Genomic DNA, 127,797 nt, shown 5'->3' with positions numbered 1-127,797 from the left:
ACCTGGACATCCCTACGGTCTTCTTCCTCCAAGAACACACAAACATCCCCCCAAATACTCAACTTCTCTTACACACGCATGCAAAATTGCACCAAAAATCCTCCTTCTACTGCCCCTTTTTCATCCGCAACGTTCAGTCACGCTTCAATCCCTTCAACCTAAATGCCACGAACTTTGGGGATTTTCGCACCGTGAAGGTTTATGAGAAATTAAAAATGAATCCTGCCTACATTGGCTTCGAGGACACGAAGAAGTTCACTGAGCCCACAGATGGGGTGGCTGCGGTGAAAATTCACGTGGAAATTGGGGAAATTTCTGCACGATACCACACATCTGTATGGCGAAAAGTTCGTGAATTGTGGATTCAGTACTTTTGCCTGGCTGTCCTATTTCTCCTGGCAGTGCAAAAGGTCAAAGATTATGCTTTCAGTAAGTTCATCGTGAGAGCATGGGAATCAATTCCGTGGAAAAAGGCTTACTAATGCAACTATTATGCACACTCCATGAAAAATTCATTCGAAAATGAATCCTTTTTCCATCCTTCCGTAGAATATAAAATTGGCGAAGAAACTCCTTTGCAATTATGTAAAATGGGACATTTTTTCAAATAAAATTTGAAAAAAGGATTTTAATTGTTTTATTAATATAGATCATGATACCTTTTTTAAAGAAACAAACGGATTTTTCTAAAAATTACAAACAATGACGTCACTGGAGTTTTTATGTAAAACGCGTGAAACATTCGCCCTGATGTTTCATCTGTGTTTTTTTTTTACAAATAAAACTTCATTCATTTAAAATTAATTTAAAAATTTGTATTTTTTAATTACTTTGAGTTCTAAATAAAATCATTTTCATCAGTACAAACTTGGCAGTGGAGCATTTTTCTGGGGATCCTGCCCACGATTGTCCTCGAGAATAATGGTTGTCTTTGGGTAGTGATCAAGCTGGACAAAAATATACCTATAGTCATAGCTTCCAGCAGAGTTCTATGCAAAATGAGAAGAAAAAAAACGAAGAGAAAATGAGTTTAAAGCTCAGCCGCATAATTGATTTTTTTTCCAAATTGCCCTTTGACCTACTTCCTTCATTTCCAAGTGAACTGTGGCCTTGTTCCGGATGCCTTGGATGTAGAATTGCATTCGCATGTGATTGACGCCGTCCTTCTGGTATACGGAATGTGCCACATGTCTGCGCCTCCTGCGGCTCGTCTCTTCGCCGTAACCCTTAATGGGAGCCCCCAGGGCGTCCTGAACTCGTGGGTCATTGATGCACTTCTCCAGGGCAGCCGAATAGACACTATTGGCACTCGAGGAGGAAAACAACTCACGGAAGACCGTGTAGAAGAGGAACCCGGTGACACCAATACCCAACACAATGACCCCCGTGTAGCTGGCAGTCTTCGTGTTCTCCTTTATCCTCTCCCCGATGGGCTTAACATCCGCAGAAATCTCCGCACGAGGTTTAGCTGTGGACAAGGAGGATTCTGATTGCTTCGGAGCCGGCGTGGCATACCCTCGCGCGTGACTCTGCAGCATCAACCACACTGCACCCCTACTCCGCCAGCTAATCGAGGGTCTCAGCAGGGCAGTCGCCAGCGTCATGCTAAATGGGAAAGCACGCTCATCTTAATTAACGATTGCGCAATTTTTCGCGAGTTGTGCTTCAGAAACATTTTCATATTAAATTTTTTTATCTGCCGTGTTGTACGGTGTGGAAAGGAAGTTGCGGGAAATCAATCAATCGCAGCCACACCTTTTGGATTTAAGTAAAATTCAGTCGCAAAATTGGCGCGTTCGTGGCTGGATCGGCGATTAGCCATACAGGTACAAGTGGCTCTGGATATTTTTAACTAATTAAAATTGATTTTTCACGCCAAAATTGGATGTGCGAAGGTTAGGAAAATTTCTCATGGTGTTCAACTTGATTATTCAGAATTTCCCAAGGAGTGTCATTCAGTTGTGAGCATAGAATGGTGTTCTACGTACCTCCTGGGAGTATTTTAAATGCCTAGCAGGGAGAATTTATAATTTTTTAAACCAAATATTTTCGGCAAGTGCAAAATAAAAACAATAATAATATTTTCACAGAAGCATAAACTGCAGAAAGCTTATGCTTCTTTGGCATATCGTGAGAGTTCGGTGATTGGTTCGTTCGAACTTGGAGATAGAGTTTAGCTACTTGTGGTTTATGGGATTCACGAGTTGAGAAATGTATTTGGTATGTGTTTTGTTGAATAATCTCTCTGGATTTTAAAAATATTTAACCTTTTGTTTTATCCAAAATCGTAGCCAAAATATATAATCAATCAGTTTAACGATTTCTCTACCTTAGGTAGAGGAAAGTGGGGTAAAATGGTGAATTTTTGGGAGATATTTTTTTCTGAGTTCTATGAAAACGTTTGAGTTTCCCCATGATGACTATCTCATAGGAAATTTTCCGGGCTACAACTTTGTCTCACACGATTTCTATCTATCTTAGTGGGAAAATGCATTTTCAGGCCATTTTCCAAACCCTTGCACTTTCACCGTTTTACCCCAAGTCTGGGGTAAAATGGTGAATTGTATTTATTGTTCACTAATTTTAATTTAATGAAATTATTATAGTTGTCATATGACAGGCAAGTACAAAATTCAAAAGCCACTGCGCTCCCAAAATAAGGCTTTTTTTTTACCAAAATTTGGTTTTGAGCCGGAAAAGGCAATCATTTTCAGGCAGAGGGGGGTCACGGAGACAACTACTGTTGTAGGGCGAAAATTATCCGTGGCTTTTCCTGCCGATTTTTTGACTTGAAAATTCCAACTGCTTCCGAGCTCACTGGGAAAAACAAGATGACGTCGGTGAAAGAATTGACAGGCCGCAACTCAGTGGCCAGTAATAGTAAAAGGACAAGGAGTAGCCCAGGACCGGAGCCTAGGTCAAAACAGACAACAATTATGAGTAATTGGCTAAGGAAAGCCAATCCTGTGGACACCAGTAACCGATATGAAGTACTTGCCAATGTTGCCAATGACGAAAATGACAAGGAGGTTATACCTGATCCAATGGACCAGGATAACACCGATGAGATGCCAAAGGACAAGGCTCGAAATGAACCAAAGCCACCACCGATTTATGTTCACGGAGCGGAGGAAATTAAGCCCCTACGCGAGTTGCTCGACAAACATGCCCCAAATGGTTATACCCTGAAAAGCAACCGAGGAAGTGAGGTTAGAATCCAAGTCAACAATGCAACACAATACAGAGTTATTCTCAAAGAACTCACCGACAGGAAAACTGAGCTTCATTCATACCAATTTAAGAATGATAGGTCTTTCCGGGTCGTGCTGAGAAATCTTCACCACTCTACAGAACTGGAGGAGATAAAGAATGAATTGAGTATTCTTGGACACAATGTGAAGCACATTTCCAATGCGAGGGATAGAGTTACCAAAGCTCCGATGTCAATGTTCTATGTTGATCTGCAGCAGAGTCCAAACAATCGAGAGATTTACAACATAAAGCTCTTCATGCACACTGTTGTGGTTTTTGAGCCTCCCCGGCCAAGGCGTGAGATACCACAATGCACGCACTGTCAGCGCTTTGGACACACTAAGGGGTTTTGTCACAGACCGCCAAGATGTGTCAAATGCGACGGGGGGCATTTGACGAAGGACTGCACGCGGAAATTGAGGGATGACCAAGTTAAATGTGCAAATTGTGGGGAAAACCACCCTGCAAACTATAGAGGGTGCTCCGTGCATAAGCAACTCCAGCAAAAACTGTTCCCAAAGTTGAGAGAGAGAGAGTTTAATAGAGCAAGAAGTGACCGTTACACAAATTCAAATCAAACATTTGCAGACGTTACGAGAGGCCAAAACACTGAGAGAAATGATTTGCCCAACCCGCCCATCCAGAATGAAAATGTGATTTCCACTGATATGAATGATCTCAAAACAATGATGAAAACACTTATGGAGCAAATGTCTACTATGATGAACCTTCTTACAACGTTGGTTGCTGCACAGTCAAAGAACAGTAATGCATCAACATGATGGACTCCCTCAATGTTGTTGTATGGAATGCCAATGGCTTGTGTCAACATACACAAGAACTGAAACATTTTTTAAATTTATATGACGTGGACATCATCCTGATATCAGAAACTCACTTCACGTGCAAATCGTCTTTCAAAATTCCAAACAACATGCTCTATAATACGAACCACCCTGATGGGAAAGGACACGGCGGGACTGCGGTTCTGGTCAAGTCAAAAATTCAGCACTACCAAAATGAGAGCTTTTGTAAAGATTTCCTCCAAGCCACAACTGTGACGCTCAGGACTTTCTGTGGTCATGTTGCCTTCTCCTCGGTCTACTGCCCTCCAAAACATAACATTAAAAGGGATCAATTTGAGGAATATTTCGGCACGCTGGATGGAACCTTCATATCTGGGGGAGATTTTAACTCGAAACACACTCTTTGGGGGTCACGCCTCATCACCGCTAAAGGAAAGGAGCTGCTGCATGTTATGCAGAAGCACAATTTTGGTCATCTCTCCACATATGAGCCAACTTACTGGCCAACGGATCGGAAAAAGACTCCGGATCTTATAGACTTCTGCGTCACAAGGGGTATTGACAAAAGGATGTGCAAAGTAATGTCCTCGGCAGAGCTTTCTTCTGACCATTCTCCGGTGATGGTCTCTCTTCTGACAAGGGTTGCGGCAAATCCGGCAAGAGTGGTGCTTCACACAAAGAGAACAAATTGGGCGGCCTTTAGGGGGACACTGGATGGGTTGGTTGATCTTCGTGTTCCGCTGAAGTCGGAGAGCGATGTTGAGATCGCGGTGGAGGATTTTACGAGAAGCCTGCAGAGCGCAGCATGGTTTGCCACTCCAAAGGTGGGGGAGAGTGATGGCAACAGGGCGGAGTGTCCGAGGAAGATTCGAGATAAGCTGAAGGAGAAAAGGAGGTTGCGTCGGAGGTGGCAACAAACTCGGCATCATGATGACAAGAGGAGATTGAATAGGGCGACTGAGGAACTCAAAGTTTTGCAGCGAGACCACACGAATGCCTCTGTTGGACATTATTTGTCAAAACTTACTCCAACCCAGGCTACTGACTACAACCTGTGGAAGCTAACAAGGAATTTAAAGAGGCCACAAAAAACCAATCCACCAATTTTGAATAAACATCAACAATGGGCCAGGAGTGACGAAGAAAAGGCAACCGCTTTTGCTGAGCATCTTGAGGAGGTTTTCGCCCCATGGAATTCCACTGCGACTGATTTGGTCGAGGAGTCGGTTTTGGGCTTCTTGGAGTCACCTTTCCAGATGGATCTCCCAATCAGGAGTTTTAAAGCCAAAGAGGTGAAACACGTGATCCGTAAGCAGCTCAATCCAAAGAAGGCCCCGGGCTTTGATTTGATAACTGGAAGACTGCTCCAGGAGTTGTCCCCGAAAGGTCTCGCAATGACAACCCAGATCTTCAACGCATGTTTGCGATTGGGTTATATGCCGGCACAGTGGAAGGTGGCTCAAATCACAATGCTCCCAAAACCAGGAAAAAAGCCTGAGTTGGTCGAGTCTCATAGACCCATCAGTCTCTTGCCGGTTTTGTCCAAAGTGTTCGAGAAACTTTTTCTCGGCCGCCTGAGGCCAATCCTGGAGGAGAATATGCTGATTCCAGAGCATCAGTTCGGTTTTAGAAACAATCATGCCACTGTGGAGCAGGTACACCGATTGGTGAACACAATAAATCTTGGATTAGAAAACAGAAAGTACTGCACGGCTGCGTTCATCGACATAAGTCAGGCGTTCGACAAGGTGTGGCACCTGGGACTTTTGTTTAAATTGAAGTGTGCCCTCCCCTACCCTTTTTTCACAGTACTAAAATCATACTTGGAAAATCGGCACTATTATGTAAAACATGGGAATCACAGCACAGACTTACATGAAATTAGATCCGGAGTGCCCCAGGGCAGTGTCTTAGGGCCAATGCTCTATTTGGTTTTCACCCAAGATCTCCCGGTCAGGGCGGACACAGTTACCCACACTTTTGCAGACGATACTGCAATAATTGCCACTCATGAGGACCCAGGGGCTGCTGCGAGTGTCCTGCAGAGACATGTGGATGATATTGGGGACTGGCTGGGGCGGTGGAGAGTGAGAGCCAACGAAACCAAATCAGTGCATGTAACTTTTACGACAAGGAAAGGAACCTGCCCACCAATCACATTAAACAACAAACAAATACCTCAAGCTGATGAGGTTAGGTATCTTGGCCTCCATCTGGACAAGAGGTTGACGTGGCACAAACACATATGGACAAAAAGAAAGCAGCTGGGCTTGAGGATGAGAGACATGTATTGGTACATGGGGCGGAAATCAAAATTGTCAACTTACAATAAAGTGTTGCTCTACAAAACTGTGATAGTGCCAATATGGAGTTATGGCTGCCAGCTCTGGGGATCGGCGTGCTCCTCTAGTGTTGATATCCTCGAGAGGTTCCAAAGCAAAACGCTGAGACAAATTGTGAATGCCCCCTACTACGTTCCAAATGAACTTTTGAGACGTGATTTAGAAGTGCCCTCAGTGAAAGAAGCAATTAGAACATATAGTGAAAAGTATAAAGAAAGACTAAACTTGCACCCAAATCAGTCAGTGAAGAGAGATATTTTGCAGAGAGACAAAAGTGAAAGAAGACTTAAGAAGAAGTGGCCATGTGATCTTTATAGTGAACAATAGATGACTCAAAGTGTTGTGGGCTCAGTGGATCCCACATGGCGCGCCCCTCTTAAATTCCAAATTATCATTATAATTTGTGGTTTGAGAGGAAAAGACACAAAAAGTTCAAATGTGTTTAACACAGAAGTGCAAACAGTGGAGATAAAAAAAAAAAAAAAAAAAAAATGAAATTATTTTAGCAAGGCACTGTATTCTATTGAGAATGATAGATTTGTGTAGGAACCAGTTAAAACTTTTTTCAATAAAAAAAAATAGAAAAATAAATAAAAACGTTAAATTTAAGAAATTGTTTTTTTTATTTTTTTTAGTTTATATGTATAAAATTGGTAACATCCTAAACTGTATATAATAATTGATTAGGGAAAAATATTTTTTTCCAAAATTTAAAAAAAGTTTTTAAAAAGAATTCCAAATTCACCATTTTGCCCCAAGGGGTACTTTTTACTATCAGTGTTCTACAGGAAGACTCGGAATTTTTTTTTGGAAAATTCAAATTAGATTCGTGTTTAGCACTAATTACTCTATCTAAAAATGCATTTCGACGTGCCCGAAGATTATGAACCATATTCCTATCTTTTAACACAGGAGTATGGCTCATAATCTTCGGGCGTGTCGATTTGGATAAAAAAAATTGCAAAGAATTTCGCCAAAACTTAATTTGTAGTTGAGAGGTCAGAGTAACTTTGAGGTTCGAAAAATTTGTTTTTCAAATAAAAGCCAAAATATTGAATCAATTATTATGAAACTTTTTAGGCTTAGGCAGGGGTATTAAGTGCAAGATTAGTAGCCACAGTCGCCACAGTAGCCACTACTTTTTGAGATGTTAATTTTAATTTTTTTTTACGTTCACAATTTTACTTCAGTTAGTCCTATAAAAAAATGAATTATTTAAGTGAATACGACCTTTCTTGATACAATGAACCAAGAATTAAAGGAACTGGGGTTTAAAAGTGGAATAATATTTTGTAGCTCGAAAGCAATATCAGTGGCGTCATTGCGCAAGCAATAGTGCCCAGCTGAGAGTGACGGATCCGTTGTCAGCGAAGCAAAAAAGAACGACCGTGAGAAAAGTTTTTATCAATTAGCTTTGTGCATTGGCAAGATGTGGACAACGTGAGTGTCGTGCGTGCGTGAACGGGGATCGCATTGTTCAGTGGGCAATCACACTTGCTCGACTTGTGTCGCATTCGGCGGGCAGATCGAGGAAGTTTCCGCGAAAGTAGGTGAAGGTGCGCTTCGCTGTCGTTCCGTGCGATTTCCTAGGACGTTGTGCGTGGGTGTGGGGCCCAAAGATGGATTGGATCATCAATGATGAGTTGGGGCTCACGCTGGGTCACGTTGTGGGTTGGGCAGCAGCATCGGCAATGGTAGTTGGGGGTGTCATCCCCTACATTCCACAGTATCGGCAGATAAAGCAGACCCAGGACCCCGAAGGATTCTCCCTTCATGTCTGCCTTGCTCTCCTCATCGCGAACACATTGAGGATTTTCTTCTGGTGAGTCTCCTACAACTGACCACTCCGCCTTGACCCTGAGACGCACCCTTTTTTATCGGGGAATTTACGCGCGTGGTGTCAAGAGGTTGTGCCACGCAGGCCTTGGTGACGCAGCTCTAACAAAAAATCTCTCTTCCTTCCATGGGATTAGGTTTTCCAAACGCTACGAGCTTCCGTTACTAGTCCAAAGTATTGTGATGAACCTCACCATGTTCCTGATGATCCACCTCTGTGTCAAGGTGCGTCGCAGCAATGCAATAATGAGGACACGAGAACGTGTCTTTTCCGGTAAGTGCACACCTCCAAGGATACGTGAACTTCTCCCCCGCCAAACCCACCCTCCTAACAAAGAACACCCTCTCCGCTGTAAAAAAAAAAAACAACCCTTACGTGGGTAGAGAAAAACCACTGAAAGGTTCACTTTCTGTTTGAAGGCGAAGACTTGAGGGATCGCAGGGGGTCCTCAAAGTCAAGAGAAGAACGTATTGGGATTGGGGATGGCGTCATAACAGCACCAGCTGGACAAATAAAGAGGGGCACCGCCTCGAAGCACTATCTTACCGGTATGTGTGTGTTGAGCCCCACAGCACGAATTTTTTTCACTCTTTCTCTCGCAAATGCAACTCTGCACTTGAGCCGCACGCCTGCTCTTCCCCACCCCCCTATTAATGTGACCCCATCCGGGATGTTTATCTCATATAGCTTCACAGAGACTAATTTTCCCATCACACACATTCTTATTTTGCTAATCATCATCTTTCGAGCATTTTATACGCATTTTCTCATCACAAAAAGCTCACCAAAAGGCATAATTCATCACCATACAGTCATTGACAAAAGTTTCGGAACATCCCGCAAAAAGTTTTGGCTTTTATTTCAAAATTGTTTGAATTAATGTGGCAAAATGCTGTGTGCAGAATGCAAATGTTAACCTGCTTAGGGGTGAAAAATAGATTAGAATTTATGGAAGGAAACCATTAACAACTGGGCCGTATTATCGTAGATACGTAAATAGAACGTTGTAAAATAAACAAAACGACTCATTCTCAGTAAATCATGAGGAGATAATTAGGATAGTACAGTAAATCTTTAAGACAAGGTAACTGGTGGTAGTAAAAGTAGAACTTGTCCTTTATAAAATTGATTACAGTAACATATAAAAACATTCATGCCTTAGAGATTCAGGAATGTAATGAATTATCGAATTTTTCCCAGAATTTCGGGTCCTGATGAAAGTTCTTCAATCAACCCAAAACATCATTATTTCAATTTCATAAACAACCAGATCTTTCATAGATTTTTACGTTTAATTTAGTAGTATCTTCTCTTTGTTTGACTTGGATTCTTCACGAGACTTACAATTAGTTTCAACGAAAAGCCCCTGAAAAAGTTTTCAGTGAGTTAAGAACTCACAACATCAAGTTCTCCTAGGAGTCCTAGTTTTTGGAGCTCTTTTTGAAGTTAGAATTTTGAAATTTTGTACAAAAAAAAGACTTTTTACCGCGTTTCTATAAAACATGAAACGTTAAAAAGAACATGTTTCACAAATAAATACAAGTCTATTATTGGCTACTGTTTCTTTAGTAGATATTTTACATGAAATATTTCATAATTTGTGCTTCAAAAATTACATTGAAAGCCTCCCCAATAGCTAGATTTCTAATTAAAATGAAAAGAAAGGACGCATTCAAAGGATTTTTTGTTCAGTTTATAATTTTTTTTTTGGATCAGAGATTCAATAATTTTGAACTTATAATCATCCTAATAAAATGTTTTAAAAATAAAAACTATTCTAAATCTATAAACAAAATGAACCAAGTTTTTTGTCCATCACTGTATCCATCTAAATTAATGGAGAATTATAAGAATAAATAAAGAAATGAGTATACTGGGATTCTTTTCATTTGATTGCTCATTACATTTCGTCATCTAGTGTAGAATGTAATCTCACCCACGCCTTGCTATTCTTTGGGTTCTTGTTATCATAGAGAAGAAGATGTTTTTTGGTAAATAAATTGCATGTGTTTTCTTTTTTTGGGCGTGTGTGATTAGAAACTTACATCGAGAGAGTCAGAGGGACATGCTTTGTTGACTTTTCGGGGGAATCCACGCGAGATTTAACAACAGAGAAGACCGCCGATAGGGGCTAGCTAATCTAATCAATTTTGATTTGATCCATTAAATGATTCACCAATTTTCGTGAGCCGAATGAGGAAGCATTTTATGTCTCTCTCTCTTGATGATATTTCGAATCGCATTTTTTTTTCTGCTTTGCCCAACTAACCTTGGGCTCGCATAGCTGATGGGGAATGAGTTTTGCCTATTGGATTTGTTCCTTTTTGGTTTTTTAGACTTCGACATGAAGTACTTTTGGCAGTGGACGGACTTCCAATCGTACCTGGATTTTATGTTGGTAATATGGGCCGTTGGGGCTGCTGTGACGTACCTCATGCTCTCTGTGGAGTGGTTCATGGAGACTGTGGGCTTCTTTGCCGTATTCACAGAAGCCATGCTGGGGGCACCGCAATTTATGCGGAACTACCACAACAAATCCACCCACGGGATGAGTATTCAAATGGTGATTATGTGGACCCTGGGTGATATCTTTAAGACTGTCTACTTTGTCCTACGGAGCGCCCCGACGCAGTTTTGGGTGTGTGGCAGCCTCCAGGTGAGCCTGGACTTGGCAATTTTGCTGCAAGTTTATATCTACCGAAAAAATCCGCCTCCGCACACGGTTCACCGTGGCGACTAGCAGTTTGCCCCCCACGCAGATGCCCATCAGTCCAGCCAGCGCCGCGACTCCGTCACACCAACACAACTAAGGTCGCGCGAGAACACACCGCACCACCATCAGGCATTCGGGAATAACAACAACGGAATACCAGGGGCCATTGTAATCCCATCGTCGCGTGAGGGTACCCCCATCAGGCGGTGCTCCTCTGAGAGGGAACGTATGGGGTCGCTGAGACGAGACGCAAGCCTCAACAGCGTCCTTCTGCGTACCCTGGAGGTGGAAATGGGGGATGATATTGAGGACAATGGCTACTGTTCCCAGGATCATGCCCATAGCCATCACCATCACCATCACTTCCACAGAAAAGAATCACAGGTAAGGTTATCCCTGAAGTCCTACAAAGCGAACGTTTTAAGAATCCTTTTTAAATAATAAACTGAATTTGCTAACAAGCAAAACTAAAAACTAAGACTCAGAATTCAATCAGAAGTTTCAGTTAAAATTCCCTTAATTTGCTTATCAGCAATCAGACGGAAGCGACGGCGGGATCTGCTATGTCCATGAGTATGGAAGCTACACGAGTACACGTGATCTGTGCGCCACGACGTCAAACAGTAGTCTGGCGTCCGTCCTGCAGTGCTCAGAGTGTGTTCGCGACGCTTTATGACATAACGTTTCGCTGGTCTCGTGGCCAGCGATTGACATTAACGCCCTGCTTCAGCAGACAATAGCAGCATCCAGGAGCCAGATGGTGTCAGCCCAGACCCAGACGGACCTCTTTGAGGCATGCGAGGCGACCTTCTTCACCCAAGAAACCCCAGAGATTATTTTATAGCAGCGGCAGCGGCATTTGCGCCAGCGGGGCATTTAAACGACGTACTAAAAGAGAGAACCCAACACAATGTGATCTGCACACGCGATTTCTGACCAAGAGATATGCTAATGTGAGTGAATGCGCGGGATTGACGAGCAGACAGATTTTTTATTTACATCCCAACGGGAATGTAAAGGAGGATATATTTTTTTATAGAAATGTTTTAAAAAGAGATGGTGGATTTTTTGATGAATTTGACGATTGCAGGGAGTTTTTTGAGGAATGTGTGATAGATTTGATTTTTTGCAGGAAGAAGTGAAGGTTGAGCTTTTTAGTGGCTGAATTTTAGTGTCCCAAAATGTCCTTTTGTGAAGGATTTCTAGTGTGAGATAAATGAAAAACCTCCGGATGGTTTTTTGACACGGAGGGAAATTATTTTTATTAAAAAGCACTATACCGGGGAAAAGTTCTTTCTCCCTTTGAACATTTAGAGCTGAATTTTTGTCACAAAACACTGCTTCGGATCTGAGTGAACTTATTCAGGGATTTGGGAAATATTTTTAACGTGATTAGATTGGAAGATCTGCTTTAGAAATAATCAATAATGAGCAGTCAGGGAGGAAATAAAGAGACGCATCATATTTATGCTTTCCATAACCTGGAAAGTATCCTGTGTCTTCTTATCTCGGCTTTAACTGCTTAATTGATTTGTCTCATCAATTATAATTTGAAGCATTTTCGGGAGTAATTTTCCTACCCTTATTCGAATAAAATAAGTAAGACCAAATATTAAAAGATTATGATCAAATTGCATAAAAAACTGTAACTAATTTTTGGATCCACTACAAATCTTGTTAACTAACACTGATCTTGGGACATTGATTTAAAATCCTTCAGATATTCTTTCATATCTTCTTTGCTTTTACTAGGCTACTTGAGTGATCTGGTATTGAGTGTAGCTTCAATCTAGAAAAGTACCAAATATTGACGGTTTTTTGAAGATTGATTAAGAATGATGTCGCCTTGTAACAAGAATTTGTTTGATAACTGACTCCTAAAATTAACAATATTTGTTGTTCCTAGAGATGTAGATGTAGATTGCCGTGGATAGTCCGGGTGTTGACAGCTGAGCTCTGTTGAGTTCTTAGTGTCAACGTATTCTCCAGACAGCACTGAACTGATTTTAATTTGAAGATCTCTCAATATTTCTTAGCGTTCTTCTGATAAGATTTGATCGCATTTTGTATGTCATATCCTTAAACATTTTTAATGCGTCGAAGTTATATTTCTGGTTTTTGTTTAAATTAATTTTTGAATTTCTTTTTTTTTTTTTTTTGTATTAATAATTTGATCTGATCCATGTTCAAAGTAATTGTTATTTCCATGAAGATTTTCCATTTTGTTTTTCCATTGTGTTCATTCAAATGTTCTTTAAAATGTCTATAGCAAGATAACTTACTAAAACGAAAAGGACAGTGTTTCTCCCCCTGAAAACGAGCGTTTGGTTTGTTTGATCTGTTCGTTTTTCCTATTTACGTCCTACTTAAAATGGTCTCAGAATGATCTTTTCTTCTATTGAAAATGGGAGAGACTTCAGACGAAGGCTTCAGGAATGGAAGAACGTAGTAAACGTTCATGAAACTCGTGAAAGTTTGCTACGTTCTTCCATTCATCAAACCTTAATGATTAAAGCCTTTACTTGTAGAATAAAACTTTGTTATAATTTGATCAAAAAAGTTACTTTTGGAGCAGCGTTTTGCGAGAGATCCATTGGTACTTGTCCTGTACAAATATTTGTTTTTTGATCTGTCTTGAATTTTTGAAGGATGTGTCGTAGCTGTATTTCCAGGAAATTAGTCAAACCATCAAACACTCTTTGATTTAATTTGAATTATTATTCGAATTAAAGAAATTCAGTTGAACGTTGTCCTTGGTCCTAAAGGATTCTGAAAATATAATTAAGAAAAAAAATATGTCTTATATTTGACTCTTACTTGTTAAAATTCTCTGAAATAAAAAGTAAATAAAATTAAGTCAAAACATCGCTGTAAGTAATAAGATAGAGCTTCATTGCTTCTCTTCTTGAACATTTTTCTTTAGTAATTAAAAATCCCTAAATATCCAAACTTTAGACAATAATTTTAAGGAAAAACTGAGCAAAATCTGTCCGAAGCAGTGTCAAATAGAGCTACGAGCGTGCTACGTATTTTGATTTCCCACACAACGGATTATTCCAAATATCATTTTTTTGTGACAAAAATACTTTAAAAAAAATAATGCAAATTCGACATTAAGCATATTTTAAAAAGTTTTAAGAAAATGCCCGCATTTCTTAGTATTAAAGCAAAAAGGGAAAAAAAAAGAAATTCTTCCAAACTTCTCCCACTTTTTTGAGATGTTAAACCCAAATTCTTCGATCTTCTTGGCGAAAATGGAAAGCACACATAAATTTTTTTATTATCACTTTTTTGCGCGAAACAGAAAGGTTGTTCAGTAGCGTAGAGCTTTTCTAATTGGTTAGATTGATTAGATTTCTTGAGATGAGTTTTTTTGAGATTAGAAACGTATACGTAGGTAGATATTTATAATTTATAGGGAGAAAATAAAAACAAAAAAACGTGTGATTGTACTCGTCGTTAGTGACTCCTTTGAGTTCTTTGAGTCTTCGTCAAAAACAATGAGAATTGCTAAGCGTTTTCCTTTACAAATTAATTTAAATAAAAAAAACCGAAGAGAAATAAAAGAAAGGAATGATTACGAGTCCTCTCACCCACCGACACTTTTAACTTCTTCTTCTGTGCCTTGCAGTTTTATCGAATTTTTCTTGTGAGATTTAAACCAGAGATTTTTTACCTCAATTTCTCTAAATGTTTCTTATTAATAATCTCAATAATATTCTGTAAAACCCCCTTCTCTGCCGCAAACTATCCTCCGTTTTTCTGTCTGAATTTTCTTTTTTATCAAAATACAAAATAACTTTAAAAAAACACGGGAGAGGATTTTGAGGAATGTGAATAAGTAAAAAAAATTGTAGAAATAATGTTAGAAAAATTTATCTGCGTGTGGAGTGCAATATAAAAAATTAAATAAAAAATTTTAAGTAGATTGTAGAAAATAAAATTAATGAGAAAAAAATAATTAAGCATATCAGTAAATTAATTACAAGGATATCTAGGTGATTTAGCAATTTGAGAAAAAGGAGTTTTAGTGCAAGAAACTTTTTGCTTGAGACTGCAAAATGTTTTTTTCGCACTAGTGTGCCATAAAAAAATATATCGCGTATGCAGTAAAAACTTATTGAAATTTTATTTAGATAAAATAAGGATTTAAAATGCCATGCTTTGAAATAGTAGTTGAGCAAGAGAAACAGGATATTCACGCAAGAAAATTTTATTAACAACAGTAAAGTCCTAGAAAATAAAAGATTTTAGATTTTTTTTAAATAAATAAATTTAAGAAAATTATTCAATGCAGAGTTTTTAGTTTTAAAAAGGTCAATCTCAGATAATTATCCTTTTCATTTATATTTAAAAAAAAAATACGATGTGAATATCCTGGTTAGTTTCCATGAGATTTTATCATTATATAACGAATCTTTGCAAAAAAATATATCAACCAATTTAATGATTCTGAATTTAATACATCTTCTTATTAAGAAAAATATTTAATGTAAGTTCCATCATCCTCATTAAAAGGATGATGTTTAGTTAAAGAAAAAAGGAGAAAGAATAATATTTTAAATAAATTAGTTCTTTCGCATGAAACCGAGTCAATTTATTTTAAATTATAGAATTAAAAAAAAATAAGCAAAAGAAAAAGAAAAAAATTGTAGTTACGATGAAACTAAACCAAAATCAGCTTCTAAAAAATGCAAGAAAAAAAGCTAAAAATAGTTTTTAATTTATTTTATTTTTCTAATTTCTTTTTTTTATTAACAAAAACTAACCCATTCCCCGGAAAGCCTGAAAAGTTTTTAGGAAAAGTTCAAATTGTGAAAGAAACCATGTAAATAGTTAGATGAGGTAGAAATGGAAAGTAAATTTTACTTTCATTTGAGATATTTAATATTTAAATTGGATTCCCGAAATTTGTAAAAAGAGGTATCGCAGATGGATTTTCCTTGTGTTTTGTTACAAGAGTGTCCGTTTTATTGACTAAAAATGAGAAAACCCCAGAATTCTATTGTCCCTTAATAGAAGGATTATAAGAAAAAAAGTTTTAATGAATAAAATATTGTTACGCCCGGAAAAATAAGTTGTACGAAAGCCCCACGAAAATCACCGACAACAAATACCCGCAAAGGCGCACTCGTGCCCCTAAGCGGAAGATACTCGGCAAGCGACACGAAAGAACCCCGAGAATTGCGCTCGGGAGTTGATCGGCGAGAGTCGCACGCGAGAGATACGAAAGAGCACCGAGAGTTGCCGAGCATGCAGCGTGGGTTATAAATACCGCTGCGTTGCAGCAGCAGGATGATTCCGGTGTGAGCATTGCAGCAGAACACATCTGCCTAAGTCAAGCGAGCATCCGCGAAATTCTCCCCAGCAGAGCCGAGCGAGAGCCGAGCGAAAACGCTACTCGTTAGCGAGAGCCGAGCTAGAGCCGAGCGATAAGCTGGGCAACCGAGCCCACATAGCCATCGGCCGAAGCCGAAGTGGGACCCGAAGTTCCGTCCCCGAGTGGACGAAGGGCACGAAGCCACTGTACCCCGAAGTGGGCCGAAGAAGGAAGCCGAGACGAGGAAGACGGGCTCAGCTCGCCGACATAGCCGAGCGAGCCGCCCCAGAAGGAAGGCAGCAGCAGTACCGACACACCACTCGGGCGGAGCCGTGCCGGAGCCGAGCGGAGGCCGAGCGAAAGCCCTTGTCATATTGGGGCGGAGCCGTGCCGGAGCCGAGCGGAGGCCGAGCGAAAGCCCTTGTCGTGTGGGAAGGAGCCGAACCAGCAGCGCTCGCGAGAGGGAGACGAAGCACAGCCGCCCACGAAAGGGCGTGTATAAAAGGCGCGGTGGAGGGAATTTCTTTCAATAAACTTATACAAGAGGAATTCCCTGCGTTTTCATTGTCGGTTCCATTCGGGAAGATTCGCCAAGGGGACGAAATACGGAGCAATTCGTAACAATGGCGCAGCCGGCAGGATGGAACCGACAATGAAAACGCAGGGAATTCCTCTTGTATAAGTTTATTGAAAGAAATTCCCTCCACCGCGCCTTTTATACACGCCCTGTTACGCCCGGAAAAATAAGTTGTACGAAAGCCCCACGAAAATCACCGACAACAAATACCCGCAAAGGCGCACTCGTGCCCCTAAGCGGAAGATACTCGGCAAGCGACACGAAAGAACCCCGAGAATTGCGCTCGGGAGTTGATCGGCGAGAGTCGCACGCGAGAGATACGAAAGAGCACCGAGAGTTGCCGAGCATGCAGCGTGGGTTATAAATACCGCTGCGTTGCAGCAGCAGGATGATTCCGGTGTGAGCATTGCAGCAGAACACATCTGCCTAAGTCAAGCGAGCATCCGCGAAATTCTCCCCAGCAGAGCCGAGCGAGAGCCGAGCGAAAACGCTACTCGTTAGCGAGAGCCGAGCTAGAGCCGAGCGATAAGCTGGGCAACCGAGCCCACATAGCCATCGGCCGAAGCCGAAGTGGGACCCGAAGTTCCGTCCCCGAGTGGACGAAGGGCACGAAGCCACTGTACCCCGAAGTGGGCCGAAGAAGGAAGCCGAGACGAGGAAGACGGGCTCAGCTCGCCGACATAGCCGAGCGAGCCGCCCCAGAAGGAAGGCAGCAGCAGTACCGACACACCACTCGGGCGGAGCCGTGCCGGAGCCGAGCGGAGGCCGAGCGAAAGCCCTTGTCATATTGGGGCGGAGCCGTGCCGGAGCCGAGCGGAGGCCGAGCGAAAGCCCTTGTCGTGTGGGAAGGAGCCGAACCAGCAGCGCTCGCGAGAGGGAGACGAAGCACAGCCGCCCACGAAAGGGCGTGTATAAAAGGCGCGGTGGAGGGAATTTCTTTCAATAAACTTATACAAGAGGAATTCCCTGCGTTTTCATTGTCGGTTCCATTCGGGAAGATTCGCCAAGGGGACGAAATACGGAGCAATTCGTAACAATGGCGCAGCCGGCAGGATCTAATACCCCCTTAGAGATGGCGACCCTGAACCGACATGTAGAAGAGCTACGAGCTCTGACAGCCCTGAAAGAGGCAATATTTGAGAAGATAAACGCGCTAACACTGAACATCACGAGTGTCCGCGAAATGCAAGCCGAACAGGGACGGCAATTAAATTCCCTCATGCAACGAAGTATCAGCGAAGAATCTCCGTTTCATGCTGCAAGCAGCGACCGAGGAGCACCGACCAGGGATAGGCTAATCCAATTCGAGGAGATACCCCAGCAATCGTCGGCGAACAGCATCTATGAGGAATTCTTTACTGTGGAGATAGAAAATACACCGGAGATGAGAAGAGAAGTCCCTCACCCAACAAACGAGGTGACACGAGATCCAACTCGGCAAGCCAATCGTAACGGAGGCACGGAAAACCCGATCATGTCATCCGAACAGCTACGGAGGATGGGTCCGAGCTCAATGGGCGGTGATATTCGGCCGCAAGACCGGCGTGAGGAGGTACCTAGGAGAAGCCTTGGGTTTGGAGACACTCGGGTGCTCGGTAGAGAATCAACTCGTGTGGAGACACCGAATCTAAGAAGCCAGGACCGACCGGTTGCCGAGCCCACACGAAGCCAAGACGTTCGTGGACGGATCCCGAATCCAAACGAGCCGAGACGAGATGAAGGTTATCGAAGTCCACGTGGAGCAGCCAAGCTAAAGGCTGATCAGTACGACGGGAAACGACCGTTGGAGGATTATTTACTCCATTTTGAGATTGTGGCGACTGCCATGGAGTGGAACCTGCGAGAAAAAGCCACTATCCTCGCAGCTTCATTGAGAGAAGAGGCACTTTCGGTGCTGGCAACGATCCCTCCCGAAGATCACGGTGACTGGACGAAGTTGGTGGCAGCTTTGAAGGTTCGCTTTGGTCGGGAGCATCTCCGAGATTTGAGCCATGTGGAACTGAAGCTACGCAGACAGAGACCGAAGGAGGAATTGCCGGCGTTCGCTGCCGCTCTCCGAAGACTGGTGCAGAGAGCGTTTCCCGATTGTCCGGCAGTAGCCCAAGATCGCATTGCCTCTCGGCAGTTCCTGGACGGGATTAGCGACATGGAGGTACAAGATTGGGTTCGAATGAGCCGACCTGAAACCCTTGAAGCAGCATTATTAATGGCGATGGAGTGCGAGGCTAATCGCCGTGCCACCCGATCATCCCGACCACACAATCGAGCGTGGGGTGCAGAAGCTCAGCCCCCGAGAGAGGAACGAGACAATGCGAATCGGAGTATAGAACGCCCGATGGATTTGGCCAATCAGCCCAGGAGAGGTGAAGCGTATCGACGAAGAGAAAACCGGAATCCTCCGATCCCAAACCGAGGGGGCAACGAAACCAGAGATGAGGAGTCCCTCGCACGAAGTGCACGGTATATCCGTGAGGTCAGGGAGAGGCGCGTGAGCGAGCCAGCTCAAGAAACTCCCGAAGTTGACCGAGGCCCCGGCCAATCCCGGACTCGACGCCCAGCTAGGCAACGCCGACGACGGGAGAAGAAGAAACAGAAGCAGAAGGAACGGAAGAGAAATGGAGAGGTAGTAGAGAAGGTTTAAAAAGATAAAAAAAAAGAAAAAAAAAAAAATGAATTAAAAATCAAGAAGAAAGAAGAAGAAGTGAAGTATGCAGAAGAAAAATTAGGAAGTAAGAATTGAAATTTGAATTGCAAAAGAAAAGAAAATGAAGTAAGCTCTGGGCGTAACCGAGAGAATTAGGCTAATCGGGACGATCAGTCCAAAAGGTGGGGGCATTGTTACGCCCGGAAAAATAAGTTGTACGAAAGCCCCACGAAAATCACCGACAACAAATACCCGCAAAGGCGCACTCGTGCCCCTAAGCGGAAGATACTCGGCAAGCGACACGAAAGAACCCCGAGAATTGCGCTCGGGAGTTGATCGGCGAGAGTCGCACGCGAGAGATACGAAAGAGCACCGAGAGTTGCCGAGCATGCAGCGTGGGTTATAAATACCGCTGCGTTGCAGCAGCAGGATGATTCCGGTGTGAGCATTGCAGCAGAACACATCTGCCTAAGTCAAGCGAGCATCCGCGAAATTCTCCCCAGCAGAGCCGAGCGAGAGCCGAGCGAAAACGTTACTCGTTAGCGAGAGCCGAGCTAGAGCCGAGCGATAAGCTGGGCAACCGAGCCCACATAGCCATCGGCCGAAGCCGAAGTGGGACCCGAAGTTCCGTCCCCGAGTGGACGAAGGGCACGAAGCCACTGTACCCCGAAGTGGGCCGAAGAAGGAAGCCGAGACGAGGAAGACGGGCTCAGCTCGCCGACATAGCCGAGCGAGCCGCCCCAGAAGGAAGGCAGCAGCAGTACCGACACACCACTCGGGCGGAGCCGTGCCGGAGCCGAGCGGAGGCCGAGCGAAAGCCCTTGTCATATTGGGGCGGAGCCGTGCCGGAGCCGAGCGGAGGCCGAGCGAAAGCCCTTGTCGTGTGGGAAGGAGCCGAACCAGCAGCGCTCGCGAGAGGGAGACGAAGCACAGCCGCCCACGAAAGGGCGTGTATAAAAGGCGCGGTGGAGGGAATTTCTTTCAATAAACTTATACAAGAGGAATTCCCTGCGTTTTCATTGTCGGTTCCATTCGGGAAGATTCGCCAAGGGGACGAAATACGGAGCAATTCGTAACATTCAGTCTATTTCGGCCAGGGTCACGGAATGCATCTTGCTCTCGGAATGCCTGGCGGAAATGCGTCTCAAAAAGAATGCAAAATTCGTTGTGATGGTAGCTGCAGTCTACCTCTCGAATCCTCGCAGATGGCGACTTGATGAACTTGCTGCACGGCTCGGTGGACATCGTGTCGTCTCGCGAGTTGTCCCCGTGCAGCTCTCATTACTTTGAAGACGCGAAGTGTTGTCGGGAAGCGGTCTCTCGGATTGGCTTTTTGGTGTAGCCTCACGGAATAACTCGCTTCAGCTTTGCCCAGAGTCGTATGGGTCGCCACCATCGGGTGTGAAATCCTACCGACTGCGCCATTGTTACGATTTTACCGGGTACTGCCCATTCCCCGAACGTAATGACACCCTGGCGGACCACGACTGGGGCTGAATAGGGGCAGGTCAAGAGGACACATTGCTGGTTCCCATTAAAAGAGAAGGAATTCCTCTTGTAGGCATTTATTTGCTCAATAACAGCCCCCATAGGGGGTTCGTGGCTCTTCGGCCACCTTCGCTGACCCTGCGTTGATTTCTTCCTTCGTGTCTCACTCGGAGATGGCTGCTGCTTCTCCCTGGCGCTCCCGCTCGTCTTCGGGTCCCGCTCGGGGACGGCTGTTCTCTCCCTGGCGCTCCCAATCGGAGGCGGCTCGCTCGGCTATGACGGCGAGCTGAGCCCAATCACCGTGTATCATCGGGTCCCGCTCGGGGACGGCCTCGTGTCCCTGGCGCTCCTCTTCGGGGCGGCTCGCTCGGCTATGACGGCGAGCTGAGCCTGTCTTCCTCGGTTGACTTCGGGTCACCGTGATCAGTACGACGGGAAACGACCGTTGGAGGATTATTTACTCCATTTTGAGATTGTGGCGACTGCCATGGAGTGGAACCTGCGAGAAAAAGCCACTATCCTCGCAGCTTCATTGAGAGAAGAGGCACTTTCGGTGCTGGCAACGATCCCTCCCGAAGATCACGGTGACTGGACGAAGTTGGTGGCAGCTTTGAAGGTTCGCTTTGGTCGGGAGCATCTCCGAGATTTGAGCCATGTGGAACTGAAGCTACGCAGACAGAGACCGAAGGAGGAATTGCCGGCGTTCGCTGCCGCTCTCCGAAGACTGGTGCAGAGAGCGTTTCCCGATTGTCCGGCAGTAGCCCAAGATCGCATTGCCTCTCGGCAGTTCCTGGACGGGATTAGCGACATGGAGGTACAAGATTGGGTTCGAATGAGCCGACCTGAAACCCTTGAAGCAGCATTATTAATGGCGATGGAGTGCGAGGCTAATCGCCGTGCCACCCGATCATCCCGACCACACAATCGAGCGTGGGGTGCAGAAGCTCAGCCCCCGAGAGAGGAACGAGACAATGCGAATCGGAGTATAGAACGCCCGATGGATTTGGCCAATCAGCCCAGGAGAGGTGAAGCGTATCGACGAAGAGAAAACCGGAATCCTCCGATCCCAAACCGAGGGGGCAACGAAACCAGAGATGAGGAGTCCCTCGCACGAAGTGCACGGTATATCCGTGAGGTCAGGGAGAGGCGCGTGAGCGAGCCAGCTCAAGAAACTCCCGAAGTTGACCGAGGCCCCGGCCAATCCCGGACTCGACGCCCAGCTAGGCAACGCCGACGACGGGAGAAGAAGAAACAGAAGCAGAAGGAACGGAAGAGAAATGGAGAGGTAGTAGAGAAGGTTTAAAAAGATAAAAAAAAAGAAAAAAAAAAAAATGAATTAAAAATCAAGAAGAAAGAAGAAGAAGTGAAGTATGCAGAAGAAAAATTAGGAAGTAAGAATTGAAATTTGAATTGCAAAAGAAAAGAAAATGAAGTAAGCTCTGGGCGTAACCGAGAGAATTAGGCTAATCGGGACGATCAGTCCAAAAGGTGGGGGCATTGTTACGCCCGGAAAAATAAGTTGTACGAAAGCCCCACGAAAATCACCGACAACAAATACCCGCAAAGGCGCACTCGTGCCCCTAAGCGGAAGATACTCGGCAAGCGACACGAAAGAACCCCGAGAATTGCGCTCGGGAGTTGATCGGCGAGAGTCGCACGCGAGAGATACGAAAGAGCACCGAGAGTTGCCGAGCATGCAGCGTGGGTTATAAATACCGCTGCGTTGCAGCAGCAGGATGATTCCGGTGTGAGCATTGCAGCAGAACACATCTGCCTAAGTCAAGCGAGCATCCGCGAAATTCTCCCCAGCAGAGCCGAGCGAGAGCCGAGCGAAAACGCTACTCGTTAGCGAGAGCCGAGCTAGAGCCGAGCGATAAGCTGGGCAACCGAGCCCACATAGCCATCGGCCGAAGCCGAAGTGGGACCCGAAGTTCCGTCCCCGAGTGGACGAAGGGCACGAAGCCACTGTACCCCGAAGTGGGCCGAAGAAGGAAGCCGAGACGAGGAAGACGGGCTCAGCTCGCCGACATAGCCGAGCGAGCCGCCCCAGAAGGAAGGCAGCAGCAGTACCGACACACCACTCGGGCGGAGCCGTGCCGGAGCCGAGCGGAGGCCGAGCGAAAGCCCTTGTCATATTGGGGCGGAGCCGTGCCGGAGCCGAGCGGAGGCCGAGCGAAAGCCCTTGTCGTGTGGGAAGGAGCCGAACCAGCAGCGCTCGCGAGAGGGAGACGAAGCACAGCCGCCCACGAAAGGGCGTGTATAAAAGGCGCGGTGGAGGGAATTTCTTTCAATAAACTTATACAAGAGGAATTCCCTGCGTTTTCATTGTCGGTTCCATTCGGGAAGATTCGCCAAGGGGACGAAATACGGAGCAATTCGTAACAATATAAAATATAATTAACGAATATCCTGCCAGATTTTTTTTAACGGCTGTCTTCAGTTATTTTTCGAGGCATTTGTGAATGACGCCTAGGATTCCCTTATGGACCACTGAGGGGCTGATCACTTCCACTGGTGGCACGTGAATGAACAAAGTCTTGCTGAGTGAGTAGTCCAAAGATTTTATGTAAATGTAGCCACAGAGATATCTATTCAAAAAAAAAGTTTGGCTTTTGAGAAAGTTTTCTAAAGACCGAAAGAGGGAGAAAACTTACTGCCCTACATCGACAGATCCACAAAATATGCCATTATGCACCTTATTTAGGTCTTCAGCGAATTTGTGAACGTCAAAGGTTGTTTGAAGTTTATCACAGTCCTGACCGTGACGACAGAGATCAGCAGTAGCTGTAGGACGGCACTTTCCTTCCCAATCTGGGCGGCAGTAGGATGATTTGTAAGCACACTGCTCCAAACAGACCTTTTCAGCTGCTGAATGGACTCCGCAGTGAATCACGAGCTTTAGAATTTAAGGACTTTAATTAGGGTTTAAGGGCTATAAAAGTTTTCTAATCTTAGGAAAACTTCTACTCGATTTCGGATTTTGATCAACTGATTAAGATGCGACCATTTGCAATCTCAGATTATTTAAAAAATCGGATTTTCGGTTAGTCAATTAGGACTGACCTTTCGGACATTTGTCCTTCCTTAGGATCTACAGGTCCTTTTAATTATAGGCCCTAAAGAGAACCTTTTATAATTCAAAACTTCGGTCTAAAATAAAGAATTTTAACCAGAATATCTGATCAAAAATTTGATTTAAAATAATCCGACTACATACCTTCTTTTGCTCAAAGATCCTTCATCTCTAATTTTTTAACGCCCTAAATTTATTTTAGAAATCGAATTTCAAAAAAAAATTTTATGAATAATTTGAATTAAATAGGGCAAGAATAATCATGATTAAGTGTGATGATATTTTAACAAATTCAACTTCATTATTTTGTAATCATATCTGTATGGCCTTGTTCATTATCTAAATAGTAAATAAGCAAAGTAATAAAAGAGAACAAAGATTAAACTGCCCATAAAAACTCCCAAAAAAAACTCCCCTCAAAACTATAAGAACTTTCCTTATTTAATTCTATCAAAACGATAAAAATTATCATGAAAAATATCGTTAAAAAAGGACTCTACCTGTGGATCCTTTTCCCATATTTCCGGAACAATCCTATCTACATCGGAATAGACAACCGGAACTTTGAGTTTCTCAATACGATATTGCTTGTCATTCACTGTAACCTCATCCGGAAGAAGCTTAACAGCTTCCCAGCTTGCATTACAATTTTCATGACCGGAAAAAGGACCGAATCCCGTCACGAAAATTAAATTATTTTCACTTTTATCCTTATCACTTCCCATTATGTGCTATTTAGGTGACTTTTTGTTTACTTTTGTAGTTGTGAATTTTATGCATTGGCGCTAGTTGCCGTACCTGGCGTCTCCACTTGCATTACATCACTTTGATTCTGAACTTTGCTGTGTATTGAGAGGTTAGTTTTCTGAACTAGAGTATAGTTATTCAAGTGGGCACACTGATTAAAAGGTCTCTATTTCGTGATTTTCTCTGAATTGAATCTTATTTGTCTTTGAATTTAACATAAAAACATCTAATTAACATTTTATTTAATTAAGGTTTAGTTGCAACCTGTTGCTAATGCTCCCAGAAGAAGTTTTATTCAACGACAAAAAAGGGAATTCAAATGGCTGAGAAGGAAGTCTCCAAAGACTGCTGATCCTGCAATAATCCTACTTAACACCGAGACTACAATGTCAGCAACAAGAGCAATTCAGCTTTGCAATGAAGCCATTCTGTCGGCTGCAAATCGCCAGCAGACACTGGAAAAGATGGCCAAACCATTTTTCCCGGATTTTGCTAGCAAGGATAAACGTACAGCAGCAGTCCTAATAGCACTGTGCGAAGAGAAGGACAATGTTCTGTCTCTCCTCTACACCCAGCGATCGGGGAATCTCTCCCGTCACACGGGTCAAGTTTCCTTCCCTGGTGGAATGCGCGATCCCACGGATACTTCATGGGAGGATTGTGCTCTGCGGGAGACAGAGGAAGAAATTGGTCTAGATAGACGATATGTGGACGTCTGGGGCACCGGAGCACCCCTCAATGTGCCCTACTCAAAAGTCATAATCTACCCTGTTATTGGGAGTGTGAAGAACTTCAGTGATCTAAAGTTGAAGATCAATCCAGCGGAAGTGGAGAAAGTCTTCACAGTCTCACTGGAGCATCTCTGCTCGAAAGAAAATCATCGACATACACAATTCAAATCAGCAGGAATCGTCATACCAGCTTATGTGAATACTCCTGCCAAAGTTTGGGGTATCACAGCGTTCATGACACACATCTTCCTGAAAGCCCTACTACCCAAGGAGACCTACAACAGGACATGGCCAATCCTGAGATCCTTCAAATTGTAGGGAATAATATTTAATAGAATTTTATCTATTAGGTGCAAAGAGATTATCTTCTAAATTAGATAGGGACGAATTTGTAATGAATTTTATAAAAAAAAACGGGTTATTTGTAATAATTTTTTTTTAAATTGGTAAAGGTGCCTATAAAATTATGATCCTGATCCTGAATAGAATAAACTAATTAAAAATTGTTTCGTGTTAAAATTCTTTTATCATTTGGTTTTTAACCTTTTAGTCAAATCTGATGCGGCCTTAGGTCTATATACAATACGAGGCCTACATTCCAAAACCGGCTAACTTTGTATGAGCTTCGAACCGACTTAGTCGTTTTTACGGAATTTAACATCGATACCAGCTTTTGGGAGATAAATGCGCTATTTTTCAAGTAATCTGGAGTTGAATATCCTTAAAAATAATAGATCTAACATCACAATCCTTGGACAGAACGAATAGGACTTGATTATGTCCTAAGTAATTTACAGGTAGGTAGGTTCTCTAGGTTATACTTACTTGGATGTAAGATTAAAGATTACAAGCGCCCCATACGGTCCGTTTTCGTACCTTTGGGGTAGGTTTTTTTTTTTAAATTAATTATCTTAATTTTCTTGATGTTAAGGAAGTATTTTAATGCCCCATAAAGGTAGATTCCATTATATTGCTTGTTTTTAGATAATAGATCATAAAATTGCCCAGAGAACGACTCATTAAGGATTAAAAAGTGAAAACAAAGTTTTGCTCTTAAACCTTAAAATGCACCTGAAATATAAAAACAAAAAACAATTTTTTATGGCAAATTCCATTTTATTTGAATAATATTTTTGTATCAATTAAAAATAGGAGAAAGAAACAGACAAAATATTCTCTTCAAGAGATGTTTTTTTTTTTTTCAATGAAAGGCCTACGGAAGAAAAGTACATTTTTTTCGGTGTTCTCACATAAACAGTAAATTAATTTTCTTTCTCTAATTATTAGAAATGAAAAGAACATTTTTTCTTCAAAAAAAATACATTTTTTCCTTAAAATTAAAAAAAACTTTATGTACATCTTTTACTATATTCTATAAATCTTTTTTGATTGTTTTTTATACTTTTCTCAGTTCATTGTATATTTTAGTTTTTTTCTGCCTCGCTAAACTACAGTACAAAAGAATTTTCCAAGGTTTTCCCACTGTCGTAGTAATTTTCTATCGTTTCTTGTGTTTTTTTTCTCTTAATCTTCTTATCTTGGGTATAAAAAAAAGTATCGGAAAATTTTCTTGGTATAAAATTTTTTTCTTCATTTTATCTTGTTAATAATTTATACTATCAAATAGCTTTTTTTTTCCTTCTTTCATGTACATATTATAATTTAATATATTAAAATATTTATAGCTTTTTCTTTCTGCATATTCTATTTCTGTTTGATAATTAAGGAAACTGCGGTTGTATTTGTTACTTAAATACACAAACTTTTCTTTTTCTTAACTGTTTTGAAAAAAAGACTTTCAATGCTGAATTGTTGGAAGATTTTCATGGTTCTTTTCCTTCTTCTCGGAATACTCTTTCTCCTTCTCCATCTCTCTCTCTCTCTCTGCGTGGGGGCGGCTTTTCCAACTATACTGCCAAAATGTTACCTCCTTCCATCCCTACCAATTAACTTCACTCAGAAATATCAATGGGGATTGATGTTGTGAACGTTGGTGTCTCCAATTCCTCATGCTTCTTCATTTTAAGCATCTGCAAAAATGCATTTTCCCATTAATTTCCCCTCATTTTGTCTCTTGTTGAACTCTTTTTTTTTTAATTTATTTTCATTATAGACACGTAAAACAAAAATAAACTTACAGACAACAAAAAAAAAACACCACATGTAGTCTCAAAATAATTTACAATTTACACTACAAGCAATTTGATGATTTTGTCAGTTACATTGAGAGTGCAAAAAGCAGAGAAGAGAAGCAATAAAATCACCAGACACAGATCATGCAGATACATAAAGCAAAAAAATAAAAAATAAAAATAAAAAGAAACAAACACAACTAAATTCTACAAACATGGACATTGCGAGTTATGAAGGAGATTTTAGATCTTAAGGCTTAGTTGATATTATTGGGAAAAGTGTTTTAAAAATAAATTAATAAAACACCATAACAGATAGAATAGTTATTGAAAATATCTCATTAACCTTAAGATCAATAGATATTTGATTTTTTTTTAAATATGGTAAATTTTAATCAGGAAAATAAATAATCGAATATAAAATAAAATGGAATAAAATAAAAGAATCCGATTTTTGATCTTTCTACAGTTAAAGAGGTAATAATTTTCTTTATAAGAAAGTTTTTCATGCTTAACCCAAGTTGACAAACAATTACAGAAAACAGCTAAAAATCTTTAATGATTTCAATGTTTAAAAAAAAGTTTTTTAAGGGCTTTATTGGGCCTTATTCAGCGACCAAAAATCACTTAAAAACTTTGTATTTTGTACTAAAATTTCAAGATTTCAAGCGAATTTTAAAGGTTTCTTGGACACTGAGTAAGGCCCATTCAGCGTAAAAAAAATTTAATTTATTTTATGAACTTTTTTCGTAAAAGTCGTCAAAAGAATCTTGTATAAGATAAAAAATATTTTACGCAGAATACTGATTTTGTATTTATTTTAATTATTTTTTAAAATTTATTTTATTAATTTTATTATACTATTAATATAAAATGATTATTACAAATTATTCCACAAAATTGTGAAAAATTTATCAAATGCATGGTGGGCAGAATTTTTGTTTTTTTTATTAATTAATTGTTTATTTTCAATAAATAAATAATTTAGTTAATAATCAGCAAAAACTAAACAAAAACATGATTTTAGCCTTCATAATTTTAGTTTGAGATCAGTTTCTGTCAGATTTATAATTTTTCATATCATCAAATGGCATAAAATAGCTTAAAACGCTTGTATAAAAGACCTCCAAAACTCACTTTTAACATAAAAGAAAAAACTCGATAAAAAATTTAACCTTGAATACCAATTCTATTTTATTTTTTATTTTTGGAGACTTTATAAAAATTACCAAAATACCAAAATGACCTTTTATCACAAAAATAAAAGAATTTTTTTACGCTGAATATGACCCTAAGTTTAAAAATTGCAAATTATAAAAAAAAAATTTAACACTTTAAACTAGAACTATGATTTTATTTATAGGTGAAAAGTCAATCATAACGCGTCCAGTTATAAGAGTTGGTGTCCCACAACGTGTAGAAGTTTGTTTATGCGTTGTAATGCGATTTGTGAGCAGAATTAGTAGACAAAGATTTTTTTTTGTAAAATTCGACAATATGATGGATAAAAATGGTTATATCTCTGGTTCTGTAAAACCTACAGAAATTTATTGACTAGTTTTGGAAAGGTATTAACACAGGCTAAAAATTGACATAAATTTCAATAATTTTCAAGGTCACCTCCAGAACACAAAATGGCGGCATTTTGTTTTACCAAAACACTTTTTGGCCTTTTTTGTCCTGAAGGAATGGTTTTAGAGATTTCTGATGTTCTAGAAAGTTGTAGAGTTTTGCAAAACCTTTAATTTGATACCAAGATTAGCAAAATCGGTCAAGCAGTGCAGAAGATATGGCTCTTAGAACTATACAAATTCAAGAATTTTTCAAATGGTCATATCTTCTAAACGGCGACATAGATTTTCTTCATTTTTGGACTGGTGACAGATATTGAGTCAGGCTACAACATATCAAAATTTAGAGGAAATCGATGATCGGGATTCGGAGATATTGCCCCTTAAAGTTAGGAAATTTTTGTTTTTGATTTTAGCGCCTCTTGCGGATATTTTTGGAACTTGAAATGTTCTAGACATTTGTAGGGCTTTTCAGTATCTTTCATTTGATACCAAGATGGTCAAAATCGGTCAAGCCGTTCTCGAGTTATATCGAAAAAACACTTTTTGCTTTAGGCCGCCATATTTGCTAAACCGCTTGACCGATTTTCAAGTATGAATTGTTGATGAAAACGTCTCACTGAGCTCTACATCATACAAAAATTTCAGACATCTAGCTATAAGGGAACTGGTTGATGGTGTTTCAAAATGGCGGACGGCGGCCATCTTGGATTTTGAAAATGCGAAAAAATGAAATTTTACACCCACATTTCTATAGAAAGCTTCAAACCTGAAGTCTCTAACTGTTACCGTTCTCGAGCTATAAGGCAAAGTTTAGAGTCCCGGACGGCAGGCCGGCAGGACGGCAGGACGGCAGGCCGGCCGGATCAAAAATTTTCCACCACCATTTTCGAAATGTGGGATGTCTAAAACGTGCTCATACCAAGTTTGAGCCCGATCTGAGGTGGTCGGTTTTTCCGACGATTACAATACTTGGTGTTGGCCACGAAGTGGAACACCAACTAATTACTTTATATGAAGTAAACACCTGTTGATTACGCAGCACTTTCAATTTTACTTAAAAAAAACTCAATTAAAACGGAAACAAAAGAGATGCCGGAGACGCTCCCTGAAAGCTCCAGCATAAAAGTAAACACCTGCTACCTTTATCTTGATAAAAACCATCGAATTTTAATGCAAAAAGGTGCCAATTTCACCAACAAAAAATCAAACAATGCTAAAAATATGAAAATAACAAAAACTTTTTAAATGCTTGTAAAAGTTTAAATGCCAATGAAGTAAAAAACATTTTGCGGAACTTCGAGAAACTTCTGGATAAATCTTGTGAGTGAATTGAGCATTCAACCTTTAAAAAATATTTGAATTACAAAATAAAAATGTAAAAAATCGTGCTTCGTGCAATGAAAAGAAAAATGATTTTTGTAGAAACATTTTGTCAAATTTTCCACACAATCTTTCAACATTTACAAATCGCCAAATGCTCATCTTTCGAGACACAATCGCATGTCAAAGCAACACCAAAATATTGTTTATACGCCATGATTGCAATCAGTTAATTTTCGTGACAATCGATGGGGTTATTTGATTGGAAATCATACGGAATGATAAACAACTTATACACAAAACACGAATGAGAGTTTTTTTTTTTACTTCTTCTACAACAAAACAACACTCCTCTTATTTAACATACCTGGATATCACCTTTAGCCTGTATTTTAGTAGGTTTATCAGTATTGATTGGTTTTTTTTTTGTACATTTTAGGGAGAACAAGCAAAGAAAAAATTAGTAAGAAATATTTCTTAAAATAAATAAAATGAATGGATGCAAATAAAATTAGTTAAAAATAAAAATTAAAAGAATATAAATCTACAGGTCATGAGCCAAGTGCAAAAATATATCATTCAGTTATACCGAGATAGTGCTCAATGTGTGAAAAAATGTGCAAAAAATAAATGAGAAAAATTCTCAGGGTGCATCATAAAAAAAAACTTTGCAAACATACCTGTTGCAATTTGTAGTGATTAATAATGTCCTGGTCAGCGGGGCACGATTGCGTGAATGCGTCCAATTGGTACATGTGATACATGTAGCGCCAAAGAGCTGTCAGGTGTGTCTACAAAAAAACAGAGATAAAGAAATAGAGAACATTTTAGCATTTGTATTAATGTTATTTTAGGTAATAAAAATCTCCAACGTCTACTGTGTCCCATGATAAAGTGAACAGGGTGTCCAAAAAATTATGAATAAACATTTAAGCACTTCTGGGATTGAATTTTTCTCAAACAATTAATTTTAGGGTAGATTCAGTTAAAAATCTTTGCTTTTGTTACAATTTGAGTGTTGGAAGATTTTTGATATTTTGTGAAAAATATGAACTATCAAAATCAAAGAATTTTTTACAGAAGTGATCGAATTGACAGAAAATTTTGACAGGTTGTTTTTGGTGTTTAAGGCTCTGATTTTAATTTAAATATTCAAAAATATATTTCTAAATTGAAAATTAGAAAAAAAAATGAAAAAATTTTCTTCTGTCTTTGACGATATCATTTTTTTTACTATTTCCTGTCTTCCGGTGTTTGTCAGTATAAATCAAATAGAAAAATAGAAAATCTTGTTATGTTAGAATAGTAACGTCAAACGTTGAAAAAGAAACGTCAAGTGATAGAAAAAAAAACACTTAAATCCAAAAAGAAACGTCAAAGTATAAAAATGAAATGTCAAAAAATATAAGCTAATTGTCAGACTTTGAAAAGGAAACGTCAAATTTTAGAAAATAAACGCCTAAAAACCGAACAGAAACGTCAAATAATTGAAAAGTAATGTCAAACGATAGAGAATAAACGTTAAACTAATGAAATGTCGAAAGATAAAAAAGAAACATCAAACTAAAGAAATGTCGAAAGATATAAAAGAAACGTCAAACGTAAGAATTTCATTCAATTCCAAAATAGGCATAAATAATTCAATTTTAAAAATTTTGCCATTTTTTCTCCAGAACAATCTGAAACACCCTATAAAACACCTTTAATAAAGCTTCCACAGAATAGCCTCCGCAAATACCTCTGGCAAAAATTTTTCAATTAATAAAATCTGCATTGTTGTCAAGATTGGGTATGCATATTTTTTTTAATTTAATTTTTAATGCCTAATCCAACCGCGTCTTTCACAATTTTCTTTCAAAATTTGCATTAAACGGCATGTGTTTTGATATTTTATGCAACGCGAGAAAAATCAATATAATCTTTCTATTCTCTTGCATAAACAAACACGCTAAAATTTACAACAAAATTTAATTATCCACACCACACACACAATATTTATAAAAATATACTGATGAGATAATTAACGACAACAATTTTGAATACAAAACGAAAAGAGTCGAGAAATATTTTTGCTTTACAAAAATATGTTTTATTTTTTTGTAAAAATTTCTCTCCCCTCCGAAAGGAAAAAGAAATTTAGAAAATGCGATTAATTTGATAGTAAAATTTCGTCACTAAAAAAAACTATACCTACAAACTATTTCACTTTCATTGAGTTTACCAGAGAGTGTGTGCACAAAAAAAAGATTACGTGCACTTCTTTCTTTTTTCTTCATCTCCTTCTCACTCATTTTGCTCTTTCTTTTCTCTTACGCGAGCTTTTTGGGTGCAATTTTTTTTGTAGATAAGAAAGAAAAATTTCAAATATCTCCGAGATGTGCGCTTCGAAAAAATCTCTCACGTGTAATTTATATTGGAAAAGATAAAAGAAAGTGTTATCATTCGAGCGAAGCAGGTGGAATTATTTTGCATCCCACTGAAATATTTATATTATATATTATTTAAAAAAAAAATCATCGTGACTTTAGACCAAACGCTGTGAATATTTGTTTTTCGACACACCATAAAATTGTGTGCGAATGTTTTTTTTTTTTGGAAAATGAATGAACACCATTTAATTATTTATAGAGTCAATTTCGATGCATTGAAATTTTAATTTATATTTGATGAAGACAAAATGAAATAAATAAGTTGAGCTACCAAAAAAATTTACATTAAAAAACAAATGTTTCTTTTTTCTTTAAAAAGTAAAACTGAATCTATTTTTGGGAGCATTGAAATGAAAAGTGCGCAGAAGAAAACAAACGTGGGTGGAATTGTTTAGGTTTTGTGAATTTTCTCTTAATTTTTGACTAGTATTGTGTAAGGCTTGAGGAAATTCAGTATGAAATCATCCAATATTCTTTGTTTTTCTTTGAGAAGTAATTCGAAAAAAAAGATTTAAGATAAAATTTGAATATTTTTTCCAGTATTTTATAGTTTGTCATAAAATTCAAATGCATTTTTTAAAACGTTTAAAAGGATCAGTGAAAATTGAAAAACAAAATTTCTTAAAAAAAAATACTATAATTTTTTTAGCGGAGTATATGTACTTCGGCTTTTTATAGTAAATTAAAATAAATTAAAAATATTATGATGTAAATACAAATTATTGCTTAAAATTTTAGCAAAATTTGATCATTTTTGACTATTTTTTTCTTAAATATTTCTTCTTGCATAAATTCAAATATTATATTTTTTTTATAGCAAAGGGTATAAATGCCACCGCTAATCCATTAAATTTTTAGAACAAATTAAAATTATTGACTTTTTATAGAAAAGTCAATAATTTGAGTCTTAACTTTTCGATCTATTATATTTTCTTTAAAAAAAATCACAAAAATTATAACACAAAAATATTATAACGCAGCTTAACCGCCGTAGAACATTAAGGGTTTTAGCCACTCTTGGAATGATTATAAAGCTTAATTTTTTTATAGCAAAGAAAATGTGTCTCAGTTATGGCATCTGCTACATTTTTGTAATAAATTAAAATCTTCGCTTTTTCACTACAATACGTGTATGTTCACCTGCTATATTTTTATATTAAATTCAACTTACTACCTTTTTATAGCAAACTTGGACATTCAACCTGTTATATTTTTATAGCAAGTGTATTTGATTGCTTTAATTGTATAACAAATGGTGTATGTTTTAGCTATTACACCTGCCATTTTTTTTTATAGTAAAACTAAATTTGTTTATTTTTGCGTAAGAGCTAAAAAATCATTCTGAAAGTCGCTTAAAATTACTAAAACAATAAATAATGTCTAAGGTAGGTAGTATCCAGTCAAAGAAAAATTCCTCAACACTGAATTGAAAATATTTCAAGTGATTTTTTTTTAAATTCCTCTGCAGCACTTGTGTTAAAGTACCTGCAGGCCGGTATGCGCCTACGATATAATTTATTTGACATGTCAAAAAGCACACCGAATAACAAATGTTTGATCTCTCACCAAAAGGAAATTTCACAAAATAAAATGTTTGAAATAAAAAGAAAATTCAACTTACGGGAATTTCAAAATCCACAAAATACTTCCCAGCAACTCGGATATGCTGCAGACGAGGCATGAGTTCACAATCAAAACAGCACATTGTGTCACCCGTGAGGAATCGCGTATCACGACTCGCCAGGTGATCATTGATCTTCTTGAGATGCGCCAGGAGTGAATTATTTTTTGTCTCATCCTTTTTCACTAGCATTAGTTTTAATTTGGAATACAAATTCTCAATGAGTGTTGCCACTTCTTTATCCTGCACAAACAAATTGTATCCACCTGGGATATTTTTCATTATGTGCCGCTCAATTTTGTCATTCTCCAATATGGCTAAACCATTATCAATGAGAATTGGTGGATGTGTTGCCTCGAAGTTGGTACGAAAATCTGGAGGTGGTTTTTGCATATCCACTGTTGTGACCTTGTTGTAACAACATAAAAAAATTAAAAGAAAAGTTCCACAATTGTCATTTGCGCAGTAAACTTACATGCAATTTACTTTCATTTACACAAATGGAGAGAAAAAAGAATAAAAATAAAACATAAAAAGACCAAAATGCAAGGGAAATGAGCTTTTGGAGTAAGAGATTTTAGCATATGTATGTAGTCAGCACTTTCCGCAAGGTTTATCTCACTTTCCAGTGAAATTTTTGTGGGTTTATTTCTCTTTAAACTGTGAAAAGATAATGTTTTAATGCAACCACTACAAAAATTACCTCTTAACATGCCTAAATAACTAACGTTGATTGCCAAGATGAATTATTGCGGATTCAATTGGAATTTATTTGAATTATCTTTAAAAGGCAAAATTTCGGTTTATTTTTGCATAAAATCAAATGAGACTGTGCATAAAATTTAACAGCTCATTTATAGAACAAACGATGAAGACACGCTACGTGTTTAAACAATTATATCATCATTAATTAAGGAATTAGCTTCAAAAGAAAAAAAAAACAGCGCGATAGGAAGTGATTATGAATCAGAAGTTTTCTAGTCTCTTCGTAATATTCTTTGATTCCCCCTTTCGGCGTATTAGACCGCATGTTGTTGAATTTACAATATTTCTTCGTTTTCTTTTCTCATATTCTTCTTCATCTCAAACTATTATAAGCATCTTGTTCTCACTCATGAATACCACACATTCAGTTAAGACGTCATCCCAAAGTGAACTCTCCTCGCGTAAAATAACCATCTGGTGAATTAATTATTCTCAAATAGAACCACCGGAATGAGTGAGATAGAGCACAGCAAGAAAATTGAGTTAAAAATTTTATAAATAAAATGAATTTAGATGCGAAGAACACACAAAAAAAATAGTTTCTGACACAATTTTCCCATCGAAAACAGAACATTATCATTTAAAACTGGATTTCGCATCAAAAAATTTCACTTTGTTTTCTCTTTCATCAATAGTAAGTTGCCGGGATGAATGAAATCTCTCTGGTGTGACTCACTTCCCTTGGCCTTTTTTTTTGTAACACACAAAAGATCATGGATGCAGATGGCAAACAATGTTGAACTTTTATTGCAATGTGCGTATTTGTCCTACCTTTAGACTGATTGTTTTCAACTCTGCCAGAAGATAGAGGTCCATAAAGTACTCCTGACAAAACAAGCAAGCCCCCTTTCTTCGTCCATCAATTGTGGATGCCTACAGAGACAACAAAAGAGACAAATTAATTTCTTCTTCACAGCAAAACTCTGAAGGAAAGAAAAAATGTTACTCCTTCTACCCACACCTCTCGCCAAACCACAAACATGAGAGAAGTTTATGTTAATTTAATCATTTGATGCATTTCCCTCGTACACACGGTGACAATTGGTCTTTGGGAATCATATGCAAAGTAGGTATGTTTGTACTTCGTTCTTTTTCTTTGTACACATAACTCCACCTCGCGCGCCTCTTTTTTTTCAACCTCCTTCAAACATTGTGATTCATCAAATGATTCCATTTGTGCCATTTGCTATATGGTGGATACATATAATAAAACTCTTTTGCAAGTCAAACTCTCCCTCAGAAAGTCTGGTATGAATGGCAAAAAGACAGTATATGTTCGTCTTAAAAGTCACACTCACTCGCGGCATGTTAATGCTAATGTCAGATTAACATGATGCGAAAAATGTTTGGGCGACAACCCTGACACGAAAGGTGCTTTACATGTTCTACAGATATTTTAAAATAAATTTAAAAGTCTCCTAAGAATACAATTAACAAGTAAAAAAAAAAGAAAATTTTAATAATAATTTAAAAAAAAATTCAATAAAAAACCTTTTTCAGTCTAAATTGATTTAAATAATGATCCGGATTGATCTCATACTTTTTTTTTTGGTTTTAAAGCTTTCAATCCTAAATAATATTGGACAATCCATTACAAAAAACCTAAAGCATAGTTTTTTCAGGTACTGTGAACATTTTAAAATACTTTCAGAAGAACGCTTATGCTTTTAAAATTAGGCGTTTTTCGTGAATTTTAACAATGATAAGTTTATGAGAATAGTAGATGATAGGTATAGAATCGAAGATAAAGGATCTAGATCTTGTTTCACGCTCAACAATTTTTTTTCTAAAGTCTCTTTTTCCATCAGATATTTGTCTGGACCTGAAGAGTTTTAACGACTGAAGAAGATGATGCAGTGATTGATGTTCGGAACAGCAGTTGAATAACAAAAAAAATCAGCGATGTCTTGTCGCTGATCAACGTTTCGGCAATTTTATTGCCATCATCAGGCTTTTAGCCATTAATTGGTGATAAGAAATAGTGAGAGACTATGTTTTTGCTATTTATGTTTTAATTGTTGTGGAATGTTGTTTAGGAGCTTTCCCAAAACTTTCGGCGTTTTTCAGAGATTTTCTATTTTATTTGAACCCTTGTCAATAATCTCCTTTGCTGACGATGACTATAAAATTGCCGAAATGTTGCAACTAGCGACAAGACATCGCTGATTTTCTAATTCGACTACTGTTCCGAACATCAATCACTGCATTTGTCTGGACTTATAAGATTTTTTTTTAAGACGATATAAGTTATATTAAGAAAAGTTAAAGAATTAATGGTCAGTTTATCTGAATTTTTAAAATCTTTGACAAAATAATTTTTGTGTGTCCAGCACACTTCCCGAACAAAAATGAAACTCACAAAAATTATTTTGTCAAAGATTTTAAAAGAAAATAAGCAGAGAGTGTGGAGTTGATATGCGATATCTGTTAGCTCAAGAGTTTGATGGTGCACCGTCCATGTCTGGGAAAAACAAAGGATGCGCTGCCGTCGTTAGAGAAAAGAACCCAGAAGCAATTTACGTTCGTTGTAGTAATAACGCGTTAAATCTAGCTATACGGCACTCCTAGAATATTTTTAAATTATTCGGAATTGCTTGGCTGTTGTTAAGAAAGTAGTTAGCTTGTTTCGCAACTCTAACAAAGCTGGAAGTATGAAAAAAAAAAACACATCCAGGCTTCTCAATCAGGAAAAAAACGAACAAGGTATTACCTGTACTGTACAAAGACAATTGACCTCCTTTGTCGTATAAGATTTTAATACAAAATAACTAGACCAAAAAGAAGACAAAAAGATAAAATAGCCCCAATTCGCGAAATATTTGATGATTTTGTCTCTAAGTTTGAGGTAAGTTTAGAGGTAGTTTGAATTACTTTTTGCTTATTCTTATGAGTTTTTTCTTTTGGGTTTTAGAAAGCCATGACTAACAGCTTTGTTTGTGTTTGTACTAACCAAATTTAAATTAAAGCATTTCGAGGACTAAATTGTAAACGGTAAGTAAAACTAACGGACTGTGATTCTTTCTTTGTCAGGGTAATGTGAAGATGGCTGAAAATTGAGGTTGGAAAATTTTGAGGAGAGATTTACCCGTGAGCCGAATCACAGCCAACGCCCGCCACGATTAAGGCTTTCTTCAAAATTTCTGCGCGTTGGCTGTGATTTGGCTCGCGAGTAAGTCTCTCCTCAAAATTTGCCCATCCTCAATTTTCAGCCATCTTCACATTACACTGACAAAAAGAATCACAGCCCGTAAGTTTTACTTACCATTCTTTCGCTTTATACTGTTCCATCCATGCTATTTTTTCTGAATTTTGTCATGCGTTCAGTGTTGAGTTAAATTTTCTGAGTTTTCTTTAAAAAAAAAATCGGTGAAAAAATGTCAGAGTGCAGTGATAATGACAAGGAATGGTTGGAAGTGGCAAGAAAAAATGAGATAAAGAATAAATTAAAGTGTTACATGGACGAGGAGAGTAGCGAGGAAGAAATAATAAAAGGCAAATCAATGGGTTCTCCACCAAGTAAGAAAAAAAGTTTCTTTTCTGCAAAAAAAAAAAATAGTTATGGAAATATATTTTTTAAATATAAATTTAATAGGTGAGAAACCTCAATTAGAGAAGGGAGCTCTCCGGTATTGTGTAACATTGTCGTCAGACACCGACACGGATGAGGAAAGTTATAAGTTTAATTTTGTAATTTTTTTTCAATAAATCTTCTGCCAGAAATAAATTAAAATTCCTTCCAGGACATCATAAAGAAGGAATAAAAATTGCAATTATTACTTTTTTAAATTAATTTTAATATATAAGAGAATTCCCAAGAGGCGCAAGGGAAAATACTGGTAAGTTTCACTTACGGGCTGTGATACTTTCTTCAGAGGCGGTCCAAGTGTGGCAAAATTTGATGAAGATTGAGTTAAAATCTGGCAGAAAATTCAAGTGTGTCAAAGATTGGGGCTGGCAAACTCTGGGGAAGGCTAACTCGCGCATTGGCTGTGATTCCTGGCGCGAGTCATCCTTCCCCAGAGTTTGCACCCCCAATTTATGACACACTTGAATTTTCTGCCAGATTTCACCTCAATCTTCATCAAATTTTGCCACACTTGGACCGCCTCTGAAGAAAGAATCACAGCCCGTAAGTGAAACTTACCAGTACATTCCCTTTTCACCTTAATCTGTACCATGCAGCTATATATATTTTACCGTTATACTTTACTTTACATTTACATTTATATTTATATTTTTAAAAACGATATACATCGATCAAGGAAGTTTATGGAAAAAAAAGACTTCAAAATACTGCCTAGCATCGCACTGGTATCTGTTAGATTGTGCGAGGAGACATATAGCGAAGGCGCTAACAAGTAGAGTGTACAAAAACTCCTGCACTGTTCGTCCTACATAAACATATTCGCACACAGGTAAAGGTGAAAATCTCCATTATCCCTTTCCATCAATACTTTTTCTTTACACGAAATCTAAATTAGCCACACCACAATCTCTTCAATCTTGCAATTATTCTGCTTCTCTTGCTATATCCTCTAACGATTTCTGACTCAAAATTAACTCCATGATCGTCACATGGTTTTCAATTTAGACATTTTTTTGTAGTTCAAAGACGAAGAAAAAGATCTTTGACTATATAAAATTACAATATAAATGAACCAACACAATACATGCTAATTTTGGGCACCGTCAAGCGTGAAATGCATGCATATAAGACCGAAAGACATATTGGACAAAATTGACAAATACCAACATTCATAAAAAGGGCAAATTAATGATGTGGTGATGAATTAGAGGAATCTCTCTCTTAATGGCACGCAGACGCAATGGAAGATGAAATGCAGCGAATAAATTACGTAAAAGCACAAAAGTTCACTGAATTAATTGGTTCCTCGGAAAGTTTAATTACGTGATTGTGTGTGCTTGAACATTTTATGTATAGATATTGAAATAAAAGACTTTTTTGTGACTCATAATTTGACACACTACTTTAAAGTGTTAACAATCTTCATTTATACCACATAGCACAGAGACCCACCACGCAGACCTCAAAGTTTGGTAGAGGAATTGAAAAGAGAAGAAAGGCTAATTGAGTTGCATGAATTATTGCTATATATACGATATTATATAGGCGCTAGATTTTATATAAAATATAATACTAAAATACTAAAAAAAAAAGTATTAAAAAATCTCTTTATTTTGAAATAAACATTCAAAAGTGAAGACGAAACGTAAAAATTGTAACCCATAAGACTTTTTCTTTCCCCTTAAAAATCGTGTGTTCACGATGGCTCTCATTCTTAAGTACGTTTTGTAATTTCAATGTGTGTTATGTGACGATGATGTCATGTTCTGCGATATTTGTCGTGTGACTTTTTTTTCGCTCTTCTCCTCACATTCACATGCTTTTTTCACTTTAATTTAATATTTCAGAGAGACTTTTTTTTATTTACTTTCAGGCGTGTTTAAGATTTTTCTATGTACACAGTGTTGTGTTATTATGGAAAATTTGTATATAAAATGAATAAATTTTTATCTCAACAAATAGATTTTTCTTCATATTAAAATGTAAACGTTTTTTAAGGAGGGAGTGTTTGTCACAGTACGTCGTCATCGAGCTTCAATGAATTTTTAGATCAACGCAAATTTATGGAGGTTTTTCTTTGTACATAACTATCCAGAGATGGTGAAAATTGATGTATTTTTTTACCTTGAGACCGGTGGAGTTTTTACTCTCTAAAATGGAATTTATATCGTCTGGGTTAATTTATCTTTAAGTTTCATCTCTATTTTTTAAGCAACTATGATGATATTCTTGAGCCCTTGTGTGTGCACTTAATCACGCTCCTGTGTGTGTGTTGGTGCAATGTAAAGAGGCGTTTTAATTTATGTAAATATGTTGAATGAAATTTAAAGAAAATAACGAGGAGTGAGCAAAGTAAACGAAATATTGCATATAAAGTCCATAAAGTCATTTAATGTGAAAAGTCTCCTTTTCAGAAAAAAAAATTTATTTATTAAGTTACTGGATGCAAGCATATCATGTACGAACTTTCTATAGGAATAGTAAGGAAGTTTTTTAGATCAGTAAGTAGCGAGCTTGCTTACCAACCTGGAGTTCTCCGGTTCAAATTCTGAATTTTTTGACCGGGTAATTTTTTTTTCTATGTTATAACTGTATTCATTAGCTATTCAAAAAGGTCTTAAAGCAGAAAATCTATCTAAACTATGTCCTCTAAGCTTCTACGCTTTGTTCTACAAATGTTCTTCCTTCAACACCTTTATAAAAAAATTTTAATCTATTTAATTTACAAACCTTTTTTTTATTTCTTTTTAGATAATTTAGACTTCATAACAGAGCCAATATCTTTGAAATTGTTCAATTTGCCGCCAAATCTTTCATTTTCCCCACATTTCCTTTTTTCACCATCCAAATTCACCACTTTGCTATCCCATTTCAAATGCGCACCAAATTCAAACTGATATTTTTTATTAGTTTCCTTAATACCTAAATTCTTATCATTATTTTGACCCACATAGAAAACTTTCAGCATAAAAAAACGACACATTTCACATTAACAAACCCTTTATATAAATAAAATATTAAAATATACTATAACGAAAGGGAAGCAGATGCTAAATCATCATTGACTGTGCCGACAGGGTGTCGAAATAATTTCCAGAAACATTTAAAAAGTAATTCAATTGTTTTCGGTGCACTTGATGCATACAAAAAAAAAACAAAATGAAAGGAGAAGAAGCACACAAAAAAGAGACTCTACAAAATTGAAGTGCATCAGACACGAAAGGAAAAGGGCATTTAAGTCTATCTTGATGTATCATTCGGTTTTTTCTCTTTACCTTTAAATATTACTATCTTCACATTGAATTTCTTTTTGTTGGTTCTCAATAGAAGTTGTGTGAATGTAATGATTACAAAAATTCATGGAAGAGAGAAATTATTGGCCTTTCCTTCCATCAACGATGATGGTGAAAATATTGTAAGTTTTTTTTTCTTGATATCAATAAGTCAACATCTGCACACTTCGTGACTTACTTGAGAGCGACACAGGAAGGGAATATGTTGTGGAGGGAAATTGCTGTAAAAGTGCAAAATGGGTACCTTTTGTAAGAACGTCAATATGTGTCAGAAATTATTGGGTGTTGTTTGTTGCTCTCGGTTAAATTAATGATTAACAATCCAATAATGTATAGTTTATAATTTCCTCCTGGCATTTCTCTTTTGAGACGCACACACATGAAACCCTAAACGGGAGAATTCAATGGACGCAATGTTATAGCATAGAAGAATGGTTTGAATTTGAAAACTCTTTGTACATAGAACGACAATAAAAAGCATTGAGAGACGCACCTCTATGAAATTCACTTTACCACAAGAACTATTCTCAACTTTTCTATATACTGTGGCATCATTTGTGTTTTGTATGCTGATTTTTTTTTCAGTGTAAAACGTAACGTATTAAAATTTTTCTTTATTTCTTTGTAGGTTGCGTAAATTGAGTATTTCTTTGTAATGCTAGAGGAGTTAGCTTTGAAATTTCTGATGAATTTTCACCATAAAATGAACAAAAACTTAAAAACAAAACATTTATTATTTAAAAAAAATTTTTTTTTGATCTTCTATGTTTCGAGGGTATTTTAGACCCTTCATCAGGCATTGAAATATTCGGGCAATGTTATTTTTTAAGAAATTAGTAAATATATTCATTTTGAAATTATTTTAATTTAATAATTTATAGCCTGCTCCTGAAACAAATCTCCAATTTAAAAGTATAAAAAAGAAAAGTAAGCAAGTTCTGTTAAATTGCGAAGACAATAATCACAAATTCCTTCGGAAAATAATTAATTTTTATGCAAGTTTCTTTCCTAAACTTCTGGTAATCATTAAATGTACAACGAGTCATTCGGCAATAAAAATTCTCTATAGAGAAAATAACTCAAAATAGTGATAATTCTTTGCAATTAAAATATTTTTCACATCACTTACCCCCATTGACCTTCACATTTTCTTATTATAAGAAATAATCACAATTCTACAATTTTCTTGAATCTCCGACAATTTATTCTCAATATCATTTAGCATTACATATTTTTCCCCTCCACGACGAAGGATATATTTACATCAGATCACATGAACTTTAAAAAAAAAACAAACCTATGAGTCACAGAGAGACTATAAGTTTGCAAAGTTCCCTCCAATGCCACGGCAAAGCGTCTTTCTCTCATTGAAAATCAATCATAATTTGATTAGAAACATCCAATTGGTATTTCAAAGAGTTTTATGTGAAAAATATTGTGTGTGGTGTGAAAAAAACGAGCCTCTCCGAAAGAGAAAATCAAATTGGGTGGAGAAAAATTTGTATCTAAATACTTTTCATTCATTTTTTTTTCTTCAATTTTCCCCCGCGTACACCCCCTTCAAACTCTCCTCACAATTCCCCTCTTTGTTTTGCATTTTACACAAATACTACACACATTTTTTTTCTTGCACCACCTCAGAAAATAAAAGAAGATACAAAGAAAACAAAAAAATTAAAGTCCAGAGAGTGAGTGAGATAAAAATAGCAAAGCTGGCGCATCTAAATTTAGCTGATGATCATTGATTTGCAGCAAAAAAACGAAATCAATAAACAACAAATCATCATCGCATCATTTTCATGATCAGTAGCCGAGAGGTAAATTATGGACTAAATGATATGAAAAAAAAGAGCGAAATCCAAAAGCGGGGGAGCTTTTACTCGTAGATGTTGGCGATTAGCTCATAGAGTTGATTTAATTTGTAATTGAAATTGTAGTTGGTGGAATTTTTTATCAAGATCAGCTTAAAAGTATTTTTAAGGCTTTATTAAATTTAATGAAATGTCTAAAAGGACCTAAAAAAATCTAGATGATAGGTATAGATTTTAAACAATATGAAACAGTTCTATTATTTCAAAGATCGTAAGAATTGGGATTCTTAGACTTATTAGCCAGGAAAAGTTTCTTTAAGTTTAAAAATGCATTAATTCATCGATAAAATGAATACAGTTGAACGTCTAAACTCATTAAAAAAAACATTTTTTATTTATCTAAATCGGATTGTGACTGTAAAAATCTCAAGAATCGATTTTGATCAAAAACGATTTTGGATAAGAATTTAGTTAATTCAAATTAAAACGAGTTATAAAGAAAACTTAAAATAAATGGAAAACAATGTTATAGAAAAAACAACCTAGAATACATAGATTTGGTTTTTTAATTGTTTTTTTGGATAAGAAATTTTATTTTATTTTTAAAAATTAAAATTCTTCTTAAACAACAAATCATTTTTTTTTAATTATCTATCTCGTAGGCTGAATTATCTATCTCATGTCTATGATTATAAAAGGAAAAAAATGTGAAACAGGATATTATAATTTTTTTTTATAAAAACCTTCATAAATAAAAGGAAATAGTAAAATATCTAATTTGGGATTCTCTTTCGTATGCGAATTTCTGAAGCTTTATTACAAAATCAATGGATTATAAAATTACTCCACACGTATTTCTTCGAATGAGAGCTATAAAAATACTTAATGTTATAATTATCTCACCATCTGTGAGTGAATGAGATGATGATGGAAAATCGCAAGACTAAAATGAAAAATGTAGTTTAGAGAAAACTCTCTTCTAGCGCAACTACTTCTTACAAATTTTCGCCTTCTGTGCACCTCATTTGGTAGTCAAGAAATCGTGACTACCTCCAAAAAATAATTTATGTGACGGTATTCACCTAATTTTTAATTTTTTAAAATTACATTTTATAAAAAAAAATTACTTCTGTGTGGCATTTCAGCTGATTTAATCTGCTAATTTGAAACTCTCGCACAAAATTCGTAATACAAGCAGAAAATGTTCATAAATCACATTGTAGTATGACAACATATACGAAGCAATAACTCTTGATTAAGAGAAGCTATGTATCAATGTGAAAGGGCTTGGAAAATTGTCTGATTAAGAGATGAGTTTAAGGAATTATTTGCAGAGAAAATTGTTATCAAATAGCTGTTCTTCCATGTGAGTAGATTAATTGAAGAAAAACATCCACAGAGAAATCAACAAAATAAAAACAATTAAAGTCATAATTTTCTGAAGGGCAGAGCAAAAATAAAAGTTAATTATAAATTTCCCAATCCATTTTGCGGAAAATTGTAAATTCGTGTAATACCTAATGCAGCAATATTTTATCTCATCCACACCATAATATTGCTCTAAAGAGGGGGCATTTACTTTCAAGTTGTTTTTCTTTTAATTTACCTCCTAATTGGAACATATTTATTTTATTTCTCCTTCATTCACATTTTATCTCTAAAACACCCAAAATAATATTTCTTTATCGATTAAATAATTTACGAGAGATGTTCCTTTTATATGCTCCAGCAAGAATGACATCACTTTGATTATATGGTGGTGACATAAAAATAAATCGATGATTCCTCACACACTGCACAAAAGACGTAAGTTTATAGATTACACGGTACTTATGGCTTTCGAATTAATTACTCATGACATCAATCAAATAACCCGAATGTGTTTCATTTTATTATTCAATTTTTCAATTTATTCTCAACACAAAAAGGAGGTATATAGAAAATTATTATCACGAATTGGTCATGAATGGATTTTGAAGTGCAATTTTGTGCAAATAATGATTGCAGTGCATGTGAGAGGGTAATTTTGCAATTGTGAATGGTTCATATCAATCACATTTTAATATGGGAATAGAACTTATGAATAGATTACGTATAAAAAGCTTTTTAGATGAATGACGGATCAATTTTATATCCATAACGTTTTTTTGTGACATTATGTAGAGAGATTAGGTATTAAATACCTAAGGCAGTGGTGTACCCAGTGAAGGTGTTAATAAAACCAAAAAATTAAGGCTAATTTAGAGTTTTCTTTGGGAAAAATACGGTTCATATACAAAAATATTTGAAAAGAAACTTTACATCTATAAAAAAAAATTCTAAAATTAAATTAAGAAAATGTAAAATTAAATGTCAAACGTCAGGAAAACAACGTTAGAAAAAAATTTCCATAAGCAATCCTAATATTGGAATAGAAAAAAATGTAAAAACAAAAGTAAAACGTTAGGAAACACAACGTTAAAAATTTGAATAATTGTCAAACGTTTAAAAATGGACGGTAAATGTTTAAATAAATGTCAAATGTTAGAAAATAGGAACATTAAATACTCAAATATACGCCAAGTTGAAAAAGGATTTTTTTCAAATAAATGTCAAACGTTAAAAAGGAATTTAAAATATTCAAATAAATGTCAAAATAAAACGTTATGTATTTGAACAAATGTCAATGTTGAAAATGAATATTGAACGTTAGAAAATTCAATCGTTAGAATTGTACAAATTGGGATTTGTTGCACAACATGCTTTTTTTAGAGAAAAATAGTAGAAAAGACGCTTGAAGAAGGCCAAAAAGTACATCGAAACGTCACCATTCTGAAGTAAACGAATAACTAGAAACCCCAGCTAATTAACGACAAAACTCAACGAATATGTGGAAAAAAATACCGATTGCTAAGCAAAGTATCAACCATATCCCAAGACATTTCACCTCTTAGAAGAAATACAAAAAAACAGGGCTGGGCTTTGAAATCTTTAAAACATTTTTTTTTATATAATCATTAGGTATGTAAACATAACGAATTCCCCATTTGAGATAAAATAACTTGGTTTTCTTGAAATTTACATTCATTCACAAAATGTTTATTGAGTATTTTAATCACGAGAAATGGGTCATTATTTAAACGAGATGATGCAACAAAATTTACAAACTCCTTTATCGCTTTATTGGTTTGTATTATATTCGTAAAAAAAAGTTGTTAATGTTTGATCAAACAATATTATAATAAATGACTCAATGTTTTAAGAAGGTATCCCAACAATTCAATGTGAGCTATCCGGGTAATTTCAATAAAGTCTTTTTGAAGAAACATTCAAACAGAATAAATACAAGAGACAGATAGTGCGAGGTGAGGAGAAGGCGAAAGAATATCTCTCATTTTGCTTCCTTTTGGCGGTAAAATTCGAATGACTCACAACACCAAACATGGCATTAAAATCACTTTGGGAATTGCATTTTTTTTTCTCCTTCTTTCATGCAAAAATCATTTAATGTTTTGTATGTATAAAGTGTGCGCCTCTACGGGAGTGTAGTTGTAGTAGCTTTGAGAGATGTGTGAATTATGTTGAGATAAGAAAAAAGAATTTATTTCTAGATGGGAAGGTGATTTATGTGTTTTGGTACATGGTCACTTCATTCTTCTCCACCCGAAAGGAGGTGGAGTGAGAGCGAAGAAAAAGGTAAAAACATTGCAAAAGCGCGTGTCTATCTTATTAGTATGACGATTAGGGGGATTGCGGGGGCAGTTGGATGGGGCAGCAGCGAAATAATGTTAAAGAAGTGATGATGTTTTTTTTTCTCTCTCCTCTCAACTACTCATTCATTTGTTACCTTTATTGCTACACACAGATAATTCCAAAATGCTAAAGATGTGTGGAGAAAGATGTATGTACTTTTTTCTGCATTTATTTACCATTTTTTTCTACTCCATTTTAATAGAGAGATGGCATGCAATGCTGTGATTTACTTTCTCACACATATTTTTTTATTATTTGATTGCCATATGGAAAAAAAATAGAAAGATCTATCGATTTGTATTGTGTGTTGCTTCATAGCCGAGAGGTTCTAGTTGTTGTACCTATTTCTAGGTTTTAAGTATTCGAGTTACGTTGGTTCGAATCTCACGATTGCTGATTTGTTTTTTTTTAATTTTTTCACTTTTTTCCATATTTCTTTTTTTGTTTTCCTACATTTTTAAAAAATTATCTTCGTTGGTAAGAGGCCTTTGCTTGTCGACTGGCTCTAGTCGCAAACGTCGCAAACCTTAGGCTTGCACCATCAAGTCAATAGGTTTGTTTTCTACCGATATTAATTTTTATATTCCCTATAATAAGGGGATTAGTAGCCAGAAATGATTCTAAAGATTGTTTTCAATTAACTAAAAAAAATAGAACCTTACATTAGGTGCCTAGAGCCCTAATAATTAAAATTACGTAGACCGTATTAACAAAATGTATTAACGAATTATCAGCAACGATTGACATTCTGTTTGTAACGATTGTAGTTTCTTTTCTAACGTTTGACGTTATATTTTTGGCATTATTCAATCATTTGAAATACTCTTTTTGATTTTTAAACGTATTTTAGCTTGGAATTGATTTCATTTGATTTATAAAGAAAAAAACATTAAACAATTTAAACTTTAAGTGTCAACCCTAAACATGATGCAACATGAAGCTTTTGACGAAACATTTTATGTTCCTTATATCAAATTCCAAAGCCCTTATATCACTTAATCGTGACAATAGAGTTTCTCTTCCAGCAGCCAACCTCAAATGTCTTCTCATTGGAAAGTATAAGTATAAAATTCAGAGAATTCTGAGATGAGTAGAAAAAATCATTAAAGAAAAAAACAAATCCCAATGTGGTTGGGATTTTCAAGAGGGGAATATACAAGGTACGAGCAGAGAAAAAAACTCCCGGCATTTTCTCACTTTTATTCCATTTGAGATGGAATTTTGTCGTCCCATGGTGGAATTTTCACGCGAAAGTTGCTTCTTTTTTTTTCCACTGATCGTCATTTTGTGTATGCGGGGAGTCATTTGAGTGCACGTTACACGAGATGAAGAGAAGAGAATGATCTCGTATTTATTTCTTTCCGGGCTTTTGTTACTCTAACACAACCATCACTCTGGTGTTAAGATTGTGCGAGTCGCAATTTACCACGTATTTCTTACTCTTTTTTTATGCCTATGCTTCTTTTTTTTTCTTCTTTTGTAATACCAAACAAGCCTCCATTAGATGATTTTTCTCCTTACACATATTTCAACGGAAGAATTTTATTTCTTTTTGTGAATTTGAATTTTTCTTCAACAACTTTTAGTGTTGGAAAAATTGTAGTTCCTTTGAGGAATCTTCTTTATCACATTTTTACATCATAAATCTATAATAAAAGTCAACACTTGCCTTTAATACACCGCTCATAATCTCCCTATTTATTGATTGTGACCTTCTTGAATATTGATGATTGATATCGATACATAAATTTTTACATAACAACACATTCTTTAGATATTTTCCCCGGCAATGAAAAACTCTTTGGCGTATATAAAGCACACAATTTTGTCCCACCAATCATCTTCAGAGCTACATATCCATGTGTTGAAGTATGAAAAAAGTAAATCAATTCATGCACTTCTTCACTATGATTTGCGTGCTAATATATTAGAAAGTTATTAATACATAATTGATCATAAATATTCAAGCATTTTGCTATATATGCGCATAGTTTATCTATGTGAGATATTTTAGTGTAATTACCACGTATTTAAAGTAGCAAAGTGGGTGCAAAATTATATGTAGCTCTCTGATGTTCTCTCTCTCTCTCTCTCCTTTTGAGAGTAAGAGATGATCTTTTGTGCATTTTTTATGTATCTACCTACATATATACATATGTATACATTTGTGCTGTATCAACTGAAAATGGGGACTCTGCAGAGGGACTTGTAGGGCAGCAAAAAAAAAAGAAAAATAAAATGTAGAATGAGTCTTTAATATGGGAGCTAAAGCGTGTTTACACTTGGAAAACATTGAGAACAAACATAGCGTCTGTGTGTGGTTGGAGTTTTATTGAAACTTTAAATTACACCCCGCGCTATATTTTCCTGGGCGTACACTGCCTCTCTTTATTTCACATTTCTATATAGCTAGTATCTCCCATTTGGGATCATGTTCTCTTCTTATAGCTTCTCCCATTGAACACCATGTTATATACGCGAGAGATCGCTCTTCTATGTTCATTTTTTTTTCATAAAGTGTGTGCGTGTAAAGAATGGAGGTGAATGCGGTTGGAAAAAAAGCGAGAAAGGGAGAAAAAAAGAGATAAGATAAGAAAATATATAAGTACAGGGAGAACACAACTAATCATCAACACACAAAAGTGAGTAATAAAGCAATACTCAAGAGCAAGAGACCTTCAGAATTTTTGCTTCACAGTCGCAAAGAGGGAAAAAACAGCGCGAGCATAATTTCAGTATAACACGTATACCACGTCTTATAATGATGTTACAAGTTAATGTTAAGAAAGAGGGGACAATTTGTTTCACAGATAGCGACAAATGAGTTGAAAGGAGGTACAGAAATGTTCCGAGAAAGAAGTATAAAAATTTGACATTTAATTTTGTCAAATTGGTAAAGCCCATTCCATTTATTTGCCTCCAATAAATGGCACTTGATAGAGTATATTGACAATTTATTGAAAGACACTGAATTGTTCCTTGAAAATAGGTACATTACATAGTTGTGAAACTTCAATATACCTTTTGAAGCAATTCGATTTATCAATTGCTGCTCAATAATCTATTACTTTTATCTATTGGAGGTATTATTTAATTTAATCTATATATCAATCATTGCTTACGCAGCCCTTTGTGTCAATTTATGCCCCCTTTACGCACTTTTTCTTTGTTATTTCGCCATTTAGAGAGATTGGGGGCCAATTTGAATACTTTTTTTTAAATAATTAATTGATCGCAGAGCACTAACGTGATAAGGTTTAGGTTTAGGCCCTACTTTTGACATTCTAATCAAGGGAAATTATAAATTTCAGTTTGAAAATTTTATTATGAAATTTTAAAAATAAGATCTTCAAAAGTTAAATGGAGCTAGATAATATAGTCAGCTTTAACATATTAAAATTTGAAGAAAATGCATGGTGCAGTTTCCGAGATATTCATCGAAAAGTAATCGAAAATTTTGTTTTTGGTTTTAGGCCCTCTAGTGGTCACTTTTGGAACTTCTGATGTTCTAAAGAGTTGTAGGGCTTGTTGAAATCTTTCGTTTGAGCTCGAGTTGATCAAAATCGGTCAAGCCGTTTTCGAGTTATGGTCGATTTTCGATGAAAAATTGTGGCGGCCATATTGGCTAAACGGCTTGACCGATTTTCGAAAATGAGGCATCGTTGGAAAGCTCTTGATGGCCCCTACAACATATCAAAATTTCAGCCCTCTAGCTATAATAGGGCCGGAGATATAGCGAAAACAAAATTTAGGGGTGTTCCAAAATGGCGGATGCAGGGGTGGGGGGCTGAATTTGATATCATAGTTGGACGACTTCCAGTCGATAATTGAACTTTGCCGTTGACCGCAAGTCTCTATCTATTACCGTTCTCTTGTAATTAAGCGTTGTACTACGGACGGCCGGACGGACGGACGGACGGACGGACGGACGGACGGACGGCCGGAAAAAAAATTTTTTGACATACGTTTTTTGGAATGTGGGGACCCTAATTCGTGCTCATCCCAAGTTTGAGCCCGATCTGACGACTTTGCATTTTAGGTGGTACACAGAAGCTGTGCTATTCTTTTCTTCGAAAGAATCACAGCTAAAAAGAAACGTCAAACGTCAGAATATAATATAAATATCCCGTTAAAAAAAAATGATTAACTTTAAAACAAACGTTAAACAATGAAAAGGGAAACGTCAAATGTTATAACAAATTTTTAAACTAATGTCAAACTATAAAATAAACGTCAGTTGTCCGTCAGAATAAATTTTTAAATTAATTTCAAACAATGAAATAAACGTCAAATGTTAGACAAAGTACTTTCAACGTTAGAAAAGGTACAAGAAAATGTCAGAATAAACGTCAATTGCTGAAAAAAAAACAACGACATCTGGTTACGTCTTTGCTGCAGCATAAGCTGCATGCACAACACATTCATTTTTTAAATAAAAATCATATTCTATTTTTTTGGTAACATAAAATGTAAATAAAAGTAGAAGACAGTAGTCTTTTATTCTATATTCTACTTAAGTAAGAATTATATCTTCAATAGAAAAAAAATCAAAAACTTTAATCTTTAGTTCTCCATACCCGACAAAGTGACATTAAAGCAAAATATTATTATTTTTTTTATTTTTTTAAATAAAATAATGCCTGAAAATATTTTATCTAATTGATTTTCTGCATTTTAGACATTCTAGCACTATTCTTTAATTCATTTGTTCTAAAAAAAAAAAGGTATAAATTCAAACATTTCTGTACAATGCCCACACTGCATATGATTCATACACATATACTTCCTATGCATATGCTGCACACATATCCATTCTATGCATTTAACATTCCACACCTATACATTTCTTTTATATTTCCCATAAATCTATCAACAACGAGTTCTTGTCAATTTTACATGAATCCTATTTTATGCGAAAAGGTTAGGCAATAAATCAAAGTTAAAATGAGAAGACAACCTGTTGCTCCACTGTCCCGATCTTCTGCCATTTCGCTTTTTAATTAATTACTCTCAATGGAAGAGCGGGAAAAAAATCTTCACGTAAGTGTTAAGTATGTGGATTATGTGTATGGAATATTTTTCTGCGTCATCGTTATCAAGCTCTCTGTACTGAAGAAACTTTGTATGAAAAAAAAAAGTCAAGACATGGCAGATAAAACGAGATGGAACAATAAAAGTTATGTGTGAATTTTTATAAATTATAAAAATTAATTCTCCAACGAAAGTGATGGTGATGATAAATGAGAAGGTATATGGCAAATTTTACGCAGACTCTCCTTCATTATATATATTTCCTCGTCTCACCAGACATTTTATTGCATCTATCGCGGACTTTTTTGCTTGATTCGCGTTTTACACTAAAAATGACAACAACCAGTTTTACTATGATTTTTTGTTCATCTTATTTATATATATTTGTTGTATCTCACCTCACAAAATAGAAGGTGAAGATGAAGGAAAAAGAGTCAATGGGAGAGTTGTGAAGAGGAGAAAAATGAAGGTGATGTTGAGGCAGTAGAGTTGGTGGATCAAATTCACTTTCTACAGCGAACGAGACATACTAGTTTATATATTACAATTCTACAGGTAGGTATATGTACATTGTATTAAATTGCAATTTATTAACTAATCACTATTTCCACAAATGTCTATTGGATGGTCAATAAAGAAGAAATCCACGAATACGAGAGAGAGAAGAAAATGCCATCAGGTAATGACTCACTTTTCCATAAATAATTTTTTTTACCATCTCTCACAGTACGATGCGTAAACTTTATGACATCTAATTACCAGGAATGCGGCCTTATATAAAATCCATTTTCATCTTTTACTAAAAAAGGTTGTGCGTATAAAGGGTGAGATTGGTGCGGAAATTGAAGGAAATTTTGTGTGAGAAAGTTATGTATTTATACTCTCTCATTTTTCCACATAATATTGCCATTTTTATAGACTCTCCAAGAAGAAGGTACAAAAAACACACCACAATTTCCTTGTGATAGAGGTGTCACACATATTTGCGATCGTGCCGGTTGATTGGTGGTCCCGAATAGCATTCCAAACTTATCGAAGGAAATAAAATTTGATGGGCGTAATTGCTAAAAATCAGTCGCTATAAGAAATTCTTTTTTTTTCTATTTCTCTCTCAGCACGTGATCGTCTTTGAGATTAACGATCAATAGAAGAGGAGGAAGACTCTCTTATTGGGATGAGAGACATCTCAATGTGATGGTATATACGGCCAATTTGTGAATGATTAAAAGCGAGGAGTTTTAATTGATTAGAAGAAAGCGTAAAGATAAAAGTCTATTGATTAATTCACATTAAATGATTTGTTTTTGTTTCAATAAATTTTCTTAATGAATACCGTCACATGGAGCTACTTTGGCTATTTTTATTTATTTTATTTTTGGGGCTATTTCGGTGTTAATTGGGTTTCTTTTAGTCATACCTATAGCTTTTGTATGTCTATGCAAAATTGAAAGAGCAAATTTACCCGTGACCTACCCTAATGATAGTTGACTTGGAAATCGGTCAAGCAGCTTAGTTGGGCTTTAAAATGATTATTTAACCCTTTCCCGTCCAAGTGAAACATAGAAACATTGAAACATACGCTATTTTTATCAAGATATTTATTCTGTGGATGCTTTTTAAGGACGTTTCTTAATAAAACCGTCTTCTATAGGTCATAGAAGACGTTTTAATTGAGATCTATTGTGTGAATTTGGTGCATTTCTAAATTGGAAAACGCATTTGATTTTTAAAAATTTAGGAAAATAAAATGTTTCACGTTTCGATAGCGATTGCTTAAAATTTTTTTTAAAAAAAAGTACTCGAACCGGGGACTTTTTAGCTGTAAGTAAAGCTCTCTAACTATCAAGCTAAAAGTTTCTTAAAAGTTTTGTAAAATATAATTTTTATTAAAAATCTTATCTTTCCTCAGTTTTTTTCTTAAAAAATAAACACTCTAGCTTAAAGTTTTCTGCCAAATTCAATATTCTTCGAGTTGAACATTAAATAATTCGTGAATAAACTACAAACAATAGCTGTGATTTTTCTCAAACCCATCGGGCGCTGTCTGCAATTGCTTTACCCACACGTAAGCGCTAATGGGTGACGCGTTATCGGCACTTTGGCTCCAAACTTCCCGCAAGAAAATATTCTGGTTGTTGAAAGAAAAATAAATAGCAAAGAAATCCCTCAATGTAGTTTCCTGTTTGAAAGGAAATCACTATAAGTAGGTACCTTGAGTATGCGCTTTTTCATCTTTATAGCAATTTTCAATTAATCTTGGCAATTGATGAAGCGAATAACAAAAAAAAAGATCTACGCCTGTCTGCACAAGAAAAAAAACGGTGAGATAAGACAAACGCAAAAAAAGATCAGAATTTATAACTTAATTTGTCTCCGCCGTCAGGGAATTTCGCAGGAAAGACACGAAATTTATGGCACGGAAAATTGGTTGAAAATGAAAAAGAAATTTTAAAGAGAAATATCAACATGTGAGGCGCGAAAATAATCACGATGATAACATGCAGCGAGAGAGACTCGTGAGCAATTACATACTTTTTCTTTTAGCTATTAGAAAATTTCCACTCCCTTTCTAATTTAAATAGCAATCACACTGCTATGGGTACATATTAAATAAATATTACAATTTATAATACATTTTATTGTTTTATGAAAAATATAAAATGTGAAAGAAAGTACTTAACTTTTTTACGGCAACATTTTAAAAATACAAAATGATATCAAATTGCTTACAAATTTAATAAATCATTTAATTTCCCATTAAAATTGCTGCGCGAAATTTATCGGAGTAAAAATCATGGCTTTTTTTATTTAAATTTTTCCAACAAGAATAAACTGCAAATTGAGTGTAAATTATCACCATGAGAACTGATGAAATAAAGTCCGCGCGTGAGGTGTTTGTTGTGTAAGACAGTATCAATATTTTTGCGGCATTTTTTGTTGCTGAAAGCTCACTAAATGGCTTGATTTTCCAACATTAAATGCAGAAAGAAGAGATGGTGAAGGGAAATTTATTAAGCTCCGCAGAATGGCCCAAATTTTGTCACTACTGCATCGTCGTCGTGACTGCAGTAAGAATATTTTCAGAGGAATTTCAGAGCCATAAAATACGGAACAACAATGGAAAATTAACCAAAAAGACTGTCAAAGGTTTTAAACTTTCTCTTAAAGTCCGTAAAACCTTTTTTGTAACAAAAAAGAGAAGAAATTTAATCAGAAAAGAAAATTTTTAGGAGATTTTGGGTAATAGTTTTACTTGAAACATTTTTTTTTACCCTTTCACGTCTGAATAAAACATAAAATCTATTTATTCTATTTATGCCCTCAAAGGACATTTCTCGGTCAAAACGTCTTTTTTGACCCCATTTATGTAAAGGACATGGTAGTAAATACTCAGGAAATGTTCCCCTGTTAGATTTCGCTCACAATCCTAGGAAATATTCTTTGCGGCACTAGAAAGAAAGTCAACATGCATGGAGGGTCACAAAGGTCTCAAAGGACCTTTCCAACGATAGGTCAATGACCGCTCTAGGTGATGTAGAACCGGAGATATAGACTTTTTAAATTACCACTTACTTTAATTTTCAAGTTTCTTTTCTACGAGTGATTTTTGTGCCAGATATCTGTCTGAAATCTGTAGGAAACTGCTTAAAAGTCGATTTTGATTATTCAAAATGGCCGCCATTTTGTAATAAAGGTTTATCGACATGAAAAACTAGGAATAAGACACTCCAAAGACTACCCATACATAGATCTGCGAATAGAGACAAATCTGATTGCATGTTTTACTGATTTGTAGTGTAGGAATTGTTTCTGAGATCAGATTTCATCAGTAATATGTTCTTGTGTCATGATTAGAAGAAGATTCTAATGTAGAAACTGCAGTAGCTGTCTTAGGATTACATACTGATCTGAAAAATACGTAATCTGAGTATTGTTTTTAGATTTCATTTTTTCTAATGACTTGAAAACATTTTATAATGCATTTGCAGTAATACTCCATTCCATGATTACTGACAATTCATTATGTACTAGCATTTTAATATGCAAATGTTCGGTTTTTAAGAAGTCATCTAACATTTCTAAGTCACTATCTTGCAAAGCCAAAGAAGTAAATCTTATTTGTCCATATAAAATATTTCCTAAAAACTAAAAAATGTGAAATTTTACAGAAAACCTTAATAACGTAGCAAAACTGTTAGGAAACTTTATAAGCCAGCCGGGTAGACTTATTTTTGACACGTAAAGAATGTCAAAAATTCATTCAACACTTGGAGGACTGAGGCTTCTTACATCAAAAGTTTAACCTTCATTTTCTTTCAAAATAAAATATTTTTCGAAGTTTTCTTTCGACGATATTGCAGTAATGGAACTTCCCTATACACAAATGTAGAAATTATGATGATATATTTAAGAAATTTTAATTCAGTGGCGATTGAAAAAAGTCGAATTGGCCACTTTGGCCAGAAAAGTCCTCCAAGGGTTAAAAAGGTATTTTATATTAAAAATTAATTTTCCACAAAGCACAGGAAATCCAGCAAATGCATTTGATGTAAATTTCTTAAAAAAAAACTTTGATTTCTTTTTTAATTTAACATTAACTTTTTTTTTGAACACAGCATGGTTCACATAAGAATCACATTGGACACAAGAGAGTCAAGCTTGCAACGCCTTAATTTTGCAAATTAGCATTTTTCTGCAATTTTTCACGAGAAAAATCACTAAAAGGCCCCCCTGATCCCCAAGGGGTAATCCACAGTGGAGTCCCAGGGGGGCAGAGGCTTAATTCCGGGCAATTTGGAGGGATTATCCTGCAGCGTCATTGCGCAAACAAAGACGTAGGTAGCGCCGCCGCCGACTTGAGAGGCCTTGAGCAGAGAAAATGAGCAGAAAACGCCCCAGAGACGAGGTTTTTTTGTGCCATTCTGGAAACTCTGCGAGGTGGGACACTCAGTGGAAGGGGCCAGGGAGGAAAATCCGTGGAAAACTCACCTTTATAATGAGCTCGATCTCGGGAACTTCACCATTGCTGGCACTGCCGTTCTCCTGTTTTTCCTCAGACATGGTTCACGTGATCTCTTGAGGGGGTTTTCCTTTGTGAAAAAATGAGCACAGGGCACTTGGGGGCACACAACACGAGGGGGTACACCAAGAGGGAGGAGGAATAATCCAAGAAATTGAGCAACAACGACGAAAACACGTCCAACACTAGCAAAAACGACACGGCCTCTGAAGCTCACCAACGGATTTTCCCAACTGTCACTTTTTCTTTGCGGGTGCTGAACCGGAAAATAACGGAGGCGCCTTACTTTGACAGCGCCCTCCGCCGGCGTCTTGATCCGAAAATCTTTTTCGCGATTTTCTCTCATTTTCCGGGAGGGCTTTGTCTTCCGGGTGTGGTTTTTTGAGTTCCTGGAATTTTTCCGCGTTGATTTGCATGAAAAATGGAGGAAAAATCAAAAATATTTATTTTCAAAAAATCAAAAGAGTGAAACAGCATTAGTTTGCACAATCCTCTCGCTCGCACATCGTTCACTCAATCAGCGCTGTCGTATGTGTAATAGGTTACAATGCAAGCTGATTTAGTCGACGATAGCACCTTTTTCCCGATTTTCTCGCATTTTCCGGACGATCTTCCCGTCCGGGTGTGGTTTTTGGGGTGTAGGAGGCGAAGGCGCGTCGTTTGGCATCAAAAACGCAGGAAATTCAAATTTATTTAATTTCAAAAAGTTCCCAGAGTGTAAAAAGCCAAAAAACGGTAGTCTAAATTCAGAGGCAGCATTCCCTCTCGCTCCCTCCCTCGCCCCCTCTCGCTCGCACATGGTCCACTCTGTCAGCACATGCCGTATGTGTCAAAACAGTTGAAATACAATCTGATTTAGTTGACGATTTTTGATAAAAAAAAAACTAATTTTTACAAAAAAAAAACTATTTTTTTTCTATTTTACACCCACTTTACAATGTAATAATTCCTCTTTCCCACCCTGAGGAGACTTATCCCATTCTTGAGGATGTGAATTCCCGGCGAGAGCACCTCTGAAATGTTTGTTGTCCTCTGGAGGTTAATCCGGAAGCCCCCGGCCGTTATAATTCGAATGGCATCGTCTGTTGTTGGGAAACATTTAGCCCTCATGGCCACATCCAGGACTGTCATCCCCGGTTCCATGATCAGCTCCGCAAGGGGAGCTCCTTGGAAGGTGGTTTTGACGTCGGCGTAGGATAATTCTCCGAGGGCTGTGATGTTTCCTCCGTAGAGCGCTTCGGAGACTCTCTCGGCTGTTTCCAGGCCCTCCTGGCCGTGAATGAGGATTGTAACTTGCTGCGCCAGCTTCTTCTGAGCTTCCCGGATCTCAGGGGTGTTTCTGTGACGATCCATAATCTCTTTAATTTGCCTCAGAGGAAGGAAAGTGAAGAGTTTCAGGAGACGCTCAACGTCTGCATCGCGGGATCGGAGGAAGAATTGGTAGAAGGAGAAGGGGGAAGTCATCTGGGGATTCAGCCAGATGGCCTGCCCAGCGGATTTCCCGTATTTATCCCCTTCTTCGTTCGTTACAATGGGCTGTGTTATCCCATAGACTTTCCTCTTGTCCATTCGGCTAATTAATTCGTGACCACTCATGATGTTGCCCATCTGATCACTTCCGCCGAGCTGCAAAGGACTCTTCTGTTACAAGCTGAAGATTAAGATCAGGAGGATCTCACCTGAAACCGGCAGTCGTACTCCTTCAGCAAATGCAACCAGTCGTAGGCCTGAAAGATTTGGTACGTAAACTCCGTAAAACTCATCCCGGATTCACTGTTGATGCGTGACTGGACAGAAGTCCTGGAGAGCATTGATCCCATACGGAAATGACGTCCCACAGTCGAGATAAAGTCAATCAACTTCACAGAACTGTACCAATCGGCATTATTCAGTATCCTGCCGATGAATCCCAAACTCAATTAATCCTCAAATCTCACCAGAAAGCCCCAAATCTCTCTAACCTCAGCGGAGGAAGCCTCTCAACAGCACCACTGCCCTCCTTTAGGAAGTACTTCCGGTGATTCTCAAAGACTCCCTCAATTTGTTTCCCAATACCGGCGAGATTCCTCTCAACGGTGCTCATCTCCAGCATTGATCTCTCCGTACTCCTGCCGGAGGGATCACCAATGAGCCCAGTAGCCCCGCCAAGGAGAGCAATGGGTTCGTGACCCCTCCTCTGGCACTGCAGGAGTCCCATAATTACCAACAAATTCCCCACATGGAGACTCTCGGCGGTGGGATCGAAGCCAGCATAAATCGTCTGTGTCTTCCGCATGAACTTTGACCCCATTTCGTCGCTTTTTCCATGAGAAAAATCACAATTTAGAGGGATTTCTCAGGTGATCAGCTGTGGTGAGATTCCCTTACCTGGCCGTACTGGGGAAGACATCCTGGATAATTTCGCGTTCTCTGAGCTTCAGGACATTCCCCTCACTGTGGAGCCTCCGCACAATCCTCTGACACAGCTTTAAATTAATTTTAGAGAGATTTTTCAACATTTTGCCGGTTTTTACATCAAAATAAAATGTGCGAAACATGCAAAATACACCCACCAACGCATGTCGCGAAAAAAGTCCATCAGACTCTCGTGGAAATTGTCCTTGTCCACAGTTGTGACATTTGTAAGGAATGTCATATGCGGGACGCTAAAATAGAGCATAAATGAAAATGAAAAATGCAAATTGAAATTAAATTAAATGATTATCGTGTTAATCAATAAAATCAATTGAATTTAATTTTTTTATTCATTTTTTTTCAAATATTTTTTCTTCATTGTAATATTTTTATTTTATTAATTTTTCCTTTTTTTTATATATTGTAAGTTAAAGACAGATTTGTGGACTCTTAAACGAATTTGTAAATATTTAATGAATAAACATTTTATTTTTTAAAAGACGGATTTTCGGTCTCACGCACGGCTAATTAACTTTTATTTATGGCCAACATTTCGGACTATTTAAGTCCTTCCTCAGGGCAATCAAGGCAATCAGCGTGAGACCGAAAATCCGTCTTTTAAAAAATAAATTCATCACGTACGGTCGCCCCTTTACTGGATAAACATTTTATTATTATTGTTTTATTTGGGACTCACCTGTGCCAAAAAGAGGCTAATTACTATCCCTCTTTGTCGTTTTGAGTCTTTTGAGGAGCGCATGTGCACTAAAGAACGTACCGAATTAAAGTGAGCATTCTCTCGGTTTTTCACACGAGCTCTTGCACGCAAGTCAACTTTGTCAGTTGTCGTTGTCATGCAACAATTATTAATTAAATTTAATTTAATTTTCAATTCAATCAATTAAAATCTGTTTTTCACACAAAAAATTCAATTGGAATTTCCTGGAACGGACGAAGAGGACAAAATTTGGTCCTTAACTCACCGGATAATTTTATTAATGTGTGTTTCTTTGAAGGTGAGAAAGCAATCTGTAAGGCTTTTGGAAGCATAAGGAGACTAATTGTATTTATTTCACGTGTCGTTAAAGGTACGTGTGGGAGGAAAATTCGGTTGCATTAGACTGCAACCGAATTTTCCTCCCACACGCATATCAAACAGTCGTTAATCCACTCATCATTCGTTAAAGGTACGTGGTACTGGATTCCGGCCCACAGGACCAAAGCTAATCATTTGATTATTTTTCACATCTCCCACTGTTCCCGCCGGAAACCAATAAGTTGTGTCTTCTAAATGGAGGACAGCCCCACCGGAAACAGCGGTGGACATTCAAAAAAATAATAATAAGTGTTGGGTTAGAAGGTTATCAAGAAAGAGTGTGTGTGTGTGTGTGTGTGTGTGTGAAAAGTTTTTGGAACGAAAAAGAAAGAAAAAGTGAAATATTCTAGAATTTATAATTATTGGTGGTGAATGATTAATGCACTAAATCTACACCACCTAACACTTCTTCAAAGGCTCCCACACCCAAACGTCAAATCGTTCACTCACCGCAACATCTGCGGTAGCTCCTGGTCCAATATCTGCGGTGGATCCTGGTCCAACATCTGTGGTGGCTCCTGGTCCAACATCTGTTGTGGATCCTGGTCCAACATCTGTGGTGGCTCCTGGTCCAACATCTGTGGTAGCTCCTGATGCAACATCCGCGGAACTACATACAACAGTTTTGGAGAAGAGAGGAAACTTAAAAGATGTTCCCCATGGCCAGAGAACTGCCAAAACATTCAAAGATTTGGCAGAAGAATTTGGAAAAACGTCAGCAGAATTAAGAGCATCAGCACATCCACGACCGTACAACTACCCGCCGCCGGGACATCCTGGGTCATCGACACGGTTACGTTATAATTCCGTACGTAAACCATGCGTACGTGGTTCATTTTGTGTACATTTGCGTACGTAATTAAAAAACAATTAAGTCAGGTAGTAATTCTTCCGTAGTTGGTAAACTGCAGTAAATGTTGCGTCCGTTGCGACTTCTTAAAGACTTATTTTTGGTTGTCGTAGAAATGAGTCGGTTACAAATAAATATTTTTTTATTTTCAGTTATTTTTTATTAAAGAAGTAAAACTAAAATTGTATATTCCAAGGATAAATGCAGTAAATAAAATTATTATGTAAAATTAGTTTCTCTAATCAAATAATAAGCACGGAAATTGGTGGTCATTCGCATGTTTCTCTTTAATTGCGTGTTATTGTGATGTTAATTAACATTTTGCACTAAAATGTATCCATGAATTGTTTATAAGTAAATGTTGGCGCAGGTAGTGACCTTTTTTATTGGTCTTTAATTGTTTTTAAATTACGTACGCAATGCACTCGAAAAAGGTAACGTACGCATGGTTAACGTACGCAAATAACATGACACCATCGACACAAAGGGTGCGTCCTAAATCTTCAAGCCGGATTGGCTGCATAATTAAAGTCAACATATTCCCCAGGTCAGTACATTTATTGGTCCTTCAAGCCGGATTGGTGTGATTGGGTAAATTTTATCGTGTCCCCATGCGACTGTAGCGATGATCAGCAGCAGATGACATTGCTCCCTGCCCACCCACAAAGGTAAATTTCCATACATTGGGCTTTATCAGTGTGAAAAAATCCAATTTTGCTCAATTATTGACGATAGAGCAAGAAATACATTAGATATGGAACAAAAATTTTAGGACAACATATGGGAGACAGTAATAAGGAGAATGAGGCGTCCATACGTCCATGTTGTATCAGCACTTGTAGTAAAGATCATATTATATTGGGTCGTCTTATATTTACGCAGACGATTTTTCATACATTTCAATTTTTTATATGAATTTTTGAAATTAAAATTCTGCGTAAATATAAGATGACCCAATAGTTAAATGGTCTTTGCTACAAGTGCCATGGGCGTAGCCAGAAATCTGTTCGGAGGGGTGTTAGGAAAAAAAAAGAAATTAATATTAAAATAGTAGGTATGCTAAAAATGAATTTTTTAATCTTTATTCATTTTAGACGGAGTTTTAAGTTGAGGTTTATGAAGATTGAAATTACTAAATTATATTAACCTTTATAATTCCGTTGGGGGAATCAGCGGGATTATCAAAGCGTTGGATATACTTTATAAAGTTTATCACATTTTTTTTTGATTTTAAATATCCCAAAGGGCTTGATGCGTTTTTTTAATTTTTTAGAAACGATTGTTTATAAGAAAATAAAAAGATAAACCCGTTTCTTCAGGAAAAGTAAAAAAAAAAGAAAAAAAAATCAATAAAAAGAAACACCTTAATTATTTATTTAATATCTAATATCATCATATTTAATTATCATAGTATTAATTTTAATGTTAATTTAAGTTTAGATTTAATAGAAGCATTGGGTGTATACTGTATAGTGATCATTTTTCGACTAAAGACATCGTTACATCCAGATTCAAATATAAATAGATCTGTCATCTAAAAAATGGTGCTATACCCTCAGTGAGAACATATTTCAAATTTAAAATAAGTCATATATTGCAACCATTTTTTATTTATTCGGGACTCGCACTGCATACAAATTTCCTGCAATTGATACTTACACCGATTTTTGATACACCAAAAAAAGTTTTAACTTTAATTAGCCTCAGGAAATTAAAAAAAAAATGTACAGGTACACCCCTACTATCCCTGAAAATGTGAAACAAAATTTTTAAAATTTTACTTTTTCACCACCCTGATAAAAATAAAAAGTAATAAAAAAAATCATTTACTCTTATTGTTTTTTTTTGCTCCTTGTTTTTTCCGCTTAGTTTTATGAAATACTCAATATCTTAATGAATCGTTTAACTTGTAATACGTTAATTCGAAGATTGGGAAAATATACTATGCCAAGTCCTATTTATAATGAATAGCATAGTATATTTCCCAACCCTCGAACTATTCATTAAATAAGGATTTTTTTTTCTGAGGGTGTATTATGTAACTCTCCAAGTGCTGGGTGGCTGCACATTTCTTATGGGCCACCCAGCCTCGGAGAGTAACATAATACACCCTCTGTCTCTTTATCTCTGCCCAAAATTCATTTCTACTGTGAACCTCCATTAAAACGACGAGGATTTATATGTCCAAATGCCTATGTCCTCATTGTAAAAACAAAAACAGACTAAAAATGTGACTTGTAAAAATATTTTGTCGTATGTAGAATTAATATTTCTTGATTTAGGACGAAATTTCATATCAAATATACTAAAGACTGCATTGACAAAAAAAAAACAAAATTTTTACACATTTCTTCATTTTAGCAACAAAGATTGTTTGATTATTTTTTTTAAGTTCTCACTATAAAAGACTTCTCAAAAATATTCTTGTATTAGATTTGATATTAATAATTAATATTGGATGTGATTAGAAGTTTTCTGACAGGTTGACTGGGTGCACACCTGGACCCGCCTTTCCCAATTACACTCAAATATTTTCTTTTTCTTTTCAAATTCATTTTCATTCATAAATTCCACCCACATTATCCTCACTCACAACTTTCCATACACATCCTCCAATCAAAACCTTGCAGCCACAAACTCTCAAATGCCACACAAACCGTTTTTCGCACCAAGAAATTCACGAAAAAACTAAGGCGATATGAATAAAGCCTTTATAGTAGCAGTAGTAGTAGAAGTAGAAGTTTTCTCACAGCTGATTTCCTAGCTTTTTGAGAGAATTTATTGAGATGGGGCACGTCGAAGAGAAATCGAATCAAAAACGTTCAGTGACGTCACAGAATAATGACCACCAGAATAAAATCAAAACATCTTGACACTACATATTGATCACATACTATTTTAGTTAATTTCTCTGGCCTTTTAATAATTTTTAGAACAATGAATTTCATTGTTTTCGTGATATTTTGAAAATTCTGCCTAAAAACATAACTTTCATTAATTTTTTTTCTCTTTCTCTTCTTTTATCGTTCTCGAATGTCACCGAAATCTACCGGAATATCACGGTACAAATTTTTGATGATTTGTAAAATATCACAGACAATTCATTCGTATGTCCTACGACACTTCCACCCGACATAATCTCGCAAAACCTTAAAAGTTAAAGGGTTTCATGTCATCCTGTGTCAGCCATTGCGTTCCCGTGTGTGGATGTTTTTTTTAGAGTATTTTCCCAAAAATTGGAGCTTATTTACCGTGAATTTTCCGCTTTAATGCTTCCCTGAGGACCACCAGAAGGATGGCGACACCAATGGAAGTTGATATGAGCTTGGATGAGATCATAAAGAAGAAGAAAATCACGAGAAATCCATCCAAAAATGGTTTGGGGTGAGTTTTTTTTGTTTCTTTTGCTTCCGGGAAAAATCCTAAATTCTCATGAATTTTCTTTCAGGATTAAGAAAGGAGGGGGCGTGATGAAGCCCAAACTGAGCACGCAGAAGAAGCCGCAAATTGTGGATGCGCGGCTGAAGATAATTCAGAAGAATCGCTCAAAGATTCGCGATGCGCGGGACAAGTTGAGTGAGATTGCCCGGAAGAGTGATGCTAGACTGAAGATTGCCCGGAAGAAGCTTCCGCCGCCGCCGCAGTTGGGGATGAAAATGAAACAGGGTGGTGGTGGCTTCCAGAAGCCCAAGAATGCCAACCGGCGTGGTGGATTTGCCGTGCCCGTCGTCGATACGCCCTACATTGGAGCGCCCCGGGGCTACGTTGATCACGACCGGGTGGAAGACGACGAGATCACCTTCCCCATTGAATCGCCCGTCCTGCGGCGTACGGTGAGCAATGATCGCTTCGGTGGGGCCCCGAATGTACACAAATCCGGACGTGAATGGAGCGGTGGGGACATCGCGGGGGATCCCTTTGACATTTACGACATCCCACGGCGTCGGCTTCCGGAGGAGCCCCCACGGGCTGTCTACCCATCTACACGCCAGGTTAGTTCTGGGGGCTGTGGGAAATTTAATGGCCTTTAATTGCATATTGACACCCCGCGGGAAGACTTCGAAAAACATCCACAGTGCGTCTCATTCATAACGCAACAATTTATATTTACCAAATTATGTTAAAATGAATTATAATTATTTTATTATTATTATCGCGATTATTGGAGAATTTTGTTTTACATTTTGACAATTATAAAGTGAAAAAATATTAAAGAAGAAATTCTAAAATTGTTTATGAAGCCAAATTCTTAATTTTAAAGGATGAAAAAACCTTTAATAATTTTTCTGAAACAAATCAAAAATTAATAAATTTCAAACTGTTCTCGAAAAGAGAACTTAAAAGAGCAAAATCTAGCACAAAAGCTTAAAAATCTTAATTTATTCTTTCTTAAAAAACTCTGGAAAGTTCTCCGGAATTGAATTCTTAACTTATTTGATTTGTTGGTATTGTGTTGCGTCCACTGCAGTATTTGTGTTGTTTCCTTGATTTATTTGGATAAATAAGAAAAATTTCTTTATTATTGGCCCAATTTGTTAATTAGACCGCTAAATTAGTCATTTTTGTACTATTTTCCTGGACCCATTGATTCTATACGGCTTGTCCGGCTGTAAATTTTAAGATTCTGTGGGTGAAGTAGGAATTAAGTAAGTTTCTCCAACCAAACTTTACTTTCTTAAGCAAAGCCTCTAGTTTCTCAGACCAAGCATTGATGACCTTAAATTTAGGTCAAGCTCTAGATCGGGACTTGATGCAATTTTTTCATAATTATATCTTTTTTTATCTATTTTTATTATTTAAAAAAAACATTAGTCCATATTTCAGACTGATCTTATTCTTAAATCCTTAAGCCCAGCCTGAAAAACCTAAGGCTAGCTTAAATCCCAATTTTTCAGTTAGTTAAAGTCTAATTTAAGAAAAGTAAGTCTAAAATAAAAAAAAAGCTTAGGTCAAGCTAAATCGGGACTGACAGGGGGATGCCCAACCCCGAGAAATCAGTACTTTTAGTGAGGCAGCAGGTTCTTCCGATCAAAATAAGGGATCAGTTTGCACAATTCCACTTGCAATCGAAAGTACATTTAATTAGCTTTCGATTGATCCCTATCTCATCATCGAAATAACATTATTAATATAAAAAAAAGTTAGTGTTTCTCGGGAATCGGTCGAGATTGAGCGAGATTCGAGAATTCCTCATACATTTTGTTCAACAAAAAGTGACTTTTCTTCACTGAAAATGAGGTTAAACCATCCCCTTGGGGACTGAATACAATTTATAATTTTACCGATTTTGATGCGAAATTCTTAAAAAAAAAATGATTCGAAAGGGCATCTAGCCTTAATTCTGGTTGATCTATTCTTAAATCTTTAAGGCCTAGCCTGAAAAACGTAAAGCTAGCCGTAAGCCTAATTGTTGAGTTAATTAAAGGCTGATTTAAGAAACATTAAGCCTATTAAAAACAAAATATAGGTCAAGCTTAAAAACTACTTCTGTCCTTAAAAAATACCTAAGCCTTCCTTAAATTTTGACCCTGTCAAAAGAAACTTAAGTTTTAATAATTAAAAAACATCTTTCAAAAGAGATCTGATTTTTGTGTGTTTATACTTTGGATCTTTGCTTTTATTCAATTCAGGAATATGAAAGGAAATATGTTAATGCTTTTCACTATTCTAAGAGAGAGTGTACCGAAATCCTTTCCAGAACATTTTGCTAAAAAGCAAACTAGGTTTTCTGGGACTGATCCTACAGATGATCCCAGAATGTTTTAAAATCGAAGGACCTCTTCCTTTTGTTTTTTAATTATCTATCGTAAAATCGTAAAGACTACGAGAAAATCCCGAAAAAATGTCGAATTTTGCAGGAATTTCTATTGAAAATTGATAAAGTTCTTTGAAAGTTTTGCTTGAGATTTCGTTGATTTTCGCCTAAAAAAAATCATTCAAGCTCCCCTTTTGCCTTATTTTTTTTTAACAATTTTGTCTTGCTTATTAAAGTTTGCCAATGTTGGAGCTTTTCAATTCCTATTTCATTCCATTCCATCCAGATTTTTTTTTAATTTCTTGATGGATTTAAGGTAAGAAAATTCAAAGAGGATCGAATTTGATCATTCAGAAGTATTTTAACTTTACCATCAATTTACCAAGAAAAAAATTACCAAATTTCTCAAGAATGTTGCTGTATGATTGCAACGCACTGTACTTCCACGCAAATGCATTCAAAGAGCATTAATTTTGTGAAATTCTCGCAAAAAAATGGATGATAAAGTCTTGCAATTTGCTCCCAGATGTATCCTGGCCCATCTGAATCTCTGTCGCCACGCAAGGGTATCCTGCGGCGCGGCGGACTCGATTCTCCGCCACGAATTCTCGAGCGCCGCTACATTCCGGACGAGAATTCCCAGCTCTCGTACGAGATGCGTACTCGCTTGGAGCGCGCACCCGATCCACGTGCCTCAGCTGGCATGTTCTCCCGCCGGGAACCAACGCCATCGCCCCCGCCGGCCTCCGACGGCTACCGCATCGTTGTGAGCAATCTCCACCCCAGTGTCACGCAGAATGACATTGTGGAGCTCTTTGAGGACATCGGGCAGCTCATGGAGGCGCGACTGCTGCGTCCGGGTGTGGCTGAGGTGATTTTCAAGAGTCTGAAGGACGCCGAGCAGGCCGTGGACACGTACCACAATCGCCAGCTCGATGGACTACCCATGAAGTGTCTCCTGGTGAGCCCCAAGGTGGCCAGTAGCATCAAGAGGACGACCAGCCTGTCGCGGTGAGTCCAACGCGAAGATTTTTTATTTTTTTTATCCTAAAAAGGTGAAAGAGTGCAGAAAAATATTTTTTTTCAGTTGAAATTGATTAATTTGACCGCAAAAACGTATAATACAGTGACGGTCGGTGAAATGGAGCCACCCCGAGAAATTAATATTTTTGACAATTTATTCTTTCTTAATTTTTCTTTAAATTTATCATAAAGAGATTACATATAAATTCTTTTGTGGAAATTGTAGTAAATTTATAGTATTGGACATGAAAATAGAGCCATATTGTACAACATGAGATGCGTGAATTAACAAAAAGTTTAATACAAACTTTAATTGAAATGTATTTTTCTTGATGAAATAAATGATTTTTTTGATTCAAAAAAAGCCGAAAAGATTTTTATTAGGTATTCGAATTCAGCAGAAAAAATATGAATAGTCTTTAAAAAGTGGAGAAAGATGTAAAATTTCACGAAAATCATTTTTTTTTGTTTCGTGAGGTAATGATTAAGAAGACAACGTAGATGGTGAATTTATTACATTTTTTACACAATTAAGGGGACATAACCTAATTTTGGACTTAACTTTCCTATCCAGACGTGAAAAATATGAAGTTACAACAATCACGTCATTTAACAGCATAAATCAATGAAGAAAGCACAAAGATAGGCAAAGCGTAAGCAGAATAATTTGAAATGCGATTATATTAGGCTTGGAAACGACGTAAAATATAATTTTCTAAACATTTCGTGTCGTGTAAAATAAAAATTTTGACAATTAACGTTCAAGATTATTTGTTTCTGGCTAAAATTAATAAAATAAGCAAGGAAACTATATACAGGCGTATTACGAACTCGGGCTTTTTTTTACGCCTCTGTAGAAATTTACTAAGAGTTTAAAATTGCCTAATCATTTAAGCAATTAACATTTTCAGTGAAAAAATTGATAGAAACTCTGAGGAAAATAAAAATTTCTGCCTTTTGTCGCTTAATTTACGCAATAATTACGCTATATGTTCTCTTAAAAAAGTAGAAAAATGCAATTTTACGATATTTTTAATTAAAATGATTTAAATTATTAAGATTAAAAGTCCTTTATGGGTTAACTGACCTAAAGACCTCACTCAGGTAAAAGCAGAGGGAGTTTAAAAAAAATCAAGAAAATATTGAAAGCAAATTTCTTTACATTAGTGTACAATTTACAGATTTTTTACGCTTTGGGGATTTCTTTAAAAATTCATTAAAATGCTAGCTACTCCAGCGCTGTATAAACTAGGTTTATTTTGGATTAAATGAATAAAACTTACAAGCAAATTCAGTGGGAGAAATTATTCTTTTTACGTTTACTTCGTCATATTTTACGCGTTTTTATACTTTTGTAAAATTTCTTAGAATGTAAAAAAAAAACTAATTTAGCGCATCATAATTTACGTTTTTTTTTTTTATTGAATTATTGACAAAAAAAATTCAAAAGAAATTCACGCTTAGTCTATCTCACTATTTTACGTCAATTTTATACTTTTTCAACACGTATAAAAGTAAGAAAAAATTAACTACGTTTCTTTTTATCCTCAACACAGATTGTTAGAAATAAAGTAAAATAAGTAAATTAATCTGTGTTAAAATGCTTAAAATGAATGAAATTATAAAAACAGAGTTAGGTACAAAAATTTTCTAGTGACGTTTACATCGTCATATTTTACGCGTTTTTATACATTCGTAAAATTTCATTGGAATTTAAAGAAACATATTTTGTAGATAATAATTTACGTTTCTTTTGCTTGAATTATTGACGAAAAATTGAAAGAAAATCAACGCAGCGTGTCTTAGTATTTTACGTCGATTTTACACTTTTATATCACGTATAAAATTAAAAAAAATATTTACGCCTCTTTATCGTTAACTCAGATTATTAAATGTAAAGTAAAATAAGTAAGAAAATCTGTATTAAAAAACTTAAAATTATAAAAAACAGAGTTAGATAGGGTAATTCTCTACTTACGTTTACTTCATCTTACAACTTACGCAATTTTTACGCTCTCGTGAAATTTCTTTGGAAGTTAAAAAATAATCAATTAATTAGTTGGTGTTCCACTTCGTGGCCAACACCAAGTATTGTAATCGTCGGAAAAACCGACCACCTCAGATCGGGCTCAAACTTGGTATGAGCACGTTTTAGACATCCCACATTACGAAAATGGTGGTGGAAAATTTTTGATCCGGCCGGCCTGCCGGCCTGCCGTCCGGCCTGCCGGCCTGCCGGCCTGCCGTCCGGGACTCTAAACTTTGCCTTATATCTCGAGAACGGTAACAGATAGAGACTTCCGGTTTGACGTTTTCTATAGAAATGTGGGTGTAAAATTTCATTTTTTCGCATTTTCAAAATCCAAGATGGCCGCCGTCCGCCATTTTGAAATACTGTCAACCACTTCCCTTACAGCTAGAGGTCTGAAATTTTAGTATGTTGTAGAGCTCAGTGAGACGTTTTCATCGACTATTCATACTTGAAAATCGGTCAAGCGGTTTAGCAAATATGGCGGCCTAAAGCAAAAAGTGTTTTTTCAATATAACTCGAGAACGGCTTGACCGATTTTGATCATCTTCGTATCAAATGAAAGGTTTCAAGAAGCCCTACAACTGTCTAGAACATTCCAAGTTCCAAAAACATCCGCAAGAGGCGCTAAAATCAAAAACAAAAATTGCCTAACTTTAAGGGGCAATATCTCCGAATCCCCATTAGGCAAATCTTTTAAATTTTGATATGTTGTAGCCTGACTTAATATCTTTCATCAGTCCAAAAATGAAGAAAATCTATGTCGCCGTTTAGAAGATATAGGCATTTGAAAAATTCTTAAATTTGAAAAGTTCTAAGAGCCATATCTCTTGAACGGATTGCCCGATTTTGCTCAATTTGGTATCAAATTAAAGGTTTTGCAAAACTCTACAACTTTCTAGAACATCAGAAACCTCTAGGACCATTCCTTCAGGACGAAAAGTGCAAAAAACTGTTTTCGTAAAACAAAAATCCGCCATTTTGTGTTCTAGTGGTGACCTTGAAATGTATCGAAACATATGTCAGATTATAGCTTATTTCAATAGCTTTCCATAACTAGTCAAGAAATTTCTGTAGGCCTTATAGAACCAGAGATATAACCATTTTTTTGCATCAAATTACTGAAGTTCACAAAAAAAATCACCTTTGCCTACTAATACTGCTCACAAATAGTATTACAACGCATAAACAAACTTCTATACGTTGTGGGACACCAACTCTTATAACTGGACGCGTTATGATTGACTTTTCAAAAAATACGTTATTATTTACAAATTCATATTAAATCAAGACTTTTATTAATTTTTAAAAATGTTTTACAAAAATATTTTTAATTTTCTTGTAATCTCAGGAAACACACCGTGATGGCTCTATTTTTACTATCCTCACTGTAATAATTCTTTAGCATAAGAATTTCATCATTTCACCCAATTTTACGTAGTTTTTTGCTCTTTCTTCTTAAAATATAAAAGGAAAACTTTTCCAGAGAGTCAAGATTTAACCGATTCGTCTGATAAACTCCCCCCAAGAGCCCCAAGATAAGAAAAAGATTTTTTTGTATGTGAAAATTGTCTGAATTGTTTAGCGTCACTGTGAAAACAATTTTTTCTGCATGCTTCCTCACTTTATTTGAGGGTCAATGAATGTTCTCACGTTATCTCCTCCTGAGATTCTGGGATTATCTCGAAATATCTGCTGAGTATCTCATCTCTTTTTCTTGTTTCCATTCAACACAGATCAACCAGCAAAACCCCCAAGGAAGCCCTTGAAATTGACATTGATGCCCTACATTCTGTTTTATTTCGCCGCTAGAAACTGCCAAGAGAACACATCCGGCCAATCCGGGAGGAAAGGAATTTTGATGAAATAAATTGAAAGCCCAAAAAAAAAGTTTTTTTTTTTTGAGAAAAATCTGCATTAATTAGAAGTTTCTTGATCACCTGCACTGAATTATTTCTTTGCGCGTCTGCTGTGGTGTGCTCCTCCTTCTCCCCCTGATCTGATTTACAATCCTCCATCTCGCGTAGTGAGAGATTTATTTGCAAAATTTCTTCCCATGCAGGCACGCAGATAAGGCGGGCGTCTTTGGATTAAGTGTGGGCTTTGTGATAAAAAGTCTGGGATGATGAGCCTGTGGATTCATTGGGAGGCCAGTGACTGCCGTGGCTTCACATTAGAACAGTGTGGCGATGGCGTTGTACTTTAGTGTGTACGATTATGTGGTTTTTGGCTCAATGCTGGCCATTTCGGCCATCATTGGGATCTACTTTGGCTTCTGCCGGCGCCAGAAGCAGAACACAACGGCGGAATATCTCTTGGGCAGCAAAACCATGGGTGTCATCCCCGTGGCGATCTCCCTCACAGCCACTCACATCTCCGCCGTTACCATGCTTGGCGTCCCAGCGGAGATGTACCTCCATGGGACGCAGTACTGGGCTTGTGCCATCTCCGGACTCGTCGTCACCTTCGCCATGTCCCACCTCTACCTGCCCGTCTTCATGGAGCTCCAGATCACATCGTGCTACGGCTACCTCGAGAAACGCTTCGGGGTGAGCCTGAGGAATCTCGCGAGTGGTCTCTACACTCTCTGCACCATTCTCGGCGTTCCCATTCTCATCTACGCCCCTGGAATTGCCTTCAGTCAGGTAACTGGGATTAATTTGCACATCATCACACCCATTATGTGCATCATTTGCATCTTCTACACAACAATTGGTGGCATCAGGGCAGTCGTCTGGACAGACACGGTGAGTTCTTTTTTTAAAAAAAATTCTCCAAGTTTGTGCAAAAAAAAAAAAGAGACAAAGGAGTTTCCAAGTGAGAAAAGAAGACCTTGATGATTAAGCTAAACGATGAATTGAGATTTAAATTTGTTCTGAAATAGATTGAATTATATTCGCTTAGCTAGATAAGGCGTGAGCGCCAGAGACGAAGCTCATTGAGAGCAAAAGAGGCATAACATTTTGCAGCAGGGGGTGAAGTTTTAGGTCTTTATTAAGACGTTGAAAGATATATTAAAAAAAAAAAAATTTTTAAATAATTTGCGTATGTAAAAAAAAGAAATGTCTTACATATTTAATATTTAAAAATCAACAAGGAAGAAATGTCTAACGTTAGAAAAAAAAAAGTATCTGACAATTGCACAAACGTCAAATGTACAGAATAAAAAGTCAAACGTTAGAAAAGAAACATCAGATCACTAAAAGGACTAAAAGTAACGTCAAACGTTCAAAAATAGTCAAACGATAGAAAAGAAAGTGAAACGTTAAAAAAAATATTCGAAAAAATCGTTAAAAATTAAAAATTGACATCCAACGTTAGAAGAAAAATGTCAAATGTTTGTAAATATATATACAGTACAGTCATACTCCGCATAATCAAGTCGAGGTTATACTCTTCTCACCCATTAATTTTAATGCGTAAGAAGAGTATAACCTCGACTTGATTATGCGGGGTATGACTGTACAGAGAAAAATAATCGGACCACCAATACAGATTATAAAGGTACTCCTGACTTTAACTGACAATACCTCAGGCTGTGGGTGACCAATTTTAAAAAGTAGCATAGATTTTGAAAGCTACATTCATCCCCTTTCCAACGATGGTAGATTTTCGAAAATCGGTCCATCCGTTTAGTTTTGGTAGATGATTGAACAAAAAGTGGCATTTTTGGCATGGGTTTAACTTGAGCGACTGTCAAAAATCATTCCCTCAACCGATTTTGATCACCCCAGCAGTTTTGAAGAGAAGAATGTAGATTTCAGAGATTTTTGAAATTTTGAAAATCGAACACCCAGAAAAAAATTTAGACGGGTTTTTGTGAGTGGTCCTATTTCAATAATTTAATGGTGAAAATGCTTCCTAATTTACACAAAGTTTCATAATACATTTTTGTAAATTTTAATTTTTTTTTAAATGTTTAATTGAATTTAATTGGTTAAAGTTTAAAGACTTATAATTTACGAAAATATTTTTCTTAAAGAAAAAACAAAATTGTGTTTTTTTTCATCACCAAAATCTTTAAACTTAAGAAAAAAATCCTTAAACACATAGATCCCTGGTTTTTCAAAAAAATCCAAATAGGGGTATGTGGGGAAATAGCTGGTAATATTTTTTTGTTTCAAAAATATAGGGGAGACTAACGCGGAAATTTATTGATTTTGAAAAATTAATCTATTTCTTACATTCAGTCAGAATTGAAAGAATTTTTAGAATATTCTTCTTAATATTTTATTGAATCTGCTTGGCTATTCATTTTCACAATTAAATTACTTATTAAAGATAAAAAAAATTCAATAATTTTCATTCAGTATTTTTTAAAAATATTGTGACGTCATTATTCTAATTTTTGAGAAAATTTTTGCTGACTTTTCTCAGCTGATGTCAGTGGAAAATGGAACGTCCCTTCGGGAATTTTAAATTGGTTTTTGTTTCTTCGAATGAAAGATTTTCTCCGCTTTCTCGTACAGAAACGAATAAACTCCTTCTGTTTTAATTAAGCGCCTCTAGCGGTCATTTCTCGAAGCTGCGATATTCTACTTATTTGTAAGACTTCTTAAGATGATTTATTATAGTCAGGATATTCTCGAATGAAAAAAAAACACTTTCTGCTTTAGATGGCTATATTAACTAAACGTCTTGATCGATTTTAAAATCAGAATCATCAAAAAAGATAAAAATCAAACAATTAAATTCCTCCCTTAGATCCAATTTCTCCTTATGGTCTGTGCTCTTGTTGTGGTCATCATCATGGGAACAAGTCATCTTGGAGGATTCTCCGAAGTCTTCCGGATTGCTGATCGTGGGCAGAGACTCATCTTCTTTGAGTGAGTAAACTCACGCCCCAGAAAATCTTCTCATTTTGCAACAAATCCCAGCGAAAGCACAAAGAAAAGCAAAAAATAAAAATTCCGCGAGTAAATTAATTTTCATGATAAAGTCTTGCGGGTAATTTATATCATCTTAATGCCATTGAAGAAGACCTAAAGTGGAGATGATAAAATCCTCACCCACTAATCTCATCTAAAAATAATATTTGATCCACATTTTACTGAAAGAACTTTGAACTATTTGAATTTTTTTTGCAGTATGAATTTGGATCCTTTTCAACGATCTTCCTTCCTCATGGTCAGCGTGGGGCTGACAACAATGTGGATTTCAAATATTGGAGTCTCTCCTGAGTGTGTTCAGCGCTTCCTGGCAATTCCCACACTTTCAGACTCGAGGAAGTATGGAGAGGAGAATTTTCCTTTATTGTAGTTTTTTTTTAGATTCATTTTTTTCTCATTTTTAGGGTTGTCTGGATCTTTGGCATTGGCCACATAATTATCAAACTCTGCTCTGTCTACAATGGACTCATTGTTTACGGAAAGTACGAGGATTGTGATCCAGTCAGTGATGGTGTAGTGAAGAAAGCTGATCAGATTTTTGCATACTACGTCCTGGATGTGGCATCCTCCATTCCCGGACTTTCAGGACTCTTTGTGGCGGGAATTTTCTCAGCGGCACTGTCTTCCATGTCCAGCTGCATGAATACCCTTGCGGGAACTTTCTATATGGATTTCATCAAGCACAAGTAAGAAAAATTCATCCTTAGGGGAGGTTGGGGTAGAATAGTAACAGAGTTAGAAGCTCAAATCTTATTCCTTAAAATTTCCATAAAAAATTACAAATTGAAGGCTGTAAAAAAAACAAAAACCGAGCATTGTTGACATCGAACCAATCGTTTATTATTTTAAGAAGTTCTTCCTTTCCTTTTAGTAAGGATACAGACTTTTTCCAAGTTCGGAGGTGCAATAATTTGTGTCAAACAAATAGTTTTGATTCCATACTGGAATGTGGCTCCTTATATATATATTGATCGGTTAGGATTGTTTTATTAAATCTACTGCGCGCTGCAGATCCTTATATTTACTCATTTTTTTCGATGTAATTTATAACAAAAATAGTCAACATCAATTTGACATTTGCATAAAAGATCCGAATAATGGATTTTCAATATGTTCCATACAGGGCGTCCTTTGTGGAATTAGATTTTCTCAAAGAAAGGCTTCGTTTAAAAAAAAATGAAAAAAACGAAGCCTTTCTTTGAGAAAAATGGTCTTTTTATTGATGTCAAACCAATCATTTATTATTTTTAGAACTTCTGTCGTTTTCTTCCAGTCAAGATTTAATTTTTTCCACGATGCGCAATAATTTGTATCAAACAAATTTTGAGTGTAATTTTGCTTATGGACAATGATATAGGTTAGGATTGTTTTATTAAAACTATGCATTTCTGATCTCATTCATTATGGAATAATCGTTTTTCAAAGAAAGGCTTCGTTTTAACAAATTTTGTAAAAACGAAGCCTTTCTTTGAGAAAAACGGACTTTAAGTCATATTGAAAAGCAAGTCTGTGCCCTGTGAATGTGTTCTAAAGAGCAGGTTCTAAGCATTTCAATGTTTTTCTTTTGCCCTGTAATTTTTTAGTGAAATACTTAAGTCCTGTCAAAGATCTTGCAGTTCTCACCGCCCTTGTTATTTTTCAATTGATTGAATTCTTAATTCAATTTTAGGGAAAGATTTTCTATTTTTGAACAACGGTTGCATTCATAATTGAAGAGTGAAAAAACAATAAAATACTGGTTGCTCCCAAAATTCAATTGCTTGGAATTCCTATTAACCTGGGCAAAAATTTTTACCAATAAGAGTCCCCAACCAGGAAGGAACTACGAAATGGAAAAATCATTAAATTCATAAAAGATTGCGAAAATAATGTTTCATAATTGGGTCTACGTATGACCCAAAAAACGCGATAGGGTTAACTCACCTGAGTTTTTCTCTTCTTCTTTCTTCCAACTTAATTCCCATTAGCCAGAATGTAGGGATTTAGACGTAGCGAGGCACTTTGGGGCCCACCCCCTGGGGAATTAAGGAAATTGGTGGGGAAATAATGGAGCAGTTGATCTTAAGGGGGGTTTTCATTATTAATAATAATAAATACGTGAAACAATGACATTCGCTCATTTTTTACCAAGGGAGGGTTTTTTATTGGGTTACCCATTAACCAAGCAAATCGAGGGCTAAATAATAAAAGTCTTAAATCATTTCGGGCGCCGAATGGACTTACGACCTTTTATTATTTAGCCCTCGAAATGTCAAACGGAAATTTTTTATTTGTTTGCGACATACATTTCGAGATGACTCAATATATATATCGACGCTCCCGAAGATTATGAACCATACTCCTGTGTTAAAAGATAAGAATATGGTTCATAATCTTCGGGCACATCGATATTTTCTCTGTATACCTGATGATGCATTATGCAACTCTCCGAGCTGCTTGGTAGCCTAAAGAAAGAAATAGCTAACCAGCAGCTCGGAGAGTTCCATAATCATTTTATGGCCTGGACGAACTTTTGTCGTTGATACCCATTGGAATCCTCAATTAGAATTCCAAGCACACGACCGAATCTAATCTACCGGATGGGGCAGTAGAAAGATGTGCAAGTGTTGAAGTTTGTCACCTCAGCCACCGTAGTGAAGCGCGTGATATATCAGCAAACACCTTACAATTTTGACTATTAATCATTTTATTCCCAACTTCCTAACGTTTGATTTTAAGCAAAAATGATTTCCTCGTAGAGAAATATTCTAATTAAGAGTTCAATTCACCCAATTCACCTGACGTTTATTTTTGTTTGCAATATTCTTCTTCTTTTTAACTTTTACTTCGCGGGACCTTTGGACGTTTAAAGGCATTTTAAATTCAAAGAATTTTAAAATGCAACCGCTTATAACAGCAAAATTTTACCTGTTTGCGATGGTTGGTTGAATAAAGTTTAAATGAAAAAGAAAATGAATTATCATCTCTTTGTATAAACTATAATTCATTTTCTACAACAAATGCGACCATAACGAATTTCAACTGTGGTCCTTTGTCCTTAAACGCCCTTTTATTCAACTACATTATTAAAGAAATTTTAAAATAAATATTTTTTAACAGCTCACCCTTTCCTCCCCTAATAAAAGACTTTCTTTTATTTCTTAAAAAAAAAAACTCTTTATTGGCATTTTTTTTATAGATACCCTTCACTTTCGGATGAGGCTGGCAGCAGAATTATGAAGATGCTTGTGGTTGGTATTGGGACCACATGTTTGGGGCTGGTGTTTGTGGTTGAGAAGTTGGGAAACATCTTCAGTCTCGGCATCTCCATTGGAGGCGTCACAGCGGGCACCCTGCTGGGAATCTTTACACTGGGAATGGTGTGCCCCCGGGCGAATACAACTGGTGCCCGTTGGGGTGCCTACGCCTCATTGACCATTGTGAGTGCCATCGTTATGGGGGCACAACTCAACATTGCCGATGGGAATCTCAAATATCCAAGTCTTCCGCTCAATGTTCACGGATGCAACGGTACTACCTTCAATACCACCTCCATCATCCTCAATGAGCACCACGACAACTCCTCTGTGCCGTGGATCTTCCGCATTGGCTTCATGTACTACTCTGTCATTGGGGCGCTTCTTGTCTTTGTCGTTGGGTACCCCGTGAGCCTCCTCACGGGTGGACACGATGACATTGATGAGCGTCTCCTGGCCCCGTTTCTCAGGAGCTGGTACAGGAATCAGAGGAAGGCAAAGAATCTCCCGAAGGTGGTACGAAGTGATCAGGAGATGCGTGTCTTCCTGGGAGCGTCAAAGGATCACCCATCGGAAGCATCGTAGCCAAATCTTTGTTATCTCGTTGCGCTCTTGCGTGGTAAATAAATTCTGTTGCCGTAATTCGTTGAGATGTATTTTAGTCTTTCCTGGCGCAATCTCTTTGCCAGCTGTACCATCAGTGTTTCTGATTCCCGAATGTCTGCCCCGAGGGTTGTGGTGAAGGTTTCCTGGAGCCATGCCGTTGTGGTGGAAAGAGTTTCCTGGAAGGCCTCAAACAGTCCGCTCGATTGTTTGTATCTGAAAAATAACGAACTTTGAAGCCTTTCCGTTAATTTTCAAAAATATTCAAATTTACCTTCTCTCGTTGACCATATCCGTCAGGAGGTACTGACTGGCATTCCGGACGCTGGTTAGATGCCGATTCCGGATAATTTCTGCCTGAGGTAGAGCAGTCTGGGCACCCTCGTACGCTTTTATGGCAGCCTGAAGGGCATGCCGACAATCCAGAGCCAGGGAGAGTTTATCATCTGCCCTCCTGGCCAATGGGATGAGATTCCAGTACTGAATAACTTGTTGGGAGCATTTTGTGGCAGCGTGAAGAAGTGCCCCAGATGTGCGCCACTGCTCAGCTACGGAGACGAGACGATCACGAATCTGTCGAGCTTCACTCAGTTCCTGTTCGAGTCTCTCTTCCAACCCTGAAGTGTATGTCCCACCTGTGACGGAAGCTACGAGGAAAGGAATCTCCCCGTTAGAAAGGAAAAATTCTGGGAAAATCACTAAACTTCCTCACCCCAGAGGCCATCCTGCTCCTCGTAGAGCATCCTCAGTTTCCCATATTCCTGCCTGAGATCATCCACCCGTTGCTGGGCATGCTGAATCATCTCCATATGAAGCTGATCATTTGTAATTTGCATGGATTTCGCACTCACTTTAGCCAGGAACTCCTCCTGCTCAAAAGCCTTCCTGGCATTTGAAATAATTCCCAACTGTAGAGCAATCTGATAAAAAAAATCCCCCCTTAAGCTTTTCTCCGCGCCACGTGGGTGAAAAAAGCACAGAAAAAAAACAGAAAATATACGTACAGTACGGACCTTGAATAGGTCGTCCTTCTCGCCAGTCAAGGTCGTTTGGGGTTCAGTTGCCATTTGAATTGCAAAAGGATCATCGTGCAAATCATTAACAATGTCATTCCTCTTGAGACTCTCAAGGTGCTCCACCCAGGCCTCTGCAGTGGCCAGACGTGCTGCTGGACACTTCATCTCCATCGCCAGGATAGCCTCGTCGAGCCTCTGAAAGGCATTTGTGATTGTCTCGCTTTCCTGAATTTAATAAAATTTTAAATAAAATAAAATCCCTTTAAGAATCCCTTAGAAGGGAAATTCAATTTTTATTACCTTTTGATTAATTCTCTGACTCTGCCTGGTCATCTCCTGTAGGTCCGGTGTTACAGAAGAAGAGCTTTTGCAGCCCATTTTTTTTTTCATGGACACCACTTCCTGCCCAATCAAAAGCTGAACAAACATTAAAAGCACAAATCAATAATCACAGGAAAATTCGAGAATGAAGTTTACGTGATTTTTCCTCCCTAATTGCTTGTTGATTGTAATTGAATTTTTCTTCACCATTCACAAAAGCACAATGAGTAAGCTTTCATGTAAAAGTTGAAAACTATATAGCAAATACATATAGATATCGAAAATATTCCATTAGCAGCACTTAGAGGTGACCGGAAGCCGTGTCATTGCCAGGATAACTTTGTAATAGGTGAAAAAAAACTCTAAAAAACTCTCGGATAAAAAGAGGATGTTTTTCCGTCGGAAAAAACGGTCAAAAAGGGGGAGGCAAGAAAACGCAACTTTTCTGCAATCAGCGACGCGTTTCGAATAATATATATTCATCTTCAGGCTCTAAGAATATACAAATATTACCCAGTTGGATTAGCAAGCTTCACAAAAATTGACATTACAGGAGAACCCCTTGATGGATTTGAGTTAATTTTTTTTTAAGTTAGATGATAATGTCTACTATTAATTCTGATGAAATTTGAGCCAGGTGTAACTTATAAAAAAATCTGGGAAGCGAATGAAGTTAGGGTACACTTTTTGTAACATAAGGGGATCACATAAAAAACCATTATAAAAGAACCACGTGACGGATCAGAATGAAATTTTTTTTTTAAAGTTAGAGGACATGATTAGCTACCATTTGAATCCGAGTTTGTCCAAATCGGTCATCCATAGGCTAAGATATAGTCAAAAGTGTATTTTTTCACTATAGTTCACTAGAACGACTGCCACGACCAAACCGCTTGACTGATTTTTAAAAATTTAGCAGACCTGGAAAGGGAATTAAATTACCTTTCCAACGATAGTTTATTCGTCCAAATCCGTGTACTAGCGGCCGAGATGCAAGAGGTTAAAGTGAAAATTTGTGAAATCGTGAAAAAAGCACTTTCGCCAAGGTTTACCAAAATGGCTGTCAAGAAAAAACGGGTTGACCGATTTTCAAAAATTTGCCAGTTTTGGGAAGATGAGAAATGTACCTTTTCAAAACTAATAAATTTTTGAAAATCGGTTGACCACAGCCGGAGATATAGCGGCTTGAAATTTGCCTTCAAAAATACCTCATTTTTGCTTGCCCGGAAACTTTTTTAGGGTAGTGTATGTCACATTTTTTTTGTCAATAAAGAGAGTGGGGTTAAATTCTTCTTAATTTACTACACATAATAAATTAATTAAAAAATAACTTAAACTGCACAACAAAAATCTTATTAAAATAATAAGAGCCACAAGGACGAGGCAATTTCGCTGATGAGCCAAATCCGGTTGGTGTTGTTGATTTTGCATTTGCAAGGATGCTGTTAGCATCTTAAAATAAATTTTGAATGCCATCTTCAGCCTTTACAAGTGTTTTTGCGGCACCCTGTTCTTGAAGATATTTATCCATCGATTCTAACGCGGTGTCAAAGTATTCGCGTGTTTTCCGCGAACACCCGTTTGAAAATAAACATCTTAATGCTCACTCAGCAAATCCACAATAGTATGGACTATGGAGATATGATTTTTGTCTTTTGTTCCTCAACATATGGGATTTGTTTAATTCTTCCCCTTTTCTTATAGTTGGAGAGCAACCGCTCAATCTCGGTCGCTCAAATTTGCTGTCTGGTCAGCAATTCATCCGCGGACTTTGTCTCACTCAAGATCAATTTCGTGGCCATGTCGCGCGCGTAATTTTTCGAGTGTTAAAAAAATCTTGCACACAGTAAAAAAGTGCAGAAACGTGAAAATCGAGGATTATGTAAATTGATTGAAATTGATAATTTATATTTTTCAACCTTTTTTTTACAATTTTAATTTGATTTTTTTAAAATAATTTTTGATCAGAATCTTTCGCGGCTGCGACTACTGCTGCAGCAGCGGCAAAACCCTTTCTGGATGAGTTTTTGGGTTTAGTCTTTCCACTAATTATATAACCAAAAAAAAATTAAACCTTACTAAATTGCACTCTCACTTTATTTTTCAGTGTTGGCAGTGCGGGTGAGTCAAATTTTCTTATTTTTTTTTACGTTGTTACTTTGGGATGTTCTAGATTAATAATGAATTTAGCTGAAAAATAGAAAGGCACTTTGAGTTTAAATGCAACTTGAACCGAACAAAAACCTTGTTATTTTTGCTTATAGAATTAATTAAGACAAAAAATATAGAACTGTTTTATCTGGTTGAATTTTCTGATAGAATTTTTTCCCAGAAATTAATTCTAAATTTCTCCCAGAAATTCTAAAAAAAAATCTTATTGATGGTTGAAGTTATAATTTATTTTCCCCCACACCGTGCAGAATCTTCTCCCAGTTTAACCTAAATTTCTCTCAGAAATTCTAAAGAAAATTTTATTTTACATTTTTTTTCCTCCCATGTAGGTTGAAAGTCAGTTTGAGGTTCCTAATTTGTTTCTTCTCCCCAAACCACCCTTTCTCACTCAATTTATTTTAGAGCAGTTGACTGCGCCTGGGTCCTTATAATAGCTTATTAAGATTGTAATTTACTTAAGATATTTAAGAAATAGGAGGTTTTGGGCAAAAAGTTAATTTATTGTGAAAAATACTTTATGACTTCCGTGAAAATATTTCAACTCTCTCGAAGATTATTGAATAAAATGTTGTACATACATTTGAATATTTTTTTAACCCTAATTTTATTTTTAGATTTAAAAACTCCGAAGAGATGCAGTTTAAGAGATTTTTGTGCATTTTTCCTCTGCGAGAAGGCCTACTCTTCTCAGGAGTTTTGGATATATTCGTAGCTGTGCTTTGTATTCTCATGTTTACAATGGAGCTATGCCGTGGTGATGTTTTTGACTGGGACGATTTTTTCTCGTCAACACCAGCTACTCCCAAGTCTAGCGAAGAACACAATTCGCGTAAGTTTTTTTTATTGTTTAATTTATCATGTTTAATTTATTTAATTTCTTTAGATCACTGTTAAACTGACTTTTTTTTAAATTATTCTTTAGTGATCAACGCAGCGTTCGGCATGGCAGTGATGGCAAATTTTTACACAATACTGGGAGGTATTGCCCTCATCTATGGAATTCTTCATAAAATTAAAGTATTTCAGATAATTTTTATTATTTTCATGAGCATCACCATAATTTTGCATATAATATGCATATTGTAGCGTTTTTCACTACCAACGCACACCTAGAAATATTGCGAAGATGGGTCAGGGGCTGGGGCCAATTGTTCCGCGGCGAGGGGCAAACAAAAGAGGTGGATTGTTCCTTAATTCTCATTTATTAGCCCCTTTTTCCCGCTACACTATAGCATCACGCATCTGCCCTTCACCCACGCCTCAACCCCGGTATCTTCCCTTTCCATTGCCACACAACTTCCGAGGGCCCACAAGGGGCCTCATCATCAAGTGAGGGCGAGGGCTAAAGGGAAGTGGCCCGTCTCATGAGAGAGGGCCTCTGGGGGGGGGGGGGGGGTGGAATACTCACAATTATTTCAGCAATCGCCGCTCGCGCACTAATTCACCTTCTGCCTCCTGATCCTCGTTGCCGCTGCAATGCGGCTTATTATGAGAGCCAAATACATGGTGCATGACCGAAGTTTAGCTCTCATACGGAAAATTCGCCACAATATTTTTTGCGGAAAAAAGTGCCACGCAATATACATTGGGTGTTTGTATTGTTATTCGCGCACATTTCCTGCAATGTGCTATTGTATTTATTTTTGAGGATTTACCAAATATTACTCCTGCGGAGTGAATTTTGTTTTTTAATTTTTTTTTCTTTCTTAAATTGTCTTTGCGGTTTTTTTCTTTGTTATTATTATTTTATTATTCTTTTTTTTTATATTTATTATGAATGAAATAAAAAACCAAGTAATTAACAAAAATTCGTTTTAATAAACAGCTGAATTTACAAAATTGGCAAGAAAATAGACAGACTTTCAGCATTTGTCAGCCGAATCGAGTTCCTTAAACAAACTAGGTACTCATTCTATTTTTCAGATAGGAGCTGCTCACGCCTAATTAATAGTAAATTTTGTTTGATCAGAATCATTTTGTTTAGGTTTTAACTGCTCAAAAAGGCAAAAATAAATTGGAGCTTGTTAGTACGTACCTTTGGGATAGTTCCGAAAAGAAAGAATAAGTAAGAAAAATATCTCTTGATCTTCGCAACAGTTCTCAGGTTTCGTACCTTGTAGAGTAAATCCAATTAAAAGAAATAATTAGCAATTTTCCTTTACTTTTCAATCTTCAGCCTTTGCCAAATGAAACAGAACATAATCTACGTCCTTAAGGACATTATTTTCATTGGGAAAATTGAGTTTGTAAGACTCCCCGGTGAGTCTTACAAACTCAACTTTCCCAATTTATTATTAACGTTGGAAAAATACTTTTGTGTCATTTGGTTTGAGGATAATCGGCTCTTTCTGACTCCAATCAGCGCACCTGCTACAGAAAAGGCCTATTCTGAAGATACAGTTGTGATTGGGATCGACAAGATGCCAAGATTGGCAGTTAGGTGTAGTCAACAACTTGGCCCAAGTCGTTGAGGGCTCCTCGTAATGTGTTCCTCCGATAAAATTTTTTTTGAGGTGTGTAATATAGTTGTCAGATCAGGGGCGCTGCGGCCTGCGTATTGCCTTCGGAATTCTCTTTGTGTTAAGTTATTCTCAAAGAACAACCGGCAGAATTCTGCTCGTTCTTCAAAGCTTTTTCTTGTAGATATTTTCTTAAGAAACTATCACGATCCTGTTTTTAATAGATAATTTATATTTTTGTGATTCCTAAATTGAGGAAAACTATGTGATATATTTTTTGTCTAATCTTCTACTTTTAATTTTTGGACCATATCTGTATGTTTTAAATAACGAATTAGTGAAGTTTTTTCATTAATTCTCAATAACTGCAAGATAATACGATTTTAATCTAAAGAAACGATTTATTAAAAAGTATTAAAATTTAAATTATTTTTTTTTAAAATAAATTACGAAGATACAAAAAAAAAACTCTAATTTGATTATCTTTCACCTTTTAAGAAGAAAATTTACCTGAAAAGTAACCCAGAAAATCACCAAATTCAGCTCCATAAAATCCCATCCTGCAAGCATTAGCTGTCTGATCACTTTTTACCCCACACACCGTGGCGGTATGCTAATCACATGGCAGCACATTACGCCCGCTGTCCTCTAATGGTCAATCACTGGACAATCGATAAATCCCCCCCAACACACTGATTAGTGGGGGGATGTCCTCGTACAGCGCCACTGAAAAGGAAAGTCCTCAAATGCGTCACACAGAGAAAGAAAGAAAGAAAAAGTCAAAAGAACATTTTCTTAATTTTTTTTTATTTCTCATTTCATTTCAGGCAACAAAAATGTTTCGTAACAAAGCTCTCATCGTCCCCCCCGGCCCCGTCATCAACTCCAAATTTTAACAATCCGCCTCACGTAGTGTTCTAATTGCTTAAAATCACAGAATTGATTTGTCTCGTGCAAATGCAAGTACAACTCCCGCAGAATTTGCAATCGTCTGAGAATGGAGGAGCGCCTGTGGGCCTGTGTGCGCCACTGTCGCAAACTCTCCGAGATCGTCGCCTCCACCTCCGTCCGCAGCACCTGCACACAGTGCCCGAGCGACGGGATCTTCTTTGAGGCACTACACGCGAGCATGATGGCCCGTAGGCGACTCCCACGCTCCAAATTGGCCACAACGAAGCTCAGAATGTTCTGCACCGTCACCGGCAGATGCGTGGGGAAGATGCGCGATTCCGCCTTGTTGTGCCGCGGGAACACCACGAGCGACGGGAAGTACTCCATTTGGTACTGCCACGGCAGATCATTGCGATCCCCGTCGATTGTCACAAAGCGCAGTCGTGGAATGTGCCGAAGGATTTGCGCCACTTGCAGCACATTCTGCGACATCATCGTGCAAAAGGCACAATTTGTGGAGGTAAAGAGCACCACATCCGTGCTCCCGGACTCCATTACGCTCTCCAGGAATGTCTTGGAGGACACCACGTCAAATGCCACCTCCCTACTCACTGCATTGCTGCTGCTCTCACTGCTGCCATTCACCTCCACCTTCTCCTCCCTGAAGGTGTGGGTGAACCGCATTGGGGTGTCGGAGGTCTTTAGGTGCCTATTGAGGCGTTTCTGAAAGAAATTCCGCACGAATTGCATGATATTCCTCAGGGAAATGTCCTCCTTCATAAAATACGTTGACTCATTCTGCAAAGAAAAAAATTAAAGAAATTGATAAATGAAGATATTTTGCGTTGAAGGAGTTTATTCATCTTTAGGCTCTTCATGAATGAAATTTAAAAAAAAAACAATTTACACAAGAGAGTTAAACTATTTCAGAAAAGAGAAATTGGGATTTTTTTAAAATAGAAAAACGCTTTTCATTGTTGAAGCATATGCTTCAACTTCAGTTATACGTTCAAAACGTAATCTTTTGTAAGAATCTTCCCTTGAAATCCTTATAAGAGAATCAAATTCTTATTCAGCAGTATAAAAATTTAAAAAGCATATGCGTCCTTGCTTCTATTTATGATTTTTATGTTTAACGCAATTGAAAAGAAAATTAGTTAAAATGCAACCGTGACTTGTATTTTTGGTAAAACTGGGAATATAAAAAAAATGCATGAATCAGTGCTTTAAAAAAATTGTAAATTCAAACGTTGACGCATATGCTTCACTTGATTTTTTTCCTTGGATAAATCTTGAATTGAAAGCATAAACATTTGGCAAATGTATTTGTCAAACGTTATTATCTTTTATTATTTGTAAGATAAAAGACAATTAATAAAATCAATGATGCATATGCTTTATAAGAAAAAAGAAACGTAAAAAGGGATCTTAACTTATGTATTCTTTGTCAACTACAAAATGAGTGCCCAATGCAAGATTTATTGCTTAAGAAGAAAAAAAGTATAGTTTGAAACATTGCAGCATATGCTTCACTATTTTTATTTTTCGTATTCTAGGACAAATCTTAAATTGAAAGCATAAAATGATAAATGATTCAAACTCATTATATGTATTTTATTGTTTTCAAGAAAAAAACTATTGTTAAAATCACTGATGCATATGCTTTATAAGACAAATAAACGTAAGTAGTAAGTGTTCAGCAAGTTCCCCTTTGAGGTAGGTCAGTGTTGTGTTGTTGTTGGGGAAGGTCAGTGCTGAGTGACGTCATAGTGGAGTGGGGAAGGTCGGGTTTTTGATGGGGAAATTGAGCGAGGTCAGTGCCGTGAGGTTGTTTTTGAGGAAGGTCAGTGATTTGTGGTGACGTATTGGGGTGGACGCCATCTTGAAAATTTTATTTTGTCGGCCATTTTGAATTACGTCATGTTTTTGTCTGCCATTTTGTGTGATGTCACATTTTTGACTCCATATTGAATTTTAGCCGCCATATTGAATTTTATCCCGCCATTTTGAATTTAAAGCCGCCATTTTGGATTGTGATTTTTATATTTCGCCATATTGGATTTGTCCGCCATATTGTTTTTATTCCACCATCTTTGTTTGTCCGCCATATTGAATTTTATCCCGCCATTTTGAATTTAAAGCCGCCATTTTGGATTGTGATTTTTATATTTCGCCATATTGGATTTGTCCGCCATATTGTTTTTATTCCACCATCTTTGTTTGTCCGCCATATTGAATTTTATCCCTCCATTTTGAATTTAAATCCACCATTTTGAATTGTGATTTTTGTATTCAGCCATATTGGATTTGACCGCCATATTGATTTTATTCCACCATCTTTGTTTTGTCATCCATATTGAATTTTATCCCTCCATTTTGAATTTAAATCCACCATTTTGAATTGTGATTTTTGTATTCAGCCATATTGGATTTGACCGCCATATTGATTTTATTCCACCATCTTTGTTTTGTCATCCATATTGAATTTTATCCCTCCATTTTGAATTTAAATCCTCCATTTTGAATTGTGATTTTTATATTCCGCCATATTGGATTTGTACGCCATATTGTTTTTATCCGTCATCTTTGTTTTTCTCCGCCATCTTTAATTTATGCCCTCTATTTTGAATTCTGAATTTTTATCCCACCATCTTTTGTTTTCTGTCCACCATTTTGAATTTTGTACCGCCATTTTGAATTCTGAATTTTTATTCCGTCATATTGGATTTGATTTATTAACGATTTTTAATTTTGAATATTCAATTTGACCGTTTTGATCACCGCCATATTGATTTCGCGCCTTTGAATTGATTTTAAATGTTTGAATATTTAAATTATTGTATTTTTTGTAATGGAAAAAATCTTGGCCTTTTATAAGATTTGAACTTGCGAGGTTTGAGTGCCTAGTACGAAGCTCTAACCATTGGGCTATAATTGACTTGTCAGGCAGCCCACCATAATTGTGAACCGTACATTCGATCCTCACCTTGATGATTCATATCACACACATTAAATGAATGAAGCGTGGACGAGAAAAAAATTGCTCAAAGGAAATTTGAGCAGACACTTGGCAACGAAGAATGGGTGAAGCGACACTGAGAAAAATTTCGCGGACTAGACATTTTTTCGCGATCACTTCATGAAGTGTATGAATTATGTGGCTTTTATTTGAGGAGAAAAAGACAATATATTTTCAATGTATAAATATTGAGCTTTGAGTGCTGCATTAATTGTATGTGGAACTTTCGTCTTTTTCCTCTCTCTCTATGATCACCGCTTATGTGTCTTAATTGTGTGGGGAAAATGCAATTTACTCTCATGCATAATTTTCACATGTTTTTTTGCCTGCTTTATCACATATCGTTTGTGATCGGGGGCTTAAAGTTTTTTATGAGTATATGATTTTGAATTTTTTTTTTTTCAGAAATAAACAACTTTAAAAATTTTTATTGCAATAGATTTGCGTTTTTGAAATTTTCATTGCAATAAATTTGTGTTCTTGAAAGTTTCATTGCAATAAATTTGCGTTTTTGAAAGTTTCATTGCAATAAATTTGTGTTTTTGAAATTTTCATTGGAATAAATTTGCGTTCTTGAAATTTTCATTGCAATAGATTTGCGTTCTTGAAATTTTCATTGCAATAGATTTGCGTTTTTGAAATTTTCATTGCAATAAATTTGTGTTTTTTAAATTACCATTTGAAAAGCATTGCATTTTTAAAATTTACATTTCAAAAGATTTGCATTTGAAAATTTTCATTGCAATAAATTTGCGTTTTTAAAATCTTCAATTCACAAGTTTGTCATTTTCTCATGTTATGAAATTCTAAAAGAAACTTTGAGCAAGCAAATATTTGTCACCATATTTTACCTACCTCAATAATTTGCGTTGTTTGTTTTAAAGAGTAAAACATGAATGAAAAATTTTATATGCGCAAAATAAATTGTCCAAAAGCTTCTCAGTGTTTAAAGAGAAAAATACTGGTTCAGAGAGGAGGTGTAAATCAGATCAAACCCTTATTTAACATCCATCATGAATTTATTCGATGATACTTTCATCACAAGATCATTTGCAGCTCTGTTTAATTTTACCTGATATCTTTTTAACTTTTGATTTGTTTGTGCATTTCCTCACTTTGTTTCACCACAAAACCATACTGAATATTAAAGCTATGGGGAGACAATTTTTTTTTTGCCTTGAACACCTACTGAAATGGGATGGTGTCAATTTAACCTTAAGGGCCTCGCGATTTTGAGCTTTTATTTTCTCACACACTTCTCGAAATTGCTTCAACCGCTTCTGTTTTGATGCATCATCTGTGACTGAATTTTCCCTGGATACTGCTCCTGTAGCCCTTCCTCCTTCATGTTCAGTACCTACTTATTCGGTAGTTGTTCCTTTTGGGGTTGCTGCAGTAGAAATTTCGGATGTCTACTATCCATGTTCAGCAAATTATCATCAATGTCTTCATTCACATCGAGCTCCTCTTCACAGTATCGCAGTGTTGCTCCTATCTCGCTTAGTGTCAAAATCTCCTCGATGTCGTTTTCCAGATGTTGAATTGTGTTGTTGACGAGTTGTTGATCGTAATTGGTTAAAAATTTTGAAGCAGAGCATCCGAAGTCTTCTACAGGAATTTGAGAAAAAACTCGTTGTGTTGACTTACGACAAACGAGTGGAAAATTTTGTACAATTCGACGATGATAAAGCATCCCTTTCTTCATTTAAATAAAAAATTAAGTATGTTTAATTAATTTTATTTTACCAAATAACATGAACGTACATAATTTGTTATAAAACATCGTTGTGGTTATTTGGCTTAACATCAAATTCTGCTTTGGTGAATCTGCCTATTTTTTTCATTCCTTTGAATGACATAAGCCATTCATATGGTCTGATGGTTGATATTACTTCATCCGTTAGCTCCTTTGAGAAGCTCGATGGCAGCCACACCTTTTTGTTGTCCTCTATTTCGACGAGCACCTGAGGACCGTATTTTGTTTCTAATCTCTTCATAGAGATTATCGGATGATAGATGAAAGGTTCCAGTTTCGTGGCTGCCATCGATTCTGCAACTTTGTTCCCATTGGTAAAGGCTGCTTTCAGATCCTAATAAATAAAACATTTTCTATCGTAAGAACAAACATCATAATAAGAAAAAGGTATTGCATTAACTTACCATTTTTATTAGTTTTTGAAGATATACTTTGATGATTCACGAAAAGTTAACTCTTGTAGGAGTGATGATGTATGTTGAAGTAGATGTGGGGCACTTAAAGATGGCTGATTTAACTCTCAAAGAGACTGATGTGGAATATGAAAATTATGGAAATAATTCAGTATTTATAACCAAATTAAGCTAACGTTGACAAAACCCCCCTCTTCTTTTCATTTCTGTGTGTGGGAAAGGACTCATCATCATTCTCTCACCAATTTTGCTGAATTGCATTGAATAGCTTCTATTGCATTTTTAAAAAGTGACGCATTGTGAAATTCTATAAGAAAACGTGTCTGGACAAATTTTTCATGACAATTCATTTTTATTGAGAGCTGTTGTGAAACTGTTATATTCTGCTGACTATGCTTTTCATTAATTATATTTCATTAAGTTGTGAAATTAACTCTTTGTACTTAATTGACCTTTGGAACCGCAAAAAAACCTTCGGAGAAATTCGGTAAACGATTCAGAAACCGATAGACAATTTAAAAAAATATAAAGGTCGAAATCTTATTTTAAAATTCATTTACGCCATCAAAGTCGAATATTACACTTCTTAAACTTCAACAAAAAAAGTGAACGAAATGGGTATTGTGAAAGTTAAATCTAAGAAAAGCAGTAAGCAAGAGAAAAGACGAAAGCCCAAAACAACTGATTCAAAGACTGTATCACCAGAGAAAACTAAAAAAACAGCTGTGGACGACAATTCTACACATGAGGATGAAAAGGATCTTCAGGGTACAGATGTCACGCCCGCTGATGCACGAGGACCCCGCAAAAGCAACGACGTTGAAATGATCGGGACCTACACCCATTTCCTGAACAACTCAAACACGAGTTACGTGACAACTGGATTTTCAGCAATAGATTTTACATCGATTGTTAAAATTTGTGTAATTAATTACTGGTTAGGTGTCGATGCAATAATTTTCAATCAAAAATCTTGGCGACTGTTTAGTGCTTGTGAAAAAATCTTAAATTCACTATTTGACTTGGAAGAACATCTTGTAGTTGATAGAACAAGTTACATAAATCAGTTAAACGCGTATTTGGAAAATAATTTTACAGTGGATTTCATGAACCTTAATAGCTCTCCGACATTGCTTTTAACTCAAGCTGATACAACTATTTTATTAACAAAGAAAGAATTCGATAAATTGTTCTATCTCTTGGAATTCGTGAATATAACTCTTGTCTATAATAAATCTGTTGAATATTATGTTAGAGAATATTATGAAAAATATCTCGAGACATGTCAATTAAATAACATAACGCGTTTGAATACTTCACATTTCACGGCACCTCTAAATGTAAACAAACAACCTTTAAACTATTTTCGTATTTTCCATGAGATTTCTATGTTATCACAGTTCAATGATTTACAATAAAAATGTACTAGAATTTAAAAAAAACATTGTTATACCTTTTATAAGACTATGTAATCTGTTTAATTTAGCAGGGTATTCTTTGTAACTTTTAAGTTTTTTGTTCATTTCATCTTTGTTTTCATCTAAAACTAACATACCGAATATAACCGCTATAGGCAATATCTCTGAACTCATTTGACATCTTCTCTAAATTTGCAATCCGCGCACAAAGACCGCAAATCGATATACATATGTATTTTTATCACAACATGCATAAAAGGTATCATCCTCAAATTTTAAAAATGCAATGCCTTTCAAATGGTAATTTAAAAAACGCAAATCTATTGCAATGAAAATTTCAAGAACGCAAATCTATTGCAATGAAAATTTCAAGAACGCAAATTTATTGCAATGAAAATTTCAAAAACGCAAATCTATTGCAATAAAAATTTTTAAAGTTGTTTATTTCTGAAAAAAAAAAAAATTCAAAATCATATACTCATAAAAAACTTTAAGCCCCCGATCACAAACGATATGTGATAAAGCAGGCAAAAAAACATGTGAAAATTATGCATGAGAGTAAATTGCATTTTCCCCACACAATTAAGACACATAAGCGGTGATCATAGAGAGAGAGGAAAAAGACGAAAGTTCCACATACAATTAATGCAGCACTCAAAGCTCAATATTTATACATTGAAAATATATTGTCTTTTTCTCCTCAAATAAAAGCCACATAATTCATACACTTCATGAAGTGATCGCGAAAAAATGTCTAGTCCGCGAAATTTTTCTCAGTGTCGCTTCACCCATTCTTCGTTGCCAAGTGTCTGCTCAAATTTCCTTTGAGCAATTTTTTTCTCGTCCACGCTTCATTCATTTAATGTGTGTGATATGAATCATCAAGGTGAGGATCGAATGTACGGTTCACAATTATGGTGGGCTGCCTGACAAGTCAATTATAGCCCAATGGTTAGAGCTTCGTACTAGGCACTCAAACCTCGCAAGTTCAAATCTTATAAAAGGCCAAGATTTTTTCCATTACAAAAAATACAATAATTTAAATATTCAAACATTTAAAATCAATTCAAAGGCGCGAAATCAATATGGCGGTGATCAAAACGGTCAAATTGAATATTCAAAATTAAAAATCGTTAATAAATCAAATCCAATATGACGGAATAAAAATTCAGAATTCAAAATGGCGGTACAAAATTCAAAATGGTGGACAGAAAACAAAAGATGGTGGGATAAAAATTCAGAATTCAAAATAGAGGGCATAAATTAAAGATGGCGGAGAAAAACAAAGATGACGGATAAAAACAATATGGCGTACAAATCCAATATGGCGGAATATAAAAATCACAATTCAAAATGGAGGATTTAAATTCAAAATGGAGGGATAAAATTCAATATGGATGACAAAACAAAGATGGTGGAATAAAATCAATATGGCGGTCAAATCCAATATGGCTGAATACAAAAATCACAATTCAAAATGGTGGATTTAAATTCAAAATGGAGGGATAAAATTCAATATGGCGGACAAAACAAAGATGGTGGAATAAAAACAATATGGCGGATAAATCCAATATGGCGGAATATAAAAATCACAATTCAAAATGGTGGATTTAAATTCAAAATGGCGGAATAAAATTCAATATGGCGGACAAACAAAGATGGTGGAATAAAAACAATATGGCGGACAAATCCAATATGGCGAAATATAAAAATCACAATCCAAAATGGCGGCTTTAAATTCAAAATGGCGGGATAAAATTCAATATGGCGGACAAACAAAGATGGTGGAATAAAAACAATATGGCGGACAAATCCAATATGGCGAAATATAAAAATCACAATCCAAAATGGCGGCTTTAAATTCAAAATGGCGGGATAAAATTCAATATGGCGGCTAAAATTCAATATGGAGTCAAAAATGTGACATCACACAAAATGGCAGACAAAAACATGACGTAATTCAAAATGGCCGACAAAATAAAATTTTCAAGATGGCGTCCACCCCAATACGTCACCACAAATCACTGACCTTCCTCAAAAACAACCTCACGGCACTGACCTCGCTCAATTTCCCCATCAAAAACCCGACCTTCCCCACTCCACTATGACGTCACTCAGCACTGACCTTCCCCAACAACAACACAACACTGACCTACCTCAAAGGGGAACTTGCTGAACACTTACTACTAACGTAAAATGGGATCTTAGCTTATATCTTTCTACAACAACAAACTACAAAAAAATGAGTGCACAAAATAAAAGTTATTACTTAAGAGGAAGTGCAGTTTGAAACATTGCAGCATATGCTTCATGTAATTTTAATTGCAATTTTAACCAAATCTCTTTGGACTTTTCTCATCTGTTTAAATTAGGAGTCGAAACGTCTATTTAGCTAATTTTTATTTTTTTTTTGATTCCCTATAAAACTTTTTTCATCTTGAATGCCTCAAAATGAATAAACTCCTTTTATTTCAAATTTCTTCCATGTGAATGAACATTTTGCTCTTTTTTGCGTTGTTTTTAAGAAGAAAGATCATGAACTCACCTCAGGGTCAATGATAAAGACGGCACTCTTATCTTTCTGCGCTAAAACATCCACACCGAGACGTTCAGCGAATGGATGGTACGTTAGACTGTCGATCACAATGAAGGACATTGTTTTGTTGTATTTGCACCCAAGGCCGGAGATCCCTTCGCCATTCTCCGGCTGACCAGTGGGGAAGAAGATGGCCTTCTGGATGAGCTCCCCGTGATAGAGGAGCTCACACTGACGCCTCTCGGCGAGAATTTTGAGACTCTCCGGGCTACGTTTGTCGAAGGGATTCTGCGTGGCGTAGACCGGAGGTTGGTCATCGATGTCACAGTGCTTCCTCTCCTGGTGACACGTCACTGGGTTTGGTGTGTACTTTGCATGTGGGGGCTCTTCGTGCTCCTCAATGGCGCAAATATCACGCAGAAGCTCATTGTCTGCGTGCTTGGAATTGTTGAGGACATTCACAAAGTGCACCGAAACAGCTCGATGCCGTGGAATTTGGGGTTTCTGCATGAAGGGTCCGTGTCGTTGGAAGTTCCTCAGGAGGTCCTTGCACATTGTCCGGAGTTCCATGTGGTTTTGTTGATTTTCTTTAAAGTTAAAAAGAGTTCTTTAAGAAGTTCTTTTTGAGGATGTTTGAGAAGTCTCAATTATTGATCAATTATTGAGCCAATGTGGGTCCACATAGTTAAACAATTATTGATCAACGAGATTGAGAGACAATTATTGCTCAATTGATAATCATTCTGATTGATTGGCAATAATTGATCAATAGTTGATCAATCAGATTGATAGACAATTATACCTCAATAAATAGTCAATCACAAAATAATTGAGTTGCGCATGTATTTTGAGCTTTATGTAAAACACAACGCATATTTCTATTTTACTAAAAACCGAATTTTATTTTCATTGGCATAGAAAAACTAAAAATCTGTGATCAATGTTGATTTTGTTAAAATTGGATAAATATTGATTGTGATAAAATTGGCTCACTATTGATTAAGCGAAGAATGGCTTAATATTGAGCAAAATTTGATCAAATATTTAAAAAAAAACATTAATTGTATAAAAATTGGCTCAATTTTCATTGTGTAAAAATTGGCTCAACATTAATTGTGTAAAAGTTGATTGTTGTAAAATTGGCTTAGTATTGATTGTGTTAAGATTGGCTAAATATAAATTGAGTTAAAATTGGATCAATATTGAAAAAATTGGCTCCATATTAATTGTTTTAAAATTGGCTCAACATTATTTGTGTAAAAATTGATCCAATATTGATTTTTTTCAAATTGAATCAATATTGATTGTGTTCAAATTAGCTTAAAAATAATTGTGTAAAAATTAGCTCAATATTGAATGCTATAATTGGCTGAATATTGAGTGTATTAAAATTGACCTAATATTGATTGTGTAAAATTGACTCAATATTGATTGTGTTAAAATTGGCTGAACATTATTTGTGTAAAAATTGATTGTTGTCAAATTGAGTCAATATTGACTGTGCTAAAATTAGCTCAACATTATTTGTGTAAAAATTGATCCAATATTGATTGTGCTCAAATTAGCTCAACAATAATTGTGTAAAAATTAGCTCAATATTGAATGTTAAAATTGGCTCAATATAGTGTATTAAAATTGGTTTAATATTGTGTAAAATTGACTCAATATCGATTGTGTTAAAATTGGCTCAATATTAATTAAGCGAAAATTGACTCACTGTTGATTGTGTAAATCTAGTGTAAAAATTGGCTCAATATTGAGAAAAAATTGATCAATTGAAAACCAATAATTGGTCAACAGTTGATCATTTATTGACTGAGTTAAAATTGACTCAATATTGAGTCAATGTAGGCCGTGTAGAGGTTCAATATTCAGCAATTACAATTGACTGAAGATTGACCAATTTTTGCTCAATAATTGATCAATCAATTGACTGACTCATTTTTTTCCCAGAATTACGGGTTCCATCCATTTGGATGATTTCCCCGAAAACTTACTAAATTTATTTAACATCACTAATATTGACTCAATTATGATTGATTAGTTTTTGACTCAATCCTTTGTTTACTGGGTTACCTTTTCGTTGGAACATCATAAATTCCCGGGACATCTCGTTGATCCACTTATCGCCGAGGCAATTGTAGTACTCCATGCCAAGTTGCCGGATCATCGTGTAGCCATCTGTCCAGTCCCAGTAGAAGTTCCGCGGTGTGAAGAAAAGCAGAGCTGAGCCCTGCTTTATGTACTGCGAGAACATCTTGGATTTCCCACCTGTTGGCGACATCCACAGCGTTACCTGCTGATTGTGATCCACCACCCAGGATGTAATATTCGACACAGTCCACGTTGAATTGAAGTATTCCTGGAAAATAAATCATTTTAACTTCCTGCCCTTTTCTGACCCTTTTGCCCCGCGTGATTCTCTCACCAGTGTCTCATTCCACTGATACAGCCTTATGCTGGGCATTGTGTCCACGCCGAAAGCCTTTGCAGATTCCCCCGTAACAACGGCAAATTGCATCTCACGCAATGGTTCTCGTTCCAGGAACTTCACAGCTGTCTGGAAGAAGATCTGATATGCACGCTGGTGCTTCTGTAGCTCCACAAAAGCCACGACAACAGCATCGTGTCCCGTGAGAACGGTCAGGAGCTCATTTGGGACACCAAGACCTGAAGGGAATGAAAGTTTTAGGCTTTCCGGAAAAGTTCCCGGAGGGAGGTGGAGTACTCACGATGGATGGGCTTAATGAGGGAACGGACAAACTTGACGAGGTTCTTCGGGTGCCACTGCCCGTTGAATTGCACCGCCAGCCCACCAGGCATGTAAGCCATCAGCACAGGCCATGATTGAACCTTTGAGTACTGCAGCCGGCACTCTCCACCCGGCTGCCAGCAATTTATAGCGGCAAAATGGGCTTCGTGGTAGAAGATTCGTGCAACGTGCTCATACGCAGTCCGGGCTTTCTGACTACTAGCGCACCAGGGGGCGTAGTAGAAGACAAATGAGAGCTCCGACAGTGTCACGCGGCTCTGTGTGGGCCCCAAACGCCCATCCGGGGAATCACTCACGAGGGAACCCGCTGAGAAGAAGTGTCGAGGACTCGGGGGCCTCGCTGTCCGTGTTGCACTGCAAAAAAAACAAAAGAATTTCACATCTTCTTCATTGTCCGGGAACATTCCGGGAGTTGCTTTACTTGTTCTGCAGCGTTGCATACGTGGTGAGTATTAATGCGATTATGCAGATTACCTCCTTCCCATAGTAAATAACCATATTTCTCTGGACTTTTCTCGAGGAATTCACGACTTCTGCAATGAGAAACAAAAGAAAAGCCCCTAAAGTGCTGACCTGCTTTCCCCGGATGAAAAATTGATTTTCCCCGTGATTTCACCTTGATTGGCAGATGGAACATTCCTTCCAAGTACTCCAGCTGTATCCCCACACGGTGTATCAGTTCTTTTATCAGCTTCTGGAGGCCGTACGTCTGACATATGGAAATTCTTTTGGGGTTCTTTCTCTGTGAGATGAACACGTCATATCACGTACATTTTCAACACCCAGAAAAACCCCAAAAATCCTCCCCCTGAACGTCCTTTTTGGCACTCTGTTGTTACTTTGGCGCACCAAGATTCCTGCCAAGCTCCTTCAGCTCCCAGAAATGCTCCACGAGCATGGAAAATGCCGTTGGGGAAAGCACGGAGGAAAATTTAGTAAAATTTTTGCAACGTACCACACTGAAGATTTAACACAAAAACTGACAACATAGGGTGAGGTTAGGTTTTTATTCCGTTACGCTTTATGGAAATTCAAATCAATTTTTACTACATTACGCACATTACGTAATTACGCTGATATGCGTAAAGGATTTAAGATTATTTGGTACAAATCTACAAAAGCAAAGATTATTGAATTGAATTGAATTTTATTGAAATAATGCCCAAAAGTACATAAAACTATGGAGGGCTATACAAAATTTTTCTTATAATATATAACAAACGAGGTAAATTGTCGCTTCGCTCCAATTTACCTCGCCCCGCTTCGCGGGGATTTGTTGCGCTTCGCGCAAATTTTAGAGAGAAAATAAAATGTGATGGTTTAAAGGCAGATTTGGGCCACTTATCGATCCCAAAAGAAAAAATTTCCAAAGAGAAGAAATCATTTTCATACAACACTTTAGGCGCCAAATTCAAAAATTTGCAAAAACTGCATGAAATCTCTATGGGGGCTACCTGAAGGGGGGCTTTGAGGGGAAAATGAATACGGCCATCTGAAACGGCCTGTTATAAGGTGCCTCTGTACCAAATTTCATCGCGATCGGACAAACGGTGTGGATTTGTATAGAAAAGTCGGAACGACGATTACCAACAAACAGGCCTTTCTTTATTATATAGAAGATGGGAAGCTCTCATCGAACGAAAAAGAAAAAAAAATTGCAAAGAGAAGAAATCATTTTCATACAACACTTTAGGCGCCAAATTCAAAAATTTGCAAAAACTGAATGAAATCTCTATGGGGGCTACCTGAAGGGGGGCTTTGGGGGGAAAATGAATACGGCAATCTGAAACCGCCTGTTATAAGGGGCCTCTGTACCAAATTTCATCGCTATCGGATAAACGGTGTGGATTTGTATAGAAAAGTCGGAACGACGATTACCAACAAACAGGCCTTTCTTTATTATATAGACGAGGTAAATTGTCGCTTCGCTCCAATTTACCTCGCCCCGCTTCGCGGGGATTTGTTGCGCTTCGCGCAAATTTTATAGGAAAAAAAATTGTGATGGTTTGATTGAGGCCACTTATAAATCCCGGAGAAAAATTTCGAAGAGAAGAAATCAAATTCATACAACACTTTAGGCGCCAAATTCAAAAATTTGCAAAAACTGCATGAAATCTCTATGGGGGCTACCTGAAGGGGGGCTTTGGGGGGGAAATGAATACGGCCATCTGAAACGGCCTGTTATAAGGAGCCTCTGTACCAAATTTCATCGTGATCGGATAAACGGTGTGGATTTGTATAGAAAAGTCGGAACGACGATTACCAACAAACAGACCTTTCTTTATTATATAGATGGGAAGCTCTCATCGAACGAAAAAGAAAAAAAAAATGCAAAGAGAAGAAATCATTTTCATACAACACTTTAGGCGCCAAATTCAAAAATTTGCACAAACTGCATGAAATCTCTATGGGGGCTACCTGAAGGGGGGCTTTGGGGGGGAAATGAATACGGCCATCTGAAACGGCCTGTTATAAGGAGCCTCTGTACCAAATTTCATCGCGATCGGATAAACGGTGTGGATTTGTATAGAAAAGTCGGAACGACGATTACCAACAAACAGACCTTTCTTTATTATATAGATGGGAAGCTCTCATCGAACGAAAAAGAAAAAAAAAATGCAAAGAGAAGAAATCATTTTCATACAACACTTTAGGCGCCAAATTCAAAAATTTGCACAAACTGCATGAAATCTCTATGGGGGCTACCTGAAGGGGGGCTTTGGGGGGAAAATGAATACGGCCATCTGAAACGGCCTGTTATAAGGAGCCTCTGTACCAAATTTCATCGCTATCGGATAAACGGTGTGGATTTGTATAGAAAAGTCGGAACGACGATTACCAACAAACAGGCCTTTCTTTATTATATAGATGGGAAGCTCTCATCGAACGAAAAAGAAAAAAAAATTGCAAAGAGAAGAAATCATTTTCATACAACACTTTAGGCGCCAAATTCAAAAATTTGCACAAACTGCATGAAATCTCTATGGGGGCTACCTGAAGGGGGGCTTTGGGGGGAAAATGAATACGGCCATCTGAAACGGCCTGTTATAAGGAGCCTCTGTACCAAATTTCATCGCTATCGGATAAACGGTGTGGATTTGTATAGAAAAGTCGGAACGACGATTACCAACAAACAGGCCTTTCTTTATTATATAGATGAGTGTCTAATGAGGGGCGTGTGGCAAGCAAAAAAGATCAAAGTGACTGACAAAACAAAAAAAAAAAAAAAAAAAAAGAAACCAATAGACTAAGATAACAATAAGTTTGCTTTTGATTTAAATGAATTTACATTTTCTACATCTTGCAATTCTGGGTAGTGGAGAATTAGGCCATTGTAGGAGTTAATTGCATTATATTTAACTGATTTATTGCCAAATTTTGTTGTTTTGGGGATGCTGTTTTGGAGTGGTTTAATTTGTCTAGTGTTCTTTTTATTAAGATGAGGTAAAAGTGTTTGATTGGTGTGGAATTGAGATTTTAGGATTTTGTGTATGTGTGTGACCTGTTGGAGTTTTATAATATTTTCTATATGGTTTATTTTGTAATGTTTATAAAGATAGTCTGAGCTTGTGCGCCTAGGTAATTGAAAAATTGTTTTTATAGCTTTATTTTGTGCTCTTTGGATTTTGTTTAAAGTTTCAGAATTGACACACACGCCCCATATCATCGCCCCGTAGGACAAAATAGAGTGAATCATGGAATAGTAAATAGTTCGTCTTGTACATTCATTTACACTTTTGTTAATTGAGCGCCTCACTGCACCGGTTGCTGCCGACACCTTAGCGATCACTCCATCTACATGTCTCCTGAATTCAAGATTTCTATCTATGATGATGCCAAGGTACCGATTATGCTCTGAGTTTCCAGCTAATAATTTTTATTTTAACTAATTTCCTAAGTGATTTAATTTTTTTAACCCTCACATTGCCATGAAGGGGTATGTAAATGACCCCAGAGCTATATTTTGTTATTTTGCATTATTAATAGATTATAAACCAATCTTTTCGACATAAGATCTGAGATGTTCATGTATTTTCAATTCGTTTCGACCACAAAAAATTTTTTTCCTAACAAAAATGTAAAAAATGTAAGAATTCAAAAATTGGTGTAACGGTCAAACTTGCAAACGCTATGTTTTTTTTTCTATTTTTCACAAATTTTCTCATTTCCTCCCATAAATACACCTATAATTTACTTTCTATTGATCAATTTCAATGCCTTTTAAATGAAAAGCAAGAATTTTTAACTGCAAAAATACGAATATTCCGATAAAAAATTCCTTTTCTCACACTATGCGCCTAATCATTATCTGCCCCAAAAGAGATTTGCACGATTTTGTAATTTTCCAAAGTTATGTAAAAAAATCAAAAAAAAAATTCTATCCGTGAGAAAAATTTTCTATCCGTGAGAAATATTTTCTATCCATGAGAAAATTTTTGTATCCGTGAGAATCAATTTCCGTTATTTAGCAGCGTTCCAGGAATGTCTATTGTGGTTTATCCGTAACATTTTATGTTGCCCAGGATACCCCAGCAGAGATTTGTAGGATTTTGTAATTTTCTACAGAGTTATGTAAAAAAAGAAATCAAAAATATCTATCCGTGAGAATCAAATTACCATGATAGATAATTCCACATTTATTTGAGAAATCATGGAGAAAACTAACATTTTATAGGTAAAGTGTTAGTTAATATAAAGAATTTTTTCATAAGGCAAGAATGCGTTGAAGAAAGGAAATAAGTTCAATTTTAACAAATTTTCTCCTAAATGGACCTGAAAGCAATTTTTACAAAACTAGAAATCAACTTTCCGGAAAAAATATGAAAATTTACAAACCTTTAACAAATTAATTTTATCTGTATTTTTAAAACTTTTGAATAATATAAAATCAACTTTCGCAAAGGTATTTTAGAGAAATTCATTTTCGATTTCAGCTCCTCTTTCGGCCATTTTTGGAATTTGCAATGTCCTAGACATAAGTTTAGTCAGTAAAAAACTGCAAACTGCCATTAAAAACTGTAAATTAAGTGTAATTAAAAAACAAAATGTTTACTATTTTGTACAAAAAAAAACATTTTTTCTCAAATTTCTGTAGATCCATTTCAAATTTAACTCCCAAAGAACAAATCAAAGAGATAAACACAGAACTAGAAAATAAAAGTAGGAGAATTTTTGTCCTGCGGCAAATGAAATTCAAATAAACTCTGTGTGATGCTGAAATGACTCTGTATGCAGCTTTTTTCACAGTTTTTATCAATTACTAAACACCCCACTTTGTAAATCAATACATTTGTTTATTATTCTATCGCTTTTTACGATGCGTTGGCGGATATATATGTAGGTAGTAGGGTAGGTATGCCCATTTTTTCTGCAAATTTCGCAATTCAGTGTGTGTGGCTTTGTTGGGTTTTGCAAAATTTATCGTGAACACTGTGTCACGCGGTGTGCAATCGCATGGGGTATTTGATAACAATTTCAGCAGAATTAGCATGCTTAATGGGTTAACGAAAAAAATAAACGCGCACCTATTGAATATGATATTTATTGGATTTATCAGTTTAATCTGATAATGGCTATTAATTGAAAATGGATAAAAATCAGTGTAGCAAATCACGCGGACCGTGGGAGCTTTATCGTATTTGTCAGAAGAAATGCATGCGCACATTTTGCACCCCTCCCCCCACCCTGTGGGGTAGGTAGAGTGCATAAAATTCCCAACACCCGCAAATGGATTCAATAAACATCACACTCGAGATTTAATCTCGCATCAAATTGCACCAAGATGCAAACTTTCTTCTTCACACTGCTATTTTATGACCCAATAAATGGTTATGCCATTTCGTCTCTTCCCATTGATATGCCAGAGGATCCCAGGATGGATTTTTATGGATATGAATCAGGTGAGGTTTAGTCACGGAAAATCTGGCAGAATCACACGCATGGATGACTCTTGTGGGGGCTATTATAAAGCTTACAAGAACTTTAAAGAGCTTTTTGTCTTTAAAAAGCTTAAAATTGTTTAAAATCTTAAATGAGGACTAAAGAGGATCTGTAAATTTTTTACTTTGATAAAATAATAATATTGTGCACATAGTCTGCATCGGAATAAATATTAGTTGGTGTTCCACTTCGTGGCCAACACCAAGTATTGTAATCGTCGGAAAAACCGACCTCCTCAGATCGGGCTCAAACTTGGTATGAGCACGTTTTAGACATCCCACATTACGAAAATGGTGGTGGAAAATTTTTGATCCGGCCGGCCTGCCGGCCGGCCGTCCTGCCGGCCGTCCTGCCGGCCGGTCGCCCAAACTTTGCCTTATATCTCGAGAACGGTAAGAGATAGAGCCTTCAGGTTTGAAGTTTTCTATAGAAATGTGGGTGTAAAATTTTGTTTTTTCGCATTTTCAAAATCCAAGATGGCCGCTGTCCGCCATTTTGAAACATTGTCAACCACTTTCCTTATAGCTAGAGGTCTGAAATTTTAGTAAGTTGTAGAGCTCAGTGAGACGTTTTCATCAATAATTCATACTTGAAAATCGGTCAAGCGGTTTAGCAAATATGGCGGTCTAAAGCAAAAAGTGTTTTTTCAATATAACTCGAGAACGGCTTGACCGATTTTGACCATCTTGATATCAAATGAAAGGTATTGAGAAGCCCTACAACTGTTTAGAACATTTCAAGTTTCAAGAACATCCGCAAGAGGCGCTAAAAACAAAAACAAAAATTGCCTAACTTTAAGGGGCTATATCTCCGAACATCTGTTATAGATTTCCTTTAAATTTTGATATGTTGTAGCCTGACTCAATATCTGTCACCAGTCCGAAAATGAAGAAAATCTATGTCGCCGTTTAGAAGATATGGCCATTTGAAAAATTCTTGAATTTGAAAAGTTCTAAGAGCCATATCTCTTGAACCGCTTGTCCGATTTGGCTCATCTTAGTATCAAATTAAAGGTTTTGCAATTATCTACAACTTTCTAAAACATCATAAACCTCTAGAACCATTCCTTTAGGACGAAAAATGCGAAAAACTCTTTTTGTGAAACAAAAAACCGCCATTTTGTGTTCCAGAGGTGACCTTGAAAATCATTGAGATATATGTCAAATTATAGCTTATTTCAAGACCTGTCCAAAACTAGTCACGAAATTTCTGTAGGTGTTATAGAACTAGAGATATCACCATTTTTTGCATCAAATTGCTGAATTTCACAAAAAAATTCAACTTTGCCTACTAATATTGCTCACAAATAGTATTACAACGCATAAACAAACTTCTACACGTTGTGGAACACCAACTCTTATAACTGGACGCGTTATGATTGACTTTCTTTTCCTTGAATATTCCTTTATTTTCTAAAATTGAAAATAAGCCAGTGTGGCGTGGCTAAATAGGCTGACTGGATATCTAAAGTATTCCCAAAAGTTCAGAAAGTTCAGTTTTCCAGTAATAGCCAAAGAAATTATTTTCATCCTTTTAGAAAGGAAATTTTCGAATACAAAAAAAAACTTATTTCCAGAAGTTTGGTTCCATACCTTAGGGAAGTAATGCGCAATTAATCGAAATATAGCTCTGTGGTCGGTTTCCTACCCCTCATAGTATACGGAGGGTTAACAAAAATAAGAAGTGGGATTTCAAAAATTGGTGTAACGGTCTTTATTCCATTTTTCTTCTCTTTGTCTTTTTGTTGACGATTATAACTTTAAAAAAATCTGTTTAAAAATTATTTTTGTGTTATAAAATTATTTATTTATTTATTTATTTATTTAATAAAGGGGGTGCCATCATTGCTGATGATTCCCCTATGTGTTATAAAATGAACGAAAGACTTCTTACAATGTACCAAGCAGTCTATTTAAAATCATTTGACCTCAAGAATTTGTTTATTTTGCGAAGAAGTCTATGGGGTCGGTCACCTTCCCCATGGCAATGCGCGTAAGAGTTTTGGTCATGGTGTACGAACGGTTAAAAGAAATGTCAAACGTTAGAGAAGAAACGTTAAACTTTAAAAAAACTTTAAAAAAAGAAAACGTTTAACGTTAAAAATTAACATCCAAAAGTTACAAAAAATTTGTCAAATGTTTCTATTATAAAAAATGCAAAGTAGTTAGAATAAAAAAATCTCAAAATACCTCCTTGAAGCGTATAATAAATTTATTAAATAAATAAATAAGTTTTATTAAATTTTAAGAAAATAAAACACCACATAAAAAAATTATCTAATAATTTTTTTATTATTCTTTGCCCTTTTGCTATTCTTCAAAGAAGATCTTAAAATTTTTACAGTATTAAAAAAAAGCAAAATGTCAAAAGGATAAAATCATGACTAAGAGTATTGCAGGAAGGATATTACTTCCGATTTACTCACAGTGTGGAGTCTTCTGTGGACAAAGAGGATTTTCTGTGGGGTCTCTCTTTCCTTTGCAGAAAATGCTGGGGCACTTTCTAAAAAGCAAACAATCGTGAGAATCTCCCTTTTCCGCCCTCATATAAAAATTAAACCCCTTATTCAGCGGAAATAAATCAAATAAAGCGTGGGCGGTACTCTCTGTTGACGCGTCCTTCCTGGCACCCACCACCCATCCCCCCAAGTTGCCACAAGTTCCTTCTTCGGTATATCCCCGCACATAAAATTGTGTCTGTGGATGATAAATAATGATGATGCCAGCCCGAATGATGACTCGTCTGGACACACAGGAGGAGCGACAAGAAATGATGCAGAAATGTATTAAGGGTGAAAGCATGGGAAATGGATTCAATTGAATAATTCAGAGATTGGGCAAAAGTGTGTTGCGAGAAAAAAAAATATATAATGGGATTTTCTATCGCTTCCTCACACAGCCGTGCGTTCATTTTTACCCAAGAATATACTCATTGAACCTTCTCACGGGGGCCTATTCTTGCAGCCATGTTTCAATGTTTAAGATTAAATTTTCTAAGCTGATTTCCACCCCCACACACACGTCTCAAGACTTTTTCAATATAATCCGCTTCCACGTTTTTTTCTTCTTCTTCAATTTCAATGAGAGAGATATTTCTACGACTGTTATAGATATTTTCTATAATTTTAAATTATATATATTCTTCGGTTCAACCTTTTCTGAATATAATGGTTGTTTCTATTTTAAAATATTCGTAGAATTTTGGGCAAATCAATGCTGGCAAATCCTCACTAAAGTGAATTTTCACACACAAAAATGCGGAGAAAAGTCACAGTGAAAATGAAGCTGAAAAAAAGACGAATTTTCCTCACACGGTGAAAAATGTTGGTACTATGAAAATTCGCGTCCGAAAAGTAAGAAGATAAGCGAGAGGAAATGTATTTGATTAAGTTTTCATGTTCATTTCAGCAGCACCCAGCCAAGCATATTTACATGGTGGGTTGGGTGGAGAAAAATTGAGTTTTCCACCCCTCACCCCCCCCCCCCCTGGCAGCCATGCAATGTTGGTGCATTTATTAGCTGAGGAAATGAATCTCCAACGCCATAGATTCATTCTTTTCTCTGCTGCAACTTGTGTGTGTGTGCTATCATGTTAGTTTTCCATTTTCCACTTCTTAAAATCCCCTTATATGCCAATCTCTTGCACTCCCTTTACTCACCACCACCAACACCCTGTCTCTGGGGACTTTCCATCCTTACTCCGATGTAGAGAAGTTAATTCCCACAGTCTGTGAAACTCAAACTTTGGTTCTTCTTCATCGTTTTATTGACTTCTCGCGAGAAGAAGGTAGTTGAACTAATTTAATTTTATGAATTAATCTGGAGAATCTCCTTGGTTGAATCTGAAATCGAAGGATTTTCTTCTTTTTTTTTTTTAATACAAACTGCATTGATTAATCTTTGATTATGTAAGGTTTTCGCGTGGTTTGAGTTTTTGGATTGAAAGGGAGATTGAACTCAAATATGAGCTTTTAAAATTAATTTCATTAAACAAAATGAAAACTGCAAAGAAAATTCAGATACATTTACTGCAAAGCTGCGTTGTATAGCTACGATAGTATTGCATATAAGTACTGCATTGATTTGCACTGATGTTGCACATGTTACTCACGGATATTTTATGAAAAATGCTTGAAAATTTGCATAAGAACTGTAGGTACATGAAAACTGTCTGAATACTGCAAAAAATCTTTAGGGATACTGCATTCTAAAACCGGAATAATACGGTGTGTAAGCCTACATAGCCAAAATATTTTTAAAAGAAAAACCAAAGCTTTTCTTGAGTATTTGGGTAGATTCTGTTACAAATCTTTTCATTTCTTTCCTTACAATTCATCAGTTAAAAGATTTTATTTCTTTGTTTAAATGAGTTTTTTAAAAGAAAATTACTTTTTCAGGGCTCTTTATAATTCTTTCTGACTGTTTTCTGGAACAACAAGTATTCAGCGACGTTTCGGTTTATTTAAAATTTTGTTTTAGAGCCTGATGATGGTTTTAAATAAACCAAAACGTCGCTGAAAGCGTGAAGACGGGCGTTTTAATTGACTGTCTCTGATAAGAAAAAACATCAACTTTTTCTTTATTTTTCTTTTATAGAACGACATCAGAACGGTTTAAAAACTCCATCTGTTATATCTTACAACAATCTTTCAAGTTTTTAGAAAAGAAAAGAAAAGATTTTTATCAGAATCTAATTTATTATTTTATTTCTCATAAGAAATTACTTAACTTGATGGTTTTCTTTAAACGCGGTTGGTGAATAAACTCCTTTCTGTAATTAAAATAAATTAATTGAATTTTCTTGATATCATGGCACCTTTATAAAATTTTCATCCATTAAATCCAGCTAAATTCGACATAAATTCAAAATTATTTTAATCTCATTTTTTTTTTATAAAAGAATAAATTAAATAACAACCTTTTGTGTGGGTTCTATTACTAAGGAATTTCCTACAACAAAATATTCTTTTCAAATGTAAAAATAAAAATTCTAAACCAAAAGAATTTCATGCAAAAAAAAATACGCTGAAAACAAAGAAATATATACAAAAGCATCCCTCTAATAATTCTACAGAGAGGGAGGAAAGCACACAGGGAAGAGTATCTCCATGGCATCCACCCTCGTAGACCCCACCGTCGCATAAATTTACTGACAATATTTTAATGTCATTTTACTTATTTCGAAATATATTACGGGAAATATTATCAAATTTGCTCCGCAACTGCCACAAGCAGTCACATCACAAAATATTCATGACAAATGAATCTCAATCGCACTGGGAAAGACTCCCTCCCTGTATGGAGTCCTCGCACTCGTTCTCTCGCTCCTTCTGGAGGAGTCATGGGTTGGAATTTTTCTACTTTTCGCGTCGGAGGGGTTGGGAGGGTGTTTTTGCGGGGGGTAGATATGGTTTCTTTCGGCACACCAGCTGGACCACACGGCACATTCCGGGGGTGGCATTCCCTCGGAGATTCCGCCGTGGCAGAAAAGTCGAGTGGCACGGCAAGTGTCGGTTGGCGTGTAAATATTTCACCAGAGTGAAATATTCTGCTGTGAGTATCATCTAAATGTAATAAGATGCGGCATTTGAATATCGTCGGGACATCATCACATCCACTGGGGACAGGAAGCTTCCCGAAACCCGTAGAGCTTTTTCGCATATATTTGGCTGGATGCCGCGAACAAGGAGGTGGGTTGGGTATCCACCTCTCCGCGCAAAAAAAACATTCGGTTATGGGGAAAGGGGAGTTGTTTTTGGGATGAAAAATATACACAAAGAAGTCTCCACCAGTACGCGGGGTTACGAGGAGGATGAATTTTCGTCATGTCGTCGTCATTTTCCCACCCAATGCTGCTTTCTATTTTTTTTTTCTTCACTCCTCTCATCCCCTGAGGCGTCTAGGCACGTCTCTCCCCTCTCTCTCAGCCCACAACTGAAGGATTTTCCAACACCACACACACACACATTTGGCTGGGAAAGCCCTCAGGGGCTTGACATGGACGAATTCCAAGGAGCGTGATGATATCTAAATTTGACGTCTTTATAAATTGTTGCGGAAGAATGCAAAAAATATGAATAAATAGCACCACTCGATGGAAAAGTCGCCACTATGTGGGTGATTGCGATGAATGTGGGTGGGAGTGAATAAGTCATCGTTGTCAAGTTTATTCTGCACATTCCCACGCAAAATAAAGAACAGTTAAGAGACTTCTAGGTGAGTGAATTAGAGAACAAAAGATTCCCCAAAAGAAAGTAGAAAAAGCTCTTTCTATGAGAAAAACAGCTAAAACGTTTAAACGAATCAAGTTTCAGTGGTGGGGTATTGGTGAAATTTTTATGAAAACGGGAAAACTTTTAAAGGCAAGTTTAGAGGAAACCAGGAGACTGAAGAAAGTGATTAAGATTTTGAAGATTCAGACTATACTATTTATAGACTTTTTATTTGTTTTTTGACTTCGTTAGAATTTTAATTAGGCAGAAAGTTGAGCTTGAAAATTTTCTAAACAATCAGCATTGAATTGAATTTTGATAGAATTTCAGCAATTTTTCCTCAATATTTTGAGATAAGAGAAAAGCTCTGGCTATATGTGTAGGTATTTTGCTGTATATGTAAGTAAAATTGCGTGAAAATAATTTTAAGAAATATTATGATATTGATAAAAACAAATAGATAGAAATAGACCGAAATAGAGCTTTCAGTAAGCTTACCCCAATGGGCTGAAAGCTCAATTTAAAAGTTGCATTAAAACAGAGTTTTTCATGCGAATTTTATTTCCAATACCCTCGAAGCTTTGAAGCTCTTATTCGTCCTGCAAAATGGTATCAATATATTTTTCGCAGAGTTGTTTATTTCCAACATTTCCATAAAATAATTCCATGAAAAAAAACTTTACAAAATCGATAACCTAGATAGGTATTATTGCGACCTACAGCAGTGACAATTACATATCTCTGATTGTCAATTATTCTATGGAATTTGTATTATGAAAAATTGACACTGAGGCATCAAATTTACAAGAAATGTGGTAAGGAAGGAGGAAGAACTATGTATATAGCTCAGTCTCTAGTTCAATATGCTTATTATCGGACTGTCATGAACGAACATGGCTGTGAGGTATATCGATATCGTCTCATGGATGCGTCACTCATCCCCCCATAACTTCTTCAATGTCTTCCCGGTCGTTTCTTCTATTGAGATTATATGACACAGATATCGAGAACGAATGCATTAGGGAATGTCATCGCCAATATTTCAATTCAATACGTGGAGTTTGCAATTTGAAGAATTTTCTCACAGTTCGCGTCACATGATGAATTGACATCCCTTTTTTTTTACCTCCCTTCTTTTTACATCCCTAATTACATAACAATCTCATTCAATAGTCTCCTGTCTCTATGGTGCGCGGGAAATAATACAAACGAGAACCTTTTCAATGGATATAAAACTCCTTGATGGGATATAAAAGTTCTCCTTTCAGTTTTTTTCCTCTCAATCTCCTAAAGGGCGCGCGCGATGTAGGAATAGGAGCGATGATACGATATGCAGAACATGGTGGTAGAATTCAAATTTCTCTTATTTAAATTCACAGAAATTCTTGCGGGTTGAAACAGATTTATTAAAATATGGCAAATGCCATGGGAAAATGATATAAAAGGCTCATATAAAATTTTATCATTATGTAAAATTCTTGTTCTATATATTCCTCAAAATTTTATCAGCCCCACAGATACGGGTGGCGGCTGTAAAATCCTCGGTAAAATCCCATCCATACACCTTACGGATCTTTCACGAATGCTACAGGAGGTGGATGGGGGGGGGGTAGAGAAAAGCCCCCGGAGGTTTAGCACCCTTCCGGTTGCTGACTCTACGAACGCCAGAGGTGTGAATAATCAAAATGCGAAAGTGGGGTTGTGTTCTTGAAAGGTGAGTATATTTCATTAAAATTTTAATTATACATATTACGGGGTGTGTGTAGTGCACCTGATGATGAATGGCACTTAAAGGGCTTTATGGGCAGTGTTTGTCAGATATGCGAACGAGGAGCTTTTTTGTGCTCCCTCAGACACCAACACCAGATAAATCATAAAAGCGTGAAAAGGATATTCTCGCATTTGGAATTTCACTCAAAATGGCCACTAAATGGCCCCCTCCAACTCCTCACACCTGTCACCTAAGTCACACACTTCACCCATAATGAATCATTCTCATTGCACGCAAAGTGCTAAATGCCCAATTTTTTAATAGACCTTACACAAGTAATCTTTTGTTCCCTTCCTCTTTATTGCATGAAGTCCTTGTAGTTTTTTAATTACACAGGCTCCTCAGAACGTGCTTAAGGGTAAAACTAAGTTGGTAGGTTAGTGCTGACAGGACTATGGTGATTGTTTGAAGATAAAGTCAATCATAACGCGTCCAGTTATTAGAGTTGGTATACCACAACGCGGATGGGTCAGTCTATGCGTTGTAATTTAATTTGTGAGTAATATTAGTAGGCAAAGTCGATTTTTTGTAAAATTTAGCAATTTGACAGATTAAAATGCTTATATCTTAAGTTCTATTAGACCTACAGAAATTTCTTGACTAGTTCTGGAAAGGTATTGAAATAAGCTATAATCTGACATATATTTTGATACATTTCAAGGTCACCTCCAGAACACAAAATGGCGGATTTATGTTCTACCAAAACAGTTTTTTGCACTTTTTGTTCCGAAGGAATGGTTCTAGAGGTTTCTGATGTTCTAGAAAGACGTAGATAATTGCAAAACCTTTAATTTGATACTAAGTTGAGTCAAATCGGACAAGCGGTTCAAGAGATATGGCTCTTAGAACTTTTCAAATTCAAGAATTTTTCAAATGGCTATATCTTCTAAACGGCGACATAGAATTTCTTCATTTTCGGACTGATGAAAGATATTGAGTCAGGCTACAACATATCAAAATTTAAAGGAAATCTATAACAGATGTTCGGAGATATTGCCCCTTAAAGTTAGGCAATTTTTGTTTTTGATTTTAGCGCCTCTTGCGGATGTTTTTGAAAATTGAAATGTTCTAGACAGTTGTAGGGCTTTTCAATACCTTTCATTTGATACCAAGATGGTCAAAATCGGTCAAGCCGTTCTCGAGATATATCGAAAAAACACTTTTTGCTTTAGGCCGCCATATTTGCTAAACCGCTAGACCGATTTTCAAGTATGAATTGTTGATGAAAACGTCTCACTGAGCTCTACAACATATTAAAATTTCAAATCGCTAGCTATAAGGGAAGTGGTTGACAGTAGTTCAAAATGGCGGACGGCGGCCATCTTGGATTTTGAAAATGCGAAAAAATGAAATTTTACACCCACATTTCTATAGAAAACTTCAAACCGGAAGTCTCTATCTGTTACCGTTCTCAAGCTATAAGGGAAAGTTTGGCGCACCGGCAGGCCGGCCGGCCGGATCAAAATTTTTCCACCACCACTTTCGTAATGTGGGATGTCTAAAACGTGCTCATACCAAGTTTGAGCCCGATCTGAGATGGTCGGTTTTTCCGACGATTACAATACTTGGTATGCCACGATTGTGGTATACCAACTAATTGAGGAATAAGACACTGTGCAATAAGACAATCTTTAAAATTATAAAGAAAATGACTTTTTCGTTTCATTTTTAAAATTAAATTAAAAAATTTATTAATTAATTTAAATTAATTCCTTTCAGTTACTTAAAATTTAAGAATCTCCAACTGATTTAAGAGTCCCTAAACGTTACGATTGTCGAGACAATAACATATATTAGCTGTGATTCTTTCTTCAAAGAAGCACAGCTTCTGTGTACACTCAAAAATGCAAAGTCGTCAGATCGGGCTCAAACTCGGGATGAGCACGAATTAGGGTCCCTACATTCCAAAAAACGTATGCGCCAAAAATCTTTCCGTCCGGCCGGCCGGCCGTCCGGAACCTTTTGCTAAACTACAAGAGAACGGTGATAGATAGAGACTTGCGGTCAACGGCAAAGTTCATATATTGGGTGGAAGACATCCAATTATGAAGTCAAATCCAACCCCCCACCCCCGCGTCCGCCATTTTGAATAACCCCTAAATTTTGTTTTCGCTATATCTCAGCCCCTGTAATAGCTAAAAATCTGAAATTTTGATATGTTGTAGGGGCCATCAAGAGCTTTCCAACGATACCTCATTTTCGAAAATCGGTCAAGCCGTTTAGTCAATATGGTCGCCACAATTTTTCATCGAAAATCGGCCATAACTCGAGAACGGCTTGACCGATTTTGATCAACCCGGGCTCAAATGAAAGATATTAATGAGCCCTACAACTGCTCGGAACATTGCAAGTTCAAAAAATGACCGCAAGTGGCGCTAAAATCGAAAATAAAATTTTCGATGAGTTTTCGATGAATATCTCGAGCACCGCTTTATAGAATTGCTTCAAATTTTGATATGTTATAGCTGGCTATAATATCTTTCATCATGCCAAAAATGAAGAAAATCTATGTAGCCGTTCCGGAGATATCGCGTTTTAAAGTTAACATGTCATATCTTGAGTTGCATAAGACCAACGCCCCGCGAAGCGGGGCGTTTTATATATACACATATAAAAGTAAAAGTAAAGTAAAATATATATATATATAAATGCATAGATATATACATATAAAAATGCAAAGATAAATATATATAAACTGCAAAGATAAAAATTAAATATAGCATGGATGGAACAGTATAAAGCGAAAGAACGGTAAGTAAAACTTACGGGCTGTGATTCTTTCTTTGTCAGTTAAATGTGAAATTGACTGAAAATTGAGGATGGGCAAATTTTGAGGAGAGACTTACTCGTGAGCCGAATCACAGCCAACGCCCGCCACGATTAAGGCTTTCTTCAAAATTTCTGCGCGTTGGCTGTGATTCGGCTCGCGAGTAAGTCTCTCCTCAAAATTTGCCCATCCTCAATTTTCAGTCAATTTCACATTTAACTGACAAAGAAAGAATCACAGCCCGTAAGTTTTACTTACCGTTCTTTCGCTTTATACTGTTCCATCCATGCTATATTTAATTTTTATCTTTGCAGTTTATATATATTTATCTTTGCATTTTTATATGTATATATCTATGCATTTATATATATATATATTTTACTTTACTTTTACTTTTATATTTTTCTTACTGACCAGTTTACATAAAGAAAAAAAAACATTCAAACATAATTTACCCCGAATTTATTGACATGTCGAGATAAATATTTAGATACCCATTAGACAAAATAAATTTTCTACACGGGAATGCCACACAATATTGTACTTGAATACCAATTTTGGGGAATAATTTCAAACACATGTCAAGAATTGCTTGGCGAGTTTGGGGGTATATATACCCATTGTGCGCATAAAAGATACCGCATGGTGACCAAATTGTGGCAACATAATTTACTTTTATCATTTTCTTTCAGTCCAATATTTCGGTGTGTCTCCATTTGAAAAGGAAAAAGTCCATTTAGGAGGTCATTTTATCCTTTCGCCCCAGACACACACAATTGTCTCTTCGCAAGAATAAACGATTCTGTGATTGAAGACAGAAACATGAAAAACTCACCATTATTATTGTGCTGATATCTCATTTATGCTGCTTTTGGTATTATGGTGTGCGGGGACTTTTTGATAGTGCCAGGGACTTTTATAGATATAAAACAATGATTGTGCGAGTTGTATTATCTCGCTGAAAGGGCAATGGGATGGGGTGCCGGGGGAGCAAACTCAAGTGCCGAAGAGAAATCCTGGCGGGGGGCTACACACACAGGATACAAGGGGAGAAGGGGGAGGAAAATGGAACAAAGAGTCGTATAAAATTGTAGCATTGAAAGGAATGAAAAGCTCAAATTCTTCTGTATTGAGTCACAATAAAACTAAGAGGGATGGAATGCAATCGTTGCTCACTTTTCCATCGTTAAGATTCCCCCGTACTTGGCATAGGGCGACAGACACTCAACACTTCTCGACGGTGTGTTATAAAAATGTGTGTACCGGGTGGGGTTGCGACAGAGGCAACGTGGCTCCCTGTTTGAAGTGTGGGCGGGTGGGTGGAGAGCAGCAGCATAGCGTACTACGGGGGAGAAACGGAAGTCACACCATCCCATACCCTAAACTCACAGCACATACCCATTCTTTCCGTGATGTTTTGGTGCCCGTGGCTGTGGATAGAAGATATGTGTAATCGCTTTTATCGGTTCCCCATATTCTCGTTCAATTCCTTTTATTTCCCATTCCCATCATCTCCCATCACCACCACTACTCTGTCATTACATTCTTGTTGTTAACTAAACGAACTTCATTTTCAACATTCCTACCGCCGCCCGTACCAATCTCAGCTTTCAAGACATTTTTACGCACACTACGGAGGTTATTTATGTTTTCCTTATCTATATAATAAAGAAAGGTCTGTTTGTTGGTGAACGTCGTTCCGACTTTTCTATACAAATCCACACCGTTTGTCCGATCGCGATGAAATTTGGTACAGAGTCTCCTTATAACAGGCGGTTTCAGATGGCCGTATTCATTTTCCCCCCAAAGCCCCCCTTCAGATAGCCCCCATAGAGATTTCATGCAGTTTTTGCAAATTTTTGAATTTGGCGCCTAAAGTGTTGTATGAAATTGATTTCTTCTCTTTGCAAATTTTTTCTTTTTCCTTCGATGAGAGCTTCCCATCTATATAATAAAGAAAGGCCTGTTTGTTGGTAATCGTCGTTCCGACTTTTCTATACAAATCCACACCGTTTATCCGATAGCGATGAAATTTGGTACAGAGGCTCCTTATAACAGGCGGTTTTAGATGGCCGTATTCATTTCCCCCCCAAAGCCCCCCTTCAGGTAGCCCCCATAGAGATTTCATGCAGTTTTTGCAAATTTTTGAATTTGGCGCCTAAAGTGTTGTATGAAAATGATTTCTTCTCTTTGCAAATTTTTTCTTTTTCCTTCGATGAGAGCTTCCCATCTATATAATAAAGAAAGGCCTGTTTGTTGGTAATCGTCGTTCCGACTTTTCTATACAAATCCACACCGTTTATCCGATAGCGATGAAATTTGGTACAGAGGCTCCTTATAACAGGCGGTTTTAGATGGCCGTATTCATTTCCCCCCCAAAGCCCCCCTTCAGGTAGCCCCCATAGAGATTTCATGCAGTTTTTGCAAATTTTTGAATTTGGCGCCTAAAGTATTGTATGAAATTGATTTCTTCTCTTTGCAATTTTTTTCTTTTGGGTTTGATAAGTGGCCCAAATCTGCCTTTAAACCATCACAATTTATTTTCTCTCTAAAATTTGCGCGAAGCGCAACAAATCCCCGCGAAGCGGGGCGAGGTAAATTGGAGCGAAGCGACAATTTACCTCGTTATTATATGAATTTTCCGAATTTTCATTAGATCAAATATCTTTATAGGAAAGCTTATTAAAGGTGGGGTGGGGATGTTTTGGAATTCTTTGGTAGTCACTATTTTAAGGAGAAATGAGCTTTTTGAAATGCAATGGAGGCGCCGGGTTATAAGGACGCAACAAGATATCAAATAGGGAATATTTTAGGATTTTTTTTTAAATTTAGAAGCTAAAAATAATTTTTAAAAAATGATTAAAAGATCGTAATTTACGAAAAAAATTAGGCTACAGCATTCGAATAAGGAGCTTTTGAGAATTTGTGAAATTTTAATGCTTCTTTTCCGCTAAGTTTGAAGTCTTTTGACGTTTTCTGTTTTTTTTTTCTAACGTTTGTAGTGTCTATTGAAAACGTTAATTATTGAAGTTTTAAACGTTTGACTCTTCTTTATCTAACCTTCAAGCTTAGAATCATTAAAAGTGTGTTGATGGAGACGCCTGGTTGCTTCCAAGCCCCCTCTCAATTGTTTCTATTTATCGTTTTTAAACAATTTATTTGTTATAAATTTTGAAAAACATCTAAATGGATTGAATCTGTATTGATAAAAAAAATAACCCAGATATGTTTTTATTATTTGGTGTACTCGGAAATTTTATTTTACAAGCTTTGAATGCATAAAACCGTTTTAGGAAGAGTTTTAAGACTTTGTTGCGGCCGCAAGTTAAATTCCGTTAAATTTCACCCAATCAAATTTGAAAATATTCATCGCCCCCTTCCATGATCTCAGCGCCAAGATCAACTCTACCGGATTTTGATGTCATATTGAGCAATCGCTCAAGATGACAACTATATACACACATAACCACTTCCGGTTGGGCGTTCAGAGTGAACAGATTGAAATTCTCAGTGGATATTTCCAAAAATTAAATTATCGTTCAAAATTGTCGTGAAAAATCAAATAAGAAATTAAAATATTGTTAAATAGTTGTGTGAGGTGCAGGGAAAATTATTATTGTTAAATAAAGTTGGTGGATTGTGTCAAGAAAATTGGATTTTCCTTCCACCGCGTTGCGGACCGTGTTGCATCATCCTCATCGGCTTTGGGGCGCTATTTCTCCGGCTGCTGCAATCGACAAAATTTCTGGCCTTCGCGCCGGACCAAGGACCAAGGATTAATTATCTTTTTACCTGTATATTTCAAGGTGCGAATATCAGAGCTTGTGAGGGGCGAATCAGTAGTGAGAAGAGAGGCACATTTCTTTATCTTAATTATTTCTTTCTTTCAACACAAATCTCAAAGGTGAGAAGGGGGATCATTGTGGAGAAGCTTTGGAGGAGCTTTTGGGCTGAAGGAGTGAGGAGGCAATTCTAATTCTTTTTCTTTTCCGACTACACTTTACAAAGGTACGTGTGACATAATTTCTGGTCCTTCGAGCCGGAGCAAGGACCAAGGATTAATTATCTTTTTACCTGTATATTTCAAGGTGCGAATATCAGAGCTTGTGAGGGGCGAATCAGTAGTGAGAAGAGAGGCACATTTCTTTATCTTAATTATTTCTTTCTTTCAACACAAATCTCAAAGGTGAGAAGGGGGATCATTGTGGAGAAGCTTTGGAGGAGCTTTTGGGCTGAAGGAGTGAGGAGGCAATTCTAATTCTTTTTCTTTTCCGACTACACTTTACAAAGGTACGTGTGACATAATTTCTGGTCGTCTTCGAGCCTTCATTGGGAAGGAATCAGCTAGAGCTCGCAACCATGATCTTCAGGCAGAGAGGTGGCATTGTTTCAACCATCACCCGCATTGAGGGATTAGTGAATGGCCTCACCGAATCAGAAATACCCCTCCTGGGGACACGTGAGGTCCTGGAATCCCAGTTGAGGCTTGTGGGGCAAATGAGAAACAAGTTTCTGGTGGTGCAAACAACAATCATCACTGATCAAAAGGATGAGGAGAAAAAGAAGACTGAAGTGGAGTACCAAAAGGAAATTCTCGACAGGTGTGATGCGCTTACACTCAACATCACATCTATGCTTCAACAGGCCCCTTCTGATCCAGCTGGTGAGTCCAAATCAGATTTATGCGATTTCATGCGCGAGATTATGCAACAGAATCAAAAATACATGATGGACCTTGTGAATGCCCTCTCACATGGCCAAGGAAGTGGCCAAATCCCCAATTATCATCCTCCTACCGTCACGAAATTGCCCCAAATACAGCTCCCAGCGTTTGATGGAAAATATAGCGACTGGCTATCATTTAGAGACCGATTTCAATCCTCCGTTATTGACCACCCCGCCCTGTCTGATGTACAGAAGCTTGATTATCTAAAGTCTGCCCTCACCTCCCACGCTGCCTCCACAATCAAGCACCTGAGTACCACCGCAACAAATTTTCCTATCGCATGGGACCTCTTAGTGCAACGATTTGAACGGAAAAATGAAATTGTTGCTGACCACATTCGATCCCTTTATTCCATCCCCCGTGTGAGTTCATCCGACACCCAAGCCATGCACCAAGTCTACAACACCCTGTCTGAAAGTGTGATGGCCCTAGATGCAATGGAGATTACAGGAAGAGATCCATGGATTGTCCAATTTGTGCTAGATAAATTGGATACCGAATCAAAGGTGTTATGGGGACGCGAATGTGGAACTGATGTGCCCTCTTTACCCATGTTCAAGAAGTTTCTTATGCAGAGATGTGTTGATGCCCAAAATTCCACTGAGAATCCTACCACTGAGAACGACAGCCCTACCCCAAGAAACCAAAGGTTTGCCAAATCAAATGTTCACCAACGCCAACTTGCTGTAACCCAATCGGAAGCTCCCAAACCAAACTGTCAATGCTGTGCACAGGCCCTACATCCTTTGTACAGATGTCCAAAGTTCTTGTCGATGTCCGCCTTCGAGAGATATGATGTGGTTAAACGCCTTGGCCTTTGTAGAAACTGCCTAGATCCTCACATGACCAACAGCTGTACCTTCCGAGTATGCCGAAAATGCCAAGGCAAACACAACATTCTTCTCCACGAAAAGTTTGTCAATGAAACCAATCCAACCAATCCAACCAATCCGCCCAATCCATCCGTTCCTACAACACCACCAAACCCAACGACCCAGAATGTAAGCGAACCCTCGCCTCCAAATTCCGCGTCTCTGGTGGGGGTTGCTTCTGCCCAGAGAACTCGAGTATATTTGATGACCGCCAGGGTAGATGTACTTGATGTTGATGGGAGAAGAGTTCCGTGCCGTCTGCTTCTCGATGGAGGAGCGGAAGTGAATGTCATCACCAGTGAGCTTGCCCAGAAGCTCAGAATCCCAAAACGCCAATCCAATGTTGCAGTTGTTGGGGTGGGAGGTCACCAGACCAAGATTCGCCACCAAATGACTGCCACCATTTGCTCCCAAATATCTGAACACACCTTCACATTTGAATGCCAGGTCATGCCCAAGGCCACGGGCAACATACCTGGCTGGATCACCGACAAAATGCAGTACGACATTCCACAACATGTGACCCTCGCTGATCCGCTTTGGGCTGACCAGAAGCCCATTGATATCATCGTTGGTGGAGATGTCTTCTGGTTTAGTCTCCTCACAAATGTGATTTCTCTTGGCCCAGGAATGCCCCATTTGAGAGAGACTGTCTTTGGGTATGCCATTGTGGGGGAACAACACTCTGTGCCTACCAACGGGGGCGTTGTTTGCCATACTACCACATCAACATTGGAAAATACCTCAGAGGGATTGCAAAACAATATTTCAGTTACCCATGAGACAGAATTCGCGGAAGGGAATGTCGTCGATACACATTCATGCACACCAGAAGATAGATTTTCCGTGAATTTGCCCTACAAAGGAAATCCCGTGCTTGGAGAATCTCATTGTCAAGTAATTTCCCACTTACCACAAGAAGTCCCATCCAATGCTTGCACGGAAGTCACTCAGCATCAGTGTGAGGCGAAGTTCTTGCTGATCGAAGCAACTGTCCAGGAAGATTCAGATGCAATTTCACTAAAGAAGGATGACTCCAATTGCGTCCATTTGTGGAAATCTGTGCCCAAGGCAAATGAGACGCAACCTCAAATGAATCCAGGCGATGATGCTAAATCCATCCAACAACATTTTCCCAGGAATCGCGGGAATATTGCCTCAGGATTGTTCTGGGATTCCATTCCGGAAAAGTGTCTCCTTTCTTCTCTTCTGGACGGCACCCAGGAGGTGGAAATCAAGCGTAGTATAGCAACCATCGTCTCAAAGTTGAGGATCCCTTGGAATGTGAGTCCGCCTGGGAATGTTATTCAAGCGCGAAATGGCTGTTCTCAGGAATTGTTGCATCCGGCCTTGTTCAAACCACCTTGGTGGATTCCATGCTTCACCCTTCCAGTCACAGCTGATCTTTTGTGTTGTGATCCAAATGTTAAAGCCTACGGAAGAAAAACTTACGCTACAATGCTCAACGAAAACTACATGACACTCTTCATATCCAATTCCAAAGCAAACCCTGCACATTTCATACCCCGGGGAGTATTTTCATCCAAATTCCGGGGCAATGATTTGTGGTTGAAGATTCTAAACTGGCCTGTTAAACCTCCAAAGTGTTGGTCAGTCCCATTCATTGATTATCCAAGGAGAATTGTAGCACAATGCTGGAACCTAATCCATCGATTTCATACGGTGAACTACTCCGGATTCATAGTGCTGCGGATTGTTAGAAAACTCTTGAAGGCACTTGTGAGAAAACACCCAAATTTGTTGTCAAAGAATCTGATCATTCTGCCCATTCCCAAAAATAACCTCAAGTTGTTCAACATACTGCCGACCCTGACATCTGTGTGTGTTGAGTGCATAAGGTTTGCAACCCGGGGAGGTGTGGAAAAGGTGGAACACAAGATCATTCATACCTTCATCAAAGCGAGAATTTATGCGACGCATTCCGGACTTCATACATTTCACACTCAGCATGAGGATTCTGGACTTCCTTTCGGTAGTCCAGCCCGGGGAGAATGTTGCGGCCGCAAGTTAAATTCCGTTAAATTTCACCCAATCAAATTTGAAAATATTCATCGCCCCCTTCCATGATCTCAGCGCCAAGATCAACTCTACCGGATTTTGATGTCATATTGAGCAATCGCTCAAGATGACAACTATATACACACATAACCACTTCCGGTTGGGCGTTCAGAGTGAACAGATTGAAATTCTCAGTGGATATTTCCAAAAATTAAATTATCGTTCAAAATTGTCGTGAAAAATCAAATAAGAAATTAAAATATTGTTAAATAGTTGTGTGAGGTGCAGGGAAAATTATTATTGTTAAATAAAGTTGGTGGATTGTGTCAAGAAAATTGGATTTTCCTTCCACCGCGTTGCGGACCGTGTTGCATCATCCTCATCGGCTTTGGGGCGCTATTTCTCCGGCTGCTGCAATCGACAAAATTTCTGGCCTTCGCGCCGGACCAAGGACCAAGGATTAATTATCTTTTTACCTGTATATTTCAAGGTGCGAATATCAGAGCTTGTGAGGGGCGAATCAGTAGTGAGAAGAGAGGCACATTTCTTTATCTTAATTATTTCTTTCTTTCAACACAAATCTCAAAGGTGAGAAGGGGGATCATTGTGGAGAAGCTTTGGAGGAGCTTTTGGGCTGAAGGAGTGAGGAGGCAATTCTAATTCTTTTTCTTTTCCGACTACACTTTACAAAGGTACGTGTGACAGACTTCTAATGCAAAATTTCAGGAATTTAGCATAAGAATTGATTTTTCTAGACAATTTTGAAAACAGACTTTGTGAAAATTCGTGAAAATGGGCCTTATTCAGCGACCAAGAAACTTTTGAAATATTTGAATTTTTTACTGAAATTTCAAGATTTCAAGCGAATTTCAAGAGTTTCTTGGTCACTGAATAAGGCCCAATATCTATGTTAAAAATCTTCATGAATTCTTATTAAATTCTGCCACAAAATTGAAAGGTAGAGTAGGTATTGATTATATGTAACTATGTTCGCTATATGCTGCTTGGTGAAAGCATAAAAAAAATCTCAAGTCTTCATTTCACGATACATCTGCAATTGACAACATAACTTGCAACTTTTTCACCCCTCAACTCCCCCTATTTTCCTCATCAAAACTCCACCATATTGATACAAGTCTATTGAGCCGGAAGTGTAAAAATCCTGACTGATATAACCCATCGCGGAAAAATTGTGGTAAACTCTTTGGCAAGAATGACATGGGAGTCAACACACACATATGGAATGAAAAGCGGGAAAATGCCAAGTGTTGAATTGAGAACTTTGGTGTTGTACAATAAATTTACACATTGAGAGTGAAGAAATTTATATATAACTTTTCCTATCATTATAAATAAATACATAAATAACAGTAAAGAAAAAACGTACCACAAACTGAAATTGAGTTGTCATTCCGAATGAGTAGCACGTACATCTGCAATTCAATTCGTGAAAATATGCCATCATTTATGATTTTCAATTTGTTTCGCCTGTGAAACACTCACCACGACCAATACCCTACGGAGGAATCGCGCACGGTGCCCTCCAGAGGGTTGGTGTATTGTGATAAGTATATGATACGTTTCCGGGGGGATTTGAATGGTAGGGAGCAAGAAGAAGCGAATACGGGGGCATCCTTGCGGGCGGCAATTCCGATCTACCACAGCTTTCTATTAGATTTTCTTACTTGCTGTGTGAGTATCAGGCATCAGCACAATTTATCAAAATCCTATATAACAACAGGAAGAGGAACAAATTGACGACCAATTTTACTATGCGAAACATTTTCCTAACATGAGCTTTTTTCTTTTTCAACATATAACTGTAAAGTTTTCCTTGAGCTTTTTTTCATCATTTTTCTTTCCAATATCTATTCACATTTTCTATTTCATTTAGATGAAAAAGATATTAAAGTTGAAAGAAAAATGCATGTGTGACACAATTTTCTACCAACATTGTGTGGATTTCCCTAGAATTTGTAATTCAGAAGCATTTTCCGGTAATAATATAAAATTCAAATGAATGGCAAATTGCTGGGGAAATAGGAGAGACCGATGTCAAAAGGTGTGTAAAATTCCCGAAATTCCCTTTCGGTGTATGAATGGGTATAATGTGATATATGGAAAACGCTGAGGTCGTCGTATATACTTGATGGTATAGGCAAATGTAATTGATCATAGCGACAATCTATTTGATAATTCAATTCAAATTGAACCACAATCAATTGACACGATTTGTACTTTTGTCCACAATTTCCTCTTCCAACCCCGTATAGCGCGCGAATATATAGCCCCATGGGCGCACATCGAATTCGTATTGTGATGAAGATTTAACACATGCGGGGAAATCATGGGGAAAACCTCATAATTCAGGAATACTCCACAACACTGCTGTGTGTGTAGGGATATGCGGATTCGGTGGGAAATTTTATCGGATATTTCGGGCACGTCCCTCTCTTTCGGGGGTGCCACCTATCGAAATAAAACATTTTATTTTTTGACGTATCACTCCAAATAATATTTCACAATATTTGCTGCTTACATATACATATATTTTCAATCCGTGAAAATGAAAAATATATGCAGAGCAGGGGCTGATCCCATTGTATTGGGTTGGGCCCCACACCACCACCACCCGCCGAGGAGCCTTCGGGAGAGTACTTCAATGACGGGGTAGAATGGGAAATGCCAGCAGGAAGTGGTACGTGATGTGCTTTATATCCATTGTGAATATTTGAAATGCATCCACACACACCCCCTTCAATCTCCATCTGACTGAGTGGTGGTTTGGGGGTGCCCCTAAAGTGGGTCGGTTAGTGCGGGAAGGTGGTAGTACATTTGTATGGGGAATCAGTCACTCTTGGATGTTGGTAAATTTGACGAAAAGACAAGTTTCACTTTACCCTGCAGAGAGCTGGGCGATTTGCGGGGGTAGTACTTCCCCCGCCCCGAAATTGCCACGCGAAATGTGCTTCTCTTTATTCACTCTTCACATGTCCATCAACAGAGATCACCATAAATTTCAACAAGTAAGAGCAAGCTCATCTATTCTTGTCCATAGATTGATTACCAAAACCAAAGCTCCTGAATGAAGCCCCAATGAGCAGAGCTGAAGGTCTTAAGGATTTATTCTAATGGGAATAACTTTAACCATTTAGCAGATTTATTTTACACTTAAATATTATATATTTTTTAGTTCCATTACTACAGAATTTAGTAGCAATTTATTAAAAATTTGAATGACAGTGTAGGATGTTTTAGGCTTTAATTTTTTTTTGGAAAAAAACGATCCTATTTTATTAATTCTTATATAAGAAACGAGGTAAATTGTCGCTTCGCTCCAATTTACCACGCCCCGCTTCGCGGAGATTTGTTGCGCTTCGCGCAAGTTTTAGAGAGAAAATAAATTGTGATGGTTTAAAGGCAGATTTGGGCCACTTATCAAACCCAAAAGAAAAAATTTGCAAAGAGAAGAAATCAATTTCATACAATACTTTAGGCGCCAAATTCAAAAATTTGCAAAAACTGCATGAAATCTCTATGGGGGCTACCTGAAGGGGGGCTTTGGGGGGAAAATGAATACGGCCATCTGAAACCGCCTGTTATTAGGGGCCTCTGTACCAAATTTCATCGCGATTGGTCAAACGGTGTGGATTTGTATAGAAAAGTCGGAACGACGATTACCAACAAACAGGCCTTTCTTTATTATATAGATTAAATTAAAATAATTTTGAATATCTGTTAAATTGACCTACATATAATTTAAGCTTTCGAGGGCTACATTGTAAAACCGGCTAACTTTGAATGAGCTCCGAACCGATTTAGCCGTTTTTACAATGTAGCCCTCGCTTTATCTGATATAGGAAAATTAAAGTTTTTAATTATCTCTGATGTTGTAATACTTAAACAGTTTACATACAGTAAATGCAATATCAGTACGGTATCAATGCTGGTATTCATGCAATACTACCGCAGCTACCACGCAGTTTTGCAGTAAATGTAATAGAAGAAAGAAGATCATTAGTATCTACAATTTTGAGTGACACTGGAAGCTACAAGCGAATAATTTTCGGATTAAATTCAAGTCCAGCGATTTTTCAATCCATAATGGATCAAATTTTGGCCGGAATTCCTCAAATCTCTTGCTTTATTGATGATATTTTAATTGGCGGGAAAAATGTAGAAGATTGCGAGAAAATTTTAAGAAAAGTACTTTCGAGATTGAGAAAATTTAATGTAAAAGCAAATAGAGAGAAGTGCGTCTTCTCTAAAAATTCAGTTGAATATTTGGGACATTTGTTGTCTAAAGAAGGCATAAGACCATTGTTGGATAAACTCGAAGCGAATAAATTAGCAGAAAGATCACAAAATGTGACTCAATTAAAATCATACATTATAATTTAGCAGGGTTGTAGTAGAGGTGCTGCCTTTGCTAATAAGAAAAAGCCTTAATGCCGGAAAAAAAATACGACAATGCACGCTAAATTTGATTGACACAGAGCAAACCATCATGACAGAGAATTTTGAGGTAATCCACATAATAACTAATTATATTTCTAAAAATAATTGTGTCTTCATGGCTAATTAGTACAAGTTTGTACTAATTAGCCAAGAAGGCACAATTGAAGAATACATAGGTATTACTAAATTGTTCAGAGTTTATAAAGGCAATATTCATCATGATCAAAATTAACACCAAAAAGAACAAACATGGATATTCATATGTGCATACGAGTTATACATATTTGATGGATGAAAATCTTATAAAGGTGTTTGAGGGTATATTATGTAACTCTCCGAGTGCTGGGTCCTTGTACGTACAGTTCTTATGAGCCACCCAGCACACTGAGAGTTACATAGTACGCCCTCTAATAACAAGACAATTCAACTTTTTTAGTTTGAAGCAATTTCAACCTCATTCTAAAGATATTAATAATATAAACAACGTTTGGTCAATAAATGCTTCAGAAAAGCTAAAAATAAATTTAATTTTTCCCTTTA

At 37.0% G+C, this 127,797-nt stretch overlaps 11 protein-coding genes across 16 annotated transcripts; 5 read left to right on the top strand and 6 right to left on the bottom strand.

Annotated features, from left to right (window-relative positions):
- Nucleotides 1–857: 857 nt before the first annotated feature.
- LOC129791259 (mitochondrial import inner membrane translocase subunit Tim21-like) lies at nt 858–2,009 on the bottom strand. The gene is made up of 3 exons (XM_055829328.1): nt 1,989–2,009; nt 1,083–1,605; nt 858–989 (listed from the first exon to the last, which is right to left on the bottom strand). Exons 2-3 carry the CDS (start codon nt 1,602–1,604, stop codon nt 858–860), a joined length of 654 nt encoding a protein of 217 aa, XP_055685303.1. The 5' UTR covers nt 1,605; nt 1,989–2,009.
- A 5,694-nt stretch (nt 2,010–7,703) lies between these two features.
- Nucleotides 7,704–12,003, top strand: LOC129790355 (solute carrier family 66 member 2). 3 transcript variants are annotated; one of them, XR_008750547.1, is made up of 5 exons: nt 7,704–8,222; nt 8,374–8,510; nt 8,657–8,785; nt 10,574–11,334; nt 11,483–12,003. XR_008750547.1 is itself a non-coding variant. In XM_055827834.1 (4 exons), the coding sequence occupies exons 1-4, from the start codon at nt 8,020–8,022 to the stop codon at nt 10,975–10,977; spliced, it is 873 nt and encodes a 290-aa protein (XP_055683809.1). In that variant the 5' UTR covers nt 7,704–8,019; the 3' UTR covers nt 10,978–11,424. The 3 variants fall into 3 exon arrangements, 1 of the variants encoding a protein (XP_055683809.1); XM_055827834.1 differs by lacking the exon at nt 11,483–12,003 and having other exon boundaries at nt 10,574–11,424; XR_008750548.1 differs by lacking the exon at nt 8,657–8,785 and having other exon boundaries at nt 7,716–8,222.
- Nucleotides 12,004–15,690: 3,687 nt separating this feature from the next.
- On the bottom strand, nt 15,691–24,919 carry LOC129790387 (pyroglutamyl-peptidase 1). The gene is made up of 4 exons (XM_055827870.1): nt 24,553–24,919; nt 23,634–23,875; nt 23,375–23,567; nt 15,691–16,007 (listed from the first exon to the last, which is right to left on the bottom strand). The coding sequence occupies exons 1-3, from the start codon at nt 24,775–24,777 to the stop codon at nt 23,420–23,422; spliced, it is 615 nt and encodes a 204-aa protein (XP_055683845.1). The 5' UTR covers nt 24,778–24,919; the 3' UTR covers nt 15,691–16,007; nt 23,375–23,419.
- LOC129790379 (mitochondrial coenzyme A diphosphatase NUDT8) lies at nt 24,901–26,049 on the top strand. The gene is made up of 2 exons (XM_055827861.1): nt 24,901–24,961; nt 25,051–26,049. Exon 2 carries the CDS (start codon nt 25,186–25,188, stop codon nt 25,846–25,848), a length of 663 nt encoding a protein of 220 aa, XP_055683836.1. The 5' UTR covers nt 24,901–24,961; nt 25,051–25,185; the 3' UTR covers nt 25,849–26,049.
- Nucleotides 26,050–26,623: 574 nt separating this feature from the next.
- LOC129790363 (chloride intracellular channel exc-4) lies at nt 26,624–58,090 on the bottom strand. 2 transcript variants are annotated; one of them, XM_055827843.1, is made up of 6 exons: nt 57,814–58,077; nt 36,143–36,244; nt 34,607–35,014; nt 31,237–31,347; nt 30,924–30,941; nt 26,624–27,560 (listed from the first exon to the last, which is right to left on the bottom strand). In XM_055827843.1, exons 1-6 carry the CDS (start codon nt 57,883–57,885, stop codon nt 27,483–27,485), a joined length of 789 nt encoding a protein of 262 aa, XP_055683818.1. In that variant the 5' UTR covers nt 57,886–58,077; the 3' UTR covers nt 26,624–27,482. The 2 variants fall into 2 exon arrangements, with proteins under 2 accessions (XP_055683818.1, XP_055683819.1); XM_055827844.1 differs by lacking the exon at nt 30,924–30,941 and having other exon boundaries at nt 57,814–58,090.
- A 669-nt stretch (nt 58,091–58,759) lies between these two features.
- On the bottom strand, nt 58,760–60,370 carry LOC129790259 (tyrosine--tRNA ligase, mitochondrial). Its single transcript, XM_055827695.1, has 4 exons — nt 60,212–60,370; nt 59,806–60,141; nt 59,524–59,740; nt 58,760–59,470 (listed from the first exon to the last, which is right to left on the bottom strand). The coding sequence occupies exons 1-4, from the start codon at nt 60,340–60,342 to the stop codon at nt 58,766–58,768; spliced, it is 1,389 nt and encodes a 462-aa protein (XP_055683670.1). The 5' UTR covers nt 60,343–60,370; the 3' UTR covers nt 58,760–58,765.
- Nucleotides 60,371–65,307: 4,937 nt separating this feature from the next.
- On the top strand, nt 65,308–72,881 carry LOC129790299 (polymerase delta-interacting protein 3-like). 2 transcript variants are annotated; one of them, XM_055827749.1, is made up of 4 exons: nt 65,308–65,568; nt 65,633–66,176; nt 68,466–68,950; nt 72,728–72,881. In XM_055827749.1, exons 1-4 carry the CDS (start codon nt 65,480–65,482, stop codon nt 72,801–72,803), a joined length of 1,194 nt encoding a protein of 397 aa, XP_055683724.1. In that variant the 5' UTR covers nt 65,308–65,479; the 3' UTR covers nt 72,804–72,881. The 2 variants fall into 2 exon arrangements, with proteins under 2 accessions (XP_055683724.1, XP_055683725.1); XM_055827750.1 differs by lacking the exon at nt 72,728–72,881 and adding an exon at nt 69,027–69,326 and having other exon boundaries at nt 65,359–65,568.
- Nucleotides 72,882–72,956: 75 nt separating this feature from the next.
- Nucleotides 72,957–79,758, top strand: LOC129790217 (sodium-coupled monocarboxylate transporter 2-like). Its single transcript, XM_055827611.1, has 5 exons — nt 72,957–73,738; nt 75,696–75,817; nt 76,079–76,219; nt 76,285–76,566; nt 79,059–79,758. Exons 1-5 carry the CDS (start codon nt 73,181–73,183, stop codon nt 79,699–79,701), a joined length of 1,746 nt encoding a protein of 581 aa, XP_055683586.1. The 5' UTR covers nt 72,957–73,180; the 3' UTR covers nt 79,702–79,758.
- LOC129790333 (uncharacterized) lies at nt 79,702–80,936 on the bottom strand. The gene is made up of 4 exons (XM_055827808.1): nt 80,733–80,936; nt 80,432–80,639; nt 79,994–80,366; nt 79,702–79,935 (listed from the first exon to the last, which is right to left on the bottom strand). Exons 1-4 carry the CDS (start codon nt 80,904–80,906, stop codon nt 79,713–79,715), a joined length of 978 nt encoding a protein of 325 aa, XP_055683783.1. The 5' UTR covers nt 80,907–80,936; the 3' UTR covers nt 79,702–79,712.
- Nucleotides 80,937–86,473: 5,537 nt separating this feature from the next.
- LOC129790161 (thioredoxin domain-containing protein 11) lies at nt 86,474–99,456 on the bottom strand. The gene is made up of 7 exons (XM_055827513.1): nt 99,110–99,456; nt 98,915–99,026; nt 98,453–98,847; nt 98,149–98,390; nt 97,797–98,082; nt 95,730–96,307; nt 86,474–87,376 (listed from the first exon to the last, which is right to left on the bottom strand). Exons 1-7 carry the CDS (start codon nt 99,207–99,209, stop codon nt 86,567–86,569), a joined length of 2,523 nt encoding a protein of 840 aa, XP_055683488.1. The 5' UTR covers nt 99,210–99,456; the 3' UTR covers nt 86,474–86,566.
- A 19,056-nt stretch (nt 99,457–118,512) lies between these two features.
- LOC129790138 (uncharacterized) lies at nt 118,513–123,501 on the top strand. 2 transcript variants are annotated; one of them, XM_055827453.1, is made up of 5 exons: nt 118,513–118,988; nt 119,087–119,190; nt 119,271–119,368; nt 119,473–123,387; nt 123,492–123,501. In XM_055827453.1, the coding sequence occupies exon 4, from the start codon at nt 119,542–119,544 to the stop codon at nt 122,866–122,868; it is 3,327 nt and encodes a 1,108-aa protein (XP_055683428.1). In that variant the 5' UTR covers nt 118,513–118,988; nt 119,087–119,190; nt 119,271–119,368; nt 119,473–119,541; the 3' UTR covers nt 122,869–123,387; nt 123,492–123,501. The 2 variants fall into 2 exon arrangements, with proteins under 2 accessions (XP_055683428.1, XP_055683427.1); XM_055827452.1 differs by lacking the exon at nt 123,492–123,501 and adding an exon at nt 123,388–123,487 and having other exon boundaries at nt 119,473–123,289.
- The last annotated feature ends 4,296 nt before the right edge of the window (nt 123,502–127,797 follow it).

Source organism: Lutzomyia longipalpis, chromosome 2 (assembly GCF_024334085.1).
Source record: "Lutzomyia longipalpis isolate SR_M1_2022 chromosome 2, ASM2433408v1".
Taxonomy (NCBI): Eukaryota; Metazoa; Arthropoda; class Insecta; order Diptera; family Psychodidae; genus Lutzomyia; species Lutzomyia longipalpis.
This window is presented reverse-complemented; position numbering and strand designations above follow the sequence as displayed.

Bases quoted from the DNA above. Each gene is read 5' to 3' on its own strand.
- LOC129791259 (XM_055829328.1), bottom strand. From the start codon at position 1,604: ATGACGCTGGCGACTGCCCTGCTGAGACCCTCGATTAGCTGGCGGAGT. The intron at 990-1,082 runs GTAGGTCAAAGG...CATTTTGCATAG, and splicing joins TTCACTTGGAAATGAAGGAA to AACTCTGCTGGAAGCTATGA.
- LOC129790355 (XM_055827834.1), top strand. From the start codon at position 8,020: ATGGATTGGATCATCAATGATGAGTTGGGGCTCACGCTGGGTCACGTT. The intron at 8,223-8,373 runs GTGAGTCTCCTA...CCATGGGATTAG, and splicing joins ACATTGAGGATTTTCTTCTG to GTTTTCCAAACGCTACGAGC. The intron at 8,786-10,573 runs GTATGTGTGTGT...TTGGTTTTTTAG, and splicing joins CTCGAAGCACTATCTTACCG to ACTTCGACATGAAGTACTTT.
- LOC129790387 (XM_055827870.1), bottom strand. From the start codon at position 24,777: ATGGGAAGTGATAAGGATAAAAGTGAAAATAATTTAATTTTCGTGACG. The intron at 23,876-24,552 runs GTAGAGTCCTTT...TAAATTCTAAAG, and splicing joins TATGGGAAAAGGATCCACAG to CTCGTGATTCACTGCGGAGT. The intron at 23,568-23,633 runs GTAAGTTTTCTC...TTTTTTGAATAG, and splicing joins GGATCTGTCGATGTAGGGCA to ATATCTCTGTGGCTACATTT.
- LOC129790379 (XM_055827861.1), top strand. From the start codon at position 25,186: ATGTCAGCAACAAGAGCAATTCAGCTTTGCAATGAAGCCATTCTGTCG.
- LOC129790363 (XM_055827843.1), bottom strand. From the start codon at position 57,885: ATGTCTGAGGAAAAACAGGAGAACGGCAGTGCCAGCAATGGTGAAGTT. The intron at 36,245-57,813 runs GTGAGTTTTCCA...TTGTCTCTGTAG, and splicing joins AGATCGAGCTCATTATAAAG to GCATCCACAATTGATGGACG. The intron at 35,015-36,142 runs GTAGGACAAATA...TGTTACAACAAG, and splicing joins TGAAAACAATCAGTCTAAAG to GTCACAACAGTGGATATGCA.
- LOC129790259 (XM_055827695.1), bottom strand. From the start codon at position 60,342: ATGTTGAAAAATCTCTCTAAAATTAATTTAAAGCTGTGTCAGAGGATT. The intron at 59,741-59,805 runs GTTAGAGAGATT...ATTCATCGGCAG, and splicing joins GAGAGGCTTCCTCCGCTGAG to GATACTGAATAATGCCGATT. The intron at 59,471-59,523 runs GTGAGATCCTCC...AGTCCTTTGCAG, and splicing joins AGTACGACTGCCGGTTTCAG to CTCGGCGGAAGTGATCAGAT.
- LOC129790299 (XM_055827749.1), top strand. From the start codon at position 65,480: ATGGCGACACCAATGGAAGTTGATATGAGCTTGGATGAGATCATAAAG. The intron at 66,177-68,465 runs GTTAGTTCTGGG...ATTTGCTCCCAG, and splicing joins TCTACCCATCTACACGCCAG to ATGTATCCTGGCCCATCTGA. The intron at 68,951-72,727 runs GTGAGTCCAACG...CATTCAACACAG, and splicing joins AGGACGACCAGCCTGTCGCG to ATCAACCAGCAAAACCCCCA.
- LOC129790217 (XM_055827611.1), top strand. From the start codon at position 73,181: ATGGCGTTGTACTTTAGTGTGTACGATTATGTGGTTTTTGGCTCAATG. The intron at 73,739-75,695 runs GTGAGTTCTTTT...TTCCTCCCTTAG, and splicing joins CAGTCGTCTGGACAGACACG to ATCCAATTTCTCCTTATGGT. The intron at 76,220-76,284 runs GTATGGAGAGGA...TCTCATTTTTAG, and splicing joins ACACTTTCAGACTCGAGGAA to GGTTGTCTGGATCTTTGGCA.
- LOC129790333 (XM_055827808.1), bottom strand. From the start codon at position 80,906: ATGGAGATGAAGTGTCCAGCAGCACGTCTGGCCACTGCAGAGGCCTGG. The intron at 80,640-80,732 runs GTCCGTACTGTA...TTTTTTTATCAG, and splicing joins AGAAGGACGACCTATTCAAG to ATTGCTCTACAGTTGGGAAT. The intron at 80,367-80,431 runs GTGAGGAAGTTT...CTTTCCTCGTAG, and splicing joins GGAGCAGGATGGCCTCTGGG to CTTCCGTCACAGGTGGGACA.
- LOC129790161 (XM_055827513.1), bottom strand. From the start codon at position 99,209: ATGTCAGACGTACGGCCTCCAGAAGCTGATAAAAGAACTGATACACCG. The intron at 98,083-98,148 runs GTGAGAGAATCA...TTTATTTTCCAG, and splicing joins ATCAGTGGAATGAGACACTG to GAATACTTCAATTCAACGTG. The intron at 87,377-95,729 runs GTGAGTTCATGA...TTTTCTTTGCAG, and splicing joins TCTTTATCATTGACCCTGAG to AATGAGTCAACGTATTTTAT.
- LOC129790138 (XM_055827453.1), top strand. From the start codon at position 119,542: ATGATCTTCAGGCAGAGAGGTGGCATTGTTTCAACCATCACCCGCATT.